General features: G+C 37.2%; 10 protein-coding genes across 12 annotated transcripts in view; 2 read left to right on the top strand and 8 right to left on the bottom strand.

Annotated features, from left to right (window-relative positions):
• Positions 1 to 41430, bottom strand: part of LOC121427345 (myosin-9-like) — a 60917-nt gene extending 19487 nt beyond the window's left edge. The window contains exons 1-13 of one of the 2 annotated variants that reach the window (XM_041623692.1): positions 41295 to 41430; positions 39613 to 39787; positions 37884 to 38042; positions 34668 to 34811; positions 33513 to 33690; positions 32030 to 32163; positions 12388 to 12507; positions 10234 to 10347; positions 9644 to 9871; positions 8951 to 8995; positions 5490 to 5582; positions 4549 to 4803; positions 195 to 254 (exon numbers count right to left, since the gene is read on the bottom strand). In XM_041623692.1, the coding sequence (XP_041479626.1) occupies positions 195 to 254; positions 4549 to 4803; positions 5490 to 5582; positions 8951 to 8995; positions 9644 to 9871; positions 10234 to 10347; positions 12388 to 12507; positions 32030 to 32163; positions 33513 to 33690; positions 34668 to 34811; positions 37884 to 38042; positions 39613 to 39783 (1701 nt within the window). In that variant the 5' untranslated portion in view covers positions 39784 to 39787; positions 41295 to 41430. The remainder of the gene's footprint in view (positions 1 to 194; positions 255 to 4548; positions 4804 to 5489; positions 5583 to 8950; positions 8996 to 9643; positions 9872 to 10233; positions 10348 to 12387; positions 12508 to 32029; positions 32164 to 33512; positions 33691 to 34667; positions 34812 to 37883; positions 38043 to 39612; positions 39788 to 41294) is intronic. The other variant, XM_041623693.1, reaches the window with a different exon arrangement.
• A 5508-nt stretch (positions 41431 to 46938) lies between these two features.
• LOC121427612 (apolipoprotein D-like) lies at positions 46939 to 49830 on the bottom strand. The gene is made up of 2 exons (XM_041624093.1): positions 49405 to 49830; positions 46939 to 47720 (listed from the first exon to the last, which is right to left on the bottom strand). The coding sequence occupies exons 1-2, from the start codon at positions 49709 to 49711 to the stop codon at positions 47401 to 47403; spliced, it is 627 nt and encodes a 208-aa protein (XP_041480027.1). The 5' UTR covers positions 49712 to 49830; the 3' UTR covers positions 46939 to 47400.
• Positions 49831 to 53081: 3251 nt separating this feature from the next.
• Positions 53082 to 54525, bottom strand: LOC121427770 (apolipoprotein D-like). Its single transcript, XM_041624326.1, has 2 exons — positions 54098 to 54525; positions 53082 to 53414 (listed from the first exon to the last, which is right to left on the bottom strand). Exons 1-2 carry the CDS (start codon positions 54420 to 54422, stop codon positions 53116 to 53118), a joined length of 624 nt encoding a protein of 207 aa, XP_041480260.1. The 5' UTR covers positions 54423 to 54525; the 3' UTR covers positions 53082 to 53115.
• A 1749-nt stretch (positions 54526 to 56274) lies between these two features.
• LOC121427656 (apolipoprotein D-like) lies at positions 56275 to 59148 on the bottom strand. The gene is made up of 2 exons (XM_041624169.1): positions 58588 to 59148; positions 56275 to 57761 (listed from the first exon to the last, which is right to left on the bottom strand). The coding sequence occupies exons 1-2, from the start codon at positions 58901 to 58903 to the stop codon at positions 57466 to 57468; spliced, it is 612 nt and encodes a 203-aa protein (XP_041480103.1). The 5' UTR covers positions 58904 to 59148; the 3' UTR covers positions 56275 to 57465.
• A 3892-nt stretch (positions 59149 to 63040) lies between these two features.
• LOC121427618 (apolipoprotein D-like) lies at positions 63041 to 65714 on the bottom strand. The gene is made up of 2 exons (XM_041624113.1): positions 65254 to 65714; positions 63041 to 64136 (listed from the first exon to the last, which is right to left on the bottom strand). The coding sequence occupies exons 1-2, from the start codon at positions 65591 to 65593 to the stop codon at positions 63616 to 63618; spliced, it is 861 nt and encodes a 286-aa protein (XP_041480047.1). The 5' UTR covers positions 65594 to 65714; the 3' UTR covers positions 63041 to 63615.
• A 3092-nt stretch (positions 65715 to 68806) lies between these two features.
• Positions 68807 to 71933, bottom strand: LOC121427602 (apolipoprotein D-like). The gene is made up of 2 exons (XM_041624081.1): positions 71392 to 71933; positions 68807 to 69797 (listed from the first exon to the last, which is right to left on the bottom strand). Exons 1-2 carry the CDS (start codon positions 71729 to 71731, stop codon positions 69346 to 69348), a joined length of 792 nt encoding a protein of 263 aa, XP_041480015.1. The 5' UTR covers positions 71732 to 71933; the 3' UTR covers positions 68807 to 69345.
• A 5061-nt stretch (positions 71934 to 76994) lies between these two features.
• LOC121427577 (nucleolin-like) lies at positions 76995 to 91259 on the top strand. Of its 2 annotated transcripts, none has more exons than XM_041624037.1 (6): positions 76995 to 77150; positions 85520 to 86359; positions 87378 to 87534; positions 88794 to 88924; positions 89786 to 89930; positions 91021 to 91259. In XM_041624037.1, exons 2-6 carry the CDS (start codon positions 85561 to 85563, stop codon positions 91148 to 91150), a joined length of 1362 nt encoding a protein of 453 aa, XP_041479971.1. In that variant the 5' UTR covers positions 76995 to 77150; positions 85520 to 85560; the 3' UTR covers positions 91151 to 91259. The 2 variants fall into 2 exon arrangements, with proteins under 2 accessions (XP_041479971.1, XP_041479970.1); XM_041624036.1 differs by having other exon boundaries at positions 76996 to 77137.
• Positions 91260 to 96408: 5149 nt separating this feature from the next.
• LOC121427418 (clumping factor B-like) lies at positions 96409 to 105046 on the bottom strand. The gene is made up of 7 exons (XM_041623801.1): positions 104812 to 105046; positions 101996 to 102381; positions 101166 to 101373; positions 99620 to 99757; positions 98169 to 98434; positions 97751 to 97819; positions 96409 to 96847 (listed from the first exon to the last, which is right to left on the bottom strand). The coding sequence occupies exons 1-7, from the start codon at positions 104967 to 104969 to the stop codon at positions 96789 to 96791; spliced, it is 1284 nt and encodes a 427-aa protein (XP_041479735.1). The 5' UTR covers positions 104970 to 105046; the 3' UTR covers positions 96409 to 96788.
• A 3779-nt stretch (positions 105047 to 108825) lies between these two features.
• LOC121427437 (ATPase family AAA domain-containing protein 3-B-like) lies at positions 108826 to 135420 on the top strand. The gene is made up of 14 exons (XM_041623827.1): positions 108826 to 109124; positions 118129 to 118205; positions 119394 to 119555; positions 120329 to 120398; positions 122795 to 122960; positions 124105 to 124174; positions 125263 to 125475; positions 126123 to 126248; positions 126980 to 127104; positions 128618 to 128669; positions 129439 to 129509; positions 130462 to 130629; positions 133403 to 133511; positions 134289 to 135420. The coding sequence occupies exons 1-14, from the start codon at positions 108899 to 108901 to the stop codon at positions 134442 to 134444; spliced, it is 1791 nt and encodes a 596-aa protein (XP_041479761.1). The 5' UTR covers positions 108826 to 108898; the 3' UTR covers positions 134445 to 135420.
• On the bottom strand, positions 113808 to 114756 carry LOC121427439. The gene is made up of 2 exons (XM_041623828.1): positions 114419 to 114756; positions 113808 to 114144 (listed from the first exon to the last, which is right to left on the bottom strand). Exons 1-2 carry the CDS (start codon positions 114533 to 114535, stop codon positions 113839 to 113841), a joined length of 423 nt encoding a protein of 140 aa, XP_041479762.1. The 5' UTR covers positions 114536 to 114756; the 3' UTR covers positions 113808 to 113838.
• Positions 135421 to 144179: the final 8759 nt, after the last annotated feature.

Below are 144179 nucleotides of genomic sequence, written 5' to 3'. Positions count from 1 at the left end.
CTGATCAATGGTAGTACCCTTCTTGTGCACTACACCTTATGCTATTAAAGTTTTTATTCAGCATGCAAGTGAAGAAAAATACATATGTACAACAGTGAAACAGGACATTGGCATGCAAGTGAAGAAAAAGGCATGTACATGTACATGTAAATGTAAAATGAACAGAAGTAATATCAATAAAAAATAATCCTCACTGATGGCAGAGATGGTGATGATGATGACTTAAATCTTGGTGACAGGAACGTTACTTGTTTCTAAATAAAAATAGGAGAGTATTAACTAAGCACATTCAATATTAGTTTTAAAATTCCATACATAATCCAGGCCACAATCAGCTAAAGGCCATTTTATAATACAAAAAATGCTGAACAAAAATAATGACAATTAAAAAAATTGATGTACTAAGAATCATGAATCATCTGGAAAAAAAAACACACCATGTACAATCCCCCTCTATTTCTAAATCCAATGATTGGAATTGCCTAGAGGTAAAGCATGAGTGCACATTCACATAAATGCTGTAGCACAGAGTCCATGAACAATTTGAGTGGTAGGGGCCCCTCTCCAAGGAACAACCTTTGAAGTATTAACCATCTCTGACCAACTTCTGAGACTAAAGATTTCTTTTTTTCTCATTCAATCCTTTTGAAGAAGTGTTTTTTTTTACTAGAAACTGAACAAAAAGAGAGCGGTGTTGGCTCAGTCGGTAATGCGTCTGCCCGTCGAACCAAAGATCGTGGGTTCGACTCCACCCCGAGCGGATGACTGAAGCCAGTGCGTTGTGTGTAAACGTCTCTCCCATGTTTCATAGATGCAGGCTATGTTACAATGGAAAACACTCCGTCCCTCGGATAGGACGTTAAATGGAGGCCATGTGTAGAGGAGAGTCACCACCTTTGCACGTTAAGAACCCACTGCACTATTCGTATAAGAGTAGGGGGAAACCCCAGTGAAGTGGTCCACCTGCATTTCCCCCATTCAGTTATATCGGGAGGAGAGACCTGCGGGTCATAGTGATTCAGTTCGCTTTTCGCCTCCCAGGCACAGGTGACGCCAAACAAAAATATAAATAATAAAAAAATCTTGAAAGCTAAAACTGCTCCCTAACTTCCCTCATCCAGCAGCAGGCATCACAAAGCAAATCAGAAATGAATTGTTGATGGAAACGTACAGTCCAAGAACTGACGGAATTCTGGCCTGTAACACGAAGCTTTAATAGCGATCGATCGTGGCACTGATTTTCACAGTTTGATCATACACAATAATCAAGGCAATCAATCACAGAATCACACCCCCCCCCACGATCAATTACTAATCTTTATGTTACAATGCCCATGACTAAAGGAAATTAATCATTGATCCTGCTACTGCTAAAGATGTGCTATTCTATAAATATAGAATCAAGATAATATAAATTGTACCTTGTTTAATTAGCTCACTTCACACAGTTTAAAAGAAATTGTTCGTTCGAAGTAAAAAAGATAAAAATCTTCACCACACTTGCCATCTTAATATACATGTAAATGTATACTTTCAAAATTAAAGGATACATCATACATGTACATGTAGATGCTTGATTCTGCCCCCCCCCCCTGAAAATAGTTTTTCTCAATATACACTAAAACAAAAACATGTAGTTCTGGCATATCTTGTCTTTACAATACTTTAAATGCATTTTGCACAGAGCAAATCTTAAAAAGGAATAGTGCTATCTACAAAGCAAAGTAAATCCCTATAGTAACATTTGCCATATCCAAATTCACTTAGAAAACTGATAAATTTGATTGAAATCTTACTCTCCACACACTATTAATATCACCCATCTTGGAATAGAATATCAAAACTTCAAGAAATAATTAATATTTGTCACTGCTAAATAAATGTTTTCCTCAATATCCACTTACACAATTAAGTCCAAGAATATGAACTGCCTCTGTTTACTTACCAAACTGCATTTAGCACAAACCACATCAGGTGCAATAGTAGACGGAATCGTGGACAGCAAGCAACAAGTGCTTCCTTCGACATTACTTGCCATAACTGAAATTCATTTCCAGCGCTATAATGGCTTTATAACACTCGGGATGCATCCACGAAGCCCTACGGTGTCCATAAACCACCAATCGAATATGAGAATCCATTGAAAAGAAACATCCAACACCTTGTGCAAGTTTCAATGACAATGGATTTATTCACTGAAAATGGAGTGCACCTGCTCGGGGTTTCCTGTACAACGCCCTCTAATATTGAATGTGAAGTAGTGCTTCACCGAGGAGCCAATGGTGTGGTTTTCTTTTCTTGACTGGACATTAAAACACCTGCTAATTGATCGAATGATGGATCATCGTTTATTATAAATCTTCAATTCGGTTATTTTTCTCCACCTCGCACCTTCCTTCTACTGTCCATTTCAAATTTGTCAAATTTATCACTTTTTTGTCTTTTTTAAATTCTCTCTCTCCTATTCATTTAGAATCTCTCTGAGGCGAATATTCTCTGTTTGGGTGTGCCTGTGTGCATTAGTGTGATTCTTTTCTACAGTTACACATCTTCTCAATTTAGTTCTCTACTTTCGTTTCTCTCCATTTTTTTTTTTACCCCATAACTGCCCTACATCACCTCCCCCCCCCATGCCATCTCTCATTTTCCTAGCATAAGAATCCTTTTAATATTGAAATGACCTTATTGCAGGTTCCCTTTTCTGTTTTCACAAAAGTCACAGGGCCATTCAACTTCCTGTAAACCATAGTCTCAGCACATAAACCAAAAGCTATAAAAACCCTACCTACTTTTTTTTCTATTTGATGGTTAAAAATACAATTTTATAGAATTGAAATTCAAATCTATTGTTAACAGTCTTGAGTTATATCTTTGGTTGGAAAAACTCAATCAGAAAGTTCTCTATTCTGTTTCTGTTGAAGGTTTCCAGAGCCGATTTACACCTTTAATAGCTAAGAACCTGATGTTTCAAAACCTAAAGCTACAATCCAATTAAATCTTTTATTGGACCTACATGTACCTTATCAGAAAATTCTCTGTTCTGTTCCTCTAGAAGGTCCACTGACCCATACACTCCTTATGCTTCTTCCCCTTAAATGCTACATGTAAGAACCAGATGTTTCAAAGACCCACATTGGACCTACCTTATCATAAAGTTCTATTGTTTTATTCTAAAATGTTCATTGACCCCATCCACTTCTTACACTTCTGCTCCTGAAGAATCACTAGTCTCAATCAAATGATTAAAAGCTATTGATGCTCCAAAGACCTAAAGTTTGATTCTGAATTACATCCTTCACTGGACTTACCTTGTCAGATAGTTCTCTCTTTTGTTTCTCTAGAAAGTCTCCAGAGCCAATCAAGTCCTTGTATTAAAGCTAAAAATATGATGTTTACAAATTTTAAAGCTACAATTCTGAATAAAAATCTTCTAGTGGACCTACCTAATCAAGAAGTTTTCTATTCTGTTTCTCTAGAAGGTCCACAGGCCCCAGATACTCCTTATGCTTCTGTTCCTTAAGCCTAAATAGACTGGGCTATTTCGACGCCTAAGAAGACTGGGGGGGGGGGCTGATTCAGCCCCCCCCCCCTTATGATCTCGGCCGTTGATCGCGCGATCGTGACGAAAATTGGCACACGGGTTACCCATGGCATTATCTACAAAACTATGACATCAAATTCTGCAAAAAGTCTCATGTCTCATTAATTATGCTAATTTATGCGTAAAATCATAAGTTTGCTCTAATTAATAAAATAATGCCCCTGAAATGCTAATTTTTGTTTCACATACTCTAGATAGGCATCTGATCAAACCGATTTAAAAAAAAATTCAAAATCACATTCATTTTCTTATGTATTCTATTGTTTTCTAAATTTCTTATGTATTTCTTTGTTTTTCGACTTTTTGTTTTTTATTGTTTTTTCAATGGAAATTGTCGGGGACTTTATTTTGACCATACACAAGATAAAATTAATTGATTTTAAGCAGTAAAAGGAAAAATAATGATACATTTATGAATTTTGGCTAAGAACACTATTTGCATTGGATTTGTACACAAATTCACGTTTTTGAGTAATTTTGGGTCTGCATGCACTTACGTAATGTTGCGTAATTTTGGAACCGCGTACCCGGGGTCACAATTGCGCGAGACTTGAAAGTAAAAAGTCAGCGAGCGACGCGGTAAAAAAATTTTGCGCGGCAGATTTATCGCGAAAAATGTCGAGGGGGGGCTGAATCAGCCCCCCCCCAGTCTTTTTAGGGTTAAGAATCAATAGTCTCAATCAAATGATTAAAAACTACATGTATGGATGCTAAAAAGACCTACATGTAAAGCTTCGATTCTGAATGACATCGTTCATTGGACTTACCTTATCAGAGAGTTTTCTATTCTGTTTCTCTAGAAGGTCCACAGGCCCCAGATACTCCTTATGCTTCTGTTCCTTAAGAATCAATAGTCTCAATCAAATGATTAAAAACTACATGTATGGATGCTCAAAAGACCTACATGTAAAGCTTCGATTCTGAATGACATCTTTCACTGGACTTACCTTATCAGAGAGTTCTCTATTCTGTTTCTCCAGAAGGTCCACAGACCCCAGCCATTCCTTGTGCTTCTGCTCCTTGCTGATCATCGCCTGCAGCTCATGGGCCAGTACGTCCCGATCCTTCTTCAGTCCCTCCACCAAGCGCTCCAGGTCTCCGATGGTCTCCCTGTGACGCTCCACCTCCTTGCCGAGGAAGCTCTGCTCCACCTTGAGCTGCTCCTCAAACTTCTCCCTCTCGGAGCTGGAAGTATTCAAAATCTATCAAACCAAAATAAAGAGGGCAAAACCATTAAAGCTCCTTTGCAATGTATATAGTGCCACTAGAACATTCATGGCCCTGTCTTACAAAGAGATGTGATAGATTAAAATCAAGCTCAAATCGCCACTAGTGTACCATACATGTATGTAAATCCAGGCACACAATTCATTGCAATCCAAATTTCCAAGAAATTGTAAATAACATTTAATATGAACATTCCAACCATTATCTTTACTGAATGATATGGTTTTGAAGGAGAATGAATAGTTTTCAAAAAAAGTTTTTAATATGTGTATTAAACTTTCCTGCGATGAGTTTCATTTTATCTGTAAAATTTCAATATCGTTAGTGAATATAAGTCAAATCAAATATGCAAAACGTGGCATCGAAAAAGAAGAAAATTATCCGCAAAATATCCAATTTCGAATTACAGAACATTCTTTCAGACACAGCTATCATTTCTATTAATCGTTGAAAATATTTACACAAAAAAAATCTGAACTTCTCGAGATTGATAGTACATACATGTATATGTATATGCTTTATCCCCAAAATTTCACATTTTGATTTAAAGAAGATTCTGGACACAATATTTACCATCCTATTATTTCTATGAATCATTGATAATATTTACACCCCAGACAATCTCAACATCTTAAGATTACACAAACATTATCAAACTTACCCTTTTGTTTTCTGCTTGTAACTTGAGAATATCCAGCTGACTGTTAGAGAGCATTGTCTTAGAGCCGTCCAGTTCGTGGCTAAGGAGGTCCAACTGAAAGGATACAACAAAATATTCAGGTCCGATGAAAATTTAAACCTTCATCTGGTACCAACAATCTCTGAATGATCTTCAACCATTCGTTCTACGATCGATTAACCAATTTTTACTTTATGCATGAAGAGTTCAAATAACAGGATAACAAAGATGATGAAGTCGTTGGACCAGTGTAACATAATTTAAGCTAGGCTCATCCCCAAATCACGTACATGTATGACCCATTGGCTTTTATGGCCTATTAACAAATCTGGAACCACTGAGCATAAAGTGTCAACAGCTACTACAGGGCACCATCAAAAAACATTAAACCATGCTATATAAAAAAGAGTGCCATTAAAGGCCCATATCCAAATGAATTCACAGAGTTTCTCCATTGGAAGCCCTGAAGCCCTGAGTATCATCAGCCATTACTGGCACCAGCACAAACCCTGTACAACGCTCAGGAGGGTTTCTTTAATGGTTCACAGACAGACATGCAATTACAGTAAAGTTTTCTTACATCAATTACTGGATTATCTTTTTTTGACTGGCCCAGTTAAAGCCATAACAAAGTCAATCAAAATGAAGTTTGAAGGTTTTGTTTATAAACAGAAGAGTATGTCCTACACTTAAGATTGACATAACTTGTCAAAAGTCATTTGTTTAAATGCATCTAATTTAATGTAGAACAAGAAAAAAAAGGGAGCATGATTCTAGGTTTGAAGTGACTGTCGCATAAGAGGTGCATTCTACATGTACAATGTTCTATGTATACACAGACAAACCCAGTTTCTGTGAAGACACAAATTTGAAATGTATTTCATCTAGAGATCATAGGTCACTGTAGGCTCTTTGGTAAAATATATTCAATAACTATATATCCAGGGGTGGATCCAGCTTTCGCCAATAGGGGGGGCGAAAAATATTTCCATCAACATTTTTCTCGATTGGCCGCTATAATCTGATTTTTTTTGTTGGATTTTCAGGGAGTAGTCCTAACAAAAGACTGAGGTTTTAAGTATATATGTTAGATTTTATTGTTACAAACAAGATAAGGTATCTCATGTGGTCTTAATATATAATGCGAGCGCGAAGAGCAAGCTAAAATTCTTTGATATTGTTATGTCCTTAGAACTGAAGATTCTGATCATTTTTTTATAATCATGAACAAAGATAAGTATCCATGAATGCGAGCGCGAAGTGCTGGCCGAAATTTTATTGTAGTAACGTGAAAAGGGACTCCATTAGGATTGAGAGGATACAAGTATTGCCAATTACATAATGAGAGTGCGATGAGCGAGCTCAAAATTTTTGATAATATTCCGACCTGAAAACTGGACAGTCTAAGCACGTTTTTATTTAAATAAAGTACAAGCTGTGTGTCTCAAACAATTAAATGCGAGAGCGAAGCACAAGCTTAATATATTGACATGATAAGTAGCATTTTTACAAATTTTGGAAAGAATTTCCAAAGAGGATAGGTATCTCACAAATCAAACAAAAATCAATCCTCTAAAATGGGATTCATTACACAGGCAATGCGAGTACGAAGCGCGAGCGAAAATTTTTATATAACGTCTATTTCCAATTCTTCCCCTCACCCTTTTCTCGTTTCCTTTCCGGGTCGGGCCGGCCGTTACGAGGCTGTAAATTACACATCAGGGGTATAATACCTCTTTCTTATATACTTTTCTTTCTGTTTTTTTTAGTTTCTATCAAGTTAAAGAGTACACAAGCCTCTGCAGGTTGTAAAAAAATAGGGGGGCTGGGGTCGGCTCGGCCCCCTTCCTGGATCCGCGCCTGATATCTGATACGTTTTTCTTCCTTCTGCTAAAAAACCCCAAGACTAGACTTTGTTCTGCAATGTACACGTAACAGCAACCCCTTCCTTACCACCTGTCACAGCTCTATGAATGACACATCTCGCCCAAATAACAATATACAAATAGCAAATAGGCATGAGTGCGATAGTGCAAGATTTCGCATGAGGTGAAAGAAAGATGAATTCTTTCACCGTATGCGAAATCTTGCACCATTGCACGAATAAGAATATTCACTATTTGTGTTGTACAACGCCTCAGAATCTCGAGAAAATATGAAAAAACAAGAGTTTTTCCCTCCAGTAATCTATGAAAAGGGAGCAAAAATATTGAAAGCGATAAGCAAAATCTCACAAGCCGGGCTGACAAGCGCACATGATCTTGGACAGCATTGCGCATTTAGCCAGCGGGCTGTACGCGCATTGTCACCTTATTCAATGAAATCGCATTGTGACATCACCTCCTAAAGTCATGCAATGGTACATTTTGGACGGTAGGCTACATTTTGGATGGTACGTCTTGTGTGCAACGGTACGAATGTGTGAGATTCAGCCTCCCATTCGATCGCGTACAACAAGCTATGTAGGCGTTGTACAATATTCATTAAATCAATCAATCAAATCGACAGTCAAAATACAAAATCAATATAGAAAAAACATGAAAATTCAAATTCAGAAAACATCACACACGAGTCCCAATTACTAGATTTTTCTTTCAGAAATACAGTATACATACATGCATATAAAATACAGAGAAAATTCAACCTTGAAATTAAGAAAAAAAAATTGTCACCTCAAGGAAAAAATCTATGAAAGCCCTCCTCAATAATTCTCCTTGTGCACTCTACTCCCTAATGCAGGGTAAAACTTCTCTTATCACTGACTCTTCTTGTGCACTATGCTTTCTGTTCACACTATTATACGAGGGGAGGAAAAATATGGTGCAGGGTAAAAAACAATCTCTCATCACGATCTCTTCTTGTGCACTATGCTCTTCATTCACACTATTAAATTCATAGCATGTTCATTATTTCAAAAGCCTTTCATCAAATTAATGGAATCTTTTGTGAGATACACATAGTCATTAGATACTGGTATCATGAATTACATCGAGTGAATAATGTACCTAAGTCAAAGTCCAAGGTCAATGAAATTTTATCATTATTATTAAATGAATAATTTCTTTTACTTTGACTTAAATTTGAGGGGAAGGAAATATGGTGCAGCATAAAAATGCTCTCTTCAAAAGTGCACTATGATTTCTGTTCACGCTATTATCCGACATGAGGGGAAATACATGTATGGTGCACGATATCATGCAATCAACAGCTGTGTAATAACACGTTGTATGACCCCCACACGCATAACTCACATAAATGTATTCTATCCCAGACCCCAAGGCAGGTGTAAGCATTCGATTGATATCGTAAAAGATAAGATTGGGAGAAACCTTCCCTTGCCCTCAGACAATAATGTGAATCCCAGGGTGAAATCAACAACAACAAAAATAGAAAAGACCCAAATATCAAATCTTTCCTCAGCAAGTTCTAGACATGTACCTTACCTTATAAACCTTATCTTTCCCTTTAAATCCAATATTGAAAGTATTCTTTCAAGCAAAAAAGAACCAAAGGTCAATAACACAACTTCAAACATAAGTTGGTAACAATAACAAGCTCATCTCAGTGGAAACATTCCAAAGTACTTATTTTTCTTTAAATTAAATAGTCCAATATATTTTTCCCCTTTAAAGTGTTGGAGATAAGAAAAAGTTTGTCTTTCCAATAATTCAGGATGTATGAAAATTTCCTTCCATGTTTCTGCTTCCATTAAAAATTAATTGATTTTCTGGATGGACTTTCCCTTAAGCACACTCTTGAGATCAAAAAGAATTTACAATTATCAAAATGAATTTACAACTATCAAAGGTATTTGGAAAATATCAATTTTACCTTGGAAGTTGGCCCCGACAAATAATGTGAGTTACCGCAATGAAGTAGTTGTCGCAATCATACGTTCTTTATAAAACAGGCATTTGGACATGCACAAGGTAGTGGTTTCATGAAGTATCTTCTCTGTGATTTTGATTGACTGGTTTGTTCTAAGCCAATCACGTGCAAGGATTTCTGTAGCTTACAACAGGCGTTAGTGAAAGGCACTACTTGTTTCAGGAAACACTCTGCAAAAGTCTCCTTAGCAATTTTTTAAAGTGATTACGAGAACATCTGAGATGATAAAGGAAGCCATGTGGCCCTACCTTGCTGTTCAGTTGTTTCTCATTGTCACGGTAACGCTTGACGACCAGCTCCCACTTCTCCTCCGTGGTGGAGAGCTTCCGCTCCAGCTCCCTGCACTTCATCTTCTCGCTCTCCAGGGATATCATGGTGTCCTCAAGACGGGTCACGCACGTCTCGTTCTGCTTCTGGAGCCGCTTTATCTCTTCCTGGAGTTTGATGGAATTCAGATCTCCTGCAGTTGAAGGCTCCTGAAGTAGGCAACAAAAGTATCGGGAAGAATGAATCATTCATAGCCTAATACATTATCAGCTTTTATTATTTAAATTGGCAACATAAAACAAAGAATCAATGTCAGAAGAACCCCTGGGAGACCAATGGGTATATTCCATATGGCAGATGACGTGAAGAGGTAATGAATCAACAATAAGGGCAATTTTTACCAAAAGAAGGGAACAAAAGAATTCCCCTTTATAATGTTTGATGTAAAGTGATTCTCATTTCATATTGGGCAATATCAGAATTAAACAATGTTGAGAGATATTTATCAGTTTAGCACAAATCTCAAGCAATCCCAGAGTGAGAAACATCAATTGATGATAAAAAAACTTACTGGTTTTGTCACAGTTTGCTTTTCTTGGGCTTTGAATTCCTGCACATCCTTCTTCAGTAGTTCAAACTTCTGTTCCAGCGATTTCTTCTCAACATTCAATGTCTCCTTCTCCTCCTGCATATAACACACAGACAATAGAAAATCAATCGAATTTCAAAGTTTTTTTGTATGAATGGAATGGACTTTGCATAGTGAATTAAGGTAGGCCTACTCAACGGACACCCCAAAAAATGTTATACTAAAATGGTTTGAGAGTTAAGGTACTGGTAGTCAAAGTTTATAATTGACATGAATCATAAAGTTTGTTTGCAAATAATAACTCAACTGAAGGTTTTGTTAGAGGAGTAAAGGACTTCAGCCCCACAAAAGACATGTATGCTACATGTAAATTCAAGATAACTTCTGCCAAGTACGACATACATGTATGCATGTAAAGTAGCGGAAGTGAAATAATACATTTCTATCTACAGTGTACAATTGGAGTAAAATCTATTTAAATGTCTTTCTTCATTGTTACAAATGCCAAACAGGTCCTTCACTGGTTAAGTTCCGCTATTCATGCTTTCGATTTCAGGAAGCATGATTCAGACGGTTGAACCTCTCTTAATGTTTGGGTTTTCACATTAATTTGGCTATATTGTTTGTGAGACAAGAGATTGGATGTCAGGTGTCAGACTGTGTCAAATCTTCTTCGGCTGGGCTCGACTATACTTTCCAAGTCAGCATGAAAAAAATCAATGCGTATATCCCTTTCAAGTACCCCTCCTGGGGTGCATCCCTATTATAACCGAACACCTCATTGCAATTACAAAGTAAAGAACAGTTATGATTACAAAGAGTTACGATTGATCCAATCAATCGTAACTCTATGGAAATCCATCAGTGTTTATATTTTTTCTACAAAAAACTTGCACAATATCCTCTTTATGCAAAGAGAAGCGCAGTGAATTTTCAAGAAAACAATGAATGCATGAATATATAGTACATCATAGCTAGAAAATATTTTGAACAAACATGCATAATACTGTAGATGATGACGTTGCTGGTCATCCATAGTGACGATTGATCGTATCAATCATAATTCTTTGTAAGACGGGCCCCAGAACCCAGTGCACACTTCACGATCCATTGCGATTTGATTTTCAACATAATTGTAACAGAGCTACCAAGTCTCACGCATTATACGTGAGACTCAAGCATTTTGGACTCTTGTTCATCCCCTCAAATCTCTGTCTCACGCAACTATCACAGCCTATCCCCATATACATTGTACACAATGTCTGTGATCTCACTCAGATTCACAGAAAATCTCATGCATAGCTGGTCTTTGAACTTGGCATCTCTGTTGTAAAAGCAATTGATATAAAAACATTCATAAATATGATACAAGTCCTGAATAATGGTACGAATGCTAATCAAGATTCCAGTCTATAATTACTTGAGCCTCCCTGTAGGAATAAGGCAAATTCAACTCCAAATTGTAATGGCACTATCATAGGTTTTGACTTTGAACCAATTTGGACTGACACCAAGGCTTTCTGCAGAGCAGAATTTTGATTTAAGTATGAATTTGTAGCATTATGCAGTAGGTACTTCAAAAAAAAAAAATACTTCTTGCCTTTGGTACATTCATATTTGATGCAAAATGAGATCTGTTAAAAAAAACAACGTTTAGTCGAATCGTGAAGTGAGAAAGTAAGAGAGCATATTGAATTCAGCATGAGGAATTATATCTGTATACAGTGCGTACTTGTACATCTGACAAAGCGATCTATTTTTTTTTATGAGTATTACACAAACGACTCAGCTGTACTTTATTTGGTGATGAAAATATATGAAAGTTTTACTGGAAGATATCAGTTAATTGTGACTATAATTATTTTTCAAATTAAAAAAAATGAAGAATTTGAAAATGTCCATTCTTACTTAGCTGCAACTACATACAACGAAAACAGCAGATTTGAAAAAATATAGGTTTTATCAGTTTCTGTAAAGAAAAGTACACAAATTCTCCAAGATACATGTCCAGACACATTCCATAAAAGCTGAAAATGGCTTGCTATTTCTCCCCTACATACTAAAACTGGAAGTGACAAGTACGTGTAAACAACATCTTTAGAGCAAGAAATATGTAAAAAAAAATTGCTTGATTACCTCGATTGTTGAGATGGTTTTACGATTGGTATCGAGCAGGTGTTTCAGCTTGATGATCGTTCCTTCGTAAGACGACCGTCGTTTCCTCTCGACATCCAAGCTTTCTGTCAGCTCCTTCACCTGGTTTGTGCAAAAAAAAAGGACAAGATGGAAAATGATCTTACAATTGAAATCTAACCTGTACAAATAAGAAAATAATAAAATGATATAGGATGATGGCGCACATATCCACCTTGTTAGGTGCTCAAGGCGCTATATTACCCTGGCTATAAAGCTACATGTACATGTACCTATTCCGGTGCTCAAAGCTTTTTGATGAATTACTTCCTGCCGGTACTGATTTACCTCACCTGGGTTGAGTGCAGCACAACATGGGTAAATAAATTTCTTGCTGAAGGAAAACACGCCATGGCTTGGAATCGAGCCCACGTCCCTCAGATTGAAAGACAAGGGTCTTAACCACTAGACCACGACGCCCCCTCAAGTAATGATTTTCCACAAACACAGAATATGGAAGTGTTGAATTACGACGTCCATCGCTAATACCAACAATCAGGTACATGTATGCCAGTTGGTTTGACTCAATGGGACCAAAAGAAGGCAGAATATGGTAAGGCCCCATTGTGACGTACAATATAAATTATAAAGCCTTAAAATGCCTGAATAGGGAAGTTGTCAGGGCCTAAAATCAGGCAAAAGCCTCAAGGCTCGCATCTCTGAATATTAGAAGTTTATACAATTTTCATTAACCTGGTTTTTTGCACAGCTTCAAGTGCCCTGATCAGGTAGTCAAACGTTAAAGGGAATTCCCTTATTACAGATTACCTTTACTATTTATCATGTAGTGGCGCCCTTGGTTGCACACACACTGGAGAGCTCCCAGGATATTGCCTAATTTACCTGGAATTTGTAAGTCATTGATTATAATTTTTGTACCACCACGAAGATTACTACTCATGGACTGTGGAGGACCATTAGCATTGATTATAATTCACCGGTTTTGATGGAAAAAAAGATATTTGTATTTCACTTTTACTACTTTGGACAAGGATATACTCCATGGATCATAATGTACTTCACTCTTGAGTAACCTTATCAAGTCCCCTTGACTGAGACATGGCTTTTTCTATTGTGATTGTGGCCACCTCTGTTCTGTGGACAATGGTACTATTATCCTACTCTAGAGAACAACTTTTGAATATAAGGGAACAATGTCCTCCTACAAGGGTGTCTATTGAAGTGTACCATACAATAGTTAATTGTGGTATTAGCAGTGTTAAACCAACAAGAAGAGGTACTCGCTCCTTTGTAAAAAAAATCAGCATCCAATCCCTGTTGTTATAGGCAGGAGACGAACAAGAGTCAATGCCCAACCTGGAGATGTTAATAATGTGATAAATATCCAAACCTCTTCCTTATACCGCATGATCAGAATGGGGATAAAACTGAGATTACAAATAGAACACGTTCGTTCCATCGCTTATATGACTTCCCAACTGTTTTCCTCACGAATGCTCGATCACTTAATAATAAGTTTGACGAATTCCATTCTTCAATTTTAGACATGAATATTGACATTGCTGGAGTGACAGAGACTTGGTTCAGGGAGGAATTACCCCCTGACTATGTATCAATCCCTGATTATATCATGTACGAGAAATCAAGGACACAAAGAAGGGGTGGGGCGTAGCTGTCTATGTCAGGAGTCATTTAAACCCCCAACCTGTCCCCGACGTTGTGGTCCCCAATGACTTAGAAATCACATGGGTCAAAGTGCACCCGTCAAAGCTTCCAAGATCTGTTTCTATCTTGGTAATAGCTGTGGTGTACCACCCTCCTAACAATGAGAATGAGGACAGACTAATAAATCACATCTTACAAACAACAGATTCTATTTCTTCCCGTTGTCCGGATGTTGGATTTGTAATCATGGGTGACTTCAACGACCTTGATACATCTTGTTTGACATCAGATAGGAGCTTCGTCCAAGTTGTAGACAAGGTTACACGGGGTGACAGAATCTTAGACAAAATCATCACAAATGTCGGCACTTACTTTAAGTCACCATCGATTATGTCACCTCTGGGATCAAGTGATCATAATTCTATCCTTTGGCCCCCGAGTGACTCTACCCCGATTCTAGTGAATCGCGTGAGCAAGAAAGTAACCAGACCTATGAAGGACAGCGCTATTCGTGAGTTTGGCGCTTAACTTTTTGACTATGATTGGTCGAGTGTCTTCGAATCTGACAATGTAGATGACAAATGCCATGAATTCTACAACATCCTGTTACCTCTGTTAGATTCCTACTTTCCAAAGAAGACCTCAAGGCTCCATGTACAAGACAAACCGTGGATGACACCAGCCATCAAATCCTTGATTTCAGAGCGGCAAACCGCTTTCGCTCAAAATGATATTGCAAGATGGCATCAGCTGAGGAACAAGGTGCAACGGCAGATTGTACTTGCCAAAGCTGATTACTACGGCAACCGGGTTCAGAAGATGAAGGAGTCAAATCCATCGAAAATGGTATAGACACATCAAGATAATGACAAGTGGTCACGTGAAGTCACCAAAGATTGATATCCCTAGTACTGATCCCTGTGACCTGAGGAGCTGTGCAGAAGAGATAAATAGTTTCTTCACTGACATAGCAAAGGACATCCCAAGGTTGAACACATCTACTTTGCCATCTTATCTCCCTGCGAGCAAACCCCTTCCCTTTGTACAACCGTATCAGGTCTACAGAGAGCTGAAGAACATCAAACAGAGTAAGGCTCCTGGTCCAGACGGGATCCCAGCTAGAGTAATAAACCTCTTCGCCTACGAGTTATGCATACCACTTTGCGACATCTTGAATTCTTCTTTTCAACAAACAGTGGTGCCTCAATGCTGGAAACGGGCTTGCGTTGTTCCAGTGCCGAAAGTCCCGCAACCCACTATTGAAAACCTACGACCTGTGTCACTGACAGATCATTTTTCAAAAGTAGCTGAGAAGTTTGTTGCTAATTGGGCTCTAAAAGACATGGAAGGGTCCATCGACAAAGCTCAGTATGGAAATAGAAAGGGTATGTCAACATCGCACTATCTGATTGATCTCCTCAATGTAATACATGCTAATGTTGACAAACCGAAATCAATATGTACCCTATTGGCCACTGATTTCTCCAAGGCCTTCGATCGGATTGACCACAACCTGGCTCTATCAAAGCTCTTAGACATGAATGTTCAACCAGCATTGGTTGCATGGATATGCGACTTCTTGAAAGACCGGCAACAGTGTGTTAAGTACAGATCAGTAGTCTCAGGATGGAAGAACATACAAGCTGGTGCCCCGCAGGGAACTCGTTTAGGCCCGCTTATTTTCCTCTGCTTGATCAATGATGCATGCCAGCAGAGCCCCAATCTACATTGGAAATACGTAGATGATCTTTCGATACTAGAAAGCAGGAAAACGAGCGACCCTGCCACCATCCAGAAGAGTGCACATGAGCTTCAGCAGTGGTCTAAAGATAACAACATGAAACTCAACCCTAGTAAATGTGCTGTCATGCACATAAGCTTCATGAGAACAAGTCCACCAAATCCCACTGTTGAACTCGAAGGGCAGGAACTATCTGAAGTCCAGTTCATGAAACTACTTGGAGTTTGCATTCAGAATGATTTGAAATGGACATATCATGTCAATGAGATCACCAAGCGCGCAAGCATGAGGCTTCATATGTTGCGCATCCTCAAGGGATTCAAACTACCCCTTGATGATTTGAAGGTGATTTATACCTCCTATGTTCGTCCAGCATTAGAGTACTGTGCACCAGTTTGGCACTCTGGACTTGACGCATCACAGAGAAAACAAATTGAGAGAATACAAAAACGCGCATTCCGCCTCATGCTTGGGCCCGCTTACCAAGATTATGACCATGCACTAGAACTGCTTAACCTATCTACTCTAGATAAGCGGAGAGAAGGACTATGTATGAGACTGGCAAAGGGCGTTAGTCTTCATTCCTCCCCCTTTCACGATTGGCTACCTCCAACTCGAGAGGCGGTCCACAAACGTTCACTACGTTACAGCAATATGTACACTGAAATACGCTGTAGAACAGAACGCCGTCGAAAAAGCGCTGTCCCATACATGGTCCGACTACTTAACAGTCAATCGAATATGTAATGAATTTCAAAATTTACGATTAATTTAATTTAATACACGACACAACTTCTCAACAGGCAATCAATGTGTTAATGATATCCAAATTATGCATAATAAATTTTATTAAAGGCGAAATTGATATGCTATCTTCTAATATAATATAATGTTTTCGTTCGCTTTAAATTCTGGTTACGACTCTTTGCAGCAAAATTATTACGATAATCAAGCTTACATGATGTACTTAATATTACTTTTACCACATCTAGCATTGCTTGTTTTCAATGGGCATTGTTGTTTTATCCCATCTTGGTATAATTGTTTAGTATGCTAATTCCAGTTTTATACATATACAGCGAGAAAATATTTAATCAATCATTAGATTTATGATATCTCTTATTTCCGTGTACATGGTGTAAGCCAAGTGAATACTACTTAACTCATTGACAGAAGTCCTTTAATCAGTTTTACCAACCTCATCAACATTTTTTTCATTTTCCCCCTTATTCCGGCTCAGTTACATTTCATATTCAATTCTTTAAAGAAATATCATTTGTTTATAATTTGTTTCTTATTTTATTCATGCAAGCTTATGAATGACTGACTTTATCCCCACAGAATCATATTGTGGTTACAACTATCCAATATTACTGTTATCCCATGTATAAAATTATTCTAATCTTCTCCTTTCTTAATTTACAACATATAACATTTATTTATTTCATTACTTTTATATGTCATTTTGTTATAGCAATTGTTATTGTATATATTTTGTATTTTACCTTGTACAGAATTTCGCAATTCAGCCTTTGGCTGCGATGAAGATTTCTGAATAAACCATTTCAATTTCAATTTCAATAAAAAAAACAATTTCAATTTCAACTACACCTGGGTGGAGAGTGGCAAATGTACATGTAGATAAACACTTTGACAAAAAAAGTGTTGTTGTTTGGTTTGAACCAAGATCTTTTGGTTCAAAGTCCAGAGACTTATCCACTGAGCCACACCACCTCTCAATAAAAAATATTATTTTACAAAATACATGTAAGACTGATCTTAAAAAATAAAATTTCACCCCAACAGCAAGTGATTTGAATACATCGTAGAGAAGCAACACATGAATATGTTGTACCTGTAATTTACTGTTGGATCTTGAAACAATAACGAAGGAATAAAAATTGAAATTCATATATTTCACAAAATATAATATTTCACAAAGGTGTGGCATCATGATCATAAGTTCCCTCATTTGAATACAAATTGGTTCTCTGCTTGCTAAAACTCAAAGTTGAAATTCTATACATGTAGATGAAAATTATTTAATATTACCATTTTATATGACTTTGCCATACTGAAAAAAAGTCTTCATTGGAGTCACTAGTGAATGATACATTGGATAAGAATGGAATACCAGAAATATTCCAACAGTTCAGGAAAATATTCCATGAATCGCAGATGAGTGGAATATTGGCCATAACAAGTGAAATATTTCCGGTTTTCCATGAAATAAAAATATAAACTATTACCTATTCCCAGCCCCCCCCCCCTCAACAAAAAAGGAAAAATTTGATCAAGTTAGTCATGTCACATGGTATCATCACTTGTAAGATCAAATTTGAACATTGAAATACGACTTAAATACATAGTTCTTCTTTTGAGAATCATTGTGCTCTATGCTGCACATCGCATTACGTTCATTATACGTACACGTTGTATGCATATTTAATGCATCGCTAAAACACTCTATATAGATGATAATGTCAAATATCCAGCTCAGATACACTGACATACTGTACAACATGCACGGCAGCATCACCTCAAAGTCATTCTAAACGAATATCAATTACAATGTGCAATTTTTACATACCACCACGAAGCAGGAATGAGGAAGAAATTTTCCAAATCACACAAAATCACAATTTTCACACCATCAAAAGTAAGACATCTACACTAATTAACAGCAGCCTACGAACACCAAGAAAGTCCATGATATATCCATGTAGATATAATGTGCCCAGTTTCATACATGCATGTGTGGATAGGAGTTGGTATGCTGGTAGAAGTCAACTGTAATATTGATTTTTGCCTCAGACCAAGCGTAACAAATAACAATGTCAACAATACACTCCCAGGCCTCAGAGTGGCCTCAATCATCAATGTGAACAACAGTGTAACACAAAACAATGCAAGTTCTAGCTAGCACAGAATTTAATCTTTATCATTCTAATCATAGTCAAAATTGATGGATAATCATCTGTGAATTCAAAGAAGTAAATCAATAGATTTGAAAGAAAAGCAAAGAAAAAAAACAGCAATGAGAAAATATTTGACTCTTATCAATGTCATTAATCAAACATGGGTAATCAATATTTTTGCTTAACTTTTGACACTTAAAGACACACATTTAGCAGAAATAGGATAAGCTTCTCTGTCAGTCTAATACATATATAGGCCTACGCTTTTTTTTAATTAGTAATGATTCCAATTAATATCAATATTAAATTCTAGTGATGGTGTTAGTGTTGGTAGTGATGGTGGCGGTCATAAATTCTGGTCAACTATCTACATATTTTTATAAAACCTTCGTGGAAAAAAATGTCAAACAAATCTTGCAGTAAAATGCAACAATTCATGGTCAATCAAACATTAATCAGGGGTGTGATTAGTCACAAATAAAAGGATCTGAAAAAAGCTGAAGAGTGTTGAAAAAAAAGCTGAAACAGGAAGAGCTCCCACAGTCTTTGTACAGAGGAAATCTAAAGGGCAATTCCATAATATGACCACTGATCAACCTTTCCGTACGTCCAACCCCCATTTTTCTCAGTTTTACTTCACGTCAATAAACCAAGTCATTGTCATTTGAGAACATTACAGACGGTCAAAAGAACAAGAAATCAGAGACAGAAAATTTCATGAAGGTCCCATGATAGGGGGTTGGACGTGCATATTTTATGGAATTGCCCTAGAATATAAGCTGAAAATCAAAACAAAAACAAAAATCTGAAATCAGCTAAAAGAGCTGAATTCTCACATCCCTGATTAATTGAGTCTAGAACCACATACCCGATATCTAGTTAATAATATAAAGATGTCAGAAGTCTGAGTAAAAACATGGATCTGACAAGGATCCATATTGAAAACAAATAGTTGCATTGAGAAGTTATCATCACAAAAATGTAAAGTTAAGGGCAGGTTATTATCAGGACCCCCCTCCCTTCCCTTCCGTCATCATCATCTGGTACAGGAAGAATGGGGTGGCCTGTAATTCCCGGTCACTCCATCTTTTCGGGGGAAAACAATTTTTAATATTGGGTATTAAATATTTTGCAAACAAAACAGAAATAGGCAAAAATTTATCAATAAAAGAAAACTGAAAATCAATCTGTATGATTAGAGACTCCCTCTAAAAAGATCACAAAACTTACTGAATTCGTTCAGGGATGATCGGAGTAGTCCTATTAAAAATCCAAAGTGAGAACTCTTTGGTAGCAACGCATGATCATGGTCCATGGCATGATGAAACTCTCGAGTACAATGTATTACAAGCCACATACACAGTCACTCCAAAACATGATATTCATCATCAACGAACGACACTAAATTTCTTGGAGATGAAGACTTTAGACCCAAGCTATACTTTCTGGAAGCAGGGCTAAGTCTAAATTCCATTCAAGTACAGGAAGACAATAAAGTTAGACAAATACAAAGAGCCTTTGTCATGTGAACACAATAGCAAACAAAATCTTGGGTTATCAAGCTTTCAATCTTGTCAAGAAGATCTATAGTAAGGTTCACATGGAGACAGGTCAACTGTAAGTCTAAGGCAAAATGTTAGCTGCTAAAACTTAACTGGTTGCTTGAACACATCTTTCTTATATTTTCTTTATTTTAAAGACATTTATGAGATAATTTCACGAAAAGCCATTTACTGCAAGTTCAAGGGAATATTTTTACACGTGTAGACATCTACTTGTAAATGTCTCCAAATCAAAACACACTTGTTTAAAATCCTCTTGTCAAAGCAAGGATATGATTTTTCTTTTTGCTTGTTTGCTCCTTTTTCAGCTAACCCACCAAAATTTGCTTTACTAACCGTCTACATTGAACCCTGTGGGAATTTTCAAAGGCTCTTTTCTAGTTTTCGATAGATTTTATTCTCGTCTAAACATGGCTCAATAGACGATGGCTAGACCCTCACAAGATTGAAAAAGCTGTAATCTTCAACTGTTTCCAATTGAAAAGGGTTGGGTCGAACAAGCTGGATTATAGCAAGCCTACCTGGTTGTCCAGACAACAGAGCTTTTAAGTCATCTTACATTGGCCCCTAGTATTCTATTATTTATATCCTTTCCTTAAAGAAGAGGTATTTGAAATCTGTCCCCCTCCCTCCATAGCTCTCTTCATTTCTCTCTCCCTCTTCCTCCTTTTCTCAAACATGGACCTACTCAGTAAATGTAGGTCCATGTCTGAAACAAGAATTTGAAATAATTGCAAATTGGGGGTATCTCGCTGCATATAATCAACACTCTTGAATCACAGTTTTCACTTTGTTGTGTTCATAGACTATCAAATTTTTGTCAGTCATAAAGATAAATATCTTTCAGAATATCAAACGCTGAAAAAAGTTGCAGTTTGGAATCAATCTGTAGGGCCATGAAAGCTAAAACCCCTGGTTGAAACTTTGATCAAAAAGTGGGTATTCACACAAGACTAGTACATATAAAACTTGCTGTTTCAAAGGGCCTTCGGTATAGTCTGCAGGCACAGACCCTGATTGAAACTTTGATCAATTGTGTCTCCATGCAAAGACTAGCACATTCAAAACTCGCTGTAAAGGGCCTTCAGTACAGGAATGGGCCTACTTCTGGTTTGTATCCATTGCATCCACTCACTCCAAGGTTAACATTTAATTCCTGGTTCACACTCACTGATCTGCGATGTGTGGTGGGTGGGCTTAGAAAAGAGGGGAAAACACTGCAATTGAATCCTCTCCAGAAATAAAATGTTCTGTATCATTGTTTTGATGGTTGATCCTGGTTTGTGATATCATTCTAGCTAAAGAAATTTGACTAGGTGGCGGTGCTGCACCATCCCGAGATTGCTCAACCTCGAGATGTTAGCCAAATTGGCACTCTTCGCGATTTATCTCGAGATTCAAGAAACCCCGTCTCCACCATCGCAAGAAGAGCGATTCCTGCTCGAGCATCGATGCATTATGGTCCGACGCCGTGAATAAATAAACCCGAGTGCGTCTGCAATGACGAATTAGCGTGATAATTCGGAAAATAGCGTGCTATTTTGCAAATAATCCCAAGTTGACTTGGGATTGAATCTCGAGATTAATCCTATGATCTAGTGCAATAATTGCATCTCCACTGCAAATAATCTCAAGATTGTTCAGATCTGGATGATTTGCCGGATCAGAAATAGCGCGCTAATTTGAAAACTCGGGATGGTGCAGACAGCCCTATCAAATAAATCGAAGTACAACCAGTTCGCAATCGAGTCTGGGTGTCCTTGTGGCAAAGTGGCAACTATCTCAAGGAAATGTGAAAACGTTGTTTTTCAGAGTTTCCAGTGTTTTTATAGGAGATTGAAAATTGTTAAAACATTCTAATACATGTTTGAGACGGTTATTCATTCGTTGAAGGGTTTCTGCATCGTCTCCACCATAGAAGTTTAGAATTCTGCAATGTCTGTGACAACCTGTTGAAAACTGAAGTGTCCTCATTTATTGCAATCATTACAGTCATTGCTTTCTCTCTGATAAATTCCTTTGGGAAGCCTAGTCATTGCAGGCAGGATTGTACATGGCTTCTTGCTGTCCCGATTCCATTTCACTCTTCTTTTCTTTCTTTTCTTTCTTTATCTCCCTCTCTTTCTTTTACCTCTTCCTCTCATGGATTTATATCTCTCTCCCTCTCCCTTTCTCCCTTGCCCCGCCCCCTTTCAAGTGATTAAGCCATGTTGAGAAAGTCTAAATACAATGAAAAAAGCTTTTCACGAACAGTTTTTACTGCTTTTTGTTACATGCAGAATGATATTGTCTTTTAATATGCAATGGGGCCAGGGCAATTTAAAAAGACCAGGGTCCAGTAACACAAAGAATAGCGATTGAATGTACGCTTGATTTTCACGACAGATTAATGGAGTTAATCGTAGAAAAATGTTCTACAATCATTGCTATTAAGCTTTGTGTTACAGGCCCCTGGGCATTGCTATAATGTGGTACACAAGATTTGCTTTATGATATCAAATATTGCTTTCAAATTTCTATGAACAACATACATCTACAAGTACCTGATACAAAGGTGACAATACATACCTTTTCTTCCATCTCTCTTCTGAGTGATGATCAATTTATTCCACAATAATATGCATAATTATGAATGTTTCCAGCAAAAAGAGGGTTGTAATAATATAAAGTTTGAACGTGCATATACCATAATTCACTACCGTTGATCTCTTTATCTTTCAGTGTTTTATTCAGTGCTCTGCAGGGGGTGAATTGTGAGAGAGAGAAAATATATTACAATCCCCCCTCTCTCTTTCTCTCTCTATCTGTCTGCTAACACACAATGCAATGACCTAAAACTTGACAAAGAAATACTTGTGGAGATACAAAATTTAGCAATTGTATAAAAGTATTCAAATGTAGAAGTTTGGAAATTGGAATGGCCCACACACCTCTGTCTGAACTACATGTAAGAAGAAAAGTTATTATTTGGGAATATAACAAGATCTTTTTTAATAATCAAATAGGACATACTGTATTTACAGCATGCCATACCCCTTAATATGTTCCCCTTTTCTCTCTTTCTTGAGGGGCGGGGGATATTTTAAACATCTAACTTTGTAACCAGAGTCTGGTTACACAAAGACACATTGATTGCACAATACCCAAGTACTGTACAGTTTGTAAACTTACGATTGATAAGATTGATTCTATCTTTTACATGTACATACATGTAAGTTACTGGTTCAAATTTATGAATAGTTTATCTTAAAAAATAATTTTGAATTTAACTGGTTCATATTTAGGAATATTAGTTTGTTATTATATAAAATAATTTTGAATGATTAAACTTTTCATTTTAAGAACCAACAAATATTACCTCATTCCATGTTTAAACCACATACGATCAGAGCTTCAATGATACCAATCAACAAATATTAATCTTGATAGCACAAAGTTGATACTCTATTGATGTCAGAGATCATTATGCAGCCAGGCCATACAAACTCACTATTCCCTGATCTTAAGCAAACACAGCACTCCAATGCATGCTATTCAAATATCAGCAGAGTGGCATAGTGCTGCCATGGCAACCAGAGTATAATTGCCCGAGCTGAGATGATTAAAGTGCATTTAATATGCATTGGCCTTGGAGGCACTCGAGTAGGAAACCAAATATAGAGGTGCATGGATTTAAAGCATGTGGACATGTACAGGTACATGTTGTTCAAATTTCACTTTTATTGATTGGTTAATAATCAGATTTTAAAACTAATTTATTCAAACTAATGACATACATGTATGAATAATTTATGGATTTACCAGAAAATCTTGTGCCGTTATTATAACCAGGAAATATTTTCAAACTAAGCCTGAGTCGAATCGATTTTAAAATCGGTGTTCGATCGATGTCATCGAACACCGGTGCAGATTTTGCAAAATCGGTGCATCGAAAAAAAAATACGTCGGCCGGCCGATTCGTTTGGATCACACAATCAATCATCAAAATATCATAATGTCCAACTTGACTACTACTGACTTGATTTCTATTGCCCCCCAAATGAAACCGATTGTGTAATTATGATGCCTATTCACCATTAATTTGAAGTTTATTTCGATCATACTTCGAGTCTTACTCGTCTGCTAGTCCTCGTGCTGAGATAATTTATGCACGATGAATTCATGAATGGAAGTCATGGCCATCGATCGTGCATGCGCAGTACTGTTCTTTAATCAAACCAGAAAATGGCCGGAGATTGACGCGATCAACGTAAAATAAATCTTGCTTTCATGAACAATATTAATATCATGACCATAGAACATTATTTAATCGTAATATTTAACAATAATTTACATATATGATAATCATTAATATGAATTTAGAGCTTGATGTGAAACGTTTGTATTTCGTTTCAATTTTCAATGGCGGACATCTCATGACGATCGACTTGAGTCGAGAGAGTGCACTTGTCTAAAAAAAAATAATTATCACATCAGGATTGATTCTCGAACATTGCCTACATTCAAAAAACTCTTTTCAAGATCGTAATATAACCATATAATAACATTTTACATGACAAAACAGAGAAAATTGCGTTTGATATTTTTTTCCCATCAATTTGATGCTAGATTGTGCCCAACTTTGGGCTCTGATTTCATGAATGGAAAATATGTCATACGTCATCGAACACGCATGCGCATTGTGCTTCTTTTCTCGGAGCTCGGAGAAGACGTCCAGAGATGGAATAACAAAAGAAATAATGCCAGTATTAATTCTTCCATATGAACATAACATACTTTGCTGACATCGTCAATATTCTTAGTATGACCATAAAATCTTGTTAAATCGTAATAATTTATATGAATTTAGGGCTCGATCCCGGGCTCGATTCGAAACATTCGTATTTATTTCGATCGCATGCTCAGATTGTCATCAGGATTAATTCTCAAACATCGTCATAACTCATATTTCACCATCTTTCCTCACAATCGTTATATCAGCATTGAATAGCAATTCAAATGACCATCCAGAGAAAATTACGTATTTATTCGCATAAATTTATTTGGAACTCATTTTGGAGCCAACTACACAATCTCAGGCAAGTTATAGCGCTCTCCGTTGGTTGCACTTGTTTGCTGGCGCTGACAAGCACGCCTGTCGTTTCGGGAGAGTGAGTGTACGGGGCTGGTGAATGCGAGTCTGGACTGCGAATGCTAGTTGACCGAAAATCATTCGGATCGACTCTGCGTGATTCATGTCTTTATTATTGTTTCACTTTAAACTTATATGTTGTCATCTGCAAATATCATTGTTGAAGATATTTTGGGAAGAATTCTGCATTGGTCCCCGGCCTTTTTTGTGTGTGTTTTGTGGTCATGGAAAATACAAACGAACTTTGCTCTGTCATCTGCTTGTGCAACGCTCACCCGGCTAACGCCAGCGCATACCGTCAGTGCGTAGTGCATGCATAGCGCATCGACGCGATGGCCGGAGCAAATTTTTTCCCGCCTTCAATATTCGATGCATCGATGTTCGATCGAATTAAAGCTGTCGAACACCGGTTTTCAAAATAATCGATATGACTCAGGCTTATTTCAAACACACAGCCAATAAATACAAGTCAATATTTGAAAATGATATTGTTCTGTGATACACTTTCTGTTCTAAAATCATTAATTTTGCTACTTACATGTAGGTTTCATTTTTTTTTAATCACTCTACATGTAAACTATATATTAGCACTTTTTTCCTATCATGGGAAAGCTTCTGAAAACAATTTCAGTTGACAATGATATTTTAAATGCGTAACATGTCAAATACAATTCTTCAGCATCTAATTTTCAAATGTTTTTTTTATTTCGCTATTTCCCACAAACCTCAGGCAAGCATCTGAAAGACTTTCTAGCTTAAATGTAAGAAAAGAATTTAAATAAAAGTAGATATTCAGGGCATTTTTGTTGGGTTATTTTTTATTAAAATATGATTGTGTAAATAATCATTGTGATACCGGCTCAAAATAGCCTTACATGTAGTAGCAGAGATTTTGAGCAGGTAATCAACGAAACAATGAACTATGATACTGGAGAACCATTACATACTGCATAAATTATTTGTTTCTAGCTAGGAAAAACCACAGGTAGGCTTTCGTTAATAAGAACTAAATATTTCAAAGGTAAAACTAAAAATGTACTGTCAAAATGATTCAGAACTGTAGAGGGCAGTATTCAGTTTACAAAATAAGAAAGATTGATTGATGATGAAACGGCAAAAGCAAGATTCCCTGGGGAGATCCAATACAATCAAAAGATTATTAAGTCCATTCACAAACAATGGCAAATATCACCCCTCAAAAAATAGTCGCTTTTTAAGATCTCCTTCTCTTCTTCTTCCTCTTCTTCATTGTTTTCTTCTATTGCTTCATCTTCCTCATCCTACTTCTCTTTCTTTTTCTTCTTCTCCTTCTCCTTGGTAAATTGCCAATTTGTCTCCTGCCAACTTGTCCATTCACCACACTTTCACAATAGTCTAATGCCACTCCGTGATTTCCGTCCATCAAAATTTTTGTCTAACAATCACTTGGTCCAATCATCAATTTCCATTCCATCTATCTATAATAGCTGTATTTATAAAGCGCTTTTTGCCAGAGGATACAAAGCGCTGCTATTATTACCCCGGCTTTAGCTCGAGCTACCATCACCGGTGCTCAGTGCATGCAAGGAATTACTCCTACCGGGTACCCATTCACCTCACCTGGGTCGAGTGCAGCGCAGTGTGGATAAATTTCTTGCTGAAGGAAAATACGCCATGGCTACGATTCGAACACACGACCCTCTGTTTCAAAGGCGAGAGTCAGAACCACTAGACCACGACGCACCCACATAGCTGACCATTTCATCACATAACCAGTTGGTCTTACATGTATATTCATTTCATTTTCATTCATTTTGCGCAATTAGCACTTAGTCCAATTAGACCAAATGGACTAAATTGCTACTGGGCTGGGCAAACTGTGTTTCATAAAGCTGTTCGTAAGTTAAGAGCGACTTTAAGATCGACTGGTGATCCTTTCTTATGGTAAATGGTATATTCAGTGGTGATGGTTTAGCGCGTAAGAAAGGTTCACCAGTCGTTCTTAAAGTCGCTCTTAACTTACGAACAGCTTTATGAAACACCCACCAGGTTATCAGACGAAATGGCAATTAGACCATGTGGATAGTGAAGGAACTGGTGCAGACCCAATGAAAGTTGATGAGTTGACAATTGGATGAATTGGCATTAGAATCTTCTCCTTCTTTTTCCATTTCTCATTCTCTTTCTCATTTTTTCTCATCCTCCTTCATCCTCTTCCATCTTCTCCCCCCCCCCCCCCTCTTCGTCCCCACCCCGCCTCCTGTACATCATAATAACACTCAATATTTATAACACGCTTTTCCCAAATGGCCCAAAGCGCTCATACATGTAATTTCAGTTAACATATAATTTATAGTTTTATTATACAAACAAAAATCAGAACAAAATGAAGGCAGTTGCCTAGAAAGAGAGTTTTAAGGGACTTCTTAAAGGACATGGTGTACCCTTCTTCTATGTTCTTGATTAAAGTCTTATAATCGCAGACTAGGCTCAGATAAAATTTGCAAAATGTTATTCTGATTCATGTTTATCTCAGGAGAGGCATAATAAAAGCATCATGGCTTCTTGTGTGATTCATTTAGCCTGGGTGTAGAATGTTATAGCAGATGTGGCCCTATATTGCTTAAACCTAACATATCGACCAGTATTCTGAACTCGGGTTTAAATCAAGCCCTGGTTTAAAGTTGTGGCTCAACTATGGAGAGCCAATTGAGGCAAAAATCTTATATGTTCACTTTATTAACTCTTATGAGACTCAAATCATTTATAACTTTCTCAGAATGATAACTGAAATATTTTATTTATTATGAAAGCAAAGGGAAACAAAATAGTAAATATAAGAAATATACAATGAGGAAAAAAATTTAGTCTTTGGCTCCCCATAACTTTAGCACAGAGTTAGACCATGGTCTAAGCCAAACCTGACTTCAGAATACCAGCCATGGTATTTTGGGTAGTACATGTACATGTAGCTCCACAGAAGGACATTATTGAAAAAACAATAAAAAATCAACCTGAATTTTAATCACTTACCCTTCTATCTTGGTAGGCAGCCATGCTTGTTTGTAATTATTTTCCTTTCACTTTGGTGAAAATCACTCCAAACAGAAATAAAATCCTTGCAAAAGCCAAACGGCAAAAATCCTTTTAAAATCCAATCAAGTTGTTGCTCAAGCCAGCAGTGTTGACTTGCTGCACTTTAATACCATCTTTCATTTGATCTAAACAGCCTCCAAAATGCATGACAAAATCAACACTTTCTTGAAATTACAAAATAAATACCACACTGCATGATTGAAAATATACTGCAGGACATTTCCAGGCAAGGCATGATAACCCAAAATCAAAACTACACTTGTAGCTATTGAGTACTGTATGTTCCACAAGAGATCAAAGGCATCTTCAAATGCTCCAAATTAATCCAAATTAAAAATCCACATGATTCCTCTTTGTGTATCTATTCCTCTGTACATACAACTTGTACATGTACACAAACACAAGTCCGGCCAAATATTGATCGTATGAGTAACAACCACTGTCTTTTTGAAAGCACTATCAAACTCGAAGGAATTTCTTTTCAATTACGGACAGTTACTTCTATTCAAGTGGTGCTTTGAATTGAAAAGGGGTCTTTTAATCAATAACCAAGGGGAGTGGACAATGGTTTGTCCCTAATCATGGTCAGAGATGAATAGAAACACAGATGACCAATAGCTATCCCAGCCACCCCAATTAATGTTCTATTTATAATACCACATCTGAAGAGAGAATATGACTGTCCAATTCTAAAAAGAGCCCATCATTTTCAAGTATCAAACAGGAATATACCAAGGAGATTAATTTTCAATTGACAATAGTCTCTAACTCTAAAGAACATGTACAATTTATTTGAATCAGACATCCCTAGTGCAATAAAGCATCATCATTTAGAAAGATTACACAATGTTATCCAACTAAGTACTCCAAACTAACCCATTGGGGTTGACTTAATGATGGCGGATTAGGACTCTAGTGCATTGTGCCTATTTCTATTTCAAGTGCTAAAAGTCTATTTAAGCCCTTTTTATTGCAGTGGCTTTGAAATACTTCTCCAATAGCCAGAGCCTATAATGGACTGTTAAGTGATATTTGGGGCCTTCATTTTTAAGTAGAATTCTACAAATATTCTGAGTTTACAATTTTTGTTTTGCATGTACCAGAAATTAAAAATGATCCACCCACACAGTAAAATAATAATAATAATGAATACAAGTACAGCATTTATTATGTGCCATCTATCTAGTAAGCCCCGACAAAGTTCATTGAAAAAAAACAAAGGTTTGAAAAATAAAGAAATACATAAGAATTCAAAAACAATAACATACATAAGAAATTAATTACATTTTGGCAATTCTTTTGTAGGTATTAGTTATAAATGTCAAGACTGATATTCTCACCAAAAATTAGCATTCTACTTGCTACCGTAATACAAAGTGAGTTAACACTAACAGCCAAAACATACATTTACAAAAAAAAAAAACAATTAGGGGCATATTTCATACGCTAATTTTCATAAATAATCAATGAAAAATATGAATAATTAATTATTTTGAAAATTTTACGATACAGTCTTGTTGTTTACATCTGGCTCAATGTGCGTGCAAATTTTCGCAGCGATCATGCAATCAGCAGCCGAGATCTGAAGGGGTATCAAATTGACCCCCCCCCCCCTTATAGCATGGTCTGAAATACATGTAGCCTAGTTAAAATAGGGTTAAAGCTAATAAAAATAAATCACTAATATTTTTCCACTTTTTAAATGTTTGCTTATAAATAATACAATGGATAATGATTTTGACACTTGAATATGGATACATTTCAACAGTCATGGCAAGATCATTGTCCATAAGAACAGAAAAAAGTACATACATGTACGAGGCAAAACGGTCACACGATCATCACCTACCAAGCATGCTGTTTTCACAAGCTCATGGATATTCAAACACATGACAATTGTACCATTGCAGACATACTTTCCAAAATGCTTTATATGCCTTCTCATAAGATCCTGGTTGTTTGATATAGACCATTCAGCCCATTTTACAATGTCATCATCCGTGCAATCTTGGATCCCCACGATTTTGTTCACTGCACGCAAGCACCAATTATGCAGGCACCACAAGTAAAATCACTCTTTTTTGAAGCGCCCATGTTGCGACAATCAACAGACCAAAATCGCACTGCAAGAGCATATGTTGCACCAAAATTCATAAATTTACATTACAAAGGATCTATTCATAGGGGTCATATAAATCAAATAATGAATGTTCTTTTCATTTGTGCAATGGGCAGAATACTTCATTCAGTGACAAATGAAATAAAAGATCCCTTCAACTCGGCTACATGTATGCCTCGTTGGTGGATCATTTAATCTTTCACCTCATGTAGTATTCTGTCAATTGCACTCAAAAACATTCATTATTTGTATACCATTGCACAGCCACACTTGTCGCCAGTAAAGATAGCAGACGTACATTCAGCTTTGTACTTGCCAATGTTTGCACATTATCAAAATACAGGGATTAAGTTTCACCAAAAATTTACAAAGATCACCAAAAGGGAGTGCTCATATGCCCCATCTGGTGCATGTTGGATTAGATAAATACTCAACAGAAAGTTTTTTTCCCTGACTCTCAATATTCCATAAGTGTGTAAAATGATCACTATTAGTACCTATTCCAAATTTGAATTCAAACTCACCTCATTTATACATGTATTATTTTTGTTAATGAATGAACCAAGATGATGGATGTTCGGGCATGCTTGTGTGTGTGCTTCTCGGTGGGTGTGTTTGTGTGTGAATGAACATATTTCGCTCCCCCCCCATTCATCTGAGTGTTGGAGGCTTCTTATTTTCAAGTGTAAACATTTTGTTGCCCTCCTCTTCTTATAATGATATTTCTATAAACGAATGTACAATTTGATGATGCTTTAAAGGTCAAGTCCACCTCAGAAAAATGTTGATTTGAATCAATAGGGAAAAATCAGACAAGCACAATGCTGAATATTTCATCAAAATCGGATGTAAAATAAGAAAGTTATGACATTTCAAAGTTTTGCTTATTTTTAACAAAATAGTTATATGAACGAGCCAGTTACATCCAAATGAGAGAGTTGATGATGTCACTCACTCACTATTTCTTTTGTTTTTTTATTGTTTGAATTATACGATATTTCAATTTTTACGAATTTGACGATTAAGACCTCCTTGCCTGAAGCACAAAATGTTAAAATAATGGAATTCCACATGTTCAGGGAGGAATGAAACTTCATTTCACATGACAATGACGAGAAAATCAAAATATTTCATATTTCAAACAATAAAAAACAACAGAAATAGTGAGTGAATGACATCATCGACTCTCTCATTTGGATGTAGCTGGCTCGTTCATATAACTGTTTTTGTGAAATGAAGCGAAATTTTGAAATGTCATAACTTTCTTATTTTACATCCGATTTTGATGAAATTTTCAGTGTTATGCTTGTTGAATTTTTCTCTTTTTATTCAAATCAAGTTTTTGTTGGGGTGGACTTGTCCTTTAATTATCATCAAGAATAAATTGAATTTGAATTGATGTTCAAGACATACCTCTTTTGTTATCTTTTCCTTCTCCTCTTCACTAGTTTTCAACCTGTATTTCATGGTGGTGAGCCCTTGTTCTAATTTACGCTTAGCCTCCCTCAACTGGGATTCCTCTCCAGAGCTGCTCTGTAATCTTTCATCTACAGCAAGACAAAAATACAAATAAGGATAAGGGTAGTTACTGATATGCAAGAACTGCGAACTTTGACCCAACACCCATAGGCCCGTATTCTGAAGTCAGGTTTAACTCTGGTTTTAAGTTGTGGTTTAACAATGGAAAGCCAGATGTTACACAAATCTCTATTAGTAGAGGTTCAATGTATCAGCTCATTTGACTCCCAAAACATTATGAATTGCCTGGGAAGGATGAGCATGACAGTTGTCTTCATTATTAAAGAATTAGTAAAGAACACAGTAAACATGAGAAACATTCACTGTAAACAGAATTTTAAAACGTTTGGCTTCCCATAATTTTAGCACAGAGTTAGACCAAGGTCTAAGTCAAAGCCGACTTCAAAACACACTAAAGCCTGCCAGACAGTATGTGATCTGACTATGATCATAATTTTGTACAAATCTTGTGTTACATTAACTATGAAAATCTTGTGTTACATTAACTATGAAAATTCCAATTAGTACAAAATTTATATATAATCTCAACATCATGCCAAGAATACTAAAACCTAAATTCTGCCCTACTACGAGCCTTGCGGTAGGAGTTAAGTCCAAATCACATACAAATTACAGCTAATGATAATGACATTATTATTTCGAATCTATTTTTTTTTCCTAGATGGAGACTCAAAATAGACTGGAATATATCATTCCAGTATTTATACCACTATTGAAACTCTGATAAATAAGATTTTATAGGTTGGCTGATCATATCAAATGCTATTATCATTTATGTGCGCAATATAAATATCCTATATTATTATTATTATTATTATTCATTGAATATCAATCACAAACAGATTGTGCGATGTGCTTTATAATCTTTCATCTGCAGTAAAGATAGATATATATACAGACAAGAAGTGTACAATGTCATTGTCATTGTACAAACCAATAATTAGCTATGAACTTTGATATTTGACCTGCAGTGGTAATACCTACTTCTAAACACTTAGGGGGTGTTGCAAGACAATATCTGTAATCAATTCAAATACAAATATTCTGTTGCAATTTTACAATCAATAGATCAATTTTAGCTGGAGCAAATCAGATTACACTCCTTGTTTAAAGAAGCAGATTACTAATCAATCATGAATTTCCAATTAATTACAAGACCTATGATTGATTCAGGGACTGAAAATAGACTTGCAATTGATCGCAAGTTTCTTGCAATGCCCCATTAGCCTCTCACAGTAGGAATTCATTCCCAGAAGCTGCTATGTAATCTTTTATCTAAAGTATAGACAGAAATACACACAAAGAGAGTAGAAACCAATTAGCATACACGCCCTATATCATATTCTACTCTACCTACCAGCCTTTTTCTGGACTTTTTCCACCTCCTTATGATGCGTCTCCTTCTCTTTCTCCAGCCTGTTCTTGATCATCTTGAGTTCAAGCTCCAGCTCCTTGACTCGCTGGATCTGCTGCCGGTTCTCCTGCTCCAGGTGGACCTTCTCCTTCTCCAGCTTACCAATCTTATCTCTCTGAACCTGATACATGACAAGGAGAACTTGTAACTTTAACTTTTTTAACTTTGTTGGACTGACCAACAGCGTAGCTAAGCCTACAGTTTTGACTGAACTTTGGGGAAGGGTTGATTATTCGACACTGGGTTTAAATACATCCAAGGACATTGAAAGACATGGGGCCTGTTGCATAAAACTCTTTAACTGAGAAAACTCTGGTAAAAACTGAAAACTAAGGTTAGTCTGATTTCTGCCACTGACTTTAACACAGGGCAAAAACTCCGGTAAAAACAACCTGAGTTTTCTCAGGTAAGTTTTATGCAACGGGCCCATGGTTGTGGATGCCATGATGCTGTGATATTGATGGAGTTCTCAGGGGCTTTGGATATTTGTTGTGCCCTGTTTTATTTGTCCCATTTGTGCGACAATATAGCAAAAAGACCTTGTCTTATTAAAATTGAAGTTCTGTTGACCTTAAAGTGACAGGACTTTAAATTTCTTGACCTAACACCAAAAATGTGGGGCTGATTCAACTCAACTCTGCTGGTGACTTCATGGCCATGTTGAAATTCAGCACCAACTTTACATACACTGTACTCTCTTGGAATGAATTATTGTTTTTAATTTCAAATAAAATATTTTTTTTAGCTATGGGTGAAAACTAATTCAGGGCCTTAAATAGTCTGTAAACAATTCAAACAAGCTCATTTCATGTTTAAATGAGTGTATTCTAAACTAATTAATAATTTTCAAACCCTTTTAAAATTTTAAAATCAATTTCTTTTGAATTTATGAAGACCTGTGTGGATTTTGTTTTGCCAAAAATTGATTGACTAGAAAAGCTTTAAAAAAAAAACTGATTTTGATCATTAAAGCAAAAGAAGGTGAGATTTGTGGTTAATTCACTAATAGCTATCAAAAACCAATTTTGATAAACCATAGATTAAACACTGATTTCATCTCAATAGAAATTGATCTTAACTCTTAGTGAATCAGTGTACCTGATCAAGGTGATTCTTGGCCGATTCATTAGTGAGGGATTTCCTTCTCTCTGTGGCTATGTTATCAGACAGACGTGTCCTCTCGACGAGAAAGTAAGCAAGAGCCTCACTGGGAGAACGCTGGGCTAAATCTTCGAAGCCCTCCTGAAAAAGAATATAAAAACAATTGATTAATGGGAGGCATGGTAGATCAGTCTGTATACTGTAGAGCGCGGGTTTCGGATTCCGGTGACCCGGGTTCGATTTTCCACCAGTCTGCTGTGCCTTTGGTAAGGTATTAATCGTCATTACCAGGTCCATCGGAGAGGACCTTAAGCAGTCAGTCCTCTGGTTGCTTGCTTACAAGCATTCTTGCTTTCTTAGCAATCAGGTAAATAATAACCACCATCTATCACCACTAATTCCAACACAAATACCTTGTCATGTGTGGCCTGCAACCCAAAAACCAATAGGAAGTAGCCATAGATGAATTTCAGTTTTTCATGTTGCTGAATAAAAACATATATATGTACTAAGCTTTAAATTGATATATCACTTGTAAACAAAAAGTTATCAACAAAAAACATTTAATTACTTGATTAAATACATGTAAATGAAACTCAAGGAGAGCATAAAAAACTAAGGAGAAAACAAGGTTTAAGGTAAGGTCTCCCTCAAGCTAGGGATGTGCATACTTTGTAATATTGGTGAAACTACCAAGCAGTAAGGAAAAGAATGGTGTTAAACAAACTCTCATCTTTTATTCATCTTTACAAATTAAACCAAAAAAGAATGTTCACATTGTTCATATGAAATCTTCAAGGCCCCTTTAAGTTAAACTCATTTTCTTATTTTTACTTTTTGAAGACCAAATTATTATTTGGGCTTTTTTAAGAGAACCTGCCCTGGCAAATTTTTGTTGGTTTTGGGGGGTAGCTGGTCACATATTGAATCCAATCCATTGCTCCATACTAACATAAAGGTTGGCAATTACTTGCAAAAAGATAATGCCCAATCAATTTTGTTCAAAATGCTGACCGAGAAATAATAAGCACTGTTCTCTCTTATTTGAAATACATCAAAATGCTTAGTGTAACAGGCCCCAGGTCACTGAATCCAAACTGTGTTAAATGAATGTCACTGTGACTCTTCTGTGTATGCATCAAGCAAGTCTGAAGTTGAGCAAGACAACACTTAAATTTACAACATAACAAACTCTAATCTCTAATGCAAACGCTGTAAGTATTATTTTTCAGCAAAAAATCTTTGTATCAAGATTGTGACACAGTACACCTGCAGCTGGGTGCTGCGCTGCAAGCCAGCAAAGTGATGAGACACTGAATGCTAATAGAAAATTTTAGGTTGGCTCAGTAGGGGAATGGCCAACAGGGAGAATAATTGAGCACTGGTGGTTTTCACAATACGAATTTGGAGGTCTATTAGCGCTCCATTAAATGGGTAACTTATGAGGAAAGTTATGAGGAAAGTTATGAGACTTTTCCAGAATTCCCCCCCCCCCCAAGTAATAATTATGTCTGAATGCATGAAAACAAACATGGAATGAAAAGACATACAGACAGACAGCCAGACAACCCAAAGACATATTGCCTCCAGCATCCAAATAGCAAGCAGATGCAAGAAAAAACAATGAAAATATAATAAAAATGCAGATAATAATAATTATTATTCATATATGAAATTAATGACTTTATAGGAGATACGGTTACATATACTAGCTACAGAGTCAAAGGTGAATCATTCAAGGATGAGTGCCTGAGATTTGTAGAATGATGAAGAAAAAGAAGGGGTGAGAACAGTGTATGTGACTATGAGAGTGTGAGAGAGAGGGAGAAAGGGATGAGCAGGGGAGAAAGGATGAGAGAGAGATGAACACAATACGAAGTGGGTGATAACAGAGCACAGAGGGAAAGGACATGTACACCTAAATAAAAGGATGGTGAGACAGGGTAATATGAAGACAGATAGACAGAGAGAGAGAGGAACAGAGATGAAAAAGAGAGAAACAGACGAGAGAGGAGGAAACAAAATCAAGATGGATGAAGTTTGCAGATCATGCCAAGATATCATCACATACAGAACTGTAGAGTCTCAAGTATCAGCTTTGTGGGGGAAGTTGATCTTTGACCTTTCTCCCTCGGAGGGAAACCCCAACTAATCTTTCTCCATCTCTCTCTCTTTCTTTTAACTCAAATTCAATTGAGTTTTCCACTGGTAGTTCAAATCCTGAATTAACACCACTGCACCATTGGATATGACAACACTCCTGGCAAAACATGTTCTTCTCATAACATACAGTAGGTGGTTTCAAACCACCTCGATCATAAGAATCCCTGTTAAATTAAGAGAATTTTTTTAGGCTAAAAAATACCCATTAATTATTTCTGCATTTACATCGCCCTGAAACATACCCTTTGAGATAAGTTCCTGAAGCAACAAGCATGTGCAGTATGGTCTGATAAGCAAGCGAAGCGCGAGATTCAAAATCACTAGCTCAGAAGCCACCCAGGCGCCCGTGCCCAACTACACACTGGGCTAACAGTTCTCTAAAATGCTTTCAAATTGCCAAAATACCTGCGATCTTGGAAAAATCCCAGCGAAAGTTCGAGTAGTTTTGACAAGTACCTATTATTAAGTGGGTATTTTCTTTTGGGGAGATTACGCATAATTTGCTTTCATACTGCCAATATTACCTGGTATTTTCTGATCGGGGTAAATTTCCAAATCAGAAAATACCTGGAACTGACGAACTTTGAGGCGGTCTGAAACCACCTGTCTCCCAAAATCATTTTGCATCAGACAGATACAGCTCTATGAACAAAATAGAGATCTTCTCAATGCAGAACAAATGAAATATTTTTTTTAAAGGGGGTTACTTATAATACTTTGGCTTGAGGTTGACCCTAACTAGTGTTGCTGATAACTTTTATTTAAAAAAAAACAATAAAAAGCAATATACAAAAATGCAAAATAAACATATCAATACACTTAAGATAATCATAAAACAACACAATATGAAGGAATTAATGGTGTTAATGTAGGTGGTTTTTTGCCACAAAGGCCACAAAGAGTGTCAGGGCCAAACATTATTTTATTTTTGGACATTATTTCATATCTATATTTGTATTTCAAAATATATTCTGTGCAATTAAAGCTACTAGCATGCCTATTTTCGGCATCCCAAAACTTTTCTTTCCCAAGCCTGGTTTCCACACTTACCTGTTTTAAAAGCTGTTTGATTTCTTGATTAGTTTTTTCCTTGCTCTTCTTAAGTCTCTGATTTTCCTCCTTCAGTTCCTCATTTTCTGCTTCAAATTCTTGAGTAAGAGCCTCCCTTTCCTCTGACAGCTTTCGTATATTTTCAACATACAATTCCACCTGAATATACAGAAATCAGCTTAACATTAAAGTGATTGGTTAACATGGGTTTGACATTTAAAAAAATCTGAGCTAGAAGGTCACACCTGTCACCTGTATCCGTGATATGTTACAAAAATGAAGCCCAGAAAAAATTGCGTTCGAAAATAATTATTTAGTGCTTCAAAAATTGAAATATATAGTGACCGGAAACACCATCTTCATTTCATCCCCTACACTTATGTGTACTATTTAGGTGTCTATAAGACGCCTATTTACAAAATCAGGGTTTGCCTTGTAATTTTAGCTTTTAATTCTCAATAATGGTTGTTTTCGGGGTTTATTAGTTCCAATACATGCACTTGTACACATGTTTCATCTTGGTTTGAAATTTTTTAAATCGGCTGCTCACAAAGTTAAACAATACCTTTAATCCTGAATCATTCATTACATTTCATCGCTTATAAAAGTTACAAATTTCAAGCATGTTTCCATGACAAGCAAAGCCTTGTACTTTAAATCTGAAATCTGCTTGGGAATCTACACATACATGTATATAGTCTAATGGCCATAATTTTATATCTGCGCCTAAGTTTCCTTTTGGTTACAAAGCGCTACACACACACTACTCCATGTTTGGGCGGTAAACTGTTGATCTATCTATTGCAAACTTGTCCACTCATTACATGGTCTACTTTCATTTAGTCTAATGCCATCCTGTCCATCAACATTTTGTCTAACAACCATTATGTCTAATAACCAGTTGGTCTAATACCCATTTTCTTTTCGTTCGTTTCGCCCAATTAACAATTATCCAATTAGACCAAATAGTTTATGGACTAAATGAGTATTGGACCAACTGGTTATTGGACGATTGGATGATAGACCAAATGATAGTAAACGAGTTGGTAATTACACAAATTGGCATTAGACCACTTGGAAAGCAACCATTTGGGCCACTGAAACAATAATTCACCACCTCAGAAATGATCAGCTTATTCCATGCAATCCATTGTCCTATTAGCAAAATAAATGGATATTAAGGTCAAGGACGCTGTTTTTTTTTTCAAGAATTACTAAAGTTACTGTTCAAAGTAGCACCAGACAGAATCATTTTGATAATCTATGGAGATGTATGGAGATCTAAATAGGACATTTTTTTCTTAGTTTGGAGATCCTAAGCTATATGGTGGACATGAGACTTATGGTATTTTAAAGCTGGATAGTTATAAGCACTAGTTGCCTCCCACCCAACCTTTTACAAATATAACAACAATAATAATAGGCATTTGTATAGTGCCATATATCTAGAAATATTCTATTCCGAGACGCGTTGTTATTTATATTATTACCCCAGCTTTAGCTCGAGCTGCCTTTCAGCGCTCATGCATTCAAGGAATTATTCCTGCTGGGTACTCATTCACCTCACCTGGGTCGAGTGCAGCACAATGTGGATAAATTTCTTGCTGAAGGAAATTACGCCATGGCTTGGATTCGAACCCACGACCCTCTGTTTCAAAGTCAGAAGACTTATCCACTGGGCCACACTGCTCCACATGGGATAACAATTAGCTACATGTATATAACTAACCTCTTTCATTTCCTCTGCTTGTTTCTTTTGAAGTAGCTGCATGCTCTGTGAACCAGCTTTGATATCGGCTTCAGCCTGGGTGTACAGCTTCCAGAGGACTCGTAACTTCTCCTCCGGGCTGGCATTCTGGCTGACACCGTTCTTCAACAACTCTTTGTTCATCGCATCCATTTTCCTTTTTCCAACATTATGGGATAATGATTAAATATATTTTACAATTCATGTATACTACAGAGCATCAGCTTATCATGTTACATATGTCCCTACTTGTATCTGCAGGATGTTGGTGTAAATAAAGCAGCAAACTATCTGGGTTAGGACTCCAGAAGAACTACTGTGTTAGTATCCCCCCCCTCCAAGCTCATCACCCATGAATATTTTAACAAATATTTTTTCATGCTACAAGTAGTAAGTTGATTATATATTAACTACCTGTACTCTTTTTTTCTCTGTCTCTCCCTCTCCCCCTCCCTCCCTTTTTTTACTTCTAGAGTTCCAGCCTATATCTCTTCTGATTTCTGAAAATTAATCTCAGCTCCATGTCTCTCTTTGTTGTAGGCACATCAATATGTACGCGCAGTCGCGTAATGCCAGCTACTATATTGAGGATTCACCCAACGTGTCCCCCGAGCTTGTCTATTAACTTGAAGGGCTTCCATATGGAATGGTGATTTGATTAGTTTGCTTCCGAAAAGATGGGCAGGAAGTTAGGTAGGTATGCATGAAAGGGAAAAGACAATAATGTTTATAGCAAATCAGCAAATATCAACCACAGGAAGCTGCACCGCAAAGCATGATGGGATTGAAAAGGGGGCAGAGACCGCAGTGAGTGGAGCAAGCTGTCTAGCTTGCCCCCTTTACAATCCCATGATGCATTACGATTCTAATTAGTCATAAACCTTATGACAATGTTGAGAATTCCAATTAATTTGTGACAAGTGGTGTCACATCCCAGAGAAGAATGACAAAATATATCACAAAATTAATAGCGGTAGACCTATGGACGGAAGGATGGGGGTCGTGTGACCGGACACTTTATATTTTTGAAGCCTTCTTTTTTTGTCTTTGGATTACAGTAAGAATACGAATTCAATCTTTGTAGTCATCTTGTATTTTGTTCTTTATATTATTTCCTAACATTTTGCACTAAAAATTGCGGAAAATTCGCTTGTAAATTTTTCCAAATGACTTTCTAAAATTGATCGTCCGGACACACAACCCGTCCAGACACACAACAACTGGGTATACAATCCCAAATCCACATTCAACATGAATGTCATCCAATTCCAAATTCCAAATTGATGCAGACACCGTGATTTTTGCTCATAATTCATATCTCATAAGCACATTAAAATTATCAATATCTCAGTCAACTTTGTTTTTATTTTCATTGCATCAGAGTCTTCCATTTACAATCTAGATTGAGAAAGTACCTCAAGAAAATCAAGAAAAAGACATTTTAACGTAATTCAAAATCAGTTGGCCGATGTATTGCGCCGAGCCCCCGAGGGCGAGCGGAGGATGGAGAGGGGACTCCCCGTAACCCCGGCAAGGAACCAAGGCTCACTAGGTATTGAAAATTCGGACCCCACTCTCCCAGATATTCTGACTAAATTATTTATAAGGAAAATCTAAAACATTCATACGTAGTTCTTGAAGTTCTATCAAATCAAAATATTTACCCTCAGTCCATCAGCCAATCAATGTCATTGCATTATTAATGTAAAAATCACTCCCGATATATCGCTGTCCTTTGCCTTGGCATGGTATTTTCTGGTAATACGTGCGTACGCGTTGAACCGTTTCTTTCTCATAAATCGCATAGACATCGATAGAGATGTATTATCTCTATGCCGTTTCTAAACTCTCTGCCGGCCTCTGCGCTGCACTCTGGCTGCACTGATAGGGATGACTCACACAATAAACAATTTCTATAGAACCAGCGATTCAAAATGGGCATCCGTCAAAACAAATTGGATCCCGTCAAAACAAGGCGAAAGCTTTAGGGGGTGCCCAAAGCGGAGAGACGAAAATAACGAGGAAAACGTTCATATTCAATCTTTGAGGGATCCTAATGGCCCCCTGCAAATAAGCAATGTATTAAGTTTTTCTTTATTTGATGCACAGGCTGAAGCAAGATGAAGGAGAGGAAAGTAGACCTTTATCAAATAAGTTATAAAAAATGTTATTTCACCAGTTTATTAGTTACGAATGAAATTCTGGATTGTTTGTCTTATTAATTGTGAGACTGGCAAGAGCTTTTCAGTCTAATTTAGAAATGATTTTTATGCACTTTCCTAAAGTACATAATAGTTTGTCTAACTAGTATGGGTAGAGGAAAGATGACCGGGCACAACGGAAGGGACAACGAACTGAATTTTTGAAAGTGCCCTCCAATTTACAAATTCTTTGCAGATGACGATAAGGCGATAAAACATCAACCATGATGAACTTCTCATCCAGCAACCCCTGAGCACATCCATAATGCGCATGGTCTCTTAAAAAAAATGCACCCTCGTCGTGATCTATAACTAGGGAATAGAGCTGTAATAGTTGCTTATTAATTTTTCAATCGAGATATCAACGTTAGACCGTTTTTTTTGCATACATGCCCTCTTAATATGCTTCAGGGATTTCGCACGTAGGCCTAACCCTTTAACTGAGCTATACGAAAAAAACACAATAATTGGGACCGTCATGGACTTTTAACGCATGAGACAAAATGAAACAGAACGAACGGCTTGTGTTTTGCCCCAATCTGTTGGACCATTTTGCTCAAATTATATGTTCCATTTTGCCCCTGTTGAAAATCGCGCTTTAAGATTAATTGCCTTGCCGTTTGTGGTAAATGAATAACTCATCAATAATAGCGTTCATTGCAGGTGTATATAGGAGCGGAAAACGACAAGACAGACATCAAGACAAAAGAGTGTCAAAAGAGGGGGGGGGCATTTTGCAACCACGCAGTGGTGGGGTAAAAAGGATTCTTTTTTCTTTTGGAAAAATAAATTCGAATTTCTCGAGAATTTACACTTGGAAATTTATGAAGTGTCGTTAATATGAAAAAAATGCAAAAAAAAGTAGTTATCTGAAATCGTCAATGCCATTGTCTTTGTGTCGTTGATGACGTCGGCATTATGCCCCATATACTTCCTATGTGTTATTCTTTACAGTAAACATGGTAAACTTATAGGCTACATGAACAATATGTGCTTTCCTTTTTTCATGTTTTTTGGCCTTTGGTTGAAGACAGAAATGAAAAAGCCATGATAAATTATTAAATCAAGTCAAATCAATCCATCCATCCACCCATCAATCAATTAATTAATAATTCATTCAACCAATCAGTCAATTAACTAGTAATTCATTCAATCAATCAATCAGTCAGTCAATCAAATTAATCAATCAATTAGTCATTCATTCATACATTCAATCAATCAATCAACCAACCAAGCCATCAATTAATTAAGCAAGCAATCAAGCAATGAATCATTCAAGCAATCAAGCAATAATTCTTTCAATCAATCAAGCAATCGTTCTTGCAATCAAGCAATAAGGCATTAATTCAATCGAAAAAAATGCAAACGTTGCGTGTATCTCTTCCCAGCAACCGTGACTCTCGCCATTTCATTCTGGCGGTATCGCTAATATAACGTGCTATTGCGCGAATTTCAGTCATGATAGAGTTTATATTTAGGCCTACCTTTAATATGATACTAATTTCATGATAATATCTCTCCGAATGAAAACTGAAAAGGCGTAACTGACAAAACCACCTTTTTGTGGATAAAGACGCGCAAAAAATAAAGTTTGACGGAAAATCTACAGCTTAAGTGAAGCGCTCGCTTACTTCGCTATCTTGCAAACAATAATTCCAGCAACTATCCAAAAAGTATTGTTTAATGAATATAGACCTATAATAGTACCAATTCATAAAATAAATGAATATAATTTAATTTTTGTGGAGTATTCGTTTCTGACTCCTGCTTTTGATGATATTTCCTACATTATTTTGATTGATTGATTGATAATATTGTTTTATGTGAGGTTTCTCTGCTAACGCACACCGGCTCATGTAGTTAGACAAACTCTAGTTTAGGAAAATGCACTAAAAATCATTTTGACAAGACAATTAAGTTATTCCACAGCAAAAACTGTGGTGTTAACCTATGTACATAGAGGACCAAACAGTTATTTTACACCGGTGTTAAATTGGTGGTGTTACTTTTACACTTATATGTTCTTACAACACTTTGGTTGTTACATTTACACTCTTTGGTGTAATGTTCAATCTCTAGGGTATAATTTTAACACCTTAGGGTGTGGTCCTCTATTAACACCAATTGGTGTCAGTTTTAATACCACAGTTTTACAGTGTCGTGACGTCTCATGACTTTTCAGTGTGAATTCAAGAATGGATATATATACTGGAGAGAGAATAGGCTTTAAAGGATCTGTTTAATATTTTGAAATACAATTTGGAAGATATTTATTTCTAAAATGTGTCAGATCTGTACTAGAAACGGATATAAACACTTGAAATGTTGGGCAACATACTGTGTTGGGTAATGTATGTTGGTATAAAATATATATTTTCTGGGCAATTATTATCCAATTAAGCAAATTTATTACCCATTTATTAGATTTTTTTTTAATTTGGGCAGATTTTAACCAATAGTTGTGTGGACAATATGTTGCCCGGGGTAGGTTAAAAGTTGATCATTTTTGCCGAACTATTTTAGGAGGTATAACGCTTCAATAAAATATGTCGTCTGATAATTTGTCCGATCTTCACAACTGTCCTTAGCTTTGAATGGTTGAAACGCACTGGCGTACAGATGGGGCCGTGGGGGGGGGGCAGTGCCCCACTACTAAACAAGTCCAAAGGCCAAGAAAAAAGGGAGAAAATTTGAAAAAAATTAAAGAATTGAGGTAAAAATATGTTATTTTCAAAATTGTGACAAAATTATAAAATTAGATTTTCATTCTGGATATGATATTTTTTTGCTCGTTTCGCTCGCTCTGGCCTCTTAGGTAATGTATTCATCCTCGCCATGTTGTGCTCCATGTACACACACACACACACACACACACACACATATATATATATTCATTCATTTTGCTCATTTATAATACGCTATACTTCCGAAAGCATACTGACTGTCAGGGGCCGATGAACGGTTTTGAAAGTGGAGGGGGAGGGGGGGGGGGCTTGCCATGCAAAAAAAAATCGCAATCACATTGTCATTTTTACTTTTGTGTACATTTTTTTTTTTTGGGGGGGAGTGGGAGCTGTGACTGTTACTAGAAACTGTAGAGAAGTAGTCAGCCTTACTGATCGCAGAAAGCGTATACCCAATAGATATTGCAGATAACAGTCAATAGCAAGCTTATTCTCAGGAGTGTAGCCCGGGGCGGTGAGGTGGTCGATCGCCCCCAATAAAAGTCCCCGTACGAGAAAAGAGGGGGGAAAGAGGAAAAGAGAGAAAGCGAATCAGAACGCAAATGAAATAAAGGTAGGCCTATATGAGTGTTTCTTCATAGTTTTATATGTGGCAATGTTTGCAATCAAATATGATACTACCAAGGGAGGTATTTAACATGACTCAAAGAATGTCATTATCTTGTCTAAAAAAAAAAATTGGTAAAACGTTTTAGCTTTATTACATGCCCCTCTGACAAAGTATATTTTTGCCCCCCCCCCTCGTGCTAATCAACGAAAAAAGAGAGAGAAGAGCGCCATCAAAATAATACTTCACCATGTTCCTACCACTGCCTCTATACCCAATTATTGAAATGAAGATAAAACAAAGGCCCTTATAATATTTGAAGTTGTTCATAATATCACTGTAATTTTTATCGCTCGGTTGCTACGTTTCCACAGAGACCCGGTGCTTCACTGTATGAGAAGTGATAAGGTATTATACCGCGCGAGTCAATGCGTTATTGAATAAAGGGAATGTTTATTTTCAGACTCGCTTCGTTCTCTTGTAAAACCTAACACAATGCAGTTTGGGACAGGAACAATATATCAGGTGTCAGTACCTCTCTTATTTGCTCTTTATTATCTTATTCGCTCTTTCCTTTTTTCCCCCCTCCATTTTCTCTTAATTTTCTCACCCTTATTGTTTTTTTCAAAGTCTGGAAAACGATAGGGGTGGATGTCCCTTCCGTAGCTCCCCTGTGTAAACAATTAATAATGGTCAGTAATCCAAAGAACCAATACATTTTCAATAAATCACTCGACCACTCAATCAATCAACAACCAGCAACCAACCAACCAATCAATCAACCATCCAACCAACCAATCGATCAATCGATCAATCAATCAATCAATCGATCGATCAATCATCAATCAACCAACCAACCAATCAATCAATCACTCACTCAATTAATTAACGCACCAATCGAAAAATAAATCAATCTGTAATTAACCAAACGATCAAACATCCATTTACTCTATTTAGCCAATCAACTGATACAGCAATTACAAATCATGACCCATCAACCAATCGATCTATTAACTAATTAGTCTATCAATCAGTCAATTGACAAATCAATCAATCAATCAATCAATTAATCAATCAATCAATCAACTGATCAATGATATCAATCATTCAAGCAAACCTTTTCTATTGCAAAAAATGTTCATTAGTCAAAGCCCCAAATTTGAATCTCATTTAATCCAATACACGCCTTGGAAATCCGTTCGGTCTCTTCGCTCCCTCATTTTGCAAGGAACATTTGATCCGCCTGCGCATGACCATGTCATCACACATTACTCATTTCATCCACAAACACATAACCCCCGGGGCGGTCAAATGTATTGCTCATTGGCGGCGGAAGCAAAAAAAAATAGGGGGGGGGGTCCAACTGAAATTTTGGGATGGACACAGATAAAAAAAATTGACAAGAAAAAAAAGAAAGGAAAGTTTGTCAACCAGAATTTTAGGGTGGGGCCACAAAAAATTTAGGTTGGGGTCCACCTGAATTTAAGGGGGACGGAAGAGGAAACAACATTGACAAGCAAAAAAGAAAAAAAAATGATTATCAACAAAAAACTTAGGGAGAACCGTCCCCACCTCAAATTTTGGGGAGGACCCCCCTCCCCCCACCCCCTCCCGCCGCAAATGACCAGTCTTCCAAAACCACCCTTTTCTTTAAAAATCGGTGTTTCTTATACCCATAACGAGTGCACGCGCGGCCAAAACTGAAACACACCCATTCAACAAATGCGTTTTACAGCAATATATTTGACCGCTCCCCGGCACAAAACAGGATTACAATTAGGGAGATTAAAACTCTATCAATTGCATTTAAAATCTTGTTAAATCAATATATACTTTATTCAAGTTTGGAACGAAATTATTACTTACTAAAAATAATGATCAGTTTGTTGATATTAGAGTTGTACAATGCTTTTTTCATTATCATTATTCTGACAGATCCATGACAAATCTATCTTTATGGTGACAGTCGAAAGTGCATAAATACATAATCATTATAATTTTCAAACAAAATTCAAACAATGAAAGCAAACTCTGACATGTGAGCTACATATTTTGGATAGATGAAATATATAAGGGTATAAAAGTATATTTGATTAGAATTTTTTATTGTAGAATGACGGATATCGCTATAGAAAATGATTCATTAGTGACTGGAAGCATTATAGTTCGGTCCGTTTGAGAGAGAGGTCCGTTAGGGTCCGTTGAGGTTTTGATAATAGCGTCCCCGAAAGTCGTTATCATAGAAATCGAGAAGTGGAAGGTCGATATCCTACTCATCCTACTGTCTGACTGGCTCATCAACGCTGTCGCTGCCTTCACCCATCCCGTCATCGACCTCCTCCTCCTCGCCTTCGACGCGCGGGCAACCCTCCTGGTCGGTCCTCTTGAATTTGCTCAAGTTGATGCCCATTTCGGTCACGAGCCGGTGGACGCGGGCCATTTCTTCTTCCGAGATCCTGCGTTGGCGGGCGGTGATCCAGTTGTTCTGGACGTTGATGAAGCCCCAGAGGTATTCTTTGCAGATGTGGATCAGGCCGACGCGTTCATAGTCGACGTAGATCACGGAGAATTCACCAGGATCGGTCTCGCTGGCATAGTCTTGATGGAGAAGGAAAGAAATATCGGGGATTAATAATAATAATAATTGGCATTTATATAGCGCTTTATCAATCTACGACTGTTCAAAGCGCTTCACAATTATTATTACCCGGTCACTGGATTCATAGCATTCCAAGCAGCCTGTTATAGGCGCAAACTTGCTAATCCAAACACAATGGCGGTTGTTTCCTACCGGTACCCAATTAGCACCTGGGTGAGAGTGGCAAAGTGTTTAAAAGTGAAGTCCACCCAATAAAAAAAAATAATATTGACTTGATAAATAAAGAAAAATCAAACTAGCACATGCAATGCTTAAAATTTCATCAAAATCGGATGTAAGATAATAAAGTTATGACATTTTAAAGTTTCGCTTATTTTTCACAAAACAGTTATAAATTATTCTCTCACTCACTATTTGTTTTGTTTTTATTGATTAGATTATATATAATATTTCATTTTTCTTAAGATTTGACAATAGGGGCCAACTTGACTGAACCATATCAAAATAATTCTACTTCCAATGTTTCCACATGACTTGTTCAGAGAGGAATTAATCTTTGTTTAACTTGATGAGGAGAAAGTTATAATTTTTCAACTGGGAGGTCGGAGTTCACACCTCGTTAGACCAAAAGACGTTTGGCATTAAATGATTACAAAGGGATAGAGCCTCGTCGATCTGGCGCTTCACATTCAGTGGCTGCCGTGGGTCCACGATCAATTGGGAAATATATTTTTTCGGAGTAGTTCTATTTCAGAATTCACTTTGAACAATAAAAATATGGATCTCATTTCATTTTCAGAACCCCGGCCTAAATCTGGTTAACTTCCAGGTCGTCATAAAACTGCGAATCTTGAATTATGCCCCTTACTCAATAATACCTGCACCCCCTCCCCGACTAGAAATTAAGGGGTTCAATAAAATTTCATATGCAATGGTTACGAATCCGCGTCCAACTATCAAAATTCATTCTGAATGGTGTTACCATTATTACCAAACTTGCATTCCTATAAGTGGCTCGACAAGGCGAACAAGACAACCATATTGTGGCATGACGCTTGCAACCACGGTGCCGAAAAGCACCTTTATCATCCAGTAGATCGATATCTCTGGCTTTAGACATGTTAGATCGCCATTTCCCTGGAAGGTGACTCTCCAAGAGGTGCTTAAAAACACAGCAACCCCCACCACCCAACAAAAATACAAATTAAAGAAAAATGTGATTTAGTCCATAAAATTAACCCATCTTCGCTCTCTTCGTGTCCTTCAAATTCTGTGATCTTTTTATTAGACCTTTCGTATCCACACTCATGTAGTATATTGATTGATATTTTATTTATTCGAATGCATTGCAAAATAAAATTTGTGTTCATTGTTTTTCAAGAGAAATAGAAATAAATGAAATTGAACAAAAAGGTAAGAATCTTTCCCATGTCTAGAATTACTGAAGAAAGAATAATGTGGAAGAGAAAAAAACTGTATCATCGTCACTCTTGAGCCAAGTTTCAGTGACCCCGATAATAGACATAGGTCTATATAACGCTTGAATACAGTTAACAAAATTATCAAAAATGTTATGTATAATGTATGTTGTATTTTTTATTGATTTGTAAACTTGATCTTTTGATGTTTTTAAAGAGATGTGAATAAAATTGACATGAATCTTAACTAAAGAAGTGAACTTACAGAGTCTGCCTGACTCGTCATCCCTTGCCCTGTATATTGGAACTGGGTAGGAGTAGGGCTCCTCGCCGTACACTCCTTGCTCCAGTGCGACCAGGTACCCGTCCTTCTGGGTGAAATTGGCTGACTGACATCGTACCTCTTCCTCGGGGGCGTTGTAGAAGCGAGCGATTTGGAACCACCGTCCCTGATAACGGTTGAAGTCGAATTCCTCGACGGCTCGGATGTCGGGGCAGCCGCCGAAACCGATGACCTGGGCCGACGAGCACGCGGCTAGGGTGAGCAGGGCGAACGCGACAACCATTCGCATGATGATGCAGGGGTTGGGAAAGCTTTAAGGAACTATGAAACAGAGCGCAAAGCCAAAAGTGTCTGTATTCGAGATCGGGGATCGAATATAAAATCGCACCGTCACCACTATTTTCACTTTTTTGTTTGCTCTATCGGGGCGTCACCCCCGTGGAAGCCGGTACACTCCATCCTAACCCACTCTCATCGTAGTCAATATGGAATACAATGAAGTGTTTGCGCAATTATGTAATGGTTTGAAAGTGTTCTCAACATAACAATCTACCTGACCTCATCTTTGTTCAGGTTAAAAAAAGGGGCAAATATGAGATCATTTGTCCTTTTAGCTCTGCCACCAAACAAAGGATTAGAAGAATAATGCTCTTTCATTTGCATGTCAAAATGAATAGCTGTGAGCAATTGAGAAAGGGCAACAGAATAACATGCTCGATAGGACCACATAATATGGGCAATTCCATAAAATAATTAACCTTTTTGTACGTCCGACCCCCATTTTTCTCTAGTTGAACTGCACTTCATAAATTGACCAAGCCATGGTTATCTGAGAGCATTACAGACTATCAAAAGAACAAAAAATCAGAGACAGAAAATTTCATGAAGGTCCCACATATAGGGGGTCGGACGTATGTAATTTATGGACTTGCCCATATGAATTCAGATGGAGTATGACGTATATCATGCGCAGTGCAATACGTTGATCGATTAGGAGAATAGATGTCAGTTGTCAAATTAGATTGGTGTTTGGAGATTGGTGTCAATCATTCAAACTCGCAAGCAATGGCGTAACGAGCCACAGAGGGGCAGATAGAGCAAAATTTCTAAAAAGATGCGAGAGAGATGAAATCACGACCTTTTAATTCAAAAATCTATATATACATGTATTTTTTTTTGGGGGGGGGTAGATTTTGACAACATATTCAGAAAATAATTACACTCTTAAAATGTTGGGCAACATAAGGCCCACACACATGACACAACAATGGTTTTAAAAAAACTCCGGGTAGTTTTCACCGAAAGCACACATTATTCAGTTATTGGTTTAAAACTACCCTTGCAGAATTAAAGTTTTAACCAACTGTTGCGTGGACACTATGTTGCCCAGTGTAGTGTATACGATTTCACTCTTTATTTTCTTTCTTGCCCCTCCCACCACTCCTGTACGCCGGATGCTTGCAAGTCTCCAAGGCTTATTTAGTAAGCCTTGAATACCCTTCTAGAGCCTGCTAAAAGCGGAGCTCCCGGTATATAAAAAAAGCCGGGAAAACATTGCTATGTATAACACTGCACTGTCCTTTATAGAAATTATTGGCAATCTATGCATTTCAAAGTGAATAATAATACGAAAAAAGTTTCGCTTTGTAAGAAGTGGCACTAGACAGAGGAGCTGGAGACATGCAACTGCGTCCTATGATTTACCAAAAAAACCGGTACTTAGAACAAGAAAAAAAAGAAAGAAAGAAAGAAAAAAGAGAGAGATTCGATCCAAATCAATAATTAAGGGGGGATCGCTTTTATTTAGGCCATCTTGCCCCCACCTCTATTGTCATATACTCTGGCGTTGCCCTCACAAGAAGGACACGATCATTCATGTATACTTTTTTGTCCTCTTCCAATAGTATATGGATATTGTCCTTTTATCATTTTTACGGTTACATCATAGAGATGGATTAGTAATGGGTTTTACTAACAAAACCTAGATGTCTCTATGTCACTAACCAGCCGCTTAAGACGCAATACCTTTACTTTGATCGGTCTGGTGTCGGCCATGTCTGTACTCTCTGCTGTTGCACAGACCGATCCACACATTATGAATATCGCTGTGCGATTGGTCAAAAGTTCATGACGTCATTGCGTAGTTACGCCCATCAATCACGGAAAGAAGTTTGATGAACCCAACGAGGTGGATATAACGTTTATAATTTAGTAGAATGTTTATTAGACAAAGTACGGACACGGGGAGGGGGGGGGGTATTTCTTTGAATTTTTCCTAGTAGTATAATAGCTATTTTCACAATAAGTTTGCTACGTGAAAGGGCTACCCTGATGAAAAAAAAATGAATGAATGAATAAATAAATGAATGAATGAATAAATAAATGAATAAACAAGCATGACCAAACGCAGTTACGAGACCACGAATTTACTCCATGAAATGTGTATTGATGAAGATACATTATATGTTACCTATTCTAAAAGAAACAACTGCAAGTCAATAATAATTAGTCGCTTATCGTGTTTCATTTCAAGTAATCATGATAATTGAACGTTTTATTTACCAACATGCCCATATAATCATTTCAGTAACAAAACTTCTTTACCAGTCTTAGTTGGCTGTCAGGTTAGTTAGCTGCCAAGGTTTAGATATCAAGCATTGCAGATGTAAATTTAGAGCTTTTATTTTTGAATTTAAATCCTTTGAGATTTGGAAATTAATCTTGATAGGATACAAATTAAATCGAGAGTTTGACTATATATCACACCCGATTTATATTATGTCACTTAGGTCACTGTCGAAAAAACAACAACATTGTGTCAGTGAATACATCAAACGAGGTTGATAAATCAATAATAGCGGCGAATATTGTGTTTCACATTGCTGGTGTCGAATATTTTTTCACACATTATGGCGATCTGGCTCCTGGCCTCCGTGGCAATTTTGTGTTTTACAATGTTTTATACGAAATGTTCATAAACTGCCGTTTATTATTTTTTCGGGATGTGTTTGATTGTCGACTTTTCTCCGCTTCTCACGCTGTGGTGCATGTTTTCTTGTACCATTCTTTTCTCTTCGACGATATGACTTCCGACATGTCCGAAGATGTCATCTCAGACTCGGGCTAAGACTTGTCAAGCTTGTGTGTAGACCATGCATGCAGAGGCGGTGCCATATTATTTTTATAGGGAGGGGGTGGGGGGGGGGCTTGAAGTTCTAATTGTGACGCCATAATTATTTTTGCATCCAATGAATCATAGGTCAAGGCCAATAACTCACTAATTGATCTTCTTTCGTAACTTTCTTCCCCCTTTTCTCCCACTAAAAAAAAGAAAGGTGGGGGCGGTAACCCCTAGCCCCATGTTACGTCTTATGACTCACCCCTTGAAATAACAGGTTTCACGGTACATAATCCCAGGGGTGGATCAAGGATTTTCCAAAAGCGGGGGCACATTTTCCCGAGGAAAAATTGAAAAGCCAAAAAAAGAAGAAAAAGTTTAATTAAGGGTATTTCGTCCACGAAAAGTTTTGACAAGCAAAAAACAAAAACATAAAAGACTTAACTTTCAAGGTGGGGGCACACTTTTGTTTTAACGTCATTTTTAAATTACAAATTTTGATTGTGCCTCTCAAAGGGGGGGGGCACGGTTCTGCTCCCCCCTCCCGGATACGCCAGATTAAGATCATGTGCTTCTTAAATGTCCTCAAGTAGTTTAATCAATATCTGATAAACATCCCGCGATGCTGATTGGTCGTCGGGACAGTTTCGCTGCTCCGATTTCTTCAACTTTGTCGTGTCGATGCCCATGGAATTGAGGCGCAGAAGGGCGTCATCGTAATCTCTCTTCGACATCACACGATCACGGGCAAAGATCCATACGTTTTGAACGTTGATCCGTCGTCCTAAGAATTCTTCACAGAAGTAGTTGATGCTGTATCTGTGGTAGTCAACGAAGGTCAACCAGTATGTCGATGGACTATCGCTGTCATAATCTGACATGAAATGATAAAAAAATGTAATTAAAATGATAAGTGCCCGCATCCATCAATCTTAACGGTGATTTACAGAAGTCAGTGGAATAAAAAGCACAACCAATATTCCCAGCAATAACCCTTGAAATAAATCCAATAAAGTGGTAACATTTCTTCTTCTTTTTTCCCCCTTTTTTAACAGTTATCGTCTATCCCCCTCACAATTATGTTTGATAATTCTCTGTTGCTTTTTCCATATTATCATTATTCTTCTCTTCTATTTCTTCACCTCCTCTTCCTTTGCCTATTCTTTGTTCTTCTTTTCACTACATTATACCTTTCTTGGTGGTTTTGCTTCTTCGTCTGACTTTAGTTACTTATTTTATTTAGTTCACCATGATATAGTCGTAGTAGCAGTATAGTGGTGGTAGTAGTAGTAGTAGTAGTAGTAGCAGTAGCAGCAGCAGCAGCAGTATAGTATTATTATTAGTAGTAGCAGTAGAAGTAGTAGTAGTAATAGTAGTAGTAGTAGTAGTAGTAGCAGCGGTATAGTATTATTATTAGCAGTAGTAGTAGTAGAAGTAGTAATAGTAGTAGTAGTAGTAGTAGTAGTAGTAGTAGTAGTAGTAGTATAGTAGTAGCAGTAGTAGGGTTCTTCTCCCCTTCTTTTCTTTCTTTAAGAAAATAAAAATATATATACTTACAGAAGATACCAATATTCCATGTCGACACATTGTAGATTTTGACCACATGTGAATATACCCTGCCTTCTTTATCCATTCCAGTGGAGTTGCTGAGCAGAAAGCCGTCCATAACAGTATAGTCCATCGCTACACATTTTAACCCTTTCTCGACGGAGTCGTAAAACCTGGCGATTTCATACCATTGCCCGGCATAGCGATCGGCGTCGAAATCGTTCACCGGATGGACGTCCGGGCATGGGCCGAATCCGTATACCTGTGCCGAGGAATACACGGCCAATGCGACAACGAAGAAAGCGACGACGACGATGGTGATGAGGCTTCGCATGATGTTAAATGTCTAAGGTCTACCGTCGGCCTACATGTTTACATTTTCATACCATATATTTTCGTGATTTTCACGTAACACGACAGTGATCCTTGGACAGGAATTATATCCATTGGTAGCAAAAAAATCACATCCTCACCATTTCCCCTTTACAATTACAATACATGACAATGTTGAACAAACCAGTGTCGTGCATAAAGATGTACAGCTAGGCGCTTTATTCCATCTGAATACGCTTTTCACGCATATCTTGCCAAATAAAATAGAAAAATATTTGCCGTGTTCTGCAGATCCGCAAGGTCGCTGATTGTTCCCCTTTTACAGTTTTAAAGCACATATGAATTTAGAGGGCAAAAGCAATGATCGATTTGTAATACTACACAGGCAATCAACCAACAATCGAAAGCCAAAGTGGAAATTTATCATTTTAATTATCTTTTTTTGGGGGGAGGACTGATTTAATTCATGGACAAGTTTAACTAAAAGATAACTGGGTAAATTCTTTATATCCGAAGGAACGTTGAATTGCACCACCTAATGCTTAGCGATCCTAACTGGTATGACGAGTGAGAAAACTGAAAAAGATATCGTAATCGGATTTGCCGGGAATGGTGCCGAAAACATCCCTCCCCCCCCAAAAAAAAAACGGTCGACAGAATAGGCCTGGACGCTCATCGGCGCCTATATTCTGGACGCGATTGCGTATAGCAGACCGTTTGGGAAAGGATCACCTTCATTCTAAATGCAAAGAGAGCTAATCCAGTCCCATATCACACTCCTCTCATAGTGAGAAGAGGGACCCGCCATGGAGTGGGATACACCCTTTACATCTTTTGAGAGTGCATTATAACTCTTTCTGGAGTGAACAGTGTATATTTCTAAAAAAATTCACTCCAAAAAGAGGTAAATTGATCCACTCTCAATAGATCTAAATCTTGCACTCCAAAACGACAGGTCCCTCGTCTCACACGGAGAGGAGTGTGATTAGGGACCTGATTAGCTCTTTTGCATTCGCTCGCTGCACTCTCTCGTATTTAGTCTTATAGGGTGGTATAACCATATCATTAAAAATTTAGGCGACCGAACGTGACACTTTATTAGTGCATTTTGATAATGAAAATAATTCTTTCGCGAAAACCAGTTTCAGTTTCCCTCTCTCGATCGTTGCGCTCTCTCGTAATATCTAAAAGAGTGTGATTTTTACAAGTGGGGTCCTTATATAGATGAAAAACATGGTCACGATGGAATTGGAATATCACCCCCCCCCCCCTTATCGGTTGCCTCACTTTCATCTTTCGTGTTGTCCAACTCCCCATAATTTAGCTCCTGCCCCCCCCCCCCCACCACCAAGTATACTGTTGTTATACAGAACCATTGTTGTTTTTATATGGTAAATAAAACCAAACCAAACCATGCTTGTCTATTCGCTTTAAAACCGTTCCCACGAGATATCTGCAGTCAGGCACTCACTAACGTACCTACCGGGGGGGGGGGGCAGGGGGGCAGTCTGCCCCCTGACGAGTCACAACCAATGCAAAGGACGTATCCCTGCCCCCTGACGAGCTTGAAGACCTTTTCTTTTCTTTTCTTTCCTTTTTTTTTTGCTTGTCAAATTTATTTCTGGTACGATTGAAGACTTTTTTTTTGCTTGTCAATTTTTCGGCGCGCGGTTTTGCCCCCCCCCCCCCTGTGGAAAATCCTAGGTACGCTACTGCAGGTACTCAATACGCATTCGAAACAAAATGGTAGACTTGAATATTCATGACGTCGCTTGTTCCATGAATCCCATTTTATTTTATCATTTTTTCCCAGACGATATTCAAACTAAAGGAAAGATAATCATTTAATTTCATTTCGTTTATTTCCATTTCAACAAATTACAATTTGTTTCGTACATTTTGATATGCAAATCAAAGCAAGAAAACATATAGCAAATTTCTACGTACAAAAACTAATAATCAAATTATTATAGCAGAGCTAGGATAGTGCTGCATCCTGATAAAAATATTCTTATAGATAGTATAGAAAAAATCAAAATAACAACTTTAGCATAAACCAGTTAAATGAAAAAAAATAGGAAAACTGAAAATAGAAAGGGAACAATGGGAAAAAGAGAGATGAAAGCTAGGATAGTACTGCATCCTTATGAAAATATTTTTGTAGATAGTATAGAAAAAATTAAAATTACATCTTGAGCATAAACCAGTTAAATGAAAAAAAAATGGGAAAACTGAAAGTAGAAAGAGAAAATTGGAAAGAGAGAAATGAAAGGTCTTCAGAGTCTTACCCCGCCGGCTCTCACAAACGGATCTCTATGATCAATATCATGAACTGAATATACAGTAGGATAACGACAGGGATTCAAAAGTGTACGTAAAAGGGTATCCAAAAAGTATGAGGGTTTGAGTGATGAAGAGTTAAATCAGACAGTGATTATCTTGGAGAAACCTTTTGGACTTCAATTTAAGGCATGGAGATTTTTTTAAAAGTTATTGTTAATAATGAAATAGGTAACTAACAAGTGAATTCAAATATGGCAATTAATTATGTACTGTTTCGGAAAGAAATTATTCCATAAGCGTAATAATAATAATATAATAATTATATACATGTATATAGAAGTATTGTGAACATAATCTTTAATTGGATGGTCAAGGCGCTCTTATGAAGATAGATCACTGTTTCAAAATTTAGTTGATGTACCTGATAGATAGATAGATAGATAAATTTCTCCACATATTCAACAAGCTAAAATGCTTGTGCATTACAAAATCAAAACAGAAGGATCCATTTCATTAGATGATTAACATTTTACTGTATGTAATAGATAATAACAAATGATATAGATTTTTTTACTTTAAAAAACTTTACCCTTGTAATTCATAAGTTCTTTGGAAGAGGATAAAAGCTTCGTCGATAAGTTCCGTGATTTCTTGTAAAAAATATATAAATATATTTTCTTCTGAACAACTGAAGGAACTATGATAAAATAGATAGAGAATCGAGTCACTCTAGGTGCATTGACTTTACAATAATCGGAAGATCATTTCCGTGTTAAACTCTTTCCACCTTCGTCTTCGTTGCCGTCGTCGTAGTTGGGACAATCTGTCTGGTCCGCCATAATGAACTCCTCCACGTCGATGCCCATGGAGTTGAGGCGTCGCATGATGTCGCTGTAATCTTCTTCCGACATCGTGCGATCACGAGCGATGACCCAGGCGTACTGGATGTTAGCGAAGCCCTGGAAATATTCTTGGCAGATGATATTGACGCTGTATTTATCGTAATCGACCAATGGTATTCGGAATACAACTTTACTTCGGTGAGGCCAGGCGTAGTCTGTAAATGAATATTCAGGTGAAAGAAATGTTAATAATATTCATTGTTTGCATAAGTCAGCTCACCTGCGTGCTTTGAAATATCGGTATAAAGCGCCCTATAAATGTTATTATTATCATTATTACTATCAATATATCCTGTTGCATGATTGGTGTATTTATATATTTCAATAAAAAAGCGACTTTACATTTAACATTCATTTCATTTCTCGCAAGAGTTTTGACAGCAATTTTCAATATAAAAGGGTCTACATATTTACCACCCCCCAAAAAAGAACTTAAATTGTACGCCTATATAGTTCTTGGATATTATATATAAGAAGTGAGTATCAATTCGAAAATGTTTTATTTTTCAAGTGATAGAAATAATATTGCGATGTTCATGAATAATGAAATTTAAAATTTTAGAGATGGAAATACAGCTGCTTGTAGTATCATATCACTATTTGTTTTCATTTCATTGATTGAAATCGCACGGATTATATATCCACTTCCAATCTTTACAAAATTAGTTTTGTGTCTTCCTTCTTGACTTGAAGGACTTAATCAATAGACTTACGTGAGAGTATTTTTGTTTAAGATTGGAGGTATACATGGGCAGAAATCTGTCCCCAAAGGTAGGGGGACCAGGGGTTGGAAACTTTAATTAGCAAAGAAAAAAAGTTTTTACCAAAAATGTAAGGTTATTTAGTCCAAAATACATGCATTATTCATAAAAGACCAAAAGTAGTAGGTGGATATTTGATAATGTGTCCCTACTATTTTAGGTAGGGGGACGCCCCCCCCCCGTCCCCCTGGGATTTCCGCCCATGGAGGTATATACTTACATAGTATTCCAATTTTCCAGTCGAATGTAGGATTGTACATTTTCGATTCGTACGAGTAACCCTCCTGGCCGTGGGCGCCCAATCCGGTCTCTTTGCTGAGGAGGTAGCCGTCTTCCAACGTGTAATACTGAGACTGACATTTCAGTCCGCTCTCTGCAGAGTTGAAAAACCTGGCGATTTCGTACCAGCGTCCGGCGTAGCGACGGACGTCGAAGTCATCGACGGGTCGGACGTCGGGACATGGGCCTGGTCGGAACACCTGTGCCGAGGAAAAGCCGACGATGGCGAGGAGGAAAGCAAAAGTAGCTTGCGTCATGTTGTCGTTGATCGGATTTTTTTTCTATATAACCATGATAACCCTCGAATTAAGGTTCCTTTAATTTCATATCATTGTTAATAACACTCCAAATGTGGCCGGCTGCTTGCCGATCAGTGTAACTTCATTATTGCTCTCTAGCATGCGTCGCATGTATAAATTTCGGCCGATGGTTATTTGTGTACAACTTTTCTTTCTTTACACTGATTTCTACAGGTATTTAGACCTATATCACAAAAAAAATGTAACTACCCAACCATCCCAAATAGAACAGCAGCAATTCACGGCAAAGGAACAAATACAAAACAGAAAATCTCGGCTGCTTAGTCATGATGGTGTTGGGTGTGACCTTGGATCACAAAGAAAAAAGTACAATACTTATTTTAAAGCCCCCCCTCTATTCTATCTACAATTTAAAAAAAAGGTCCTTTATCTGTCAGGAAAATTGTAAAATGAAATTAGGATATATACAATGATTTGACAGAGAGGCAGGCAAACATAGGATAAGGGATACTGACAAATAAAAGGAAAATCTCTAATATTGAAATGTCTTTTCAATGCATGCATATACAACAGGCTTGATTATGATGTGAAAGAGGTTCATCGTGGTGAAGGATAGAAGAAATACGATGTATCAAACGTAGGCTTAGTTATGTTAGATGATGATAATAATAATAATAATAATAATAACAATAATAATATGTTCCATTTATATATCACAGCTACTATATATTATTGCATAATACTCTACTGCGCTTGATACGTAGTATCATAATTACCTCGGCTATAGCTAGGCCGCCATATCGGCGCTAAAGCATTCAAGGAATAAATCCTACAGGGTACCCATTCACCTCACCTGGGTCGAGTGCAGCACAATGAGGGTAAATTTCTTGCTGAATAAAAAAATGCCATGGCTGGGAATCGAACCATACAAGAATACAAGAATCACGCCCCCCCCAAAAAAAAAACCACATTAATTTGTAATTGACACCACGGGCAACAACAATAAAGAAACATCCACGTGTGCCCCCAACCCCCTCTCCAGCCCCGCTCTACTCCTTTTCTCTGTTTTGTTCTCTCTCCCTCTCTCTCTCTCTCTCCTCTCTCCTACTTTCGCTCCCCTCTGTCTTTATAAAATATTTATGGGGCCCATTTCGTAAAACTCGTCATAATGATAAATTTGCAATAACAATTTAAAGCTACTGCAATTCATCAATTTTTTGTTGGTTGGTTGTGTTTATTTTAAAGGCGTTTGCATCCTACACGAATATTTACGCCTTTCCTGATTCTATATATATATTTTCTAGATAACTAAATTTGTTTACCCCTTTCACTTTTCTGTATAAAAAAGTGAAAAGAGCACAAGTTGCAAAAACAAAAATAAGGCTAAAACCAACCCAAAATAAGACATACTAAGGAACAGAAATGAATGCTATATGCTTTATTTTTCGGCCTAAACATTGCCTCATTTGGCATCATAAACATCAATTTAATTGGCTTACAATAAACTTCATGAAGAAATATTGCTATCTTATTTTAAAAAGTGTTCTTGTTAATTGAAACCTTGCTTTCTGGAATGGCCTTTTGACACATACATAGCTTATACATAAACATCAATTCAATTGGCTTACAATAAACTTCATGATGATAAATTGCTATTTTTTACAAGCTTTTTTTTTAATTGGAACCCTGCAGATATTGGGATGGCTTTTTTAGAGGGCGGTGTCATATGAGGGGCAACGGCGACCTTCTTATGATATTTCCAAGTCCTGAAACAAGGCGAGAAAAAGAGGTGAAAAAGTAAGGGAGAAAAGAGAAGGAAGAGCCGTATGATAAGGGTTCCGTTACACAAAGGTTAGCGATTGATCGTACCCTTGATTTTTACGATTGATTGTACCTTGTAGTCAATGGAATCAGTCGTAAAAAAATGTTCTACGATTATTGCTAAGTTTAGTGATACTGGCCACAGCTAGGGAGATCTGGCATCTGTATGATACGGCAATTATGGCAATCCGTTGAACATAGACTAAAATATCACTATCGTTTATTAGTATTCAAAATGAATAATCTAAAAACCCCGAATTATTTGAAATCGCTAGTGACTCATCGCACCTTCAATAACGTACCCACTATATGCACTGAATTCTCTCCTCGACATTCCATTACCTAAAACTGAATTAAAAAAATTATATCGAGCGAAAAAGTTACAAATGTACAGGGGCGCAGCATGGGGTCTGTGACGATGCTGATGGAATTTCATATAAATATTGACAATTTTATATTTGTAATTTTTTTATAGAATTTGACATGATATTTTGAAAAGAACATCAGAACTTAACCTTTCCCCCTTCATTTTCGTCTTTTTATCCCGAGGAATATTTGACAAGCAAAAAAAAATTCCGCACTTGTTTATGAGCGACACAAGATAGGGGGGCACACTTGTGTAAGAACGGCATATTTACATTGAAAATTGTTATTTTGGCTCTCAAGGGGGTGGGGGCACGGGCCGGATGTGCCCCCTGGATCCCCGGTGGTCTTAACTCCTTATGAAACGGGCCTCCGGGTTCAGTAACTCTATTATCCCATCATCATGATCATATTCATTCGATTGGGGGAAATGACGTCACAGGTAGCTCCCCCCCCCCCGATCGATGTCACGTATTTTTTTCCATACGCTGTCACAGTATGGTACCGCATAGGAATATGTACATCAAGGGAAAGTAAACATCAACTTGTTCTGTCAATAAAGAATAACAAAGGGGGTTTAAAGAGACAAGGCACATGTCATCAGATTACGTAATCATGGTAATGAGGAAGAAGCGAATACACTCGAAATTTAGTTCACGTGCAATATATCCATCGCATGGTGTTGGGAACTATGTCATGTACATAGGCTAGCTAGCCTGAGAAACGCATGGTCGGAAATAAGTTTCAATTATTTTATTTTGATTTTAATTCAATCTTTCAATCTGATTTCGGATTTAATTATGTCATTTGTTCTTTCGTTCATCCACATTACCCCCCCCCTTTAGTTCATGCACTGTAACCCCCCACCCCCTTCTGAATTCTCTCTTTCCCTCTCTGAGACTCTCTCTCTCTCTCGCCCATCTACACACCGCCGCACATATAAACGTTCTTATTTTGTTCACCCATCTTTCATTCCCACTCCCCCTTTCTTCTACTTCGTATTCTTCTGCATTTTCTCCTTTCTTCCATCAAGCTACTGGTAAAAGTTGAAGTTTGGGGGTGGCAAAGAAGATACTAGGCCTATTTGTTGATTTCAGAATTCACCGTTAATAATTCAGAAAAAGCGCCAGGGTATTTTTTTTATAGGGGCGGCAAAGCGACCTAAAATGACCCCCCCCCATTGAATAGCAGGGGTTATATTGGTTAAACGACCCAAATATAATTGTAAACACTCTTCTTTTCCTTTCTTTCTTTCTTTCGTTCTTTCTTTCCTTCCTTCCCTTTTCTTTCTTTCTTTCTTTCTTTCTTTCTTTCTTTCTTTCGTTCTTGCGTCCTCCCTCCCTTCTTCCCTCCCTTCCTTCCTTCCTTTCTTTCTTTTTCCTTTACTTTACTATTTGAAAAATCCTAAGTGACGATTGAACCACCTTAACTCCGCCTTTATAGACCAATCAGAACTAAATTAGTCTCGCACGTATACACTATGTGAACAGAAACAAGAGATATCCCCTTATTATCTTATATATTCTACAAACCACTACTGGAGCAGTCACATTTCCCTTACGGCACAGCCGTACGGCGAGTCGAAAACAGCCGTTTTATTGTTTTTTAACAGGTACACAATATATGGTTTGAATAAAAATGAATAAAACGGCCGTTTTCGACTCGCCGTACGGCTGCCGTAGGGAGGAATGTGACTGCAGCAAGAAATCATAGTACAACAATACCAGCGAAAATAGCAGATAATATCAATTTTAATTTGACCTAGTCGTTTCTTGATTTCATATTTATTTAACAAGCTTCAAATCAAATAAATCTCAACTCAAACTATCGACACGTGCACTCAACAAAAGTAAAGCAGTTTTTTTTTCAAGGAAAACCGGTTCCCTTTTGTAAAAAAACAAAAGCAAACGGTGACATTAAATGCTGTTTCTTCTGTTAATAATTATTGTCTCTAAGTAACAGGTGTTTAAGATATATCCAGATCGGACACGTTTTATACTAATTGGACTCTGGATTAAATTTTCATCCAAATGATGAAATTTTCAAATCTCAAATAATTGTGATTCAAATCTTATTAACCGAACCTTGAAAGTTTAAATCCGCCGCGGCGGCGGATCCGCTAGCTAGTCACGACAGCAGATCTGGGTCCCGTTACGCAAAGGTTAGCGATTGATCGTACGTTTGATTTTTACATTGTAGTCCTTGGAATCAATCATAAAAAAATATACGATCATTGCTAAGTTATACGGGCCCCCGGATACATTCATAAACCCGTGTGTAAGATTTATAATATGGGCCCATAATTATGTTTGGAAATAAATGGAAAATGTAAAACAGACAATGAAACTTAAATATATGTGACCGTTCATTTATTTCTTTCTTTCATTCATTCTTTTTCTTTTCTTTATCTATCATTATTTCTAGAATGCGATAATTTCGTTAAAATGGTTCAGGTCCTGATGACCTTTGTCCGTTAGTGCTAGGAGTCATACAAGAAGGATGTCGCATGCTAACGAGTACAATTCTTAAGGGCGCGGTCTTTCAGATGCTGATGGCTCTGTGGGGCGTGGCCGGTCAGTTCCCTCTGAGGGGCGTGGCCTGTCAGTGCCTTCTGATGGACGTGGTCTTTCAGTGCCAGGATTTTCGGATGGGCGTGGTCTGTCAGTGCCCTCTGAGGGGCGTGGCCTGTCAGTGCCTTCGGATGGACGTGGTCTTTCAGTGCCAGGATTTTCGGATGGGCGGGGTCTGTCAGTGCCAGGCCTCTCGGATGGGCGCGGCCTGTCAGTTCCAGGCGTCTCTGTTGGACTTGGTGGTTCTGTCTCGCAGTTCGTTTGATCGGCTCTGATGAACTTTTCCACATTGATGCCCTGCTCTCCAAACTTCCTCAAAGCATTCTGGACGACATCTTCAGACGGGAACGGATCACGGGCGAGAACCCAGTTGTTTTGGAAGTTAAACCAACCAAAAAAGATTTCTGAGCATGCGTGTACGAGAGCATAACTGTCATAGTCAACGTCGAGAACCCAGTAGTCGCCTGGTGTTTGCTCTGAAAGGTGGAAAACAGATAGTGGAAATGTAATTAAGCATTTGTATAATAATACGTAATGAAATTGTGTTTTGTTTGCTTGTTTTTTCGGGGGGGGGGGGGCATTACTGGGGCTGAGGAAATTAATCTCCCCCTCCCCCTCCCCCCTCCTCAAGGTGAAAATAGTAATGCTTATTCATAAGTTGTACAACATTTAACAAGTTTGGATCTTTACAACTTTCATCATCAAATTACTCTGTTCTTCAATGAACTTTTATACATTAGGACGATATTTACATATTTCATAACAGGCCTAAATGAATCACGAAATGATCTTATAAAAAGGAAACCCTATATTTTCGATTAGAGAGCTAGATATATGACTGTGATCTGTCTTTCAAGATAATAACTTTGTAACAAGAAAGGGGCAAATGAAGGGAGGGACAGTTGTTCGTTCATCACCATAAAAAAAAGGAGTGATGAAAGCTGTCAGAGTACACTCTCCAATTCAGTATAGTGAAATGAATCAAAATAATTCAGGGGCGCAAAACAGTAGCGTACCTAGGATTTTCCAGGGGGGGGGGGGGCAAAATCGTCCACCAAAAAATTGACAAGCAAAAAAAAATGGTCCTCAAGAGGATTATAAAGGATATTTATCGCACCAGAAATGGGTCTTCATTAACTTCAAACGAGGGGGCCACTGGTGGCTCGTCAGTAATCAGTTGTGATACGTCGGGGGGGGGGGGGTGGTAGCAGGGATACGTCCCTTGCATGGGTTGTTACTCATCAAAGGAGGGTGGGGGGGTGTGCCCCCTGCCCCCCTCCCATAGGGGGTGCAACATGTCATAAGGGGCACAATGTATGAAAAAATGCGAGCGACCAAAGCTATCGAGCAAAATAATATTTTTTGAAAATGGAAATCTAATTTAGTGATAGATTATGGCATAATATTCAGAAAAGGATACATTTTTACCCCTTGTAATTTAGTATTATTCTTCTTCTCCTTTTTATTTTTATTCCTTCGTCAGAATCAAATTCGCATCTTAGTCATTTTGACTCCTTATGTGATTATGGTTTAAAATAATAAACTAGTACATCTCGTATTGTTGATGGGGATGCATGATGAACAAAAACTTACCAGCTCTGTTAAAGAATTGGACCTGCAGCTTTGCTCCTTCGTCCGGGTTGGGTTGGAGGATTTCCCCGAGTACGGTCCTCGTCGCCTCGCCATCACGCGTTCGTCCGGTGTTGATGACAACGATTTGACCATCATCTCCTGGTCGATACTCGGCCGTCACGCATGAGTAACCAGCCTCAAAGAAAGCGAAGAACTTGGTGACTTCATACCAACGACCAAGGTAGCGGTCAAGCTGAAAGTCCTTGGCTACACGCACCTCAGGACAGCCACCAAATCCGAAAACTTGGGCCGATGAAAAACCGGCGAAGCCGAGAAGGAGAAGAAGAGCTAATTGCTTCATCAGGCCGAATAATTGATCATCTATCCAAAGAAACTAGTTCGCAAATGCTGACAGAATAGTTCCGAACTTCCCTTTTAAACGCCCTTGTTATATCCTTAAAATAAACTTGCATGCATACCCTGGAACCCGCCAGCACTGGCCTGACATCATGTACTCTTTCACAACCGAGCTTTTGTTTGAAGAGCCGGGCGTGACTGGCCTTGTAGTCCGATTGGTAAACATGATGAAACTTTCACTTGAGCAAAAAGAAATATATAGACATAAGTCCTGTGCTTAAGGAGATGTGCATATAATTTGTGATTTGCAAAGGTGTTCATTCGGTTACACTTCGTAATTTCGAAGGTTCTTTATTCCGACGGTTCGTAATTCCATAACACGTAAATTGCCTATACCTCGATGTTCGTTAATCCGAAAACGTAAAAGGATTCGTTAATCCGAACATTTGTGGCGGTATTCCGACGGTTCCTTATTCTGAAGGTTCGATAATCCGAAAACGAAATAAGGTTCGTTGTTCCAAAGCCCGGGGGGGGCACTTCCATTGACGAGTGGATACCAGGCGCGGATCCAGGAGGGGGCCGAGCCGGCCCCGCCCCCCCCCCCCTATTTTTTGACAACCTGCAGAAAAAGTGTACTCTTTATTTTAATAGTAACAACGAAAAACAGAAAGAAAAGAAAGAAAAAGGTATTATACCCATGATGTGCAATTTACAGCCTCGTATTAAGACCACATGAGATACCTTATCTTGTTTATAACAATAAAAACTTACATGTACTTTAGTTAGGATTACCCCCCTCCCCCCTCCCCCCCCAAAAAAAAATCAGATTATAGCGGCCAATCGAGAAAAATGTTGATGAAAATATTTTTTCGGCCCCCCCCCCTATTGGCGAAAGCTGGATCCGCCCCTGGATACCATGCGCGACCATGGAGTCTCGAAAAGCACCCTAAACATGTAATTTCCATATTCTGAAAATGTACCCCTTAAAGGGGAAGTTCACCCTGACAAAAAGTTTATTGTAAAAATAGCAGAAAAAATAATAAAAAATATTGCCGAAGGTTTGAGAAAAATTCATCAAATAATTAAAAAGTTATTAGAATTTCAATTATTTGATTTGTGACGTCATATGCGAGCAGCATTCCTACATAGCGAATGGTAAAAAATCAATGAAATGTCATTTTCTCAGAAAATTGAAAATGGTTTTCACTGTAACTTTTGTATGTCAATAGACAAATTATTTCACACCCGATCATGAAAAGAAAACAAAATTAAGTTATCAGGAACCATACAAAATTTGAAATTCATACATTTTATATTACATAACACATGGGGCAGCTGCTCGTTTATGACGTCACAAATCCTAAATTTGGAACTCTAATAACTTTCTTACCCCTTAGCGGATTTTTCTCAAACCTTCACCAATATTTTTTACTATTTTTTCTGCTATTTTTACAACAAAGTTTTCTTCAGGGTGAACTTCCCCTTTAACAAGTATTGGCGTGTGAAACCCTACCCTTAACAAGTATTGGAAACAAAACGATACTCTTGGCAAATATTCCCTGAAATGAACCCCTAAACAAGTACAGGAATGTTTTTTTTTGTTATGCCATGGGTCCTTCGGTTGCCGGTTTTACCCACCTTTATACACACAATTTGGTTAAGTACGACGCCCCTTCTACACCTTGCGCAAATTGGACTCTAAACACGTAGGGTTGGGGCAAAAACGACATCCTTTATCAAACATTTTAATTTTGTTTTATCATCTCCGCAAATGTGACCCTAAACACGTAATTTCCTAGCAAAATAGATACCATTTTTTCATTATTTTTGTGTTTTTGACACCCTTATCACGTTACGTACGTAACGTGCCCTATCGTGAAAAATACGTGTTTTTTGGTCGCGCATGGTATCTACTCGTCAATGTAAGTGGCCCCCCGGGTTCCAAAGGCACGTTAGTCCGAAACGAAATAAGGTTCGTTAATCATTAAAATTTCGGACTAACGAACCTTCAGAATTACGAACCTAATTTCGTTTTCGGACTAACGAACCTTCGGAATAAGGAAGCCGCGGAATTACGAATGTATGCGGTTCATTCAGCACCAATTAGTATTAAAACAGCATTGGTTTGATTCTACACTGTTGTTGTTTCAATTATACTTCTCTGGTGTGGACATTCCGGGCTGGTGTTAAAACAACACGGGAGTTTTTGCAGTGCACCGCCACGCATAAAACTTCTCTATATAATTTGTTCACCCATTTTTCATTTCCACTCCCCCATTCTTTTACAACTACTTCGTATTCTTCTGCCTTTTTCTCTTTCCTCCTTCCTTCCACTAAATGCTAGTGGTAAAAGTGAGTTTGGGGGTTATAAGGCATGCTATCTGTTGATTTTCGAAATCAAATGTAACCCATTCCCCCCCCTCCTCAATAGAATAACAGGGGTAATATTGGCTAAATGACCTAAATCCTCATTTTTAAACACCCTTCTCTTTCTTTCGTTCCCTTTTCTTTCTTTCGTTCCCTTTTCTTTCTTTCTTTCTTTCTTCTGTCTTTCTTTCTTTCTTTCCTTCCTTCCTTCTTTCTCTTTCTTTCCTTCCTTCCTTCTTTCTCTCTCTCTTTCTTTTTTTTATTTCTTTCATTCTTTCTTTCTTTCTTTCTTTCCCTACTTGAAAAAAAATCCTAAGTGAAAATTGCACCACTGTAACTCCGCCCTTATAGACCAATCAGAACAAAATTAGTCTCGAACGTACAAAATGTGAACAGAAATATTCCTCCAATAAAAGAGACATCCCCTTATCATCTTAATATATTCTACAACCCACTACTGGTGCAGTCACATTTCCCCCATACGGCACAGCCGTATGGCGAGTCGAAAACAACCGTTTTATTTCTTTTTCGTACCTGGTGGGTGTTTCATAAAGCTGTTCGTAGGATAAGAGCGACTGGTGAACCTTTCTAGACTTTTGGTAAATGGTATACACCATAGGCGATGGTTTAGCGCATAAGAAAGGATCACCAGTCGTTCTTAAAGTCGCTCTTAACTTACGAACAGCTTTATGAAACACCCACCAGGTACACAATAGCTGGTTTGAATAAAGATGAATAAAACGGCTGTTTTCGACTCGCCGTTCGGCCGCCGTAGGGGGGAATGTGACTGCAGCAATAAATCATAGTACAACAATACCATCTAAAATAAGCAGATAATAAAAAATTTAATTCGACCTAGTTGTTTCTTTAATTCATACTAATTTATGAAGCTTCAAAGCAAATAAATATAATCTCATACTATCGACACGTGCACTCAACAGAAGTAAAGTAGTTTTTTTTTTCAAGGAAAACCGGTTCCCGTTGTCGAAAAAAATAACACACACAGAGACATTATACGCTGTACCTTCTGTTGATAATTATTGTCTCTAAATTACAGGTATTCGAGATAAATCCAGATCTGGCACGTTTTTATACTAATTGGACTCTGGATTCAAATTTAATTCGAATGATAAATTTTCAAATCTCAAATAATTATGATTTAAATCTTATTAACCGAACCTTGAAAGTTAAAATCCAGGGATCAGCTAGCTAGTCACGACAGTAGATCTGGATACATTTAGAAACGCGTGTTTTAAAAGACTAATGGTATTGGCCAATAATTTTCTAGAATGCGATAATTTCGTTAAACTGGTTCAGGTCCTGTTGACCTTTGTTCATTAGTGCTAGAAGTCATACATGAAGGATGTCGCATTTTAACGAGTACAGTTCTTAAGGGCGCGGTCTTTCAGATGCTGATGGCTCTGTAGGGCGTGGTCTGTCAGTTCCCTCTGAGGGGCGTGGCCTGCCAGTCCCTTCTGATGGACGTGGTCGTTCAGTGCCAGGATTTTCGGATGGGCGTGGTCTATCAGTGCCCTCTGAGGGGCGTGGCCTGTCAGTGCCTTCTGATGGACGTGGTCTGTCAGTTCCAGGGGTCTCTGTTGGACTTGGAGGTTCTGTCTCGCAGTTCGTTCGATCGGCTCTGATGAACTTGTCCACATTGATGCCCTGTTCTCCAAACTTTCTCAAGGCATTTTGGATGACGTCTTCAGACGGGAACGGATCACGGGCGAGAACCCAGTTGTTTTGGAAGTTAAACCAACCAAAGAAGATTTCTGTGCACCCGTGTACCAGAGCATAACTGTCATAGTCCACATCTAGAATCCAAAATCCGCCTGTTCGCTCTGAAAGGTGGAAAACAGACGGTGGAAATATTTGAACATCGGTATACACAATGATTGAGATTGCGTTTTGTTTGTTTGGTTCTTCCTTTTTTTCTTTTCTTTTTGAGGGCATTACTGGGGCTTAGGAAATCAATCTTCCTCTCCCTCATGGTGAAGATAGTAATGCTTGTCATAATTATTGTATACAACATTAACAAGTTTGGATCTTTACAAAACAGACGGTGGAAATATTTAAACATCGGTATACATAATGAGATTGCGTTTTGTTTGTTTGATTCTTTCTTTCTTTCTTTCTTTTCTTTTTGGGGGCATTTCTGGGGCTGAGGAAATTAATCTTCCTCTCCCTCATGGTGAAATAGTAATGCTTGTTCATAATTATTGTATACAACCTTAACAAGTTTGGATCTTTACAACTTTCATCATCACATTACTCTGTTCTTCAATGAACTGTTTTCCTATTAGGGAGATATATTTTACATGCATGTATAACAGGCCCAAATTAAAACCCGAAATAATCTAATTCCAAAGGACACCCTATCTTTGAAATGGGAGAGCTAGATAAATATTATTTTTATCTATTTTTCAATGATAATAACTTTGTAAATCAGTCAAGCAAGGGGCAAATAAAGGGAGTGACCGTTGTTTCATCATCACCATCAAAAAGGAGTGATTAAACTATCAGGGTACACGCTCCGATTCCATGAATACAGCATTGAAATGAATCAAAATAATTCAGGGGTGCAACATGTCATAAAGGGCATGAATGGAAATTTAGAAAAAATGCGAGCGACCAAAGCTATCGAGCAAAAATTATCTTGTTGAAAATTTTTGAAAATTAAAACCCGAAATAATCTAATTCCAAAGGAAACCCTATATTTGAAATTGGAGAGCTAGATACATATGATTTTTATCTATTTTTCAATGATAATAACTTTGTAAATCAGTCAAGCAAGGGGCAAATAGAGGGAGTGAACGTTGTTCCATCATCACCATCACACGCAAAAAATGTGGTGTTAACCGGTGTACATAGATGACCACACCAGTTATTTTACACCTGCCATTGGTGGTGTTAGTTCTACACCTGTAGGGGTTATTACAACACCTATGATTGTTATATTTACACTCTTTGGTGTTATGTTAAATCTCTAGGGTGTTAACACCTCAGGGTGTGGTCCTCTATTAACACCAATTGGTGTCAGTTTTAACACCAGTTTTTACAGTGCAAAAAGGAGTGATTAAACTATCAGGGTACACGCTCCGATTCCATGAATTCAGCAGTGAAATGAATCAAAATAATTCAGGTGTGCAAGGCATGTCAAAAGGGGCATGAATGTATATTTAGAAAAAATACCAGCGACCAAAGCTATCGGGCAAAAATTATCTTTTTGAAAATGGACATCCAATTTTGAGATAGATTGTGGCATATTCAGAAAAGGGTCATTTTTACCTCTTTTGTCTTTTTCAATTCTTCTCCTTTTTTTTTTCTTCATCAGAAGAATTTGCATTTAGTTTTGACTCCTAGATTAATGTCAATATGGTTAAAAAGATGAACTGCATCTCGTATCGTTGGTGAGAAGGACGAACAAAAACTTACCACCTCTGTTAAAGAATTGGACCTGCAGCTTTGCTCCTTCGTCCGGATTGGGTTGTACGAGTTCCCCCAGAGTGGTGCTCGTCGCCTCGCCATCTCGCGTTCGTCCTGTGTTGATGACAAGGATTTGACCATCATCTCCTGGTCGATACTCGGCCGTCACGCATGAAACGCCAGCCTCGAAGGAAGCGTAGAACTTTGTGATTTCATACCAACGACCAAGGTAGCGGTCAAGCTGAAAGTCCTCGGCTACGCGCACGTCAGGACAGCCACCAAATCCGAAAACTTGGGCCGATGAAAAACCGGCGAAGCCGAGAAGGAGAAGAAGAGCTAATTGCTTCATTAGGCCAAATAATTGATCATCTATCCAGAGAAACTAGTTCATCAATGCTTAGTGAATAGTTCCGAACTTCCCTTTTAAATGCCCTTAAATTGATATCCTTAAAATAAACTTACATGTATACCCTGGTACTAGCATGGACCTATTGTGATAGGTCCTAGTACCAGCCAGCACTGGCCTGACATCATGTCTGTCTTTCACAGAACCGAGCTTTTGTTTGAAGAGTCGGGCGTGACTGGCCTTATAATCCTAGGCAAACATCGAAAACTTTCACTTGAACAATAAGAACTGTATAGACGTAAGTTCCTGTACAAATTATATTATAATTTGTGACTACGGATAGACATGGGTGGATCCGACATTGTCGAATAAAAGACATAAAGGCCTAAGTTGATATGTAAGGTATCTTTACTTTTGAAAAAGAATAGGTATTCATAAAGGACTAGATATTGAATTGAATTCATTTTCCATTTTCTCATCAAAACATTATAAAATAAAGATGCTAGCGAGCGCCGAAAGCGCGAGTTGTATAGATTTAGACATAATATAAAGTAATGTCCTTGTTTGTTATCATGAAATGATGTTTTTGTCACTCCATGAGCTATTAGCAACTTTAAAGATTTACATATGAATTAATGGAGAGGATATGTTTTGAATAACTGTAAAGTGCGAAGAGTGGGCGCAAATTTTATTTGTGTAAGTATTATTGTTGCGACATAAAAGATTTTCCGTTTTCTAATTCTCTCCATCCCTTTACTTTATAAACTTTTCTTCTTTATAATATGAAATATTATTTTTCCTCCCCTTCCTATTATTTCTCTTCTCCTCTTATATATATATATATATATATATATATATATATGTATATATATATATATATATATATATATATATATATATATATATATATATATATATATATATATATATATATATATATATATATCCTGTTTTGTTCTACCAATAAGGAAGGAGGTCGCTGCGCTCCGGCCCGGATAAGCGTCTGCGTATAGGCCTATATTATATGGGGACGGGAAATTACGACTTTATCTCCTAACTACACTCTAAATTATAGGGATTTAAAATAAGCCCAGATGGACTGTAGTTGGGGACCAATCGATTTTTGGATTTGGTTTCAATCCTATAAGACTTGAATTTAAATCTTTAATGATTTAAAATTTAAATCTTTCGAGATTCAAACTAAATCCGGAATTCGATTGGTCCCTAACTACAGTTCATGTTGACTTATTTTAAATCCCTGTAATTTAGAGTATATTTTGATGTAGTTTGGGCAAAATGTTGTTTGGACAAATTTTGCCAAAACAAAAGAAGAAACGAATCCAGGAAGACCTATAAACTGCTATTTTGTTTAATCGTTATGCTGTATCAGGGCCCCATCTTACAAAGAGTGGTGACTGATCCGATATGGACGGCCAGCAACATCAACATCTGTTATGCACGTCTGTTCAAAATATTTTCTATAGCTATGATGTATGTCACGCAGCATTCATTTGCTTTCTTGAAAATTCACTGTGCTTCTCTTTGTTTACAAGTGACATTGTGCAAATTTCCTGTAGAAAAAAAATTATGACGCTGATGGATTTCCATATATAGAGTTACAATTGATTGGATCAAGAAAAGTTGCCAAGATAATAGGGCCTGCCAGTCCAGTGGCGTAGCTAGGATTTTTTCCGGCGGGGGGGGGGGGGGCACTGGGGGTCCTTGCTTTTTCAGGGGGGCACCATTTTTTCCGATGCGTGTGTATTTGTCACAAGGGCGGATCCGACTTTTGCCAATAGGGGAGGAGGCCCGAAATCATCTTCACCTATATTTTCCCCGATCAGTCACTTCTTAGTCTTATTCTTATAAAAAAACATACATGAAATAATCTCATATTCGTATGTAACTAGGTGGTTACCGCGAGCGCCAAGCGCGAGCATAAATTTCATTAACTGTTCTAGCATTATCGAAAAGGAACCTGTTAAGTACTGCTTACAGTTACCCACGAAGACGGTATATATTTCAATAATGCAAGCGCGGAGCGCGAGCAAATATTTTTATACATTCCAACCTAAGAAAATGGTAATTCTCTGAGCACCTTTTGTATTAATAAATGGGATAGGTATGTAACTATGTTTAGTTAAGAAAATTGAGATTTTAGACCTAAAAGCGGGACACTCTATTCATATTTTGTAAATCAATATTAATGGGTTATCATTAATAATGCGATCGTGAAGCGCACTACAATTTTGATGTGAAAGTAGATAATTTATCGCGCATGTTTTAGATTTAGACCTAGAATCTGAGCATTCTGAATACATTTGTTTATTGGAACATTATGGAATACGCGACAATAGGAACATAGCAAGTCAAACTATTTGACCACGCAGCGTGAGCTTAAAATGCTGATATGTAGACAAAAAACGGACATTTTACAAAGCACTTAAATTTGTAAATGAAAGAAAAATAATGAAAGCTCGATGTCCGAGCTAAAATATGTTTTGTATATTGACCTCAAAACTTGCTCTATATCAGCCTATTGGGCAAGATATGAATCGCATCGAACAGGCAATTCTGGCATGAAACGCAAGCAAAAAAAATATATAGTAACACGAAAGATTTTTTTTTGCAAGTCTTCCCCTCACATTATTTTAATCACTTGTCTTCCTCTCTTATTTTCCTCTTCTTTTTTTTCTTTTGTCTTTCTTCTTCTCTTCCTTTTTTCTTTTCTTCTTTCATCCACTTTTCTTTTTTCTTTGCCAAATTTTTTCAGGGGGCACGTGCCCCCCCCCCCGTAGCTACGCCACTGCCTACCACTTACACAGACTAAATCGAATGTGGAAAATAACATACAAATTTTATTACTCCAGTTCAATACTCAAAATGGTCATATTAATTTGAGCAATATGGACTCAGACCTAAACAATTTCAGTCAAAGGTTACAGGTTGTAGTCCTATTATGGCGAATAAGGTGCTGTACTATTTTTTTTATTGCCAAAAAAAAGCTACGAAAACTGACCATCTCGTGTGATATGAGCATACTGTAGATTATAATGTCTATACTGAGAGGATTGAGGCGCTATTTATTTCGCCACCGGAATTGTCCTTCTGGAGACGTTTCATCAACAATTTTTTAATGGTCCGACAAGTTGTCAGATCTGACAACTTTCTTTTATTCTGATTGGCTGTGAGGCACGTATGTTACTATAGTAACTGTCGTGCCTGATAATTACTGTCTCTTCCGACAAGTCTTTTCATGAAACGCTCCCCAAAACTCCCTTTCTTCAAAGATGTCATATATAGCTCTAGTTGTCAACCCCCAACTTTGGGGTTTCCGCCCATGACCCCTATTAGAATATAGTAGTTTTCTGAAAGTATTATCAAAACATGCTCATGGATGGTAAACCCGTCGGATAAGAGTTGTGTCCCCCCCCCCCCTGTTACTCGATAAATCGAATCGTGCCGCGTATGAATAAGGCACGTGGAGTACGTTGTCTTAATTGGGTCCAAGTTCTTTTTTGTTATGCACCGTATTTATAAATAAGTTATTGAGGCGCTTATGACTGTATTCATTCCACTTTATCTGCTGACGATACAGTACATTTCTCTGATCTGACGAATTAGATCTACTTGTTCCATAACTATAAACGAATTATTTTATTACAGAACATCACTTACCTGTCTATACAGGCCTTTAATAGTAGTGGAGCTGAAATAGGATAGGGCCAATAACGGGGCCATACGTAATTAATGATTCCTTCAGTTGTCCATATTTTGTTTTCTATACGGAAATCAATTGACTTGATTTCAATCTATTTGTTAGTTGGCAGCTATATGCGCGAGGCAATATCAGCTCTGATTTCTGATGGTATTTTTGTTTACATGATCATACAAATTTTGGTGGTGGCCGGGGTGTAGTGGGGGGGGGGGTTCGGGGGGGGGGGCAGTGAATGAACAATATGCCCAGACTCGTATGAAAGTACTAATTTACAATCGATGTTGTAAAAATAAATAAATAAATATATAAATAAATAATCATAAACGAAGAAATTATTACCACAATACCACCCATTTAGGGGGCCAGTCTTCTGGGGGCGTATGCCCCCTAGCTCCCGCCCCCCCCCCCAAAAAAAGATAGAGCGGCCGGCGCGCGAGCTACACTTAGTGTATGCAAAAAAAAATGGCAGTGTATACAGCCACACGCGTGTGTCTTTACCATCCAGCCACACGCGTGTGTCTTTACCATCCAGCCACACGCGTGTGGTTATATCCAGAACACATATCTGTGGATACCGCCACACGCCGCCAGTAATAACAGTGAAACACGTATGTCTGACCGTCTATATCACGATCAAAATAACCTCATTTCTTCATTAAATTCTTACATTCTAAACCCCTTTGATATCCTTAGATCGTTTCAATTTCATTCTCACCGTCTTCTCTCCTTGCTTTTCTTGTCTTGTTACAAACGGTCGTCTGTTTAACAGCAAATTCTCTTTTTCTACTTGTGTCGATTCTGGCTTCCTTCGCGGTGGCAGACCCATACAGCGTTAGCGCAGCGCAGTATAGTAGACATACACAGTTTGGGTTTCGTACGTACGCGCACATAGCCTAGATTCAGTAGAGAATCGACACAAGTAGAAAAAGTGTGGAAATTTGCTATTTAACAGGCGGCCTTTTGTAACAAGACAAGAAAAGCAAGGAAAGAAGACGGTGAGAATGAAATTGAAACGATTTAAAGAAATCAAAGGGGTTTAGAATGTAAGAATTTAATGAAGAAATGAGGTTATTTTGATCGTGATATAGACGGTCAGACCTATACCGCGGTACGTGTTTTACTGTTATTACTGGCGGCGTGTGGCGGTATCCACAGATAGGTGTTCTGGATATAACCACACGCGTGTGGCTGGATGGTAAAGACACACGCGTGTGGCTGTATACACTGCCAAAAAAAATAATTCGACTGCATTTTTAATTTATCAAAATCTGTCTAATTTGTGATATCATCACATCTCTCATATCATCACATCCCTAATTTTCCATCTCTAATTCTATTTTATCCGTTTTCTATGTCAGGAAACACTTGGGGTAGCAAATGCCCCTATGTGCCACGCAACACGTCTCACCTCTTTTTCCGCATCAAATGGGGTGGCCTTCAATCCCAGGTATCAATCATTTTGCGACTGGCCTGGTTATACAGGTGTTGGTGTTATAAACAGCACCAGATACCGCGGCCGAAATAGTCGCGGTGCTGCATATGGTGTTCATTTTACATTCGCACGTGTTTTCAGATTGTCTTGTATAGCGCAGATCGTGTCGACCCACGTTGATATGCGGTATTGTGAATATAGGAAAACGTTAGAAGCTTAGTGCTGCATTTTCAAGGAGCACAGGGGATACATTATTGAGGTGAGCTTTTCAGGTAAAAAAAAGACATAGGCCTAAGTCCAAGTATGATGGGGATTTTATCCCGTCATCTCTTTCGAGGTTAGTCCCACGCGCTATTTTTTCTGTTAGTGTGGAAGGCCGCGTTTCCACTACGAAAACAGCGCTTGCTCAAGACGTCGAGTCAAGAAAAGTCACTGCAAGTGCAACCATCCTGCCTGTGAGAAATCTAGTACAGGTACACTCACACAACATGCGAGGTTAGTAATACTAACCTCGCACAACGCATGTGATTTCATAGTAGGTCGCATTTCATAAGCTGGGCCGGGTATGCAAAAAGCAGTAGAGGCGCTGGTCCAAAAATTGGGATAGTCGCAGAAAACAAGGATATCCTCATAAACCAAGACAAATCATGTCTTGATAAATTGAGACTGTCCTTGTTTATGGGGACGTTTTTTTTTCACTTCCCCCTACGGGACAAAGACAGCAATTACGGAAATTGAGAGTGCTAAAAATAGATTCAGTGACCTCCATTCCCCCAGTTCACCGTCTATTTTTCATGACTTACCGTCTTCCAATAATCTTGTGATGAAACCTGATATGTTTACATTGACTAGCACACTTGATTGGTGTCGGCACTTGACAGGTGAATGAACATTCCTAGATTTATTGTGTGAAGAAATCCTAATAAACTGAGCTGAGACAGTCCCTGTAAACAGGGACGATCCCAATTTTCTGACCAGCGCCTATACCGAAAAGGGTGGCGTATGAACAATTTTCCACACGGTGCCATGGATAAATTGTTGCTACATCACAGCATCTTGACCAAATTTATTGAGTAATATCTCATTTTGAAGCTAGAACTATAGGCTAAATATATTACTATGAATTAAATCAATACAATATCAGGAACAAAAACTATAGCACATTAAGTTTGAAGTAACAGGGGTGGCGGAGCTGGTGGATGTGGTAAATGATAAAATATTAATTAAACCTAATTAACAACTTACTATGACTGTTTTCCTCATATTTTGGGGCGTTTTAAAGCAGGGAACAACTAAATGTCATAAAAATTTGACAATTTTGAAAATATGCAGCAATGGAATACATGTGTATGTCAGCTCGGATCTGCATGATCTGCAACCAAATCAATTAGTAAACCGGAGAGATTTGGTTAATTATCTAATTTGTAATCTTGATTTTTAGTACAAATGTTGCACAACGAACAATTGTCCATAGACTGTGTACAACGGATAGACCGTCTCCGCACAGCGATTCGAAGACCGCTGATTGGTCAATCGCGCAGATCACGTCATGACCACGTGGTCCCAAAAATAATTCCTTCGGACTGCGTGCGGAAGTATCGATAGCGATAACGATATCCGGTCACGTTGTGTACGCCGTAAATAGTTTTGGTTCGTGATCGGATCGCTCCGGTATCGATCAAAAATTATCGAAACTCTGCAATTTCATGCATATTCACGCGACGCTCCGAAACCCGGAAGCCAATTGACTTTGTGCACGTTGCGATAGACTCTACAAATTCCAACGAACACGATGGCATATAGACGCTAATTCGTAAGATTTTGACGGAAAAGCAAGAAGTAATCGAAATTTGCTTACCTGTGCAGTATCGGTGAGAAAATAGATCCTCCGAGAATACCTTTCATAATTCATATAAAATACGGGAAAGTGAAATTCTAGGTCGATTTTGGTACGAGGTGATAGAGAATTGCACACTTGTTTTGGTGGAATTCTGTGTGGGGAAATAAAAGGCTTGCACTGCGCATGCTTACTATATTTTCATTCATAAATTGGTTCTCGGCAAGGGCTGGATGACGTCATGTAATAAGCAAAAATGTACACGACCGCTACGTTCACGCTCCGCTATCCGTTGTACACAATTGTTCGTTGTGTGTTGCGTAGCATTGCAATAAACATTTCTACCCATGATATTGTCATTTTGCCAAGCATATAAATACAGTGACAGGTATTTTGGGGGCAAAAATGTGAAATTAAATACTGTTAATTAATTAGTATAATTATGCATACAATAATAGATAATTATTTGATTTTTGGTACAGATTTAATTATTGATGTTTCAAGATTATAACTGCAAAATACTAGGGTGATCCTAGTCTTGAGGACGCAATGATGATGATTTTTTTAGATATGTCTTACATTCTTTCATCATTGACGTCTTGACACTCTCTCCATAACGCCTTCAGCGAACGACCAAAACAAAGATGGATTTCCCCCAAAATCCATCTTTTTAAACCGAACTAACTAGAAATTTGTTAATTTTATTAATTCTTACACCTTCCTACGCCTAATGCGTAGGAAGGTTTTAAATACTACTTTAAAAAATGTAAAAAAATGAAGATTTCTTACCTAACTGATGCCGCGTAGACCTCTCGTTCCACATGTAAACAACGGAAATACAATAGCGTCGACCCTTGAACCGCTTATGTATGACGTACTTCCGGAAAGCAATGCCGTCTTAACGAACAATTTAGAGATAAAAAATCTTATTTAACAAATATTAAAATTTATTTTGTGATCATAAATATTTCATATCAATATATATAAATTATTTATGATCACAAAATAATTTTAATATTTGTTAAATAAGATTTTTTATCTCTAAATTGTTCGTTAAGACGGCATTGCTTTCCGGAAGTACGTCATACATAAGCGGTTCAAGGGTCGACGCTATTGTATTTCCGTTGTTTACATGTGGAACGAGAGGTCTACGCGGCATCAGTTAGGTAAGAAATCTTCATTTTTTTACATTTTTTAAAGTAGTATTTAAAACCTTCCTACGCATTAGGCGTAGGAAGGTGTAAGAATTAATAAAATTAACAAATTTCTAGTTAGTTCGGTTTAAAAAGATGGATTTTGGGGGGAAATCCATCTTTGTTTTGGTCGTTCGCTGAAGGCGTTATGGAGAGAGTGTCAAGACGTCAATGATGAAAGAATGTAAGACATATCTAAAAAAATCATCATCATTGCGTCCTCAAGACTAGGGTGATCCAATGTTGCATTAACTATTGACACCATTTTATATGCAGCAGGTCCAATTTGAGAAAAACACATTTCAAAATTCACATTTACATTGACGTCTATGTAATAATTAGCTGTTAATTAGTCATTTTAAGGAAAAATAAAGGTATTCAAGACTTAAAACTTTTTCATTATTTAGAGAATGGTACATGTAATAGCTATAACATATCAAAAAATAAAATGTTTGACCATTTTCACCCTGTTCGCGAAATTGGACCACCTTATGACATGCAACCAGTAGACTTTGAGTCTTGACATGTTTGACGTTTTCATTCATCACACTGTGAGGAATAAAACACGCCACCTTTCAATATTTCTCCACTATGTTAATCTTGTAATTGTACATTTGTATGTTAAGTTCATTTTAAAAATGAATTATTTATAAAGTAAGTGTTTTTATCGCTTACCTCCAAATATCAACCGTTCAATCGGTCCTTAGTTATCCTTAATACTGCGGTGGAAATTACGCAAACAACAATCCGAATTAAATTTTGCCTATCGAACATTCTCGATTCAAAGTCGTCGGTGCATAATAGGAAATTGTATAAAAAATCAACAGGTTGCATCTCATGTATCACTCACACAACATGCATACATGCGAGGTTACTAATACTAACCTCGCACAATGCATGTGATTTCATAGTGGACTTTGACGTTTTCGTTCATCACATGAATGTGAGGGAATAAAACACGCCAAACCTTTCAATATTTCTCCTAAGTCATGTAAGACTATGTTAATCTTGTAATTGTACATTCATATTTTAAGTTCATTTTGAAAAGGAATTATTTATAAAAGTGTTTTTATCGCTTACCTCCAAATATCAGCCGTTCAATCCGTCCTTAGTTATCCTTAATACTGCGGTGGAAATTACGCAAACAACAATCGGAATTCAATTTTACGTATCGAACATTCTCGATTCAAGTCGTTGGCGCATAATAGGAAATTGTACCAAAATCAACAGGTTGCATCTCATGTATATACTTATAGGTAAAGTACGCCATCTTTTGACAAGATGATGATGAAAATGGATTGAACGAGCAAGAAAATAATGCTGATCGCCTAGATTAGAATGCAGCTAGCAATACAAGCTGCAGAACCGTAAACAAACCGGCTTGTGAATAGTATCGCGCGCCCTCTTTAGCTTAGGCAAAAATAGATATCCACGCTGATCAAGAGGCGTCTACGTGAAGATCACGAAAAATGCTTTTATTTTATTTAAAAAATACAGCAAAGAGAAGTCAACAAACGATCAATATGGTTTGGTAAGTGTCATAGCAGAAATAGAATTCTTAGCTATGATGTAAAGTCATAGTTATTTGAGCTAAAATGGTGTGAAAGATTTGCGTGTACCAGGTGCATATGAATCCTTCACACGCGAGATGATTTGAAACCATGGGTGGTGCAGGTAGAACTATCAGTATTATCATGACTGCCTGGTATGCCAATGCAGAACACAGCACACACTAAAAAATCATCAAGATATCACTTTTGTGACAAAAAATACTAACTTATTTAAGTTAGGCCTATTTCTTCTGACAAAAAAAATGAAAATAATCAAATATGAATAAATTGGTATCATTTAAAAAAAAATAGATATCCACGCTGATCAAGAGGCATCTACGTGAAGATCACGAAAAAATGTTATTTTATTGAAAAAACAGAAAAGAGAAGTCAACATATGATCCATATGGTTCAGTAAGTGTCATAGCACAATTAGAATTCATAGCTATGATGTAAAGTCATAGTTATTTGAGCTAAAAAGGTGTGAAAGATTCGCGTGTACCAGGTGCATATGAATCCTTCACACACGAGATGATTTGAAACCGTGGGTGCTCATGTATATATACTTATAGGTAAAGTACGCCATCTTTTGACAAGATGATGAAAGTGGATTGAACGAGCAAGAAAATAGAATGCAGCTAGCAGTACTATCTGCAGAACCGTAAACAAACCGGATTGTGAATAGTATCGTGCGCCTCTTTAGGCAAATTGTTATCCACGCTGATCAAGAGGCATCTACGTGAAGATCACAAAAAAATGCTTTTATTAATAAAATACAGAAAAGAGAAGTCAACAAACGATCCATATGGTTTGGTAAGTGTCGTAGCAGAATTAGAATTCTTAGCTATGATGTAAAGTCATAGTTATTTGAGCTAAAAAAGGTGTGAAGGATTTGCATGTACCAGGTGCATATGAATCCTCCACACGCGAGATGATTTGAAACCATGGGTGGTACAGGTAGTACTATCAGTATCATGACTGCCTGGTTTGCCAATGCAGAACACAGCACACACTTATAAAAAATCATCAAGATATCACTTTTGTGACAAAAAATACTAACTTATTTAAGTTAGGCCTGCCTATTTCTTAAGACAAAAAATGAAAATAATCAAATATGAATAAATTTGGTATCATTTAAAAGCTCTTAAAGCTAGAGACCTTTCAAATGATACCAAGAACTCTAATTTTCATTAAGAAATGATAAAGTTATTCCAGTTTAAGTTGTGCATATTAATCAAACTTTGTGGTCATTGTCATGTCATAAATGTAAAGTCAATGGAGTACAGAACCGATTTTTTTAATTTGTTATAAATGTGTAATATGTAGCTTTTGATTTTAGAGACAATGGACATTTTGATTACATTTTTTTTAAGGAGGGATGAGCAGCTAAGTGTAAAATATGTATGTACCATTGTATGCAATTTATTTAAAGTGTCAAGAAGGATAGAAATTAAGCTTTAGTACTGGTATATTCTATCATTTTCAATGTATTTCTTGGATTTGTATACATACATTGTATTACAAAGGCCCTGTTTGAGCTCTCTTTTTATAAGTAAATTCAAATTCTTAGTTGAAACCAAAGGAAAAGGAAAAGAGTGGTCTATTTCTTTCAAAGCAAAACAAAAAACAACTAGGAAAAAAAGATAACAAAGCTCTAAACAACCAAACAGACATCAAAGCTCCAAACACCAAACACAAGAGAAAAAAAGTGACACAAAAACTTGTACCAATCCCGTACCCATTTTCCAGTGTAAAACACAACCTCCACCTGCACCCCTACTAAAAAAGTAAACAAAAAAATAGTAAAATTAACAATAATAAAAAAAAAAACAGGACTTAGACCCATCTGAAAATGAAATATTCTTTCCTCTGAGTTTTGTATGTGTATTTTCTTACAAGAGTGAAAAAAAAATTTACAAAAAATTAAACAACTTAAAGTTTGTGCATTTTAATAAAAAAAAATCAACATTTATAGCCTCCCTTCAAAAGCAAGTCCTGTCTCCAAATAATGAAACATGACAAAAAATGAAAAAAATAACAATGCAAAAATTTTAAAAAGAAACTAAAAAAATCTTTAAAAGAAATGAACAAATATGAAAAAATAAACATAATTTTTGCATTTTAATTAAAAAGTCAACATTTATGATATTCCCCTTTCAAAAGCAAATCCAGTCTCAAAATAATGAAATATGATTGAAAAGTTTCAAAATATATTTTTTTCTACAAAAGAATAATAGAAACACTAGATTTTGCATTTTAATTCAAAAAGTCAACATTGATATTCCACTTCCAAAACTGAAGAATCCAGTTTCCAAATGATGAAACATGATTGAACAATCAACCATCTTGACTCTGTAACCTTGGAAGGAAAGATTGTTTTTGTGACAAAATGTATGAATTAATATCAATATCAAAATAATTATCTTCGGTATAATGACAGAAATTTACGAAAAGGCACAATATAGAGTAAACATTCAAAGATCTAGTTCAATTCAGCATGAACGGCTACACCCAGCCAACTGCATGGGGCAGCTCGACTGCCGAGAGACCGGCTGTGACAAGGGTAACCCAGGGCTAGGGAGCTCCCAGTATAATGCGCGCGTGGTCATGCAGCCAATTTCTGCTTGGCACATACAGCAAGTTTCGGAGCTAGAAAACATTGTTTCAGTAATCAAATCACTTAAATATGCAGTGAACAAATGGTCTAAGTTAGCTTTTGTCCAACAGTAGAGACACACGGCCAATATGGGAGACTCTCCACTAGGGGAGATAATCTCCCTTTGCAAAAGAACAAAAGAAACAACACCAACAAAAGCGTAATTTTTTCTCACCCAAAATTTTGTGTCACTGAGGCCAGCAGAAGCCATTTGTTTTGTGTGTGGATGCAGCGTTGGAATTACACGGGGACGACTGGTGATTTCGCCCCCATGACAGCCCAGTTCACCCCTAAAAATTATAAAAACCCAATGCTTTGGGGCGACTATTCATTTTAGAATCGCCCCAATAAAATTCCATCGACAATGTAAAAAATACTTTACATAATTATGTTCTCCGGCGGCAGAGCAAGCGCATTTTTAATATCGCCCTTGCTAGCTTCAAGTCGAACGATCGATGTAATATCCGAGCCTTCCGCAACACCGGAAGCTTTGCGATGGAGGTAAACGCATATTCTTTAGCACAGGGTTTTTAGAATTGTTGACGGACTTGCCGCATGGCTTATGTATATGTACGCGTGCACGATTAGACTGCACAACTGGTAACGAGACCACATACATGCTTCTTACGGTATGTACTAGGCATGTACAGAATTGTAAGCGATCAGCTGGTGATTGTGACAGCTCTGACTATCGACATCGTCGAGTCGGAGTGCGAGATGGATAAGTTTCCTTCATCAAGAAATTATCCACATTGTGCTGCACTCAACCCAGGCGAGGTGTATGGGTACTTGGCAGGAGTTTATTCCTTGAAATGCCGAGCACTGAAAGGTAGCTATGTGCTGTAGCCGGGGTAATAATATCCAAGTCCTTTGGAATCGCATAGAGGCATTATTTATTTATTTTTTTTTGTAAAATAACCATTGCTGGTCTTCTTTATTCATCAAACAAAATATGTTCACAGAGCTAACATATGCCTCCATTTCTGGAGGCAAATACATGGTTTTCTGGATTTCACATTTTCTTCTATCTGTAAACGATATCTTAATAGGTAAAACAATATATTAAACAGCCTTTGAATCGTTATTTTCCTATTAGATTCATATGCATATAGAGGCATTATTTATAATGTGATATGCAAGAACTGACTTTAATTATTATTCATACATGTACAACTGATTTTATCTTTGATTGATAAGATTACATAGACTGGAAGGTTCATCATGATTTATTACAATTTCTTTGCGAATCGGGTCACAACAGATTGTGTCGTGTGTGCTGGGCATTTATATAAAAAATTGAAATTCCCTTATAACTTTGAGTGTTGCTTCTGACAAGTTAAAGATTCCTATGCTTGTGAAATTTTAACAATGTAAATAAATGCTGTTTCTCTTTATTGTTTTCCAGGTTCTATACCATATACCAGAAGATATCAGAAAAATAAGACCATGGACGGGTCACCTGAACAGAAGAAAATAAAGAAGACTAAGAAGCTCAGCAAAACAATTGGAGCTCAAAAGCTAAGCAAAGAAGCCATCTTAAATCGGATGTCGAGTGGGAAGAAACGCCCAAAGAGTGAAACGAAAATCAAGAAAGACCGCATGAAAACCCCTTCCAAAGAAGATTTGGTTGCTAAGAAGCTTCTTCTCTTTCAGGATGGCAGTGACGACGATAATGACGTGGACAGAGACACGCGCCAGAGTCCTGTGAAGACTAAGACTCGTACAAAGAATGGAGGTGATGTCGCTGTAAAGAAAGGCAGCTCTTCCAAGAAACTGCAAAGTTCGACGTCAAAGTGGAAGGTATCAGAAGGAACACCAAGCATCGCTAAACAAAAACCTGTCAAAAATGTGGATGCGAAGGAAACAAAGTCTGGAAAGAAAAAGAAGGCAACTGATAAAAAGGTTGAAGAAGAAGAAGACGATGATGAGGATGTAGAGATTGATTTTCCTGTCTTGAAGAGGAAATCCTTGGGCTTGGGAGAATTCAAGGCCACACTGGCTAATCAGAAATCTCCTGAAAAGGAAACCCAAGTTTCGAAGGAAGTCTCGGAAAATGGACAAAGCAAAAAGAAGAAGAAGAAAAATGCTCCGGATGAAACGTCAAAAGAGGAACCCAGCAAGGAAAGTGCTGATCAGATCACGGGAGAAGATAAGGGAAAGAAAAGAAGGAAGAAGAAGAGGGGGAAGAAGAGGAAACGTTCCAATAGCGAGTCAGACGAACCTCAGGCAAAGAAAGGAAAACCGGGTATTGAATTTCTTTTGATTTTATATACCTTTGAAAATGACCACTTTATTGTTAATAAAAGGTTAAGTCCATCCCAGAAAAATGTTGATTTGAATAGAGAAAAGTGCACTGAAAATTTCATCAAAATCGGATGTAATATAAGAAAGTTATGACATTCAAAAGTTTTGCTTATTTTTTTGCAAAACAGTGATATGCACAGCTCAAATGAGACAGTTGATGTCCCTCACTCATTACTTCTTTTGTGTTTTATTGTTTAAATTATACAATATTTGATTTTGTTATAGATTTGACGATAAGGGCCAACATGACTGAGTTGTATTAAACAATGTTCATTACACATGTTCAGGGAGGAATTAATCATTGTTTCACCTGACAATGGGGAGAAAAATAGGACATTTCTCTATTTGATATGATAAAATACAAAAGAAATAGTGGAGGACATCATCAGTCTCCTCATTTGCATACCCACCAGGATGTGCATGTAACTGTTTTTTGAAATAACGCAAAACTATAAAATGTCATGACTTTCGTATTTTATATCCGATTTCGATGTAATTTTCATTGTTATGCTTGTTTTACTTTTCTCTTTTTATTCAAATCAACTTTACGTTGGGGTAGACTTGACGTTTGTTATAAGAATTGCATACATATTAAATGAATGTATGTTTTGTCACAACTCATTAAATTCATGTTTGTTTCTGAGGTTACTGCACATAAACAGTAACAAGCATGATATAAGCACGTTGACAAACGCTTGCATTCCTTATTGGACTCAAAATGAACGTAATTAATCCACATAATCTTCTTAAACTACGGTTTAGACGATGCATTTAAAACTCCCTTTATGAATTCGGGCCAATAAATAACTAGTATGTCAGTGAGTAATCATGTAAATTGTAAGTAAACCATACATGTATGTTGGACCGCTTTTGAAGAAGATTATTCCATATACTGTAGTGTAGGTGCTATCAATTTTTTAAAGAGTTTTATTCAGCTTATCATTTATCTTTTTCATCAGCTCGAGAAGGTTTTGCAGTGCGATGTGGGAACCTACCTGTTGGCGTTATGAAGGGTGCGCTCCGAATGTTCATCGGAGAGTCAGACATCTTCCCTTCCGAGATCATTTTCAAGAGGAAGAGGAAAGGGGTACCCGGAGAAAAGAAGCAATCTTTAAAGTAAGATCAACTTAAAGGGATCGTCCGGGCTGAAAATATTTATTTTTTAATACATAGAGTAGAATTCACTGAGCAAATTGCTGAAAATTTCAACAAAATCGGATAACAAATGATACTTTATTGAAGTTTAAAGCTTAGCAATATTTTGTGAAAACAGTCTTCATGAATATTCATTAGGTGGGCTGATGATGTCACATCTCTACTTTCCATTTTCTTATGTTATTCCATAAAATCATAATTTTTTCATTATTTCATACAATTGTGTGAATAATATGTCTCCCTTATAATGAAATGATTTGCAGCAATAATTATCTAATGCACTAAATCAGTTGTCAATCCAATTTTTCTAGTTCTTTTAGGAAAAACTTTGAATAAACCTAATTTCATGTAATAAAATACAAAAGAACATGTTGAGATGTGACATCATCAGCACACCTAATGAATATTCATGATGACTGTTTTCACAAAATATTGCGAAATTTTAAAATTCAATAACTTTATTTGTTATCTGATTTTGATGAAATATTTGGCATTTTGCTCAGTGAATTAAACTCTATTTATTTAGATATACATACTTTCAGCCAGGACCATCCCTTTAATATGTGACCTATTAATCTCTAGACTGCAGAGTTGGAGTTTCTATGACTGCTCGTTAAACTTGTCATTTGATAATGGAATGCGGCCTACACTCGATAACCATATTTACTTAAAGTCATGAGTTTTTACTACTGCATTGTTTTTAAGAGCTGTATTTCTAATTTTGCTCAACATAGAAATAATGGACAATGTTTATGGCTGCTTTGAGTTTTCAGATACAGCAAAAGTATGACTGTGAGCTACTCTCCTCAAGGAATTTACAAACTATCGTAGCGCAGACTTTATACAAGTATAATGTGAGAACGATTTGGTGACTTGAACAACTGGAAGAGAAATTTCTTTTGACTGACAGAATAATCTAGACAATGAACATGTCTCAACCCAGTGAAATAAAAAAACGTAATGCCTTCTGGTAACTTCTGAACCCAAAGTGTGTATAGGTTTGCCTGGCATATCACCTTGGGCGTGACACTAAGCCATGCATGATCAAAACTCATTTGCATATTCCCCACATTGATGAGCACTAACTACATGTGTATGGAAACAGCAGGAATTTGCTGATCAGCATTACGAATAAAAGGAAATATTGAATTTCTTTTCTCATTGAAAAAAGGGGGAGGCTATACAGTGACACTTGCCTATGCCTTTTTTTATCTCCTCAGATATGCAACGGTGATCTGTAATACTTTGGAGGAAGCGGAGAGGCTTTGCAGACTCAATGGAATCAGCATGCCCTCACCAGTTGGGAACAAGGAACGGAAGCTCCTCATCCACATGATGAATGAAAGTAGCGGTAAGATCTTGTCTTGGGTTTTGCTTTACTTTGTGAAACCGACCCCCAGTGTGTTTCAATGGCCTAAATTCACAAAGGTGGTTTTGAAAACCCATGGTCGAATCCATGGTTTTGCAGATTTTCTGTATAAATTACACTTATTTTACCGCCTATCCGGCGCGTGTATAAAAAATGTACAATGCTGATGCAAGCTTTTGTCACAGTGCGCCAATTTCACGCCTGTTATCCACGGTTAGATACACTATTTTATTCATGAATCTGCTGTTTTAAGAGTGGACTCATGAATAAAAACGGAAGACTCGAGAATAAAATAGCGTGGAAAACCGCGGCAACAGGCGTCAATTTGCAGCTATATGCACAACTCAGTAACATGCAAATGAGAGAGTCGATGATGTCCATCACTCACTATTTCTTTTGTTTTTTATTTTGTGAATTATACACTATTTCAAATTTTACAGAATTGACAATAATGTAAAACTTGACTGAACCACATAACGTTAAGCAATGTTAATTCCACATGTTCAGGGAGGAAAGAAACTCGATTTCACCTGACAAGGGGAGAAAATCTTAATATTTCATATAGTAGAATACAAGAGAAATAATGAGTGGGTGACGTCATCAGTCCCCTCATTTGCATACCGACCAGGATGTGCATATAACTGTTTTGTGAAATTAAGCGAAGCTTAAAAATGTATCCAATTTTGATGAAATTTTCAGTGTTGTGCATGTTGGATTTTCTCGTTTTATTCAAAACAACTTTTTGCTGGGGTGGTCTTGTCCTTTAATTCTTCTAACCCAATAAACTCTAAGAGAGATAGTGGTTTAGGAATCAGGAATGAATGTAGATATTTTTTTTTTCAGATGCCTATTTCAAAAAGAAGGTGTTTGTTGCCAACCTTCATCCCAAGGTAACCGAAGAAGAATTGCTGGCTTTCTTTGAAACGAGTGATTGTAACCCGACCAATGTCATCCTTCGTAAGAAAGGAAGCGACACTAAATCCAGAGGGTAAGATATGAAGAACCAGTCGTTAGGGATGTCAGCGGGGTCTTGATTACAGGGAGATGATCATCTGTTTCCATGGAGAATTTGACAGTATTCTGATATAAAATCACCCAGAGGTTTATGAACAGACGTATTTTAATGCCACTGGAAAAATTCTTTGTGGTTATATCACTATCGCACTTTCCCCTGCCCCGACAGTGGCTCGCGGCCAAGCAAGCATAGCTGAAGAATGTCTCACTGGTACATTAATATTGCTGCCCCCCAAAAGTTGTCTCTGTTACATGTATATCCAATGCTTTTCACAATGTCTGACTTTCAAGCCCAGTTATAGTTTTGGTTGCCCCTCAAGATATGTTGTTACAGATTCGTGGCCTGTAGCAAGACAAGGCCAGATTTAAGATTCAGTGAAGTTTTCAATGCTCATTTAGAATAATAAGCGAAGAGGACAAATGGAGTTGATAAGAACACTTGTCTTTGGTCATTGATATTCCAGCTGTACAATACAAATGTGAAAGGACAAAGGGATCACTTGCTCATCTATTGAATGTCAAAACTGAATGTTCAAATTTTCATGCACCTGTCGTAGACAGGACGTATTATGGTATCACACTCTGTGTTCGTCCCTCCGTCTGTTAACATTTCCCTGTAAACGCGATAACTTCAGTTCAATAATCTAGGCTCTTATAATTTGGTATTTATGATACTAGCATGGATTCCAGGAAGCCTATAGATTTTGAGATCAAAGGTCAAGATCATGGTGACATATTTTCATATTACCCTTCTGCAGTCCTTGTAAATGCGATAACTTCAGTTTAACTTACATGTAACCTAGGCTCATATAATTTGGTGTGTATGATACTAGCATGGATCCCAGGAATTCTATTGATTTAGAGGTCAAAGGTGAAGTCGCCACCTTCCACTTTTCTTGCTTGACCAATATCTCCATTTACGGGTGGTTGTATAAGCAACACTCTTGTTCTAGCTTTTGAGCACTTTTTCTCAGCCAACCATACGCAAATTTTACAAATTAACGTATAAGTTTGAATCTTGCAGATGTCTAACAGTATACCATTCTGATATTTTTTCCCCTTAGGTATGGGTTTGTTTGGCTTACCTCTGCTGGAGATGCCGACAAAGCTCTGAAGTTGAGAAAACCTACTCTGAGAGACCAAGTGATGTCAATTGCAAGGTCACATCGACATCCTGGAATGCAGGAACCATGAATGACCAACTCTTCCAGACCTTCAGCCCTTATGGACCCTACTCTTTGAGGCATAATGATCTCCATCACATGGTCATAGTGAACATGACTGACCAACTCTTCCAATCCTTTGGCCCTTATGGACCCTATTCTAAGATACCAAATGATCTCCCTCGCAAAGTCGTATAGGCATCCTGGAATGCAGGAGCCTTGAATGATCCCCTCTACTAGACCTTCGGCACCTACAGACCCTTCTTTATGAGATCAACTGATCTCAGGCTTAGTGACCAATCATACCAGGCCTTCAGCCCTTTATATGGCCCCTACTTAAAGAGAACAAGTGGTCTAGAACATCCTGGAATGCAGGAGCCTTGAATGATCCCCTCTACTAGACCTTCGGCACCTACAGACCCTTTGTTATGAGACCAACTGATCTCAGGCTGAGTGACCAATCATACCAGGCCTTCAGCCCTTTATATGGCCCCTACTTAAAGAGAACGAGTGGTCTCCAACATCCTGGAAAGCAGAGGAGCCATGATTGACCAACTCTTGAAGACCGTCAGCCCATGTGGACCCTACTCTAATAGACCAAAGTGAACACCATTACAAGGTCATAACAACAACCCAGAAAGCAGGAACAATGAATGACCAATCCTCCCTGACCTTCTTCAGACAAACAGCCTATATTATCAATGAAATATCCCTAGTGTATCTAGTTTTCTAAGTCATGACTGATACATTAGAAACTATTGTTCTATGGCATACATTAACATATACCAATGACATTCAGAAATTATGATGTGAGACAAGATCACTTTGCTCTTTACACTGTAAGTATGTGTCGAAGCCATCTAGATCACTTGGGTGCATTTGAGCTTTTTTTAAAGTTATAATCTCAAAATATAAATCATGAATCAAAATGTCTTCACCAAGCATTTACTGTGGGATAGTACCCAAATAATGAATGTTCATGAGTGCAATGGATATAATACTTCATGAGGTGAAAGATTAAATAGATCACTATTTCAACTTTCATGGAATGAAGTATTCTGTCCATTGTACAAATGAAAAAAATTCATTATTTGGTTTATATGACACATAAAAAAAGAACCATGTTGTTTTCATGTCATAGTTAGGGGGTGTGATTCGATTGATTTTTCTCTATTCAAATCAATGTTTTTCTGGGGTGGACTTGACCTTTAAAGTGGGGTTACAGTGTGACTGTTCGATGCTCAACCTATGCCCTCAGTGGTATTTGGGTCACCTGCACCCTGTAATACAAGCCTTAGTGATGAATAGCAACTATGAAAGAACACTTCTGATTGGTTCCTGGTCAGTATTTTAAACTTAACGCCCATGTAACATTGATCTTGATTAGTCAGTCTATTAAGCCATTGATTGTTTATTGAGCCCTGATCAATGATAAATGATAACTATATTGTGAGATATTTTTTATTCTTTGGTACTAGCTCAATCCACCAAGTGTCTGAAGAAGTATTTTGATATTAAAGTTTGGTTTTAATAAGTTTCTTGTGGAAGCTTATCTGTACATAAAAAAATTAAAATCAGGCTAATGATGATTGAATGCAAGAAGATGTGTTTTATTTCATGAGATATATGTGATATCATATACCAAGTTTCACCTTTTATGCTCATAATAGATTCATGCTTTTTCTGTTATGACCCAAACTAGGCCAGGGATGGTCCCGCCCCCTGAATACTTCACTTGAGATGTCCAATTTTTTGTGTGAAAAGTTTCATATGAACAAAATACTGATAAAAATAAATTAAATGTTGATCTTTGTAATAATGTTGCCAATTATTTCCCTTTTTTTTAAGTAAAAAAGTTTAGAATTTAAAAAAAAATCAAACACATGGGAAGTTCATTTTGATATCATGTCTTAAGAGTGTTTAGTCAAAACATATTTGGACCATTATTTCTTGATTTAGATAAGAAATCTTATTCTATAAATTATGCATAAATTAGTATGATTGAAGTGTACCAATAGTTTACTAGATCAGATAGTCAATGCAGACTTTTTGCATATATTATGGGGAAACTTTCTTCAACGCATCAATTCCTTTGAAAATGCAAGTCAAATCACAATGGAGAGCAGAGAGGCATTTGTTGAAAGTTGCTGGACCGGGACAGCATCGGAATCTCTCGACTCTGGACGACATAATTTGCAATCGTTCATCTTGAGCAATCTTCAGATGATCTGTCCCAGTCAACCAACTTTTGACAAAAGCCTCTTGGCTCTCCATTGCGATTTTAATAAAAATCAATGCTTTTTAGAGAGTTTCTCCATAGTAAATGCAAAAACTACCTATTGGCCAAAATTCGGAGGCAGGGGACCCATCCTGAACCTATGTTCCAGCCTAGTTCTTATTATTTTTTTTTCCTACCTTTTTTCTTCAATTTGATTCTAAGATTGAAATAAATTTCAGTACTTTTATTATTTTAGGAAGCTACACAGTAGTCCCTCTATTAGGGGACCCTGTTTCATAAAACTAGATACAAAAGCAAGTTTGCTATATCAGTTTGAAGCTATTAAAACAGGTATGATATTCCCCTCTGAAAAGAAAATCTGAAAAATAGCCAAGGGTCACTAAGTCACCGTCAAAGTCTGTGGCGCCCCGGTCGGGTTACAAGCTCTTGCATACAGTCAGTGTAGTAAAGAAATCAAAAGTGATTTTTCAAGGCGAGTCTGCATTATAGTTTTATCATTTGACTTTAAAAAAAAACAGTATAACTGTAAGTATGAGAATGAAATTGGGCAAAGGATTTCACCTTAAAAATGATTTTAAAAAAATTGAAAAATTCTGATTTTAGTCAGGAGAATATCATACCTGTTAAAACCATTCGATTGGCTGATAGTGATATTGTTTTATAAATCGCGCATTTGTTATTATAACAAGTCTTATGAAACCGGACCCAAGAAAGAAAATCTCATAGATTGATTAAATGGATTTTTGTACAATACTAAACTGAATTTATTATTTCTGTGGATGTATAATATACTGCCCTCCAACGATAAAATGAAGCAACTCTGATTTTTTTTTTTACTTTTTCTTAATTTGGGATATTTTCATTATGCTCTACATAATGCTCAAGGAATGGAGTCATGTAGACCTTATTTCAGAGGCAGGAAATTATACAGTGCGTCCCAGAAAAAAATGAAACCAAGATTTAGCGATCATTTATCATTACTTAATCATAAATAAAATGGACAAATGACCTACCAATTTAAAGCTTTCAAAAATTTCATAAAATGAAGAGGTTCTCCAGGCTGGCTTTCAAACTCACTCAACACTCCGTTTTGTTGACGATCAGCCATGCATTAAATCTTTTGTTCACCATGCGAAAGCTTCTGTTGGAAACCGGTGAAAACACGTTTATCTCATGAAATTATGGAAATACAAGACTTATTTCAAATGACTAGAACTTTTTAATTTCTTGACCATTTTCTGTAATTGAGGTACCAAATTAAAGAGCAGATATTGAACTTTTCAGAAATGTGGTTTTCTTTTTGAAACCCAGATACCCCTCGCCAAATGAGTTTTTGATATCCTTTCTTCAAATTGTTTTTGCTCACTCACACATAAGAAATAAGCTAATATCAGATGAAAGAGGAGATTCTAAGCTGTAAATTGGTAGGTCACATATCTATTCTATTTATGATAAATGGTCGCTAATCTCGGTTTCGTTTATTCTGGGACGCACTGTATATTTCCACAAAAAACAGTGAGACATTTTCCTTTTTTACTGGTACTAAGAAAATTATTCCACATAGTTGCTTTCTTTTTGTCAAAGGAGGGCCGTAGGCCTATATGACTCTTACTAATTATATTTACTACACATGAAGTGATACAAGACAAAACCATTTATTGGATATCCAATATCTATGCTTTTCTGCAAATATATTTTTAAAAGATTGTTCAAATATACATTGTGCTTTAGAAAAAAAATCATGCTTTTCTTGTCCATGGTTATTACATACACATACAAACCAAAGAGGTAATTCAAGTTGGGATAGACATGCCGTGCAAAACTCGACTGGAGAAAGTAAATTGAGCGGAAATATCATAATTTTGATAGTATTCATTTAGTTGATTTCTTCTTTAATTATGGTATTGCCAACTCGCTCCCCCGGTTTATTTTGCATTTGGTCTACTGCCAATTTGTCCAATTGCCAACTCGTCTACTATCATTAGGTCTACCATCAGTTCGTCTACTATCCACATGGTCTGATTGCAATTTTGTCCACTCACTATTTGGTCCAAGTCCATACACCAATTGGTCTAATTGGGCAAATACTAGTCGGTATTAGACCAACTGGTGATATAGACGAAGTGATAATGGACGGAATAGCATTAGACTTTATGAAGGCTGACCATGTAGGGAGTGGAAGAATAAGCCAGTTCATAGTTCCACTCTGCGCATGATCTGAAGATTCTGCGCATGATCAGAAGGTCATTTGTACTAAAATGACATGGTGGTTTAAAATTTAATGAGATAAGCACCAACTTGGATGTCTCGATTATTCATATATTCTTTTGAATTGTGTTTTTCATTTACATCCCTAAAAATACAACAATGCGTACACGAACGATTGGTATTTCACAGTTTGCCAAGTACAATGTACAACATGCTACATATGCATTCAAAGTAGAAATGCAACAAATACATTCATAGATTATTAATTGATTGTAGCCCAGGTCACTATCCCACAGTTAAGCAATTCATAGAACAGATTTTCATGATTGATCGATAATGAATATAATTATTCTTTTATAGTGCATAATGTGAGTGAAGTCTCCCTATGCACTATTTAAAGAAAATAAAAACCCTGAAATGATTAAGATAGAATAGTAGGGCAAACTACATAATAAAAACAGAAATAAAAGATGAAATGTGAATCATAAAAATCAATTCTAAAATGAGTTATTAGAGTTTGTGATTCAGGAACAACAAAATGTCTATCCTTAAAGGCGCTGTCACATCTCTCCATAATCACCTCCAACAAAGTTTGGAGCATGTTCAAAACCTTTCTGTGTGCAAATCAGATTTGTGTGTGCTTCTGCTGGCAACTGTGTGCTAGATACTGTCAATGGGGGCACGGGGCGGGTAGCAAAAATAGTTTCCCCACAAGGCTTGCACAGAATGATGTGACCTGGTAGGTGTTTCATAAAGCTGTTAGTAAAGTTACGAACGACTTTACGCATGACTGGAATCTGTTCTTGGGTCATAACTCAATTACATAGGGATATCAGATAGCACAAGAAAGGATCACCAGTCGTGCGTAAAGTCATTCCTATCTTACGAACAGCTTTATGAAACACCCACCAAGCCTTAAGCGGCTTACAAAAGGAACTGGTTGGCTACTTCATATTATTCCTTGAATTGGACATGTCAACTGATCATGCATTAACCCATTAACCAATCGTCCTTTCTCTTCAACTTCTCCATGATCCAATGTCAAACGAAACTTAGAAGGGCATCAAGTCACTCATGGAAATGAACAATCGGCTCAATCAAATCAAATGATCCATGCTGACGATGAAAAGGATTATTCATTCATTTTCAGTTTTATTCATTCAGTATCGCCTCTTCAGTTTACACTTATGGTATCCTCAAATGTTCCAAGTTTACTAAAAGTTCACTGGCTTGTTTCACCTGCTCTGATGCTTCTCTTGTTCCTATTTTTTCTCCTCTTTTCTGTTTGAAAAAAAATGAAGATTATAATTCTTGTTATTGGTATTAAGCATTTGAATGCACAGTTTAAAGAACAAACTCCCGTAATGGTAATAACAGATAATAAAATGTTCACAGAATTACAGTGTAATGATCAAATGAAGGTCAGAAAAATTACTGGTACTGAATAAATGATTATCCGTTAAAAGTCCCATATGTTATTTCCTGTATTAGCTATGCCAAGAAGATCACATGGTTATGAAATTAACATAATGTTTTAAATAAGCATTCTGGCCTGAGACTGCTTCTATCAGTTTCCACTTTCCAATCAAAGTTTGATTTCTATACCAGAACTCGTACTTGGAGAAAAATGAAAAGCAAATTATAGTGAGAGTTTGAAAGAAATCGGACAAGAAATTAAGTTATGGCTGCTTAAAAATTGAGATCCCCAAGTCTATGTAGATTTCAAATTAGCAAGGGGCAAGGACAACTTCCCATAGGCCATGCACTTATTTAGCAAGGATTGTGTTTTTCTCCTAAGTATAGATTCCCCTAAGGTAGTAATCTAAATACAACCCATATAGTATATTGTTTATGCCCTCAAGAAAGAAAAATATAGTTTGAATTAAAACTTAAAGAAAAATGCTATTTAAGTCAATTTATGTACTGGAGTATTGTATATGGAAGAGGTAGTCCTTGCCTTACATAACTATGTCATCACATATGCGGCCAATTTGAAGTCTTCCATGGGTAAAGTGATTACCAATATTTACAACATTAAAAAATTCATAACTGTCTTATCATTTGTCCGATATTGTTCAAACTTTCACCTATCAACTTGTCTGATTTTTCTTTTTCCTCTAAAAACAGGTTTTTATTTGCATTGGATTCCACTTTAAATGTTTTAACCTTATTATGAATACATACCTTTTGGGTTGTGAAAAGCATGGCTTGGTTTACCCTGGCGTTTTAATAACCTTGCTTTATGCTTCAGTGCTGGGGGGAAAGTCAAAGAAGAAAAGATATGTTTAGTTACAAAAGACAAAAAGTCCAGTTTCATTAGGAATTGTAACTATGGCAACTGGCATGGTAACAAACAGGGCCCGGAGACCAATCTTATTCTACTTAAGATTTTGTTGCTTGCTATTCATAATATTCTTGGATCAGCACCACAATACAGTCTTTCATCTATCAAAGGCAAAAATAAATATCAGACACCTTTGGAGCAGAGAGGGATGTTAAATGATAATGTGATATGCATTATACAACAACTGCATTATCATTATTATTCTGTAGTTTATGAACAAAGATTTCATAACTGAACAGTCATGCAAGGAAAATGTACCTGATTCTCGTTTAATTTGACCCCCGTACATCTGCTGCTGCAAGAACTCCAAGGCCATGTCCGATTTAGGTGGGGGCGCCCTCTTCTGTCTGGATATTGCATGGACCTCGAAACCTTCGACCATCTTCGGCTCATCGGCAGATAGAGGAAGGAAGTCGTCGCCCTCGTCAAAGTCCATTTCGCCATCCGAATCAAAGACCTTGTGATGCGAATCCCTTTTGGGATTTTGTTGGGCCTGAGTGGTAACCGAGGGCAGAGGGGGTTGGCTAAAATACGAAGAAGATATTCAAATTTCACTATTTGATCTGAACAAAGATATATACAGGATAACAGAACTGATTATTATCCAGAATCTTGCTTAATTTGTAAATCATACAAGTATAAGGAAATTGTTTTCGGAGATAAATACACAGAATAGGTATATCCTACATGCTGTAAATTTAGAAATCTTAGCTTATCCACGGCTCCACACTAGCTTTTGTTCTTGGTGGCCAAATCGGTCCACCAAAATCATCAATTTCATATTCTTGATGGCCCGTAGAGCAAATTTAGTGGCCCTAAAACAATAGAAAACGACAGAATTTACCAAAGCTTTGGAAGCCCAGCCGGGCCGCCAAGTGTTGGCTTTTACAGAATTTTGGTGGCCAGACTTTCTGCTAATGTCGAGCCCTGTTTTCTACAAAAAAAAATGTCTTTTCAAGATATCAGGAAAAAATCAATTACCCTGTATATCTTTTTTTTTTCATGTTTATTAGTATGTGATTCTTGGATATAGAGAACTTTCACAAATGAATAGTCTCAGAGGGTTGAAAAATATCATTGTCCCCACCCTATTCCTACATGACATTATATTTTTACAGTACTTAAGAAAAATTGAAAAAAATAAAAAATGAAAATTCACCATAGAATACAGAAAAAGGATGTATACTTGCATAAGTCTACTTTCTATGTGTCAATTATTTGTCCAAGTTTAACCAATTTTTTTACTGAATTAAGCCAAATGTGTTATACATGTATACAGGTACCCTTGGAGGAATCTAAGTGACCACAGACACATTTATTACTTAAGTTATATTTGGTCATTTTGCCTCCGACGAAGATTCTGCTAGGATCGAAAGCTTAGGCCCCTTTTGACTCTCTGTTATATTTGACTTAGAATAGGTATGCTGTACAAAACATAGTCTAAACCTTATATTTTAACCCCCCCCCAAAAAAAAAAAAAAAAAAAAAAAAAATTAAATTTTGGTAAAAAATTAAATTTGGATAACTTAATTCAACAAAGTGACAAACACTTGTAATTTATATGAATGGAACAAGTACCCATCATTTCTGAGGAAATCATTTTTTTTTGGCAATTTTGTAAAAAGGTAGAATTTGTGTGAAATTGCCTACTTATCATGTAAACTTTTGATTCAAACTACACTTATACAAAATAAAGCTGGTCTTTTTACCTGTCTGGTATTCTTGCAACTTCCGATAAAAAGTCTTCAGGTAATCTTGAGTGTCCCAGAGATATCTTCTTCCGCTCTTTCTGTAGCTTCAAGAATTTATCCCGATTCCTTCTTTTTTCCTTGGCTCTTTCCTCCAACCTGTTATCGAGAAAGGAGAGAGAAACCATATACTGTTAAAAAAAAGAATAATATCAAATAAAACCAGCGAAGTCATTCATCATACTCTAGAATTAGAACAGGATGGAAGTACTGGTGGGTGTTTTGTAAAGCTGTTACTATGTCAAAAGCAACTTAAAGATAAATACCAGTTGTGGTAACGATCTCAAAATGAGTTTGAACAAAATCCAATGAAATTACCACCAAAGTGTTTGTACGTATAATATGTGCCAAATAGCTCTGAAAGAAATTCTGTAATTGCTGAGAAATTAGCAAAATAATGGAATTCCACCACATGTCAGATATTTTTCAAAGCAACATTAATAAACTGTCCCACATATGATTTTCTGTGTTAGTGAACATCAGAATTATCGATTTTGAGCTAAGATTTCATAAGATAAGTTCACATTTATATCCCAAATCTAGATGTAAGTTAATATTTTGACAATTAACCTTGATTTAAAAAACTTTCATGAAACAATTGTTTGCTGCAACTAATGACTTTTACCTTTAACAATTGGTGATCCTTTCTGAAGAACTAAATAATACATATGAACATCCAATGTTTATTTATCGTTTACAGCAAAAAGGGATCACCAGTCGTTGGATAAGTTGATGTAACTTATGAACAGCTTTATGAAACAACCGCCTGGTGTTAATGGAATATTCTCATGGTTCCAATTTTTTGTAATATGGCAATTTTAGTTTATTTTCAGTAGTCAATCAAAGGTCTTTCTTGCTTTTAACGATTTTTTTTCATTCTTATTGCAAAATTATAAGGATGCTGACCAGAGTGACAAGATTTGGGCAGTTAACATACAAGACACTTCAATGTCAGATCAGTGGCATAATGAGCCCAATATATTCAGATGGCTAAACATGGTGCACAGGGCAGAATTTATAATACGCTGCCAACTCTGATAAATTGTGACAGAATATTGTTTAAAAAATGATATGATATTTCACCCTCTTTCCTTTGGTCCTACTATATAAGACAGGGTTGTGAGTGGTCACAAGAAAACATTTTTAAAAAGCTGAAGAGTGTTGAAAAAAAGCTGAAATAAAAAGAGCTCCCATACTTCATGTACATAGGAAAGCCAAAAAATAAGCTGAAAATATTTTTTCAAATATCTGAACTCTCACATCCCTGATAAGAGGAAAAGTGCAATTGGTTAATATTCTCAAACAAATGGTGAAATACGGGACAAAACAGCAAGGTCGAAAGGGACGCGGGACTAACTGTTAAAATATGGGACTGTCCCTTGAAATACGGGACGTCTAGTCTTCCTGGTGCTGACCCCCATCTTCATCCCCTGTGTTGCAAAACACCTGCAGCTGCTTCACAAAGACAGATTGAAATTTAGGATGCTCAATCAGTCTTAGATCTTACTTTTTTGTTTGTTGTAGAGCTTGTGAGATGGAGTCCAATGCTTCTTGTCTGCTGGTTGAAAAAGATACATCTTGGGGTGCGTCATCATCATCATCGTCATTGTCATCATCACCATCGTCATTGTCATCATCACCATCGTCATCATCATCATCGTCATCACCATCATCATCAACCTCTGTATTTGACTCCTTGCTTTGGGAGGTTATCACTGTGAAGTGGAAGATGAAATTTCTAATTTAGCACACACACACACAAAAAAAACCCTCACACCATTTTCATTATGAAAACCCTTATAATGTTTTTACACAGCTTCACATCAAGATGTAAAACAAATCAGGTAGGAGATAATTTACATTTTAGAGGCTATTTTTCCACATTGGGGGATTACTAAATGGGGAAGGGGGGATTTCTTTAATTTCAAAGGATAATTTTTCATGCAACAAGCAATTACCCTGTCAAAGAATTTCTCATTATCTTGCTGTATGTATAAAACAGACTTTCTAAACTTTTGAAATATTGTTCATGGCAATCTTGGGGTGACTTTTAAAAAGATGGTCACACTAAAGCATTCAATTTGGGAAATTTTCGGGAAGTTTTGGGCTGTGATGTGGGCAAAATTGCCTGTCGCCCTCATGTACTTCCTACATTGAAAACGATAACAGTACGTTCTTTTCTATTTATTTCTATTTATAACACTCTTACAAACTAAACACTGCTCCACAGTAATTCCCATATTACGTTTATAAACAGCATGAAGAGGGGAAAAACACGTTATTGCTAACTTAATTACAGAAAACGCATATTTTCAAATACATAAATAACAAATTTACATCTATTATCTGCATGTGGCTTGGGTGAGCTTGCATCATCACTGTCCATTGCATCGCTCTCACTTTCGCTATCATCACCCTCTTCTCCCTCATCCTTTTCTGTTTCCTTGTTCTTTTCTGAATCTTCCATTGTCGTATCCTCCCGTTCTTCTATCAGGTCATCCTCATCCGAGTCTTCAACTTCCCGTTCTCCTTTTGCTTGTTCCCCATCACTGCTTGTTGAACCTGACTTTTGATGGATCGCATCATCCTCACCAGAGTTAAGGTTACTATGACAACCAACATCATCATCCTCTTCCTCATCTTCTTCTTTTTCCCTGTCGACTTGCTTTGAGGCCAGCCGAGTTGAAAGCCTTTTCTTAGATGTCTTGCTCCTCACAATTTGTCTACAGTAGTAAAGGAAAGGGGATGGGGAAAGAGAAATGTGAAAATGAACACTGTGATTAAATATCAAGGAAGAAATATCTACATCATGACTTGTGTAGATTCAGGCAAGAGCAGCAATCATCAGTAGAGGCGCTGGTCCAAAAATTGGGATTGTCCCAGAAAACAAGGATATCCTCATAAACCAAGACAAATCATGTCTTGATAAATTGAGACTGTCCTTGTTTATGGGGACGTTTTTTTTTCACTTCCCCCTACGGGACAAAGACAGCAATTACGGATATTTAGAGTGCTAAAAATAGATTCAGTGACCTCAATTCCCCCCAGTTCACCGTCTATTTTTCATGACTTACCGTCTTCCAATAATCTTGTTATGAAACCTGATATGTTTACATTGACTAGCACACTTGATTGGTGTCGGCACTTGACAGGTGAATGAACTTTCCTAGATTTCTTGTGTGAAGAAATCCTTATAAACTGAGACAGTCCCTGTAAACTGGGACGATCCCAATTTTCTGACCAGCGCCTCTACTGATCATGGTTTATTTGTAAATGTAACTTTGCCATTAATATGCCACCTTCCATGGAAACTTGTTTCTGAATGGCTGCTGAGCCCTGTTAGTGTTACCATAGTACTCTAGTTGCCATAATGGCAAAGATGGTTGTAAGTCCTTTGAAATGGGTCCTGAACTGTGAAGAAAAATTAAGAATGATAATCAAACTGATATCTTTTTGCAAAATGCCAGGCCTAAAAACATTGAAAAAGGGCTAGGCCTAAAGTTGGCGCTAATGCAGTTTCGCACCGGCCGATTACCAGCACACCTAATCACCAATACTTGTTACCAAATGTCATGACAAGTCTCTCAGTCACATTTCGATGTCAATATATCCACCACTTTTCAAAATATTGTGATCGGGAATGGCTGTATTTCGGTTTCGATCTCAACGTCTTTGATCGACATCGCTTCGCGGATTGCTTGGATTCACCTAGACAGCTGGCAGCCGTCTGTTTCGAGGAGTTTTTTAACATTTTTTAATTTTTTTAATTTCTCCTCGTCCACAGACGGCTCGCTAGCGTGTCCCCGCCATTAGGGGAGGTACAACGCAAAATCCCCCCGGCGGGGCTCATCGATTTATTTGTTTATTTCAAAACGATATATAAAAAGAAACTTACCAAAATGCAGCTTGTTATTTCCTCTTGGCATTAATTGGCATTAAAGTGGTAAAACATCAATTCGAAAGGAACAAAAACAGTGACTTTCCTCGGCTGTCGTGTAGCTCCCAATTCACTCGTTCCTCCGAAGTCGATAATGTACACAAACATATGAGGTGGGATGAACTTCCGGGTCAACTGCTTATCGAAACCGTTGGCCAATCAGATCATCTCTTTTACGTCAGGCTTATGAATATTAATATTCTTTTCCTTTTCAACGTTTCCTCGCGCTCGCCAAGCTATGTGTGACGTAAAGGTCATGGGGCGGAGTCTAACTTTCGCCGGCCACTTTTCATGAATAATTCATTACCAAGATGGCTGCCCACTCTCCGAGTCGCAAGTGTCAACTTTTAGAGACAATCCTCTGAATGCCAGTTTCAAAGCGGGAATTTAGGGTAAGAAACTGTCGTCACTTAAACATTATCACCTAAAGGTGCATATGAATGCACTGTTTGTGTAAAATATCACGGTATTGAGGAGAAAACAAGAAATTAGCCGTGGCCATTGAGCCCCCGTACAAACGACGGTTTAACTTCGGTCTATGTATTTGGTGAGTGAAGCCAACGAAGTTCAGCTGAACAACCAACATAACAGAGACCGAAGCTTTTGGTCTAGGATTCACCGTGCACCGTAATGTTGATATGAACTGAAGTTAGCAACCAAATCATGCGAACATAGTCATAGATTCGCATGCGGCATGCTGGCAGTTCGTTCGCCACATTTTCGCATGATTAGGTTGCTAACTTCAGTTCATATCAACATTACGGTGCATGCACGGTGAATCCAAGCGATCCGCGAAGCGATGTCTACGCCTTGTCGATCAACGACGTTGAGATCGAAGCCGAAATACAGCCTTTCCCGATCACAATATTATGAAAAGTGGTGGATATATTGACATCAAAATGTGACTGAGAGACTTGTCATGACATTTGGGAACAAGTTTTGGTGATTAGGTGTGCTAGTAATCGACCGGTGCGAAACTGCATTAGCACCCTAGGCCTAAACTAAAGTTATTATTAACTTTGATTGAATTAAAGATAAAAACATGAAAAAAGAGTTGTGGAATTGAGGTAGAGTGTGGGCGAGGTAATATTTACACGATCATCTTTCCGACATGTCAAACCGTACAATGTTTCAATTGTCTGGCTACCGGCTGAGTGATCGGTTCATTTCTGTTTCACTTTCACTTTTCAGAAAAAGAGTAAGATCATGACATTACCGTTCAGATTTCACCTCAGTCCCACTCCTTGACTGCTGGGTAAGCCGTGTGCTGTCATTTCTCTTTTGGTCTATTCTCTTGCGGGTTTTCGCGATTTCCAACGATCTAGGACTTGGTGTTGTAACTCCCAGCTCTCTCTGCCCCCTTGTTTTCACCATTTTGAAGGAATAATCTGAAAAAATTCACAAAATCACCACAAACATACCGCACAACTTCTTCGTACACGTACCATTACGTTCGTCCGTAAAACGTAACATGTGCATGAATCGTAGTCTTTTATTCAGACCAACTGGGTTTATCCACAGTGCAGGCAGATATGGGGGAAGTCGCATGCTTGCGGAATTGCGTGAGAGGGGGTAGTCTGCAGCTGTGGATGTGCAAACCCTTCACTTGTGCTCCCCCCCCCCCCCCGGCGGATTTAATAAAAAAAAAACGGGAAAAGGAGATAAGGGAGGAAGAGAGAAAGGGAAAGGGAAAAAGAAAGAAATCTGATGATGAAGATCAAGGAAAGGGAAAAAATAAAGGGATCGAAAAAAGTGAAAAGAAATATAAAGGCCGACAGAAAGAATAGTGAAAATGGAAGGGAAGCGGGAAAAGGAACTTGAAAGAGCTTTTGAGAAAGTACAATATATCCTGAAATATTGTTATCATTTTTATCACTTTCTCTTATTTTTTGTAGTCGCTTTATTTTGATTTGTTTTTTGTAGATTACTTGTTTTCTCCATTTTTTCATAGCTTTGTTAATTAGCATTAAAACTAAGTTTATGGACTTACCTTATACACAAGCATTGCTTTTCTTGGCAAGTCAGTTATCATCTTCTGTATTTGTCAGTGAACTATTCTTTCTTTCCTTTCACTGCTTTCCTACTATTTTCTCTATTACTCTTCTTTCTGTACCGTTCTTTTCACCTTTTTCCTTTACCTTTCCCTTTCCACTTCAGTTTTTTTTCCTTCCTTAATTCTTTCTTTCCTTCCTTCCTTAATACCTTCCTTCCTTCTTTCTTTCCCTTGATCCTTTCTCCCTTCCTCCCTTTTTCTCCTTTGGTGAATTCGCCAGGGGTGTGGAGAAGCTTGCCCCCCCGTCCCTGCCTAGTTGTTTCTTCTTATTTGCAACCAGTCAGGATTGACTATTTTTGCCACAACTTTTGTTCATTTTCAGTTATGTAGCTGATTTTAATTTTTTCCTTTTTCATTCCCTTCTACTTCTCTATCTTTTAATTCTTTTTTTTTATACTTTGTCCTTCCTTTTCTTTTCTGTTATTTTCTTTTTCTATTGAAAATTGTTGTTTTTGATATACGGCACTGCTTGGCTAGTCTGTAGAAAAGCTTTGAAAACAACACACCCTAAATCCGTTGACCCTGCGATTTGCTTTGACCAGTCTTTTAAAAGACAACCCTTTTTTATTGAAAATTTGTGCTTTTGATACAATTAACGAGTGCCCGAGTCCAATTGACCCCCCCTTTAAACACGTTTTGGGTCACGCATGTGTACAGTAATGTATTTGACTCCCCCCCCCCGGGAGAACACCGCCCCTGATTTTGATACTCAGTATCCCTCGGTCAGTATAGGGCCATATGGCATAGTTGTTGGATTTTCTATTTTCATCAAAATTGCCATTTTTGTTGGGATCGATGAGTATGATGTGGGGTGTGTGTTGCAATCTAAAAAATATAGCCATACATTTATGATTTGATATCACAACCAAATTAGGGAATTAAATAATTAAAGGTCAAGTCCACCTCAGAAAAATGTTGATTTGAATCAATAGAGAAAAACCAGACAAGGACAATGCTGAAGATTTCATCAAAATCGGATGTAAAATAAGAAAGTTATGACATTTCAAAGTTTCGCTTATTTTTAAGAAAATAGTTATATGAACGAGCCAGTAACATCCAAATGAGAGAGTCGATGACGTCACTCACTCAATATTTCTTTGTTTTTTTTTATTGCTTGAATTATACAATATTTCCATTTTTACGTATTTGACGATTAGGACCTCCTTGCCTGAATCACAAAATGTTAAAATAATGGAATTCCACGTGTTCAAGGAGGAATGAAACTTCATTTCACATGACAATGAGGAGAAAATCATAATATTTCATATTTCGAACAATAAAAAACAAAAGAAATAGTGAGTGAGTGACATCATCGACCTTCTCATTTGGATGTAACTGGCTCATTCATATAACTGTTTTTTTTTTAAAATAAGCAAACTTTGAAATGTCATAACTTTCTTATTTTACATCCGATTTTGATGAGATTTTCAGTGTTATGTTTTTTTAATTTTTCTCTATTTATTCAAATCAAGTTTTTGCTGGGGTGGACTTATCCTTTAAGAATAAACACGAAAATTGGCGGCGGAAGCCATATTTAGCGGGGGGGGGGGGTCCACCTGAAATTTTTAGATGGACCGTGACAGGTAAAAAAATTGACAAGCAACAAAAAAATGTTGTCAACCAAAATTTTAGGAGGGACCACCTATTTTTTTGACAAGCAAAAAAAATCCAAAGAAAATGGTTAGCAACCAAAATTTTGTTTTATTTGGGGGGGGGGGTCCACCTGATCGAATTTCGGGGGGGGGGAAGCAGCTACAGGAAACAAAATCAACAAGCAAAAAAAAAGTTTCTCAAAAAAAAAATTAGGGGGGGGAGGTCCCCCCCCCGCTTCCGCCGCCTGTGAACCTGGGGCCGATTGCACGAAAGGGTCTTTCCAAGGACTGTCTTTCGTGTCGCCCATCTTTTATGATACGCTATAAGCGGGGTGTTTCTGAAATTTATGATAAAAAATAAGATTCGTTAGCTTGCTTTTTAATCAAATTTTATACAATTTCATGATATATCACATCATTTTATAAACAAATAATTCAGGGGCGGATCCAGGATTTTGAAATAGGGGGGGCGCCAGCGGCGAGGGAGCGAAGCGACCGAGCGGGGGGAGGGTGTGGGAGGGGGGATACCCCCCTCCCACGGCAAGGACTTTTTCCAAAAATCATGTCCAAAAGTCGTATTTTGAGAGCACCTTTAGAAGAAAAATGCACACTTAAATCACTGTAACTTCATGAATAAAAGAATATACAATTTTGCTCCTTGATAATTCGTTGGAATGATTGCTTCGGCGAAACTTAGTTGGGGCGCCCTGGATAATATGCCTCTGAATATACCAGAAAGTGTAAAAGTTAGTTTACATTAAATACAAATATGTCTGACCTATACATTTCAGTGAAAACGTACATGACCAAGGCAGAATGATAATGCTGCGCACGTGGCGCCCGATATAGGGCTTCATTTTTTAGTGAAGAATAATCTCGGGGATAGACATTATCATTCGCCTCGTTGACACTTTCTCTCGCGATCTGTTACTTACAATTTACATGTATTTGCCATAAAGACGGACAAACGCATGTTACAAAAAACACAAAATTTCGGGAAAAAATGATATCCAATCCAACATCTTCACACTGGTCACTGCACTGCAACTCCCGATTACAAGTGGTGCAACTTTCCAACCAATCGACTTGCGCGCCCTGGAATTCCGGAATTTACATATTGCAATACAGTATGACAGAGGTGCATTTGCGCGAACACAAAGGCCATGAGCGTAAGTTAAAATATAGTTTTGACTCGATCTAGCCCTTGAAATTGACTACATTGTACCAATCCAGTAAATATAACCATCAAAAAAAAAAAAAAATCCGGCGAAAATAGGGGGGGGGGGGGGGGGGGCGCGCGCCCGGGGCGCCCCCCTCTGGATCCGCCACTGTAATTTGTTTATTTTAACGGACAAATGAAATATGTTTGCAGATGATTTATTTAAAATGCGTTTTACATGGCGCATCGTGAAAGATGGGCGACACGAAAGATGGTCCTTGCAAAGACCCTTTCGTGCAATCGGCCCATGAAAGTGAAAGTGTTCAAATTACAGTATTTTATTTCCCTTCGTGTTCTCTTTGGGAAATGCGTTAGGAGAAAAAAATTATCCCTTAGATATATTGATCAAAGACTAGTCCATTTTCAACTTTGACCTCAGCAATACACACACGTGCATTGGCATTACATCAGCGAGAACTCCACGTAAAATCTCTTTAAAATGTCGTGGTTGTTTGGGATTCGAAAGGACCAGCCTCTACCAGAGGCACCTCAACTTCCAGTTTTACAAGATGGAGGATCTGGAGCTTCATCAGGGGGAGGGAAAGATGGAAAGGGGGACAGTGCTGGAGGAGGAGGAAAAGGAGCCGGCTACAACAACTTCAGTAACTTCGACCCGTCGGGCCTGGAGCGGGCCGCTCAGGCTGCCCGCGAGCTCGACAAGTCCGGTGAGCGAGTAGGATTATTTGAGGGTCCGATGCATGTCCACTGCACTGAAGCTGTTTTAAGACTTAAAAGAGTTTTAAGAGTTAAAACTTAACTTACTTAAGCAGACAAGAACATTATCTTTGCTTTATATTCTTAGCTTTCAAATATTTTGTTTTAAAATAGCAATGTTTATTTTCTATTTCAATGGTGGATGATAATATGTGTGATTTCCCCTTTAAATCAATTTTTATCATCTGAATAATGATGATTTCTTATTACTAAATCATCAAGAAAAAAACAATATCTCAAATCATCATACTCCATTTGATAGATTTTCTCCTGATATTCTTACAAATATAATTTTGATGAACTTCAAGTTGAATTCGATATTCATGATAATATTAATAGGGTTACCAAAGGTCGGCCGATCCAATGAGCAAAAAGCCTGTGGGCAAATGAAAGGCCAATTGCAAGTGCGTAAACCATGCGCATTGCCACCCATCGTCTGTTCTCGACGGCAAAAATGAGCATTGAAATGCTTTTCCTCAGCAAATTAGTTCATCTTTGTTACAAATTTTAGGCTCTGTTTTGTCTATATTAAAGCTGAGCTGACTAATGTGGGATGAAGTGTCTTACCTTCATGTGGTATCGACAGTGACGTTTGGAGGTAAAATCAATGAGAAATCCACGATAATCGTCGCGTGTATTCGCTATGGAGAAAAATGCGTGCGATCGCATGCATTATTGCAAGCTCGAGATGGCGCTGTTGAAGATGGTCTGGAAATTCATAAAAAATAAACAAAAATCCTTTGAGTACGCTCACAATAAAATCATAAAAAATATGCTTTATGACTAAAACGGCAGTTCTCTTGCCCACACATATCATACTTGTTGTTGCATAAGAAATTCTTTTTTTATAATAAAAATAAATAGCAATAAATGTTTAAAAAATTATGTTTTACACATGGAATATGTTTGAAACATCTATAGTAGAATAAAAATGCTTTTTTTGAATGAATTCAAATTAAAATGAAGTTTATACATGCCTGCACTTTTTCACACTACTCAAAAAACTAAACGGGCCGTCAATCAACGTTGGTTACCTCGGCAAGTAGGCGTGGTCTAGCGTGAAGTTCGTTGGTGACGTACCTTTCTCGCTAGACTTTACTCAGCCGCCGAATTTAATTCATAAGCAATATTATTCTCCGTGCACGTGCAACTGCAACCTGAGTAGTTTTCACTGCCGGTGTCCTTGCCATTGAGGACAGTTGAAACAACACTGATAGAGTTGTGTGTGTACAATAAGTGAAGAGCGCGATCGTTTTATGATTGAATGAACAGTGTGCCTGTCCAGACAAAATTTATCTGCCATTTTATTTTCTGTGATATTTTATACTGCAATTGATTGTTAAATTATTTTCTGTGATATTTTCCTGTTTATGTATGTACGAATTTTATTTTATTTGAAGTGAATGAATCATATTATAAAGATTAATCCAATACAAAGCAAATAAGTGTCAGCTTCATCGTATTCGTGATTAAGAAATTAAGGTATCAAAATAATGATGCTTATTTTTTATTTGAATTACTTTGAGTAAAGAAATAATTATCTAAATTGGAAAAATGCATATTAAATAGTTTGTCATGAATTGAAAAGGATGTTTAGTATTTCATGTTCAGTGCACATTTTTTTTCCTTTTAATTTCACATTCTCAAGATATGAACCTTCACTAATGAATACAATTAAAAACAACATTATTTAAAAAATAAAGACTCGCAGAAAGTTTAGTACTAGTGCAAAGGTGGTTTGTTGATTTTGTTGTTTAATTTACTGGGAGGGACGACAAGCAAATGCCCGGGGTAGATTCAACTTTCAGCAAAAGGTGGGTTCAAAAAGGCTCCCCGATCGGCCGTTGAATTTAAAGCCGATTTTTTTTTTATTATACAACACTCTAACCTTTCTTTTTAATTTAGATTTTTCGCACCGCCATCAGGAGGGGGCACCGCCCCTTAATTGGGCCCCACCTGGATCTGACTATGGAATGCATGAGTAGGAAATAGAGAGAGATATAGGTGTCCCCTCCCATATAGCAAATATTTGTTAGTGGAGTTTTGTCGTTCATACTAAAGGGACCTTTTTTCAACTTTTTCCGGGGGAGAAAAAAACATTTGTGTAGAATACTTTTTTTCGGAGCAAAATTATCACCTTTTAGGGAGGGGGGAGGGGGTGTCTTGTTTATTTTTTTGTAATGAATGCCCCCACTTTGGAAAATCTTTGATCCGCCCCTGTGAAGGTGTTTATGTAAATGAAATTTGAATGGGGCTCCCGGGAATGTTTTTCAAAATTTAACCAATTCTTATTTTTCCTCTTAAACACTGTGGGATGAATAAATGCTTTATTTCTCCCATCACCATCGCTAACATAGGCGGATCCAGGGGGACCCGTCCCCCCCCCCCTTGGCCGATTGAATACCCAAAAAGGAGAAAGAAACATAGAAAAAAAAGAAGAAACAAGAGAACCTTGGGTAATAAAAAAAAATAATAAAAATCAAATGGAAATTTATCGATGACATATTTATAAAAATGATCTTGCTCAATAGGCTGATATTATTATGGAGCTTGAAATTTCAAGCTTTGCAGTCAAAATAAAAACACAATGTCAGCTAGGACATTGAACTTTCATTATTCTGTTTGATTTACGAATCAATAAATAAGTTCTTTATAAAATGTTCGTTTTATGGTCTGAGTATCAACATTTTTAGCTCGCGCTGCGCCTTATTAATATTTAAGTTTTCGAGTACCTATTAGTTATCTTCGTGTAGGCCCCATTCCATAAATTTCTCAGGTCTGATTGTCAAATCTTGTCAGCTAGCACAGCGCGCACGCATTTGAATTGGTGAGTAATGTATACATACCTCCAGTATATGAACTATATATGCCAGGGAATAAATTAATAATTTATTTTCCGAGGCTATTTTTGAGCTCACTAGCCCAAATATCCTAATTTGTGTTAAAGTTTACATTGGACCCGATATGAATTTCAGGGACTACATTTTAGTTTTCCAGGGCTCTTTAGGGCATTTCGGGGGCAAAATCGCCCCGAGCCCCCGTGTATTTTTCCCCTGTTATATGAATTAAAGTACTTAAAATCCCCTTTTCATGACAATTTATAAACCCACAATATCCTATACTTAATGTCTTCAAATGTACCATCTGCTTTATAATCTTTAACGAAAATGTACCATAATGTGTAAATGTAGCCTATAATCTTCCACAAGTCATCATCAATCAAAATCATATTAATAAGTTAATTGTTTTACTATCACCCACTATCCAGCATCTAAGAGCTTGCAGCATCTAATTAGCAATGATGTTGCTTATTATTCAGCAGTATGATATTCATCAAGCGAACATTGTAAACACTACACATTAATATAGCATGTAATTTATCAAAACAGGACAACATATATCATATTTTTATAATTTTTAAAGACATATTTTGTGGACTCTCAAGAAACCTAATTATTTTTGTCATAATCATGGCCGTTCACAACGGGGTGGGCAAGAGGCAGTTGCCTCCCATGAAGTTCTTGAAAAAGTATGCACAAAATCGTTCAATTTAAAATGCAAAAGCGTCCCAACGGCAAGCTCGATCAATTTTGCTTTCAATTTTTTTTTCCCCGCAAAAGATGACACATCCTGCCCGAAACTCGAAACAAAATATCCCGTACGGCCATAACTCATAGAGATAAATCGGAAATATACTTACATCCCAAACATCTTTGCTTCGTTTAACGAGCCTTCGAAACTGGTATCTTGATTCCGCCAGAGCTCTCTGCCAGTCTCTTTTTTTGATGTTATTGGTACCCACTTGGAGGATGATGACATCGGGGCGTTTGGGATAGATGAAGCTTTGAATTTCTTTTTCCAAGTAGGCACATGTCGCTCCCGGGGTGCAACCTATGATGACGTTGATGAACGGCCACTTTTGAACATGATTTCTATGCACGAGGGCCCTCATCATACTATCGCCGAAGATGCAAGCAAGTTGAAGAAAAGAGATGAGAAAAGGAAATGATAATATGTCTATAATTATGTTATTTCAATGATTATGTATTAACATGAACAAAATATTCCATGAGATTACAACCCCCGCCTATGCTGGACATAGTTTCAGCTAGACTTGTCACTTTTTTCATTCATGGGATTCTGTGGCGTCTTTTCTCTCATTTTAGAGATATGCCTAAATCAGAAGCAACAGTCCTAAAGCTCTAACCAAACCACAATTTGATAAAAATTATGTAAAACCAATTTTATCATCATACCTTTCTATTTTGGTCAACGCCATTTGACCAGATAGCATTTGTTTTTCCACTGACTCCGACCTCAAACTTCTCAACCTTCGCCCTTGCACCAGCCATTTTCAACATGTATCTTAACATTGACCTATGAGGAGATGGACATTCATCGCTTAGATAATGAATTCAGTATCAGGTCAGGCGACTGCTGTTGTCTTCTGAATAACATTCTTTTCATTCTATCTGCTTTGGGCCTGTAATGTTGATGATTGTTCCGAATGTAAGAACGCTGATTGTTCCAAAACCATCGCAATTCCCTTGATGTTTTATAGAATAAGGAAACTAAATTTCCGTTGCCTTAAAAATGATTTATAATTTCCAACTTTCCAACGTCCTGCCCGAAACTCGAAACAAAATATCCCGTACGGCCATAACTCTAGAGATAAATCGTAAATGTACTTACATCACAAACATCTTTGCTTCGTTTAACGAGCCTTCGAAACTGGTCTCTCGATTCCGCCAGAGCTCTCTGCCAGTCTCTTTTTTTGATGTTATTGGTACCCACTTGGAGGATGATGACATCGGGGCGTTTGGGATAGATGAAGCTTTGAATTTCTTTTTCCAAGTGGGCACATGTCGCTCCCGGGGTGCAACTAATGATGACGTTGATGAACGGCCACTTTTGAACATGATTTCTCTGCATGAGGGCCCTTATCATACTATCGCCGAAGATGCAAGCAAGCTGAAGAAAAGAGATGAGAAAAAGAAATGATATGTCTATAATTATGTTATTTCAATGATTATGTATTAACATGAACAAAATATTCCATGAGATTACAACCCCCGCCTATGCTGGACATAGTTTCAGCTAGACTTGTCACTTTTTTCATTCATGGGATTCTGTGGCGTCTTTTCTCTCATTTTAGAGATATGCCTAAATGAGAAGCAACAGTCCTAAAGCTCTAACCAAACCACAATTTGATAAAAATTATGTAAAACCAATTTTATCATCATACCTTTCTATTTTGGTCAACGCCATTTGACCAGATAGCATTTGTTTTTCCACTGACTCCGACCTCAAACTTCTCAACCTTCGCCCTTGCACCAGCCATTTTCAACATGTATCTTAACATTGACCTATGAGGAGATGGACATTCATCGCTTAGATAATGAATTCAGTATAACAGGTCAGGCGACTGCTATTGTCTTCTGAATAACATTCTTTTCATTCTATCTGCTTTGGGCCTGTGATGTTGATGATTGTTCGGAATGTAAGAATGCTGATTGTTCCAAAACCATCGCATTTCCCTTGATGTTTTATAGAATAAGGAAACTAAATTTCCGTTGCCTTAAAAATGTTTTATAATTTCCAACTTTCCAACGTCCTGCCTGAAACTCGAAACAAAATATCCCGTATGGCCATAACTCTAGAGATAAATCGTAAATATACTTACATCACAAACATCTTTGCTTCGTTTAACGAGCCTTCGAAACTGGTCTCTCGATTCCGCCAGAGCTCTCTGCCAGTCTCTTTTTTTGATGTTATTGGTACCCACTTGGAGGATGATGACATCGGGGCGTTTGGGATAGATGAAGCTTTGAATTTCTTTTTCCAAGTGGGCACATGTCACTCCCAGGGTGCAACTAATGATGACGTTGATGAACGGCCACTTTTGAACATGATTTCTCTGCATGAGGGCCCTTATCATACTATCGCCGAAGATGCAAGCAAGCTGAAGAAAAGAGATGAGAAAAAGAAATGATATGTCTATAATTATGTTATTTCAATGATTATGTATTAACATGAACAAAATATTCCATGAGATTACAACCCCCGCCTATGCTGGACATAGTTTCAGCTAGACTTGTCACTTTTTTCATTCATGGGATTCTGTGGCGTCTTTTCTCTCATTTTAGAGATATGCCTAAATCAGAAGCAACAGTCCTAAAGCTCTAACCAAACCACAATTTGATAAAAATTATGTAAAACCAATTTTATCATCATACCTTTCTATTTTGGTCAACGCCATTTGACCAGATAGCATTTGTTTTTCCACTGACTCCGACCTCAAACTTCTCAACCTTCGCCCTTGCACTAGCCATTTTCAACATGTATCTTAACATTGACCTATGAGGAGATGGACATTCATCGCTTAGATAATGAATTCAGTATAACAGGTCAGGCGACTGCTATTGTCTTCGGAACATTCTTTTCATTCTATCTGCTTTGGGCCTGTGATGTTGATGATTGTTCGGAATGTAAGAACGCTGATTGTTCCAAAACCATCGCATTTCCCTTGATGTTATATAGAATAAGGAAACTAAATTTCCGTTGCCTTAAAAATGTTTTATAATTTCCAACTTATGTTGTTAAATCAATTATTCTTGAGGACAGTTGGCATCACAATTAGATTATAAAAATGCCACAGTTTACCATATGAGTTGTGTAAAACAGTCATTAATTCATTCATTGAGAACTTAATTCTTTAATTCCTTCAATCATTTATTGATTTAAAAAATTGAGTGCCTCCATCCTCATGCTTTAGTTACAGTGTCACCTCAGCATAAAACTTTTTTATGTCATATCTAATCCTAATATCAGCAAGAGGTATGAACATACTATCCATCACCAAACCACTGCATTTGAGCCATTTATTTTCCCTTTTCTCTTTTTCATATTATTTTCTTGTTATTTAATCATTGTTTATTTGTATAAGCTCGGATCCGAGACTAACTGGTACGGTGAACGCACTTTCGTTCGAGTTGTGTATTTGCGTAATAATAGACCGAGGCGATAAAGGACACGCCCACAATCCCTCGTTCAGTGCCGAGCTCTGTGCATACGTGTCGACCAAATTTCAAAAAAAAATTTGTACACAATTCGGACCTAATTTAGCCTCAGATTAACAGATATTTAGATCTCTTTGGAATACCAAAAGTCATTCACTTGGGGTTTTTTAATATGCTGATTCAGGTGAGGTACTTTTCAATGCTTTTTAACATAGATTTAAAAACTTAGATTTTCCTTTTGGTAACCCTAATGATAATCATAAAGCATACAATCTTTCCTCTTCTCCATATTCATTCAAAGACTTTGCTAAATTGAGCGGAGAAGATGAATTTATTTTGCATTTGAACATAAGCACTTACCAAAACTTTGAGAAATTACGATTATTATTAGAAAATATGCAGTTTGCCAATCGCACAGTCATTGCTCTCACTGAAACCTGGTTCACGGAAAGACCAATTTCCTTAAGTTATCAAAAATAAAAATAAAATAAATAAGAAAAAGACCCTCACAACAGAACAAAACAGCCCCCAACCATGAATACAGATTGACACCCATAGCTTGCCAGTATATGCTAGAATGGTAGTTTACTTTGAATTCTATCAAGATAATTATGAAATATGGCACTTTAAACGTTTTGTTGATGTAGATGGCGCTCTTTAATATTGATGAACGAATGATGAACACATTTTTCTCGTGATTTTGTTTTTGTGCTTGATTTTTTAACACTGTCAGGTTCCATTACAGCTATTCATCATTTGACTTGGCTCTTAAGTAAATTTGATTCTTTAAATCATTTTTTCTTAATTAAAAATAGATATTGAAAAGCTACAATTGTCTTGCCATATTACTTTCCACCAATAGAGAGCGTACACTAAACGATGCCCATAATTCAAGTTTTCGAGTGCCCTGGTGATTACAAAAATTACCCCCACGTTACTAATGAAAAATAAATTAAAATTATACAGAAATTGTATTTTTGGTCACAAAAGTGATATTTTATTGATTTTTTAAATGTGTGCTATGTACAGCATTAGCATACCATAGTCCTACCTGTAGATTCCCCACAGGTAGGATGGTAATGAACCATTGGGTGGGACTAGGGAGGGGCTAGAAAGAAGGAAGCAAAAGAGAGACAGAGGGAAAGAGAAAGATAGGGGGATATATCATGCTTGTGTGCACGTTCTGTCCATTCACTATATGGTCAGCTTGGTGTGTAATCTTGGAACCGGAGCCGGTTCAGGGAAAGCTGGGAATCACCCAAGCTTAATTGTCTCCATATTATCATAGATCTACAGATCTGGGCTCCGTAGCACAAAGATTAGCGATCAATCGCTACATGAACTGACCAATCAGGATCAATGTTACACGCGCATTAGGCTTAAAATACTGACCACTGACAAATCAGTGCAGGTTTTTTCATATTTGCAATTCCAGGTCTGCATTTATGAAATCATTCAATCTTACCTAGAAACTGATAATCCTGATGATATCTATCGATCACATAAAAGCATATATTTCAGACAGTGTATTAATATTTGCTTGGAAAAATGCCAGACATTTTGTGAAATTCTGTGCTTATTTTGCTCATTTCTCAGCAGCTACACATTTTCTTCCAGAGTCATTTGGCACATATTTGTTATCTAGTACACAAACACTTGGGTGGTCATTTTATTGGAATCTGTTTGAACCCATTTTGAGATCATTACCACAACTGGAATTAGTCTTTAATCTAACTGCTGTGTGTATATTTTTCATTTGATTTTCATATGTATTTTACATTGTTTTACTTGGAGCTACCACTCACAAAGTTCTTATGGACTTTTCAGCAGTTTCCGTTTTTCTCTGATACATGTAATTTTTATTCTTGTATATATTGTATATTGTTTTTTATATTGGTGAGAAAATAAATTGAACTTTTATTCCCTTCTGTATTAGCAAATGCAAGGGGAGCATTGGATCTCGCCAAGATGCAAGAACAGACAAAACAGTTGGAACAACAGACCAAAATCAAGGTATGGGCTTCTGTCTCGTTGACAAAATTGTGACCAGCAGTTGCATGTTGGTAGAGCAAAAGTGTACCTACATGTAGCAGGTGTCCAGTTCAAACATAATATTTCTCATAGTTCTGCTTTTTTTACTTTTTGTCAGGGTGAACTTCCCTTTTAATTCTAACTAAAATTCTCAATCTTCTGTATATTTAAGTATCGGACAGAATTGAGTTTCACATTTCCCCCAAGTAAGGAGAATTTAATAACATAAACTTATCCTTATCTAGGGGGAAATGTGAAACTCAGTGCTGTCCAATACTTAAATATACAGAAGATTGAGAATTTTAGTGAGAATTAAAAGGGAAGTTCATCCTGACAGAAAGTTTAATGTAAAAATAGCAGAAAAGATTATGAGAAATATTTGCGAAGGTTTGAGGAAAATCTGTCACGAAATAAAAAGTTATTAGAAGTTTAATTATTTGATTTGTGACGTCATATGCATGGAGCTTTCCTACATATCGCATGGTAAAAATTAATTAGATATCATTTTTCTCAGAAAATGGAAAATGTATTTTTTTGTACCTTTACTATATCAATATACAATTATTTCACACCCGCTCTTAAATAGAAAATAAATCATTACGAAGCATTAAGAATGGAATTAATGCATTTTATATTACATAACATATGAGGCAGTTGCTCGTTTATGACGTCACAAATCAAAATTTGAAATTCTAATAACTTTCTCAATCTTTAATGGATTTTCCTCAAACTTTCAATATATTTTATTTTTATTTCATTTTTACAATCCGGTTTTCGTCAGGGTGAATTTCCCCTTTAAAAAGACACAAGCCTACAATTGAAGGACAGGTCGACCCCAGAGAGAGTTTATTTGAATGAAAAGAGAAAAATCCAATGAGCATAGAACCAAATATCCCCCGGTCTCCCCTGGTCCACTACTGTATTGCAATTCAAATCTTTTGTTTAAAAAAAACCCCCATTATTTTAGTAGAGTTAAATGTTTTTATGATATTAGAAGATTTTTATGGTGGAGAAGTTGGCAGTTTACACCATGTATAGTCCTTGACTACTGAAAAGGTCTCTTAGGTCATAAATCTTTCTCGCCTGATTATAGCGCTGAAAAGAACCTCAATCAGAGAACAAGAAAATATTTTGTTTTGTTCTTTAAATGATTTTGTTTTCTTTATTAAGGAGTATGAAGGAGCCGTCGAGCAGATGAAGTTGGACCAGACTAGGGTCCAGCAAGAGGAGAAGAGAAAGACTATGTCTCAGGAGACCCAAGAACATCAAAGAAGGGCGCAGTACCAGGACCAGCTAGCAAGGAAGAGATACGATGATCAGCTCTCTCAACAGGTTATTTATACTCTCGCATTTTAATCTTGGAGAGAGGAATCAGACCTAATCAAAAATTTTAAGAGGAAAAAGACAATGCAGACTGGTAGTTAATGAAAGTGTGAACAACATCAGACAGACAGAAAGTTATGAAAGATTAAAAGTTGCTGAAAGTGGCAATCACTATACCTTCAGATTGGCACTAGGGTAGATAATGTAGGTGTCGGATGCTCTACTTTACCTTTTGGATATATAGCATCCATGCCTTCCATATTTCAATGTCCAATCAAGACTAATGTGAAATATCCCTACCATCTGTCATAATTTGCTTTTAAAAATTGCCTGCTTGAAATTTACATAGCCTTAGTGATCTCAATTTCAAAACAGCCATAACTTTCTTATCCTTTGCTTGATATCTTTCAAACTTTCACATTCTGTTTATATTATTTTTCTCTTCTCTCTCAAACTGTTCAATGACCAAGGTACACGTTCCCTTTAATCTTTTGTAAACAATCACTGTATAAAAGCTTACATAATAGTCACATCAAGGCACAGGAGTCCTTTTGCACACTTTCCAATGACCATTTCTAAACTTATGATGATTAACAAAAAAATCACTAATGAATATGTTATACTAATTTTTTCGCTCTTATAGAACCATCTTGATATCAAACGGACCTTCCCTTTCAATAACAATGCAACACCTAAATAATTCAACTTTTGCCAGCTAGAATGGAGAGAATCAGGTCAAAGGGAGAGACTAATTTGTTGATGATTGTTTTTTTCCCATTCAGAAAAGGATGAATGAAGAAAACTTAGCCAAACAGGAGGAGTCCGTCAGGAAGCAAGAAGCTATGAAAAGATGTAAGATGATCTTCTATGACCCATTTACATATTTGGCTCTCAAGGGCAACTTAATTCTTACATACAAGTTTCAAGGTGTTTTGATTATTTAAAGAAGAGCCGTGGTGTACTGTTTCTGACTCTTGTCTTGTAAAGAGAGGGTCGTGTGTTCAAATCCCAACGCGATCTAGCGTCTTTTGGCACGACGTTAATCCACACTTTGCCACTCTCGACACAGGTGCTAAATGGGTACCCAGTAGGATGCGAAGTTATTGTATGCTTGAATTTGCCAGCGTCATTATGAGGCTGCGAAGAATGCAAGGAATGCTCCCCAGGGAGTGGAAATTGTGCACTTTTTGTGCGGGATTGAAATGAATCCAATGACTGGAGTAATAATATGCTGCATAGCACTTTGAGCCGTTACAAGAAAATTGCTATATGAAAATTAGCTATCATTAGGAATTTACCAAATATTCTAAAATGAGAGATCCAAGGACTTGCATTATTTGTATTATTCAACATAAATTTTAGGTGATGCATTTTTGTCTCACCTGCATAGCAGAGTGAGACTATAGGCGCCGCTTTTCCGAAGGCGGCGGCGTCAACATCAAATCTTAACCTAAGGTTAAGTTTTTGAAATGACATCATAACTTAGAAAGTATATGGACCTAGTTCATGAAACTTGGCCATAAGGTTAATCAAGTATTACTGAACATCCTATTAGAGTTTCATGTTACATGACCAAGGTCAAAGGTCATTTAGGGTCAATGAACTTAGACCATGTTGGAGGAATCAACATCAAAATCTTAACCTGAGGTTAAGTTTTTGAAATGTCATAACTTAGAAAGTATATGGACCTAGTTCATGAAACTTGGACATAAGGTTAATCAAGTATTACTGAACATCCTGCATGAGTTTTATGTCACATGACCAAGGTCAAAGGTCATTTAGGGTCAATGAACTTTGGCCGAATTGGGGGTATCTGTTGAATTCCCATCATAACTTTGAAAGTTTATGGATCTGATTCATGAAACTTGGACATAATAGTAATCAAGCATCACTGAACATTTTGTGCAAGTTTCAGGTCTCATGATTAAGGTCAAAGGTCATTTAGGGTCAATGAACTTTGGCCGAATTGGGGGTATCTGTTGAATTCCCATCATAACTTTGAAAGTTTATGGATCTGATTCATGAAACTTGGACATAATAGTAATCAAGCATCACTGAACATTTTGTGCAAGTTTCAGGTCTCATGTTTAAGGTCAAAGGTCATTTAGGGTCAATGAACTTTGGCCGAATTTGGGGTATCTGTTGAATTCCCATCATAACTTTGAAAGTTTATGGATCTGATTCATGAAACTTGGACATAATAGTAATCAAGCATCACTGAACATTTTGTGCAAGTTTCGGGTCTCATGATTAAGGTCAAAGGTCATTTAGGGTCAATGAACTTTGGCCGAATTGGGGGTATCTGTTGAATTACCATCATAACTTTGAAAGTTTATGGATCTGATTCATGAAACTTGGACATTAGAGTAATCAAGTATCACTGAACATCCTGTGCGCATTTCAGGTCACATGACCAAGGTCAAAGGTCAATGAACTTTGGCCGAATTGGGTGTATCTGTTGAATTACCATCATAACTTTGAAAGTTTATGGATCTGATTCATGAAACTTGGACATAAGAGTAATCAAGTATCACTGAACATCCTGTGCGAGTTTCAGGTCACATGATCAAGGTCAAAGGTCATGTAAGGTCAATGAACTTTGGCCATGTTGGGGTTTTTTGTTGAATAACCATCATATCTCTGTAAGTTTATTGGTCTAGTTCATAAAAAGTGGACATAATAGTTACCATGTATCACTGAACATCTTGTGCGAGTTAGAGTAGTTTTCAAAGTCAGCACTGCTGCTATATTGAACCGCGTGATGCAGGTGAGACGGCCAGAGGCATTCCACTTGTTATGAATCACAATGGTTAAATCCATTTTGATCTGGTATTATAAAGTATTTTATCTTTTTAATTGTTTAAATTTTATTAATTGATTCAAAACAAACAAAATTCAATTTCATGGTTTATTGATAAACATGTACATGTTTCACTGTATGAAAACTGAAATGTTCATGCTTTACAATAGTAAATACACATGTACATGGTATAAAATACATTTCCAATTAAAAACATAAAAATATATACAGTATAAAATCAATAAAATATGACCAAAAGCACAATATTTGAAAAGTACATTAAAATATGATAACAAGTGAAAATGGTTTATAAGGAGCTATGAAGAGGAAGAAAGAGTTGTCTGGTATTCATTTTCAAGGGCAAGCTCGTGGATTTTATACAGGGCATATTTGAAATATGTTTTCCTTTGTTCATTTGAATGACGTTATTATTCCTTTCATTTGGCAGCGTCTATGGATTATGAAGCAGAGTTGAGATTGAAGAATGATATGAAGAAGATTGAAGCCGAATTGAGAGGGAAAGCAAAGATAGAGAGAGAAAATAAAGATATACGGAAGGAGCAGATCCGTCTTGAAGCAGCTGAGTATAGGGAAACGGTACTGCAGTCTATCAAGTAAGATGAATGATATGAAATAGCTAGAAAAATAAAACATGAAAGGGGTAGTTCAACCTGACAAAAACTTTAATGTTAAAATAGCAGAAAAAAAAAATATTGGCAAAGGTTTGAGGAAAATTCATAAAAGAATAAGAAAGTTATTAGAATTTAATTATTCGATTTGTGATGTCAGCTGCGAGCAGCTTTCCTACACATCGTATGGTAGAAAATCAATGAAATGTCCTTTTCTCAGAAAATTGAAAAAAGTTTTTATTGTACCTTCAGTATATCAGTACACAAATCACACACCCCCCCTAAAAAGAAAATGAAAAATAGGTCATCACGAACCATTGATATGTGAAATTGATGCATTTTATATAACATAACCAATGCGACAGCTGCTCTTTTGTGATGTCACATATCAAAAATCTTCATATTCTAATAATTTTCTTGATATTTAATGTATTTTCCGCAAAACCTCACCAATATTTTTTACTATTTTTTTCTGCTATTTTGACTACAAACCTTTCGTTGGGGCCAGGGTGAACTTCCCCTTTAAAGGGTATACAAACCAGCAGCCTTTTATAAGCCCACGTCAAATCCTCAGCTACTCATATCTGGCCAGGTGTATTACCCATCATGCAACATTCTAAACAATGTCTTGTAATAAAGGAACGCTCCTATGATAACACACTGATTCCCTATGTATTACATTCATATCGCAGTTATGTTACCCAGTACTTTTCCTCTCCAAAACATTTTACTTTCTCTTCAAAAATGTATTTTAGGCAAATTTATTCTCAGGATTCCTGAGACCAGCTATTTATATAACACAGTCATTGAGAGACAACTGAAAATGTTTAGTCACTTTGCTCCCTCTTAAAGACCTGCACGATTGTTGCAGTTTGTACCTCACCTTTTATAGAATGTAGGGAGATGAAAACATGGGGGGGGGGAAGTCACAAAGAATTAAGGTCAGTTTTATTTCTATAGTTAGATGTATTGTCATAAGTATGTCAGTTCACAATTATCATTTGTTAATAGACAAAATTGCATTCTATTTTTTTCCCTTTTATAAAGCAATTGAGTCAGAACTGAAAAGCATGTATATTGATTATCAGATCTATTAAAGTTTTGTATGATTTTGTTATTTTTATTTCAGAACGGCAGGAAACATTCTTGGAGAGGGCTTCAGAAGTTTTATATCCGACTGGGATAGAGTAACAGCCACAGTGAGTTGAATAAGATCAATCTGAAATCTATCTGTTTCATTTTACATTACATATGTTTGATAAGAGCTTTAATCTCTTGACTTTTGATCATGATTACTGCCGGGGGTAAAGGTGCTCAGGAAAAAACTACAAGTTTGTGATTATTGATCACATGACAAATAAAAGATCCTATCACTTGTCTCTATTTATTCACCATTTATTCTCCAAGTTGCCAATTTGAGATTTACTGATTCCTAGTGATCTCATAACTTTATTATTCATTGTCTGGTAAAATTATCTTTCACTGATGGGTTTAAAAAAATAATTTTTCTGCTTTCACACAAATGAATGCAATACTATAAAGGTTCAAATTATCCATTGAAGATAGTGATTAAAGAGTAATAAAGTTGCTTATCATTCAAGTGGGCCTGAATTATTAGACAACGCTGCTCAAGATATTGCAATATGGGTAAGGAACTGGGCCAAGTTTTAGGAGTTTCAGGACTTGAGGGATTGTTATGCAAGTCAGTGGGTTTGCACATGGACATGTATTTGCTTGTAATAATGATAAATGCCAGGTGGGTGTTTCATAAAGCTGATCGTAAAGTTACACTCAACTTTACGCATGACTGGAACATGTTCTTAGGTCATATATCAATTACAGGGATATCACATTGCACAAGAAAGGATCACCAGTCATGCGTAAAGTCATTCGTATCGTACAAATAGCTTTATGAAACACCCACCAGTTATGGTAAAGATTTCAAAATCGTTTCGTACAGAATCCAATCAAATGAACACTTAAGTGTCTGTACGTATAGATGAAAAGTATGAGCTAAAGGAACATATTGTGTAATTGCTGAGAAATTAGAATATCAAGCATAAATTCCAGCTTCCAGTTTTTTTCCAAGCAATAAGGCTACACTGCCCCACATGTGCTTTTCTGTATTGGTGATTTTCAGTGTGATTGTTTTTCAGCTTAGATTTCATGAATGCACACTAAGTCTAGTTTATGTAACTGTACTAGACTGATATATTGACATTTAATCTTTGTTTTATATATTTTCTCATGAAATCGGTGTTTACTGCAACTTTTCATTCTATAACAGGCAGCGGGAGTTACATTACTAGCCCTCGGTGTGTATTCAGCCAAGATGGGAACGGGCGTGGCTGCTCGTTACATCGAGGCCCGTCTAGGTAAACCCTCCTTGGTCAGAGAGACCTCAAGGCTCACCCCGATAGAAGCCGTCCGTCATCCAATCCAAGTGACCAAAAGAATCTTCAACAATCCAAAGGATGCTCTAGCAGGTGTTGTCCTGGAGGTGGGTTAAGTTTTATGCAGTAGTAATAATAGTAATTGGATTTATGTAGCGCTTTTCCAGAGGATACCAAGCGCTATTGATTGCATAAGACAAGTTAAGGTTTATGGTTATATAAGTGTGTTTTGAGATGTTTTTTGAAGAGGTCAAGAGAAGAGAGGTTTCGGAGAGATGGAGGGAGTTTGTTCCGAAGACGGGGGGCAAGAGATTGAAAGGAGTTGAAACCGGCCTGTTTAGTGGATTTTGGAATGACAGTAAGATTTAATGAACGTAAGAATTAACAATTGCACAATTTAATTCTTTTAAATGTACATCATACATGTTTGTGTTCAGGAGTTAAAAGATGGTGATCTTCATCCTTCGCTTGCAAAGATGACCACAACTTACATATTCCTTGTGGGTTTGAAGAAAGTTGAATAGACCAGTCTTCACCCGAAGATCTGGAGTAGTGCATACAAGCAAAACCCAGTATTTGTTCAGGCATAGTGATTGTGCTTGGTCTGTCTTTTCGATGTCGGCGTTTATGTACTTGCTTGTCCATGCGCCTTGAAATGCTTGATGATTATGCATCCTTGCTATACATTATTTTGCAGCATGTATTTTGATTTAACTCTGAATAAATTGTGGTCTTGTTTGTTTGGGTTTTTTAGCCAAAGCTTGAGGAACGTCTTCGAGAGATCGCCATAACAACTAGGAATACCAAAGCAAACAAAGGAATGTACCGGAATATACTGATGCATGGCCCACCTGGTACAGGAAAAACACTCTTTGCAAAGGTAAAATAATATCCTCTGATCATGGCTTTGTCTTACAAGGAGTTTTGCTTGATCCAATCAACCACAACTATAGAAAGCCAGCAATGTCAACACCTAAAATGCATGTTTCTACATTATGTTTTCTAGATACGATGTATACTCATAAATTCATTGTTTTGAAAACTGGATGGGACCCATTTTGTTTATATGTGCAAATTTCATGTAGGAAAAATTGTGAGAATGATGGATTTCCATGGTCAGATCAATCACAACTCTGTTAAATGGGGCCCATGTCTTAATCTTTCTTATGCTCCGCTGAATGCTTCACAAGAAAAACATGTTTTTGTATTTGTCCCATGAGCATTTTGTTCAGTTTTCATTCAATGTTTTTGTTTTTGTCCCATGAGCGATTTGTTCAATTTTCATTTGTTTCCAGTGCTTTTGGGTTGAATTCTATGATTTGCATTACGCACAAGATGGATTTATTTACTAGCAAAGTTATCCAATCTTATCCATAGTCATTTAATATCTACGCCTTTTCATTTCAGTTACAAATTGCTTCACATACACTACTCCATGTTTGGGCCACTCAAAAAATAATTCTATCCCTCGGAATGATCAGCTTTATTTCATGCAATCTATTCAATCCAATTATCTCATGTTCAACTCCATTTTTCCAAGAGATGGACTTCATTCGTTCTTATATTTTGACATACGCAGTTGAATTCATTTGAATTTTACAATTTCTACAGAAACTTGCCATGCATTCAGGAATGGACTATGCCATTATGACGGGAGGTGACGTTGCCCCGATGGGAAAGGAGGGAGTCAGTTCAATACATAAATTATTTGATTGGGCTTCTACAAGCAGAAGAGGGTAAGAATTATGTGTTAATGCCCACAATCATTAGATTGATTATTATGGCATATCAATGTCAAGATTGACTTGACCTGAATTTCGCCGGGACCGGCAGATGCAATACACCCACTTTTTGACGAAAAGTGTATTGGTTTTATCCACGGGACCAACATTTGCGTCCTTTCCGATGGACGGAGTGTTTTCCAACTGCATTCACACCTGCACTGAATACAGTGGTGAGGCACACTTGCACACAACACTATAGCATCAGATTTTTTGTTAGATGCGTTTCGGCATGAGCGGGACTCAACCTCCTCAGGTTGAGATCTACGATCTTATCCAAAACCCCTGCTCTAACCGACTGAGCTATGCTGCCTCTCTTAAAGTAAGTGTTTGTCCCAAATAAAGTGCAATGGGGCGTTGCAAGAATGTGGTATTGCAATGAATGCAAATCAATCACAAATTGGCGTCTAATTGAAGACTTTGCATTTGATGTTTGGACATACTGTACACTTGTTTAATAAAATTGAAAGTTTCTTGCAACACCCCAATAGACTGCTAACAAAAGTCAGGGGATTGTCTTGCTTCAGGAATCTCACCCTGAGTCCTTTCCAGTCTGATCCTCCCGTTCCACAACATACAAAACAATTGGAAATTTGTGAAAGATACCGTATGAGATTCCTTAGCATCTTCACCTATCTCATCCTCCCATTCCAAATTCAAACCAATGGGGAATGGAGGAAAACTGCTGTGAGAGACACTGAGTGAGATTCCTACTCAGCGTCTTCACATATCTAATCCTTCAATTCAGAATTGGAAAAAATGATTATAGAAAATATGGAAAAAAACACTGATAGATACTGTGTCAGATCTGAAAGCTTGATGGATGACAGATGTTGATGAAATGCTTCCCAGACCCTACTTTCTCTCTGAATTTCTTTTTTTTTCTCAGGTACGGGAAGACAAATTGCTTCACTCGTGCTTACAAACGGCCATTATACCCTTCAAACCTCAAAATATGTCCTGAAAAGAAAACCCATGACATCATAATTATTCCATACCATGATTCTTGTCTTTCATGAGTGAATAATATAAAAGTAATGATAATGTCTGTACTTTTCCCTTTAACTCTGGGCCCCATCTTACAAAGAGTTGCGATTGAACCGTTCAATTGCAACTATGGACAGCTAGCAACGTCGACGTCTATTATCATGTTTGTTCAAAATATTTTCTGACTATGATGTATATTCATGCATTCATCGTTTTCTGGAAAATTCACTGTGCTTCTCTTTGTTTACAAAGGACATAGTGCATATTTCCTGAAAAAAAATTTAAGAGTTACATAGAGTTACAATTGATTGGATCAATCTTAACTCTATGTAAGACAGGGCCATTGATTGATCCACATTGCTCCTTTAAAAAAATGAGCACCTGCCCACGAAACATGTTTTTATGCCTCATATCCCATTCTTGTCTCTATGAATTTCAGGAGAAAAGTATATTCAGTTATTTTTTTTCTTCTCAATTGTAGATTACTACTATTCTGTGATGAAGCAGATGCCTTCCTTAGGAGAAGAAATGCTGTAAGTCTGGGTTTTGCAGTTATTTATATTTTCAGAGTTCTGCGCATGTACTATATACCAGTTTACTGGACTATTCAAATTCATGGATTTTTAGATTTTATTTGAACCTTGTTTTTCAAGATAATTCACAAAAATTTTTATTGATAAGTAGGCAACAGTACTCTTAATCCAGTTTTCATTCATGTAATTACGTTGAGAAAGCACTCATGTTGTCAAAACCGAAGTTGAAAGATGAAGTTTCACTAGAAGTCGAGTTTTATGGTGAAGATATTCACTTGCTTTGTTAACTTGGATGAAAATGACTACATAATACACATCAAATATACATGTAGGCCATGTTCGATTCAAAGCTAAATTATAAAGGAAAGAACTATCTAGAGTCCATGATAAGTAGATTTCCAAAGTTAGCCTGCTTGTGTCCTGAGTGAAAGTTCCTGAAGTCGGGTAGAAGCAGTCTACCCAGCAACTGGTTAGCATAAGCTCAACGGGCCTAGGAGTAGGACTAGGTCTGACAACGTTAGCTTATAGCCGAGATTGGTTACACATCAGCAAGCACTAGGTCTGCAAATATATCGGGCGTTTCCTCCGAAAGCATAGTGGAATTGTTATTCTCGGTCTGGCAGTAATAACTATTTTTCCTCGGGGAAAATAGTAATTGCCAGACCAACCTTGGATAAATACTGCCCATTCTTTTTCAAAGCTGATATATTAATATACTGTATTATATATCACAGAAGTTTATTTGATTTTTTTTCCTTTGTTTTCTCAGGAAATCATTAGTGAAGATCTTCGTAGCACTCTAAATGCCTTCCTTTACCGCACCGGTGAACAATCTAACAAGTAAGTCTGATCAATGCATATTTACAGTATATGTGTTGAAATAATGATAGAATTTAGAAGGCACATTATATTGGCATTTCAAAGTGCACAGATGGGTCAGCTAACTAATGACTTTAGTATAACAACAAAGAGTCTGGTAACAGCAAAATCTGAAAAAAAGAAGAAATTATTCATGATGTTGATTAAAATCAAGAGATTTCTTGATTTTGTAGAATAATTTACCATTCTACTCCTACATTGCTTGAGGGTACCTGCTTTTGAGATGAATTTGAAAAAAAAAATTCAGAGATTCTAATTCGCAGGAAGCTTTTCTTTGAGATATATTTTTTGGCAACATCTGTTGATTTCGAAAAAATATTTGTACCATTGAATTGATTTCTTCTTAAACGTGAAAAAAAACTTATATACTCATTGAAGCAATATACCAGATTAATTTAATTTTGATTTTCTTTATCATATTTGCCCATTAACAACCTACTGCACTTTTTGTATAAGAGTTGGGGGAAACCCTGGTGTAATGGTCCACCTGCACTCTTCCAAACGGTTATATTTTAGGAATAGAAGAGACCATCGGGTCATAGTAATTCAGTCTGTCTATTGCCTCTCAGGCAAAGTTGACTCCAAAACGAAACAATAATATCAATGCCTTCCTCGTGAGATGTAATTGCTGATTTTTAAGAGCCTACTGGTCTAGTGGTTATGGCTCTCATCTTTCAATCTGAAGGACGTGGGTTCGAATCCCAGCCATTGTATGTTTTCCTTCAGCAAGAAATATATCCACATTGTGCTGCACTCAACCCAGGTGAGGGTATCAGGTAGGAAGAAATTCCTCAATGGCCAGAGCGCATTTAGGCAGCACGACTATAGCCGGGGTAATAACATCATTGTAATGCGCAGTTGAGTATCTGCAAATAGAAATTGCACAATATAAATGTACAATTATTATTATTAGATTCATGTTGGTGTTAGCAAGTAATCAACCAGAGCAGTTTGATTGGGCCATCAACGATCGATTAGATGAGATGGTCGGCTTTGATCTACCTGGGCGTGAGGAAAGGGAACGAATGGTTAGGTTATACTTTGATAAGTATGTCATCCAGCCGGCTTCACAGGGTAGGAGGTAAGTCCCTAGTCACATCTATTTATTTTTATGTATGGAAAAAAAATCATTTTGTGTAGTCCCATGTATGTGGACTGGTGTTTGTCTGTGATGTAAATTGATGTAAGTGGCATTTAATGAAATTCACAAGGTAGAAACTAAGATCATCTTTTCCTTGAAGTTTTACATTTGAATGATAAAATTTTCTGAAACAGAAATGAATTCTAACAGAACTTGACAGAATGACCATCATGTGTTGTTGTCGAGCCTTAACGAAGTTTGGCAGAGTCCTAGCAATCATGTTCTTTTTTAATTAAATACAGGCATTTGCAAAGGGTATATCAATAAAGCATTTCGTTGGATGATATCAAATGATTTTCTCATACAGTACAAACATCTCCGAAGGATGTATCACTATAAATATATCTTGGTCTTCAGTACCTTGTACCTTGTAGTTCCATTCCCTGAAGTCCTCCACCAGGAAGGGTAACTCAGGGCTGACGAGAGTGGGAGTATTATTACTTTGAGTTGTTGCAGGTTTTGCATGTTTAGTTTTAGTGAGGAAGTATGCCAATGCTTTTGGAGGATACTGTTTCGGCTGTGAGACTATTCCAGTGGGAGATTGCTTCAGGGAAGAAGGAATTAGCCAGTTGGGTGGGTGTGATGAACTTTGAAGGTGACCTCATACTGTTCATCATGGGATAATCTTAATCAGTGTATCAATGATTGCTGTTGTATCATTATACTTTGATGTTCAACTGAAGGTATACTTTAATCGTCACAAACTCTGTATAAGGTGTATATGTCATGTATCACAATCATCATAAAGAAGAACTATAAGAATATCAGATAACAAAATAATTTAAGAAAAAATAACCAAGAATCTTACATTAACCAAGTCCATGTACTGCAACAGTTGGGCAGTAAAATTGAATAACTTTATTGCGGTTTTGTCCATGAATACACAACTGCCATATCAATAATGGACATCATCACACATTGATACATTGTAATACATATAACTTATTGAATTTAAAGATGACACATTCCAACTTTACATGAGCTGAATCTGAATTCTGAGCTATAACTGATGGTGTATCAACATTGCAGAAATCTAGGTAAATTCTGGCAAAATCAGACATGTCCCATATATTGTACAGCGCACAGGTGTAGATAATTGGTGAAATAACTGAAGAAGGCATTGGAACAGGTTAGAAAAAAATGAAAATTTGCTACCTGACAGAAGCTGAGTCTGAATGTGGAGCCAGAGCTGATGGTATATAAGTATTGTAAGAATATAGCCAACTTCTGGCATAATCAAACATGTTCCCAATTTTGTACAAAGTACAGACGAGGGTATGTCTGAGCAGGATATTAGACTACAGTAGGTGATGGAACAAGATGTAGGCCGAAAGGCATGGCCTGGTATCGGTAAGCACCATCTCAAAACCAAAAGCCCAACAGATCCCGAGATGCGGGATGTATGGGGATATGAAAGTAGGCGTCCCGGAAGTCGAGAGAGAGACAGCCCAGTCCGACGCCTGAAGTGATGGTATGATTGACGCCAGAGTCTCCATGCGGAAGTGATCTGGCTTGATGAAGGTATTGATCACCTTCATGTTCAGTGTCATTCTCAGCTTCCCCGAGCGCTTGGGGACAATGAAAATAGGAGACAAAGATGCGGGTTGTCTGGTATTCTTTCTATCGCCTCCTTTTCCAGCAGTGCATAGATTTCCAATTCGATGTATTGCTGGCGGGGTGATTCTATATCGATATAGAAGCTATCTCGCACAGCATACAAGATAAATGCGTTGTCCGGTATTCCCTTGCGGGGAGGAAATGATGGAGATGGTCGGCGACCGATCCGTGCGCTTGGGGCAGCCCGTCAAATAGACTGCTTGGGTCTGGCCGTAGCCTTGGAGGCTGGTTGACAGCCACAGGAAGCACTAACCGGTGGTGTGGTGAGGTCTATGACCTGACGGAGCGAGGCTGAATTAGGGGAGCCACGGGGGCGAGTTGGAGGACGTTGCCCTTGGGGCAGGCTTCCTCATGGAAGGAGCCGGTAGGCGAGAGGCCTTGAGATCTTTTAGGAGTTCAGATGCCTGCTTGTGGCCTTCAATTTTTTCTGTCAGAAGGGCGGCCACTTCTCCCCCTATAAAAATGCTTGTCCGACTGGGGGACGCCTGGGAGGAACTCTTGTATATCTTTAGGCGAGATGCCTAACGTGGTAAGGACATGAGATTCCCGAGAGTTGGATGCAGTGGAAGCTGCTGTAGACAATTGCATCCACAGCGCGCCGACCAGCGAGAGCAACGTTTTGAGGGGAATGCTATCATTCGCCGACACATTCAGCTTCGATGCCTGAGCCAAAGCTAACAGTATATAAGTATTGTAAAAATAAAGGCACATTCTGGCATATTCCCAATTTTGTACAAAGTACAGACGAGGGTAAATCTGAGCACGATATTAGACTACAGTAGGTGATTCGTGACGATTCCTGATGAGCTGCCTTTCATGATCTCCAATTTATGCATCTTAATTTTATAACCACAAAATATGAATAAGTTAAACCTAAGATAACAACAACAGCAACATCATTTTATGGCACAGTTCCAACCATCATGGAAAGTCCTGGAAAAAACTGGTCATGAAAATTCAGGGAATTTGGAAAATTTGTGAAGACTCATGGAAAAGTCATGGAATTGCATTGACCTCTTGGCTATGTTAGCTTTCCAGTTTGTTGTGTCTCGCAACTCTCTCGTTGATTTTTCCTTTTATGTTTTTTACTTTGCAGACGCCTGAAGGTTGGCCAGTTTGACTTCAATGAGAAGTGTAGTAAGATAGCTGAAATGACTGAAGGGTTATCCGGAAGAGAGATTGCTAAACTCGGAGTCGCATGGCAGGTCAGTTCTTCTCTCACATAATATGTTTATTTGACAGTTTGATCCACTTTTCACTCATTTTCCTGTTCTGTATTCAAAGATATTCAGTTTAATCTTATTTTACTGTTAAATGTATGAGCTGAAAGTTCCTATTGTCACCTGTGTATGTGATGTATTGTTTATAGAAAAACTTTTGAAAATTACATTTGAAAATCATTATTCATCGCTTCAATAAATTAAAATGTTCTATTGTCCAGAAACAACACCCCAATTTTCTGAATTCGATTTTTTTCCTGCTGCTGCTATATTTACCCAGGGTGGCCACTTCAGTTCTGAAAACTGTTCTCCCAGTTGGCTCTGCTATTATTATTACATGGGCTTGAACTGGGCTGCTTACGCACTCTAGCATTCAAAAATTTTAAGGAAACTACACAGGTCTTACATGCTTATCTGTGTCCAGTGTGTGTGTGATCTTTAGAAGAATTGAGTAAATATGTTTATCTGATTCCCATGCTTAACAGAAAATATCAGTTCTTAGATTTGGTAAATTGGCTTTCATGATCACTCAGACTTTATATTCCATTATTCAAATTTATGACTAGAACTGATTGCATATTCATTTTTTTTTTCAAGTGGACTTAATAGAGAGACAGTGGTTCATTTGGATCCTGGAGGCTTTTTCTGCTTGTCTAAGTTGGCAATAATGGCGGGATAAAAAACTGTATCTGTTTGAATTTCTCAATTGAGAACTCATGGTAATCACTCTCATTATTGTTATTTGTTTATTTTTGTTGCCAGGCAACTGCCTTTGCTTCAGAGGATGGCGTCCTTTCAAGCGAGATGATCGACGGTAAAGTAGAGGAGAGTGTCAAACAACACAAGCAAAAACAAGACTGGCATCAGAAGGAGGATGCAAGGTTAGATAAACTAGAGAAGCTGCACAACGTGAAATAGCACCATCTATCTACACAGAATTGACAATGTCAAAATGTAACTACAATTCATTGATATAAATGAAAAAAAAACTGGATAGAGCATAAATGCATTCTTTTGAGGCCACTGGAAACACTTCAAAAGTATTCCAAAAGGTTTAATGCTCACAAAGTTCCACACTTTTTGTCAGGCATCTGGTTGCCGTTTCTTACGTGATGGTATTGCCCCATGAACTGTAAACAGTGTCAATGTTGTGAGTGCAGCAACATATATGACAAGCTCTATCCAGTTTCTTACATTAATTACTCAAATGGCTCCATCTATAGACATAGAACTGACAATTACAAAATGAATCCCAAAAATCGACATCAATATGGAACTTGCAATATTGAAATTTGTTGTCAAATAGTGCCATCTATCAACATAGAATGGACAATGTCAAATGTAATATCAAATAGTGCTTTCTTTAAAAAAAGAACTGGCAATAATGAAATATATTGTCAAATGGCACCATCTATTCATATAGAACTGACAATGTCAGAATGTAACCTCAAATAGTACTTTCTATCAAGATAGAATTGGCAATAATGAAATATGTTGTCAAATGGCACCTTCTATTGACATAGATCTGACAGTATCAAAATGCAACCTCAGACAGTGTTCTGTCAATATGGAACTTGCAATATAAGAGTTGCCATGTCAAATAGTGCCATCTATTAACATAGATCTGACAGTGTCAAAATTTAACATCACATATACAAATAATTCACATCATCTGGGGCATTAGTAAAAGAATTTAACACACGAGGTACCTTTGGAAGAGTCTTAACACGCCTGAGGCACAGCAGAGGGCACACAGACTATTCAAAGGTAACAGGTGTGTGTAATTATTCTTATTCCCAAGGAAAATGATGTGCATTATGTGTTTTATAATATAGTATTGTGGGTCCTTGTTGATAAACTATCATCTGTGAACTATGACCGGTCAACAGAACTATTAATAAAAAAAAAATTACTGTTGGCTAAAATAAATAACTGGTCACTTGATCTTATTTCAGCTAGTCTTGTGATCAGTATCCATATATCACTATTTAATAACACCATCTATCACCTAGTCTTGCAAGCACAGGTCCTGATTTAAACTTTGATTAACAAGTGGGTCTTCACAAAAGACTAGCACATTTAAAAGGTTAAGGTTAGAGGGCCCTCAGCACAAGGGTCTCCGTTGTAGGCTCTGCATTCAGGCCCTTAAAATTTACTGAGGGGGTTTGCTACAAACTATCTATATAGACCTGACAATGTCAAATTGTAATGAAATATCAATGCATATGGTGCTAATAAATTCCTTGTATATTGAAGATTGACAAATATGCATTTTAGTGAGTCAATAAAGTCATTTCTTGTCGACCTCCTGTAACAATATTAAAATATGAATGCCAGTTCAACAATGTTAAAATGAGTTTGTACAGAATCAAATAAAATTACCACCCAGCATGTACATATGTACTATGAATTAAAATATGTTCCCAATGATTCTGGAAGATATTTTTTATTTGCTGAGAAATTATCAAAATAAACATGAAATTTCAGCCCAATATCTGGTCTTGTTCCAAACAATAATAATACTCTGTTCCACATGTTCTCATCTGTGGTGATCTTCAGTGTGGTTAGTTTTCAGCTAAGATTTCATGATTTCACAAAGTTCAGTTTATCTGATCATACCATGTCTAGATCTTCTGTGATATAATGACAATTTACATTGGTTTTATAGACTTTCTAATGAAATAATTGTTTAATTCAACTACCTTCATTTATCTGTAAGCCATGGTGCTTTGACTAAAGGAAGGCACGCCATCTTTTGTACTTGATAATTCACTCCTGATTTTCAATTTCATTTGCAAGGTTTTGTCCACCATCAATGGAATATGTATTCGTAGTTTTTATAATAAATCTAAAATAAATCTGAATTTAGTATCATTTTCAATGTATTTCAAAAAGCAGACTTGTCCTACATGGATGTTTTCACTACATGTATGTAGTGGGATTTCTGTAAAAGACTAAAAGGATAAAAGGATGCTGCAGAGACTTTTGACAAAGTACCTCAAGCATGAGAAGTCCATATATCATCGCACGCACCAAGAACCGTCCTCTCTGTGCACTTCAATGTGAAAGTTAAGCGCACTGTATCTATTCCACGAACCGTCCTCTGTTACAATGCCCACTGTGGCGTAAATAATTAACTTCAAGAAAATGTAAAGATACAGGATGAGACTTTGGAACCTGAACTTTTTAACGAAGACACTGGTAAATAATTTGCTCTCCTAGTAGGTGCACTTATTGCTGGTTTAAAAAAACCCTTTTCTTTAAATGCGTTTTCTGCAAAAGTTACTTTCAAATAGAAGTGCGCAGAGAGGACGGTTCGTGGTGTTTGCAACGATATGCTTCACTTCTCTGTGAAGATACTCCTGCTGCTTCATTGGGAATGCTGCCCTCAACAGCTTAGAATTAACAAACTATCGACCTTTTGATCTCAACACGAGGAAAAAAGTTACTTGACTGGTTACTGTCTGCAGCCTTCCTTGGCAATGTGACCCGATTTGACCCTAGTGATGTAATGAAGGATAATGGGTTCACATTCTGAAGCTGGTATTTCCTGTTGTCCTCGTTGAGAGGTTTGATCTGGTAATAGCAATGGTGAATATAAGAATATTCACTGAATCCTCCCACAATGCCCAAGTATTTGTCGGCCATTTCATTACATGTGATGCATTAGACCTTAATCATTCTTGTCAATTCGATTACATTTTGGTATTGTAATTGCGGACTTTTTATGATGTAGTACATAGGTATGAATGGTAAAGTCAATATTGTAACATGTTCATCATGATCTGTACTACCGAGAGATGTATATGAAATGAAGATATTATTAAATCATTATTGATTGTATCATACCCAATATCATCCAGAGTTTTAGTGTTATTTACTTATTCATTGTTATATTTTTTTTGGGGGGGGTTGCATTTGATAAAGCTATGCTTCACAAAGGCTAACTAAACTGAACAAAATGGGTCCCTGCTGCTGTAATAATATGTAAGCAAAGAGAGAGAGAGCATTAAGTGAAACTGTCAACCATGATACTCGCATAAAAAAAATACAAAGAAGATTTCATTGAGAATGAGGTCAGACCACTAAAATGTTTGAGAATCTTCTACTTCTACATCAAATTCACCTACTGTTTCCCCAGGTCCAAAAACTGAATCTCAAATTTCCTTGAAATTTAAAAAAGTTTAAAAATATTCAAACAAAATCGGACAACAACAAAGCGAACCTAAACTTGATCCAAGTGATAAAATCAAGGAATTTAGGCAGACTGTTTTATTGAATGCACTTTTTAACAAGTAGCAACAAAATTGAAATTGCGACCGGGAAGCGCGAGCAGAAAATTATCAGCTACGTATGAGGCAAATTAATTCTTTGAATACAACATGAAAATTGGAATTTGCTGCGTACATTAAATAATGTTATTGTAATTTTCTGATTTCCCGGCATGTTGTCTGGGGCAAAATTTCTTAATTGCTACGAGTGAGCACAATATTCATACACTTTGTCAATCAGCTATATAAAAAGAAAATTAAAAAATGAGAATGGTTTGGCTCAAATGACCCAGAAAGGCTAATTGCGGATCAAATTGCTTCCACGGTTTTGTGCTCGTGAAAGCCGATACCAACGATAGTCTTCGGGTATAAACATACAATTCCCTTTTCCAAACGCATCTGGAATGAAATTGTGTTGCCATGGTAACCATATTCAGATCCAGGGGGGGGCGAGGGGCCCGGGCCCCCTCCCCCCCCCCCATCGCCGGAGCAAACAAAAGGGAAAAAGAAAGAAAAAAGGGGGGGGGGGAAAAGAGGGGAGAAAAAAAGGGAGAGGAAAAATAAGAGGCGAAGGACGAGTGCAAAAAATGAGATGAGAGGAACACTTGAAAAACAAATTCATGTCACTATATTAAAAATTTTCGCTCGCGCATTGCCCATTAGGTGATCTACATATCTTGCTCAATATGGAGCTTAAAATACCAATTTTTGAAGTCAATATACAAAACATATTTCAGCTCGGAAATCGGACTTTCAATAATTTGTATGATTTACAAATTTATTTTAAGTCAGTTTTGTGGTCTGAATATTAATATTTCCTGCTCGCACTGCGCTCGGAAAATTTGATTTGTCAGGTACCTACTATTTTCGTGTTTCCTTAAGGTTCTCAAAATATCCCTATTCAGGTCTCCTGGTCAAAAAGTGTCAGCTAGCGCTGCACGCTCGCATTTTGGTTGGTGATGAGCAGGGCCCTTGGAACTATTTTTTCAGTGGGGTGCTGGGAGCGCGAGCTAAATTTCTTGGAAATTTCATGTATTTTATCCTTAAAATGGAACATTTGGGCAATGTTTGTGGTACTAAACAAGATGCGTATGAAATAAATAATCACTCCGAATGCAATCAGCGTGAGCAGATATTTTTCACATTCGGCCTGATCAAAAGGGACCTGTTACAAGATTTGTTTACGGTCATGATCCATGAAGACGATACAATCAGACATTCCGACCTAAAAACTGGACATTCTAAGCGCGTTTTGTAATCATGAACAGGAAAGATATTTAACCATACAGTTGATGCGAGCGCGAAGCGCGAGTGGAAACAAAATTTGAGATTTCAGACCTAAAAACAGGACATTTTAAGCACTTTGTAATCATAAACAGGACAGGTATATAACTATATATTTGATGCGAGCGTGAAGCACAAGCGGTAACAAAGTTGAGATATAAGACCTAAAACGGTACATTCTATTCATGTATTGTAAATAAGGAAAATGATGGGTAATTAAGTATCTTCCTACATTAACAATGTGAGCGCGAAGCGCGAGTAGAAAATTATTAATATTCTGATCTGAAACTTAATAAGCACGTTTAAAGGGGTACTCCAGACTGAATGTAATATGGTGTGAACAAAAAAAGAAAATTCAGACGAACAAAGCAATGATGTTTTGTTAATAATCGAACCAGGAATATCAAAGTTATTGAATTCTAAAGATTTGCATTATATAAAATTAGGTTAATTCAGTATTTTCCCTAATTCTAGAACCAAAAACAATTGAATTGACAACTGATATAGTGCATTATATATTCTTTGCTGCAACTTATTTTATTTTAAGGGAGACATATCATTCACACTTGTATTAAAAAATGAAACTTTTTTTTTTTCATTTTATAAATTAAGAAAAATAGCCATGTTGGTGAGTTATTTATATCTCAATATCAATTCTTTAACAAACTGAAAATCCCCATTTCATGACAGTTTATCAAAAATTTTGGCTCGAGATTTGCGCTCGCATGTATATATCAACTCATGCATCCAATTCAGAAAAGTGCTTAAAGTGTCCAGTTTTCAGGCAATAATATTCACACATTTCACGCTCTCATATAGGCTTATTCAATTGATTAATAAGACATTATTTCAGTAATTAAATTGTCTTTTTTTCAGAATGGAATATCTACAAGTTTCACTTCGCGCTTAGGAAGAGGAATAAGAAGATAGTCATTATTTTCATATGATGACAAAATGTCCTTAGAATGTCCCGGTCCTATGTCAAAGAAGCAATAATCATTAAAGATGTCAGCTTTTGTTATTAAAAAGGTTAAGTGCGATTCATATCCACCTCATAGCTTTCCTACAAAGTGCTTGAAATATAGAGCTTAAATTTACCATTTTGTATATCGGAATATTAAGCCCGCACTTCGCGCTCGCCCTATTTATTATCATTATTAAAAAAATGCATTCAGAATGCCGAGAATATAGGTCAGATTATCAGAAAATTTCGTTCGCGCTTTGCGCTCGCATTATTTATGTAGAAAGATCCCCAAGTACTCATCATTTTCATGATTTACAAAACACTATAGAGTGCCCCATATGTGGGTCTTAGTCTCGAACTTTGCACTTGCATCGATTGCTTAGTTATATCATGGACGATTACAAAAAGTACTTGGAATTTACATTCTTTAGGTAGAAATGTGAAGAAAAAAATTATCAGCTCGTGCTTTGCGCTTGCATTCTTTGATTGTTGAAAATATGTAAAGTGTCTTATGCAAGCATTCCTACAGAACACACTTCGATCAGATTAAAACGTATATCAAAAATTTTCGCTCGCGCTCGCAATAACTACTTATTTGCATAAACATCTGTTCAGGATCACAAACATTGCCCAGAATTTTAGGGCAAAATACAAGAAATTTCAAAATAAATCAGCTCGCCCGAAGCGTTCTCACTTTTTGAATCAGGCTTATGTGATTATGAGATGTTGACTTATAAGAATAAAGCTTAGAAGTGACTCTTAGGACTACCCCTTCAAAGAAACAAACAGAAATAAACTTCGAGCGGCCGATCGGGGAAAATATGGTTGAAAAATCCCCCTCCCCCTATATTGGCGAAGGCTGGATCCGCTCCTGATGATAACTGCATGTTATTGCCAAAAACCCTCGAAATATATTTCCCGTTTATTCTGCCGTTGATCAGAGTTTGCTACAAATATTTATATTTGGTAAAGACATACAAGATTCATTTCCAAGTGTGTAAAAACTGCGTGTTTCCATGGTAAGGGCATAGGCGGGGGCATCAATAACTTCAGTTGTATTTTTAATTGAACTGTGATATGCATATTGCAATGAGTTGGGAAGTCCCTGCATTTTGTGTGAATATGACGTTATGTTTGTCGTCGGATAATTATCCTTGGTTAGTCAACCAAAAGAAAACTGTACATGTCAACAATAAATTGTGGTTTACCGCAATTAAATTGTAGCACTCACACAGAGAAACAGATATCAATTTCACAATAATATTGAAATATGATTGTTAAAAAACTTCGTCTTATGTTTACTGGTAATATTGATATGAAGCACTCAGAGATACGATACGGTTGAATTCGGGGGGGGGGGGGGTGTATTGATGGATATGTCCACATTCAAACAAGGGGAAGGAAATAGTAGTTGTAATGATAATTGTGGTAGAATAAGAAGTAAAAGAAGAAGAAGGGGAAGAAAAGAAGAAGAAGGAAAAGAAGGAGGAGGAGCAGTGGCATATCTACGGGGGGCCGGGGGGGGGGGAACGTGCCCCCTTGAGATTTGGTGTGCCCCCTACAAAAAATTGGCAGAGCGAAAAAAAGGGAGAAAGAAGAAAAGAAAAAAGGTAAAGGAGAAAGACAGAAACAAAGAAGGAGAGGAAAATGAGAGGAGGAAGATGAGTGAATAAAGTAATGTTGAGGGGAAGACTTGCCAAATAAAAACAATCTTTCATGTTTCTACATAAATTTTTTTGCTTCCGCTTCGCACAAGAATTGCCAGTTCGATGAGATTTTATAGATTGATCAATAGGCTGATATGGAGCAAGTTTTAAAGTCAATATACAAAACATATTATAGCTCGGACATCGAGCTTTCATTATTTTTTTTTCATTTACAAATTTAAATGCTCTATAAAATGTCCGTTTTATGGTCTACATATCAGCATTTCAAGCTCATGCACGCTGCGTGGTCACGTTGTTGATTTGCCAATTAAGTACCTATTGTCTACGCGTGTATTCCATGAAGTTCCATTGAAATGTATTCAGAATGCCCAGATTCTAGGTCGAAATCTAAAACATGCGCGATAGCCTGCATGTTTTTTTTTTATTTAAAATGTACCTAAATTATCCAGTTTCAGATCAGAATATCTATAATTGTCTGCTCACGCTTCACGATCGCATTATTAATGATACCCAATTAACTATATCCTATTTATGATTTACGAAATATGAATATAGTCCCGTTTTTAGGTCTAAAATCTCATTTTTTTCCTTTCGTGCTTCGCGCTCGCATCAATTGCTGAGTTACATACCTATCCCATTTATTAATACAAATGAATGACCTTTTTTAGGTCGCAATGTAAAAAAAATTGCTCGCGCTTCGCGTTCCCATAATTGAAATATATACCGTCTTCGTGGGTAACTATAAGCAGTCCTTTTCGGTCCCTTTTCGATAATGTTAGAACAGTTGAAAAATTGCCCAGAATAATAAATTTCGAGCACAAAATTCATGAAAGTAAAAAAAAAACCCGCTCGCTCGCGCTCGCACTTTTTCTTATGAGATTATTTCATGTTTATGTTGTTTTATAAGAATAAAACTAAGAAGTGACTGATGGGGAAAAATAAAGGTGAAGATAATTTAAGGCCCCGTCCCCTATTGGCGAAAGTCGGATCCGCCCTTGTGACACATACACACACACCGGAAAAAATGGTGCCTCCCCCGTGCCCCCGCCCTCGGAAAGAAAATCCTAGCTACGTCACTGAGAAGAAGAAGGAGAAGCAGAGGATGAGGAAGAAGAAACAGAAGTAGAAGAAGAAGGGGAGGAGGAGAAGAAGGAAGATAGGAAAAGAAGAAGTAGGAGGAGGAGCAGAAGGAGAAGAAGAAGTAGAGGAAGAAGAAAAAGAAGAAGTAGAAGACGAAGAAGGAGGAGGAGAAGAAGAATTAATAGGAAAAGGAGTAGGAGGAGAAGAAAGGAGAAAAAGAAGTAGATGACGAATGAGGAGGAGCCATACTTTCTTAATATCATTCTATTTAAATTATTGATTTTAATTTTAGTAACATCAGGTCCTATTCTACTCAATGTTACACAGCGGGGTGATATAATTTAATTTTTTATTTGAAACCTTGACGTTGTAAGCGATAGAAAATGACAAAGGAAGTACAAATTGTCGGGACAAATTGATTGAATTATTTTGCGGTTTCACGCTCTCCGTTTTTCACTTGAATGATGTAACCGAAAGCATGATTCGTGAACTAACCTAGTTTCTTTGACAGACGAGCGTGAGATCTCCGCATCACTGAGTATCCAAAAGCATACGATGCGAATGCTACCTCGTTCTTCTTAGTTGTCTCTTTAATTTTGAGGCTAGTATAGTTTAGTATAAAAAAATGCAACGGCCATGCATGGTTATGGTCAAAGCATATTCACACAACATAAAAAGCGCATACATGTATTATTAATTATAAATGTATAGATGAGGGAAAGAGAGGGGGAGGGGGGCTTCCACTACCCAATAATTTCCCAACAAAGAGAAGGGGGGGGGGGTAAAATGAAAAAAAAATGAAACGTTATATCTTTCACTGGATATTATGTCGAAATCTCTTTCCAAAATCAATTTGGAATTGACAACGTCAAAATATTTTCCCAGCTCACTTCGCTCTCTTCCAACTTTGTAGAAATTTGGCCGCATACGCATATTATGTCTGGCCCCCTCAACAATTCTGACTAATGACGCCAATGATGTACATATATGAATAGATGGATTGTAGCACGTACACGTATAGTGCGGCGTGCATATCATACTTAATCTTCAAGACACCATTTCAATATATATTTTTATTACTTTCTTAAGATATAGGCATCATATGCCTTTACACCTCAACCTTGAAATTCCTAGATGGAATTCCATCTTGAAGACATCATTCATATCGTTTTTAATTATATAAAATTCCTCATTTTAAGCTCCACTCTAAAAATTTTGCATATGGAATATCATCCATGACATCTCTAGTCAACCGTTTGCTGAATTGACACAATAAAGGTACATTCATATAACTTCCTCTGGTTCAGCTCCCGCGTATTATGAAAATACATATTTTTTTGAATACCCCTTTCTTTTACCTCAGCTCGTGGATCGTCGTGTCTGACGT

Source organism: Lytechinus variegatus, chromosome 14, assembly GCF_018143015.1.
Source record: "Lytechinus variegatus isolate NC3 chromosome 14, Lvar_3.0, whole genome shotgun sequence".
Classification (NCBI taxonomy): Eukaryota; Metazoa; Echinodermata; class Echinoidea; order Temnopleuroida; family Toxopneustidae; genus Lytechinus; species Lytechinus variegatus.
Note: the sequence above shows the minus strand (reverse complement) of the source record. Positions and strands in the feature narration are given on the sequence as shown.

Coding starts and splice junctions, on each gene's coding strand:
- LOC121427770 (XM_041624326.1), bottom strand. CDS start 54,422: ATGCGAAGCCTCATCACCATCGTCGTCGTCGCTTTCTTCGTTGTCGCA. Junction 53,415..54,097: donor ATGGAATATTGGTATCTTCT/GTAAGTATATAT, acceptor ATTTCATGTCAG/ATTATGACAGCGATAGTCCA.
- LOC121427618 (XM_041624113.1), bottom strand. CDS start 65,593: ATGAAGCAATTAGCTCTTCTTCTCCTTCTCGGCTTCGCCGGTTTTTCA. Junction 64,137..65,253: donor CCAATTCTTTAACAGAGCTG/GTAAGTTTTTGT, acceptor TCCACCTTTCAG/AGCAAACACCAGGCGACTAC.
- LOC121427439 (XM_041623828.1), bottom strand. CDS start 114,535: ATGTTAAGATACATGTTGAAAATGGCTGGTGCAAGGGCGAAGGTTGAG. Junction 114,145..114,418: donor GCGTTGACCAAAATAGAAAG/GTATGATGATAA, acceptor TCTTTTCTTCAG/CTTGCTTGCATCTTCGGCGA.
- LOC121427437 (XM_041623827.1), top strand. CDS start 108,899: ATGTCGTGGTTGTTTGGGATTCGAAAGGACCAGCCTCTACCAGAGGCA. Junction 118,206..119,393: donor AACAACAGACCAAAATCAAG/GTATGGGCTTCT, acceptor TTCTTTATTAAG/GAGTATGAAGGAGCCGTCGA. Junction 129,510..130,461: donor ACCGGTGAACAATCTAACAA/GTAAGTCTGATC, acceptor TATTATTATTAG/ATTCATGTTGGTGTTAGCAA.
- LOC121427418 (XM_041623801.1), bottom strand. CDS start 104,969: ATGGTGAAAACAAGGGGGCAGAGAGAGCTGGGAGTTACAACACCAAGT. Junction 97,820..98,168: donor TCAAATTAAACGAGAATCAG/GTACATTTTCCT, acceptor CTTTCCCCCCAG/CACTGAAGCATAAAGCAAGG. Junction 96,848..97,750: donor TGCTTTTCACAACCCAAAAG/GTATGTATTCAT, acceptor TTTTTCAAACAG/AAAAGAGGAGAAAAAATAGG.
- LOC121427577 (XM_041624037.1), top strand. CDS start 85,561: ATGGACGGGTCACCTGAACAGAAGAAAATAAAGAAGACTAAGAAGCTC. Junction 87,535..88,793: donor GAAAAGAAGCAATCTTTAAA/GTAAGATCAACT, acceptor TTATCTCCTCAG/ATATGCAACGGTGATCTGTA. Junction 89,931..91,020: donor AGCGACACTAAATCCAGAGG/GTAAGATATGAA, acceptor TTTTCCCCTTAG/GTATGGGTTTGTTTGGCTTA.
- LOC121427656 (XM_041624169.1), bottom strand. CDS start 58,903: ATGACGCAAGCTACTTTTGCTTTCCTCCTCGCCATCGTCGGCTTTTCC. Junction 57,762..58,587: donor CTGGAAAATTGGAATACTAT/GTAAGTATATAC, acceptor ATTCATTTACAG/ACTACGCCTGGCCTCACCGA.
- LOC121427602 (XM_041624081.1), bottom strand. CDS start 71,731: ATGAAGCAATTAGCTCTTCTTCTCCTTCTCGGCTTCGCCGGTTTTTCA. Junction 69,798..71,391: donor CCAATTCTTTAACAGAGGTG/GTAAGTTTTTGT, acceptor TCCACCTTTCAG/AGCGAACAGGCGGATTTTGG.
- LOC121427612 (XM_041624093.1), bottom strand. CDS start 49,711: ATGCGAATGGTTGTCGCGTTCGCCCTGCTCACCCTAGCCGCGTGCTCG. Junction 47,721..49,404: donor TGACGAGTCAGGCAGACTCT/GTAAGTTCACTT, acceptor TTCTCCATCAAG/ACTATGCCAGCGAGACCGAT.